Source organism: Balaenoptera musculus, chromosome 1 (genome assembly GCF_009873245.2).
Source record: "Balaenoptera musculus isolate JJ_BM4_2016_0621 chromosome 1, mBalMus1.pri.v3, whole genome shotgun sequence".
Lineage (NCBI taxonomy): Eukaryota > Metazoa > Chordata > Mammalia > Artiodactyla > Balaenopteridae > Balaenoptera > Balaenoptera musculus.
Window position 1 is genome coordinate 88,922,686 of NC_045785.1, and position 123,848 is coordinate 89,046,533.

Genomic DNA, 123,848 nt, shown 5'->3' on the forward strand with positions numbered 1-123,848 from the left:
TAGAATTTTCTAAAGTTATATATCTCAGCCTTTTATTCATGAGACAATCCAACTTAATCATGATGTATCTAATATTTGTTTAGAATTCTTAAATCTACATTCATAAGTAAAATTGGCGAGTAATTATTTTCCTCATATAATTCTTGTCTGGTTGTTATCATGGTTACTATTGGACTCACAGAATACGGTAGGGAATGTTCCCTCTTTTTTCTATTTTTCTGAAAGAGTTTGCAAAAGATTAGAATAAACGTCTCCTTGCAAATTTTATAGAACACATAAATAAAACCATCTGAGACTGGTGTTTTCTTTACAGGAAGATGTTTAACTACTTTGTCAGTGTTTTTAATAGTTGTTGAATTCCTTTTAAAAGTTTGTATATATTTTCTAAATTTTCAAATTTATTGGCATAAAATTAACCAAAGTATTATTTTATTATGTTTTATAAATTTTGCTGGATATGAAGTTATTTTCTTTTTCCATTGCTAACATTATTTATTTGTGCCATCTCTACCTTTCTTTATCAATCTTGCTAGTGGTTTGTCTCTTAATAGTCTTTTCAAAGAACCAACTTTTGATTTTATAGATCCTATTTATTATATTTTCTATTTTCTAAACCATTAATTTTGCTTTTAACTTATTCTTTCTTATTTTTTTTCTGTTCTTTTTCTAATTTTTTAGGTCGCATGTACAGCTCATTTATTCATTTCTAAAACAAGCATTGAAGGCTATATACTTTTTTTCTAAAATCTACTTTTTCTGGTCCCCTCAAGTTTCGATATGTAATATTTTAAATATTTTTGGTTATAAATATTTGTACTATACAATTTAATTTCTCCTTTCCAAGTATATGATAAGTTTTCTGCTTGTCTTTTATTGTTGACTTTTAATTTTAAGTTGTGTTTAGAGAACATGTTTTGTGTGAGAACAGTTTGAAATTTGTCAAGCTTTGTTTCAAGGCCCAGATTGTAGTCAGTTTTTGTAAATAAGCATTGGTAAGTATTTAAATAGATATGTTCAGCAAAGTATAGACTTTATATAAAAGTTAAGGTTACTTTACCTTCTAGGGAAGGAAGACAGAGCTAGATAAAATAGACAGGTAAAATATATGGTATAGCAGATACCAATGTCCTAAGCAGAAATATAAAGCAGAGTAAGGGAACAGCAGGATGAAGGATAGCCTCACTGGTAAGATAAACTGAGCAAAGAAGCGATGCCAGCTGTGCCAGTATCTGGGGGAAGAAGGGCCTTCCAGGGAGAGGAAAGAGCCAGGGTCGGAGATAAGAGTCTCCTTGGTGTGTTCAAAGGACGGCCCAGATCCTGTGCCACTGCAGCAAGGTGAGTGAGGCATGGAGGGGTAGGCCATGAGGTCAGGGAGGGAGGGTGGGACCAGGTTATTTTTGGACTTGTAGGTTGCTCTGAGGACTTTGCCTTTTATTTTGGGTGAGCCAGGAAACCACTGGAGAGCTGTGAGAAGAACTGTGATATGACTGATTTAACTTTTTAAAAGCTCCCTCTGTTAGGGTCATGGTCAGAGATTTGATGAAACAAAAGTGAGAATGCTGCATTTAGTTCATTTAGTTTCATTTGTTGAATTTAGTAAGTGATTATTAGGTGTTAGGAACTGTGCTAGCTATTGTGCACCCATTATTTCATTTAACTTTCAACTTGCTCTATAAGGCAGATATAATAATAATAATAATAATGATAGTTAACATTTATTGACCAGTTACAATGTACCAGGCACTATTCTATGCTCTTTTATCATTTAATCCACCCCAAAACCAATGAGATACAAGACATTATTGTCCCCATTTTACAAATGAAGAAAACTGAAAGAGTTTGCAGAAGATTAAGATAACCTTTTCCTTGTAAATCTGAGAGATTAAATAATTTGCCCAAGGTCACCTGGTTGAATCCAGGCAGCCTAGCTGCAAACCTTCACCTCTTAGGCACTTCACAACATTGCCTCCCTTGCAATAAGCTTTATTTTGAGGATAAAGAAATTTGGGTTCAATGAGGTTAAAAAACTTGCCAAGTTCACATCTTACTCAGTGATGGATATGTAATGTGAACGAGGTCTATCTGACTCCTGAGCCCAGGTCTTCTGGTGGCTGATGGTACCAGCCGATATTCTCTCTCCAGAGCCCAGTTGGTCATGAGGGGTCAGAGTGAGAGATGGTCAGTGGCTTCATCTTAGGATAGAAAGGCCAGAACCTTATGTAGGTTGTGTGTTTCTTCCTTTTGTTCCACTCTACCCTTCAGATGAAGCTATTTTACTCTCTGTAACAATTGATATACTTGTCTCTTTCCGTTCCTTGAGAACAAGGACCATTTCTTACCCTTCTTTGTATCTCAAGCACCTAACACAGTGCTAGTTAGTAGGTGATTAATCAATGTTTGTGGAATGCTAAATGATTGCTTAAACTCTTTCCTGGAGAGGAAGAACCAAATACATCAGGGCTTAACCTAGTGCATGTATAAGAGAGATGTTAACTTGCCTAGTGTCATGTAAGGTGCTCCGTCCTAGCCGACATGTTTCATCATGACTGATAAAGTGAGAAAGTATGTGATCAAAATATACCAATTGCTTGAAACAAGGCTCAGAGAAAAAATAAATAAATGCTGAGTTTTAACTGATCTTTCATAAATATTTAAACAAAGGTGTCAAAAATGTTATTTTTTAGAAACAACTTTTTGATAATAGGGCAACGTTAGCATGGTTAATGGCAAGTGGTAGGTAAATATGACTGAAACAGAGAGAGAATAAACCCAACTTTTCATGGGATATACATTTATATCAATAATGTTATATGCAAATTCATCAGATCTAGCAACTGTCCAGTTCTGTCCTTGTCCCCTCTCCACCCACTGCAGAAAAAGACAAAAAACAAAAAAAAACACAGGCCCTAAAATATTTTAATTGTTGGAGGGAGGGAAATAAAGAGTATGGTTGACAGCTATTTAAGATGAGGGAAACAATGGGGCATTTTGCGTTGGTGGTTCTGACTGAAAGGACCTGTCATATTTTGCACTTAATCTGTAACTGCAGTCATGTCAGGAAGCACATCACTGCCAAGAATGTGTAGTGAGCTGGGTGTGCAGCAGGAGTCAAATTACAAAGGAAAATCTCCATCCTCTTCAGAGAATCTCTTGAGGTTTTAGATAACCTCTTTCTCAACCCTCATGTCTCCATTTCAACCAAAGGTGGAGTCACGGGGGAACGTGGAATGTTCCCTTGGTAGAAGTCATTTTAGTCCCTTTTCAGAACTCAGGACTGTCCCACGGGGGGTTGGAGGCTGAGGGCAAATCACACCCTGTGCCCTGTTCCCTCTCCAGTTTCTTTTCCCTCTCCACAGGCTGTCCTGAGCCCATTTGGATAAACAGGACAATTAAATTTAAGTAAGCCTTAAGAAGAATCCTGAAAGAGAAAAATCACAGCAGAGTTTATAATTATAGCATCAATTATATGCATTTTTAATGAACACCAGGTGATTTTTTTCAGCCCTACCTCCATTTAGTCCCACCCTTCCTCTTTGAGTTCCTAGCATCTTTGGCCTTCTCAAAAGGTAGGGAAATTACAAAGCCCTGCTCAGGGCAGTGGTTTTCATTAACCATAGCCTGAGTAGGATATAAAATACTAGTGAAGAATATGAGCTTTGCAGTCGATGGACCCAGCTTTAAATCCTGTTCTTTTACTGTGTGGCCTTGAACAAATCACTTAATCTCCCTGAGCTATAGTTTCTTTATCAGTAAATTAAATTGCCTACCTCACAGGGTTGTTTGACAGTATTAAATAAGAGTATTCTGGGACTTCCCTGGTGGCACAGTGGTTAAGAATCCGCCTGCCAGAGGCCCGCGCACCGCGATGAGGAGTGGCCCCCGCTTGCCACAACTGGAGAAAGCCCTAGCACAGAAACGAAGCCCCAACATAGCAATCAATCAATCAATAAATAAATCTTTAAAAAAAAAAAAAAAAAAAGAATCCGCCTGCCAATGCAGGGGACACGGGTTCAAGCCCTGGTCCAGGAAGATCCCAGATGCCACGGAGCAGCTAAGCCCGTGCGCCACAACTACTGAGCCTGCGCTCTAGAGCCCATGAGCCACAACTACTGAGCCCACGTGCCACAACTACTGAAGCCTGCTCGCCTAGAGCCCATGCTCCGCAACAAGAGAAGCCACCGCAATAAGAAGCCCGCGCACCACAACGAGGAGTAGCTCCCGCTCGCTGCAACTAGAGAAAGCCCACGCACAGCAACAAAGACCCAATGCAGCCATAAATAAATAAATAAATAAATAAATAAAAGAGTATTCTGCAAAGGCTGATCCACGCTACATTATAAACAAGCAAGAAATTGTAGATGTTGATGTTATTATTACTATGACACTCTATTCATTCAATAAAAGTTATTAATTAATTATTTTAATCCACAAGCTATACTGACTAGACTCATTTTAAATTTGTGACTACAAATCTCAGATGGCTCATAACACTATCTGAGAATTCTATCTCATTTCCATGGTGACTTCACTCTCCCTCTCTGCAAGTTAGCTATCTCATAACATCCTCCCTTCTCAAATCTCCAGTATCTCTCTCTCTCACACACACACGCACACACAACACACACACATTCACACTCACACTCAGCTGATACTCACACTCAGACCTTAGTTCATAAAGACGATAAATTCAGTCAGATGGGAACTACCCTTCTTCCCGTTACCAAATCCACTCACCTGCCTATGTACCTATTCATGAACTTTACCTTCCCTCCTTTTCCAGTGGAAGAAGCGTTTTTGCTCCTCAGCCGACCCTCCCCTCAGTTTGGAGCACATCCTCTCTGGCCTTCCCAAGGACCTCATTCTTGTCTCATGTGTTGGCTACTTTTCCTCTAACAGGACTTCCAATGCTGGAGTGTCCAAGGGCTCTGCCTGGCCCTCTTTTCTTCTCTACATTACCCACCTGAATGATTTCACCCAGTCTTATGGCTTTAAATGTCATCTATGCTCTAATAACTAATCCCCAGTATTCTTCATCTCAGTAAGTATTACCAACATCCACCTCATTGCTCAGGCCCCAAACTTAAGAGCCCACATCCAATCTGTCTACAAATCCTGTACAGCATACTGCCTACCTCCAAATATATCTTAAGTCTAAGTACTTCTTAAAACCTCCATTGCTACCATCTGGGTCAAACCACCACCATTTCTAAATCAGAGTTTCTCAACCTTGGCACTACTGACATTTTGCCCAAAAAATTCTTTGTCATGGGGACTGTCCTGTGCATTGTAGGCTGTTTAACAGCATCCCTGGCCTCTACCCACTACATGCCAGTAGCACTCCCACTCCCCAGTTGTGAAAAACCAAAAATCTCTCCAGACATTGCCAAATGTCCTCTGGGGGTTTAGGGAGTACAAAATCACCTCCCACTGAGACCTTTGGTCTATTATTGACATCAATCTCTTCTTTAGTCTTCCAGCTCCACCACTGTCCTTCTAAAATCTACACCCCACACAGCAGCCAGAGTGATATTATTAAGGACATAAATCATATCATCTCCAGCCCTGGTTTAAAACATTTCAGTGGCTTCCTTTGCACTTAGAAATCAGCTCAAGCTCCTGACATCATTTCCTTCTGCTCTCATCATCAGTCACTGCCCTATAGTCACTCTGGCATTCTTATTGTCCCTCAAACTTGCCAAGTTAATTCCCATCTCAGGGTCTTTACCTTTGATGTTTCCTGCTTGAAACTCTCTTCTTATAGATCATACATGGTTACATCTCATCATTCAAGCCACATCTCATATGTCTCCTCCAGCTTTCCCTGAACCCCCCAGCCAAAGAAGTCCCCTAAAGCTGTTCTCCACAAAATTACTCCATTTTATCTTCTTTATCAGTACCAAAATTATACTATTTATTTTTACCTATTTATTGACTTCCTGCTAAAATGTCAATTACATGAGAGAAGGAACTTTCTTTGGTCTTGTTCACCACTGAGTCCTTAATTCTTGAAAAGTGGCTGATCAAAATAAGCTTTCAGAAAATATTAACTAACAAATTGTTAACTGACTAATTGGCTGATTAAATACATATGTGATCCAGGTACTGAGTTTTGGGCTGTGGCTAGAAAAATGAATAACGAGTCACGGTTCCTGCCCTCAAGGAGCTTGGTCCAATGGAGGTGTCAGAGAAGCAAAAAAGTGATTGCAATACAAAATGTAAATGCTATAACAGGAAGAAGCTCAAAGGCTGTAATAGTATTAATGTCAGAGGCCTTTAACTCAGACCTGGGGCCTCCAGAGAAGACTTTTCAGAGCGAGTGGCATGAAAGAATGAGTTGAAAGCGGTGAGTCAAAATTGGCTCTGTGAGTGGGTGTTGTGGACTGAACTGTGTCCTCCCTGAAATTCATACGGTGAAACCCTAACCCCTAGTAGCTCTGAATGTGATTGTATTTGGAGTTAGGGCCTTTAAAGAGGTAATCAAGTTAAAATGAGGCCATTTGGTTAAGCCTTAATCCAATCTGACTGATGTCCTTACAAGAAAGAAGAGAAAATTTGGACACTCAGAGAGACACCAGGGATGCATGTGCGCAGAGGGAAGATCATGTGAGAACACAGTGAGAAGACGGCCATCTGCAAGCCAAGGAGAGAAGCTTCAGAAGAAACAACCCTGCCAACACCTTGATCTCTGGCTTCTAGCCTCTGGAACTGTGATAAAATATATTTCTGTTGTTCAAGCCACCCTGTCTGTGGTACTTTGTTATGGCTGCCTAAACAAACTGATACTATGAGGTGGAAGAGTGAAGTACGCCTATATGGGAAGAAAAGCATCTGAGTGTGGAGCACAAGCTGGGTGACCACAAGAGAAGAGGCTGGAGACATAAGCAGGGGTGAGCTCCCGGAACCCAGCTGAGGATTTTGAGCTTTATGGGGAAGGGTCTTGGGAACACTGAACAGTATAGGCAGCAGAATAAGGTGATCAAATTTGCTTCTCAGAGAGAGAACTTTGGTGATACTATAATGAATAGAGTTTCGAAGGGCAATCCTGGAGACCCTAAGAGCAACAAGAAGGCATATGGCTTTGGAGTCCAACAGACCAATGCTCTGATCCTGGTTCTGCCATTGAAAAGCCTTGTGACCTTGGGCAAGTTCGTCCTCTCCCTTTGCTTCTATTTCCTCGTTTGTAATTTTAGGCATAATCGTTCTTACCCTGAGGGGCGATATGAGGATTAACCAAAACAGCTATGTAAAATACTTGACAGAGTACCTGATCCATTGTAAACAATGAATAGTTGGTAGCTATTAAAATGTCTAAGGCAATAATAGTAAAACTGGAAAAAAGGGATGAGCTTGAGCAATCTTAAAGATAGATACTCTGAAAAATTCAGCAGTTATTGATATTTTTATGTCTGGGGGTAAGGGAGAAGATGAAATCAAAAAGAGCTTCCAGACCTTTGATTCAGGAAGCTTTGGATTGTAGTGTCATTCACCCAAATGGGGAACATAAGAGAAGAAGCAGAGAGGGGAAGAGAATAAATTTAATTTGGGATATATTGAGTTTGCGGGATCCCTGGTATATTTAAGAAGAATTGTGGCATAGATAGTTGAATATAGGGACTTAAGATCAGGAAAGAGTCTTGGGCTAGAGACGTAAACTAGATTGACGAGAGACTATCCAGAGAAAGTATGCAGAGTGAGAGAGAAGTATAAAGTAGGTAGAACTCCAGGGACCCATCCAAAGGCAGAAGAGGAAATAGGATAGGAGGCTGAAAAGGAACCAAAGAGATATAAGAAAAAGAAAGAGACCAAGGAGGAAAGAAGTTTTAAAAAGAGAGTAGTCAACAGTACAAAAACCAAAGAGAAATCAAACAAGGTAAGGACCGAGACACACTCATTGGTTAATGTCCTGCCTGGACAGCAGGCATGACTTGGGAAAGGATGGTTTCATGGAATGAAAGGGGTACAAACCCTACTGTAATGAGGCAAAGAACAGATGAGAGGCTAGGAAGTGAATAATATGAGCTTTCTTAAGGAAAAGAGAGAGAGAAGACTACCTGTAGAAGGAAACTCCTTTTGCTCCCTCTTCCTTCATAATTCCCTATTTTCCATCATGCTAACTTCCCTTTTATCCAGAGGTTCTCAACCTTGGGTCCATAGACCCTGTCAAGTGGTTCATGAATAGAATTTAAGGGGTCTATGTATTTAGAAAGGAGAAAAAAATTACAGCTCTAATTTTACTAGCCTGAAATTTAGCATTTTCATCAACTTTGCCTACTTTATGAATGTAGGTAAAAACTGCAAAAGATTAGCAGTGCCTGTGACTGTCAAAAATATATTTTCATATCATATCACAGTTGTCACAGATTTCTCAAAACATCATTTACACTCATCGCTTTTATGAAATTATGGTAGTTATCAAACTTACTGCTAAATCTTAATAAGTTGTTTAAACCTATTTTGAAAACTGTATTTATATGTAATTAATTTTCTTTGTAGTCTTATGTATTTTATTTTATGTTCTTTAAAAACACTTTTCTAAGAAGGGATCTGTAGGCTTCCCCAGATGTCAAAGAATTTTTGGTACTAAACAGTTAGGACTTCTTGCTAGTCCATTACATAAGCCATGTACTACTCCATTATCCCCAATTTTTGGTTTTTATATGCTGCTGCCCTTATTTCAATAAGCCACAATTGTCCTAAACATTCCTCCAGGGAAAATAGCCACGTGCCTCTTTGTGCTTTTCTATTGATCTGATTGCCTATCGGTCCTTCCACTTTTCACCTGGTCATTGAAAAGCCACATGTTTGGAAATGGCAAAATCCATTCAAGTATTCATTCACTTATTTGCCTACCATCAACAAACATTACTGAGCACAAGGTTCTATGTTACAACTTGGAGATGCAGCACTGGTACCTCCTAGGAATTTATAATTTGGGGAGTGGTCAAAAGAGAAGAGAGACAGACATATATAAACAGTTATAAGACAATGTGGAGGTTGCTTTACACAGAACATAGAACATTTTATGGTATATGAGATACCAGAGGAAGGCTTCATGCAAGAGGTGACATTGAGAATAAACAGAATGCCATTAAAGGACTGAGTATGCCAAAACTAGGCAAGTAATGTTCACGAAGCTGTTACTCTGTTTTCTAAAAACCTTTGAAACGTTAAACATAATGGAATAAGAGAGATTTCAAATCTTGATATATAGATTTAATTACCATCCTTGATTAGAACTAAGAAAAAAAATGAGGAAAAGATTGAATATTTCAAACATCCTCCTTCCTTTAAGCATTTATATAGAGAAACAATGTTCATAATCATTACAGAAGAAAATATTAGGCAAATATTAAGAAAGCATTTTGATACAAAGAGTTGTCAGTTTTTCATAGATGAGTGCATGACACCTGCTGGCCAAATTATATAATTTCCCTCTCCAAAGGAATGGTGAGTAATAAAGCTGATGTAATTAATACTGTTCTCCTACCTAGGAATTATATATTAGATTTCCTTTAATCGCCTTTAATCAGCAGGAGGGAGATATTTTGGAATGGTGAATCTGGTCCTTTTTTTGTTTTTGTTTCTGTTTTTTTGGCTTGAGAAGTTCAAGAAGGTTTAAATAACTTAGATATTTAATGCAATTTCTTTAACAGTACCTTAACTGAGATTTGGAGAGAAGTAATTCTCACTCAGGATCACACACAAGTGGGTTGGCCAGCTAACACTAGTACCCTGGTTTCTCCTACATTCCCAGACCAGGCTAAGTATTCCAAGGCAAGGTTCAGGCTGTTAACTTCTCTATCTCTTGTTATTTGACTCAACTATTCATAACTTTTTATGAAATTATTAATACTTTGTGTCCAATGTCTCTCAATTTTTTTAACAGTCTGGTTTACTGAGGTAAAATTTACATAAAATAAAAGTCGCCAATTTTAAGTTTGTAGTTTTATGAGTTTTGATAAATGTATATAGTCACATTAACACCACCACAATCAAGATCTAGAATATTTTTATCATCCCCCAAATTTCCTTCAGGCTCTTTTGTAGTCAATCTCCTCCGCCTACCCCCAGGCTCTGGCACCCACTGATCTGTTTTGTCTCTATGGTTTTGCCTTTTCCAGAATGTTATACACATGGAATCATATGGTATGTAGCCTTGTGTCTGTCTTCTTTTACTTGGCTTAATGATTTGATATTCCGTCATGGTGTTGCATGTATCAGTAGTTGGTTCCCATTTATTGTTGAGTAGCATTCTATCGCATGGATAAACCACAATATATTTATCCTTTAACTAGATGATGGAAATTTGAGTTGTTTTTGGTTTTTGATGATGATGAATAAAGTTTTGATAAACATTTTTTATGCATGTCTTTGTGTGGGTATACATATATTTTCACATTTCTTGGGTAAATGTCCAGGCATGAAATTGCTAGGTTATATGGTAAGTGCACATTTAATTTTATTAAAAAACTGGCTTTTGCTTTTTAAAAGTGGTTTTACACATATCTCTTTACTTTTCCTTCTTTTAGCCTAATTCTAGTTGTGTCCCATACCATTGTTGTAGAAATCTTTTGTACAAAATATAGCTTGAACTCCAAGTGTGACAAAAATGCAACTAGAGGCCTCTTTAATACAAGGTCATGAAATAGCAGTTTTAGAGGAGCAGAATATTGCATAAAGGAAAGAATATAGCCTTGGAACCATCTGAGTTCTGTCACTTTGACTTTCTGCGTAACTTTTCTTTATTAGGCAAATTACCTGACCTCTCTGAACATCTGTTATTGAATCATCAAAGGTGGGTGATACAAGTATCCACATTGTAGGCTGTTACAAATTCCCCTCATCATAGACGTTGCTGTTACTGCCATTAGATTAACAACTTTTGCTACAAGCAAAGGCTACATTCTAGAAGACATGGTCTCACACTCTAGATATTTTAGGGATTCATTAGGAATTAATGTGTTTCTTCAGGGGCTGTAAATATGTCACCCAGAGACAAATGAGTTTCCTTTGGCTCTAGTGTCTGTAATGTGTGAGTTTTTAAAAATAGTGTTATTCTTACACTTTACCCCAGATTAGCATTTTGTACTTAAGGTCATGTCTTTTATATGTCACTGAGAAATGCTATTGTCACATAAATTATGACGATAATAACAATGTGTTATAACTTATGTAATATGATTTACCTAGGCAAGGGCCCATTTTAACTTAATAACTTCTGAAGGATTGATTTTTTTCTATAGTTCCACTTAAGAAGATATTCTTAATCAAACACATTGACAGTAGATTTTTTAACTGCTATTTTAAGACTCTTTTCACTCAGTTTACTGGCAGGTATTTAATCTGCTAAAAAAAAAAAAAAAGTTTTACTCAGTTAATTAGGTTGCACTGACATCTGCTGGTAAAATAGAAAATTCCATTAAAATTGTGTTTTATAAATTTCAATGAATCAAATAGTTTAACTCAGTCTTTAAAACTTGTATTTGCATTCTGGGTTTAACAAATTAGCGGCTTTACCTAATGATTTCTGATTCATAGTTCAATTTGATTCAAGTGGTTTGTTAGCCTGTTGCAACTATTTTTGGGATCTTCCTAAAGGCCAGTGGCAACAGACGCTTGGTTAAGAAGTAAAACATCTTTTATTTTTTAATTAAAAAAAATTTTTTTTTATGTTGGAGAATAGCCGATTAACAATGTTGTGATAGTTTCAGGTGCACAGCAAAGTGACTCAGCCATACATATACATATATCCATTCTCCCCCAGACTCCCCTCCTATCCAGGCTGCTACATAACACTGAGCAGAGTTCCCTGTGCTATACAGTAGGTCCTTGTTGGTTATCCTTTTTAAATTTAGCAATGTGTACATGTCAATCCCAAACTCCCTAACTATCCCTTTCCTTCACCCTTCCCTCCCTGGTGACCGTAAGTTCATTCTCTAAGTCTGTGAGTCCGTTTCTGTAAAACATCTTTTAAATCATAACCTCTTCTAGTCAGTGTTTACCACTGAAGGATGACATCATCAACTTCTTTTTTATCCCATCATCATGATTATGTCTTTTGGTCCTAAAGCAGTACAACAGTAGTGATGTTTATTAAGTTAGTTTTCACTCTGAGAAAGGATTCCTGGAAAGATAGGCTTAGGGTGTAGGGAAGGTTGTAAGCTCCAGCAGAGCTAAACTCTAGGGGATACTTTTTTCTTGTCAGGAAGTATAACATGGCTCCTTTAAAACCTACCAATTCAACACTGATTTAGGGTCACAGAATTTTACAAGTGGAAAGAAAGCTACTAATCATTTAGTTTACCCCTCTCCTTTGTAGATGTGGAAACTGAGACCTTGATAAACTTACATAACTCATTACCTAACTGATACAAGAAACATGTCTCTTAATTCTCTCATTCCAGGATTCTTTCCTATATAAATTGTCTTCACTAGCTGTTTATTAAGTTTATTGTTTAAACCAAACATACTTGACCATACATAAATATGATTATTTGAAAATTTGTACTTAGTTTACTTTAACTTAACCATCCTGACTTTCTCTAACTAGAGATGTATTATGAAAATACACACTATATTATGTAATATTGCTCTGTAGTTCTTCAGAAATATATGTTTATTCATAGGTCCTTCCCAGAAACTGAAGCTCCATTGTCTATTTCTTCAGATGTGAAAATAGAAAAAGGCAAGTGGATCAGAAAAAAAAAAAAAAAAAGTCAGAAATAAACCTTAACCAGGGAAATTTCTGGCTCCTTGATCAGATTTTGGGTCACAGAATTATGCACCAGATGTCTTAATAGTAATATAAACATGTTTCCCCCGCCCCTTAATTTTGTTCCAATAGGCACTGTTACATAAGATAAAACTTTAGGAATGCAACTGGCAGTGTCATAAAGTGTTAGTTATATAGATAAATTACCAAATATTCTATAATATGTCATGCACGTTTTTTCTCAGCTTCAGCACTACTGAACAGTTAGTTTGGGACAGTTAATTGGGGGGCGGCGGTGCTGCAGCTTCCTCCCTATAGGCCAGTAGACTGCTCCCATTTGTAACAACCAAAAATGTGTCTTCAGACATTGCTGATGACCCCTGGGAGGAAAATCAGCCCAAGTGAAGAACCACTGCTGTAAATTAAAGCTGCTTCCTTCAGATTTATTATTTTTTAAATCTACTTAAGTATTCTGACCAAAAATTTTGTCCTTTTTCTTTTCAAATAAAAACAATATTGACATATGAAAAGAGAAAGAGCCTTGAGTCATCTCTAGTTTAAATACTTCATTTAAATATTTCATTCTGAGCCAGAGCTAATAAAGTGGGCTCCTTAAATTGTTTTCAGTACTTGCATATTTATTCTCACTTCTTTTTATGCGCTAAGGTATAATTTTGACACAGCTACTAATTCACAACCAAGTTTTTTTCAGTCTCAGCTGAGCTGCTCTTTATTTGTAATGGCTTTTAAAAAATTCTTTCACTTTCCTGATACTGTAAAGTTCTTCCTACACGTTGTGCCCTTTGAAACCAAAAACAACCAGTGAAATTTTAGGGCAGGTATTTTCAACCCCACTCAGCAGATGAGGAAATTTAGTGGAGCCAGGACTCAATGCATGTTTTCAATGAATCAAATACTCTTTGCGTTTCATCCACAATAAGTATATTTTTGAAGACATTTGGGTTTTATATCGAGAGAGCCTTCATGAATGGAGAGGAGGTGGAAGGGGAGAGAGAGAGAAAGTTGGAGGAACCTAGCAGAAAAATAAAAAACTGGCTTATGAAATAGTATGGGGTAGAGGATGATCAGATCTCACCATTTATGTCCTCATAGCTACCAATGAGATTTAGCACCTCTGTCTTCCTCTTCCATAACAGCATTTTCCTCCACTCCATCCCCTTCCTTCCCACTCCCTCTACCTCCTACCCTCCCCACTGCCACCACACGTGCACGTAGGTGTGCACGTAGGCACGCGCGTGCACACACACACACACACATTCACTAATCCACTCCTGACTTTGTGGTCAAAGCCCTAGGTCTTTTTCAGAGGAAGCATTGTGAGTATTTTTTGTTGCTTCCAATTTTTTTTTTCCTGGGACCAGTAAAGAGCCAACAATTCATTGCCTATACTCAAGCCTGGGAGCAAAGAATTTCTGGAAGCACTTCAAAAGATTCCTGAAGCTTACACTGTCCTGGAATCTTTCATTTGACAGCTGATTGCCTGTTTTTTCAGCCTTCTCAACATGGAGTTCTGAACACAGCCAGAGTCCTTCCAAATTCTGCAGCGTTTGAGTATTTTGTGCATGGAAAAAGAAATAAAGAAAATTTAAAATAATATGCGATGTTGAGAAGTCTGATGAGAAACAGGTGCTCTCAGATGTGGTAATACTATAGCTATGGCAATGCTTCTTGGGGATATATAGCAATATGTATTAAAAACCCTAAAAATACGAAGACTAGATAGATCCAGGCATTGGACATCCTGGACTTGATTTTAAAGAAATCATTATAGGTAGGCTCAAAGAGATCTGTTCAAGGCAAGAACACTTACCCAAATGTTGTTACAATAATAAGAAATTATCAAACAGAATAGCAATATGATTGATTATATAAACTATGGTTTACCCATCCAATGAAATACCAAACAAATCATGCTTTTAAAATATATGCCTAGAAAAGTCAGGAGGAATAGACACAAAAATGTTTAGCCATTGTTAATGTGGTTGGGGGCTTTTCAATTCTTCTTTGTACTGGTCTGAATATGCCAAAATTGCTAGAATGAATATGTACTGTTTTAACAAGAAAAAGGGCATTTGAAATAAAGCAAATGAGATGAAAATTGCCATAATTATGCAGAAACACTGTTATGTAGTAACATTTGTTACATAGAAACAATTTCCCAAATATCGCACCTGGTGTGTCCGAGGGCCTTTCTGATGCTTGAGTGGTGAGTTGAGTAGAATTAACTGCCTTTATGGTCAATGACACACCCCAACATCTTTTCTTTATTGACCATTTAAAATGGGCAAGGCACTGTGTTCATACTTATACAAGCTATCTCCTTTATTCCTTAAAACAAACCCCTACGTAGATATTATTCTCATTTTTGCAGACGAGGAAGTTGAAGCTCCAAGAGGTGAAGTAAACATGAGATGCAGGAAGGATTTGAGCCCAGGGACTCCACTGGCACATTTAACCCCTGAGCTATATTGCTTTTCTGATGTAGCTCTAAGCCTGAGCGTCCTCTCTTCTCCAGATCATTTGGAGCAAGAATAAGAGGGTGCAGGGAAAAAGAGTTTTAGTATACGTCTAGCCTCAATCAATGCAAGAGTTTTTGTAACACAGACTGAACTTCACTTTGCTTTCATATTTGCTCTAAAAGGTCTGAAAAATATATGAGCAACTTAAGTGATGCTGAAGATAAGTTTAAGAATACAAGATGAGGGCTTCCCTGGTGGCGCAGTGGTTAAGAATCCGCCTGCCAATGCAGGGGACACGGGTTTGAGCCCTGGTCTGGGAAGATCCCACATGCCGTGGAGCAACTAAGCCCGTGAGCCACAACTACTGAGCCTGCGCTTTAGAGCCTGTGCTCTGCAACAAGAGAGGCCGCGACAGTGAGAGGCCCGCGCACCGCGATGAAGAGTGGCCCCCACTTGTGCAACTAGAGAAAGCCCTCGCACAGAAATGAAGACCCAATACAGCCATAAATTTAAAAAAATAAATAAATAAATAAAAAGAATACAAGATGAGAAATAAAACCTGAGAATATTTTCCCACCGGAAAATTTTCCCATGGGCAATGTAGCGAATACCTCTAATCTTACTCTGAACAAAATATGAGAGTATTTGAAAATCTGTGTAAATACCGACCACGAAAGCATGAGTCTGCTTAATTAACATAGAACATCTGGATGGTAAAAGTTTATTTTATTTATCTGCCAATCTGAAGAGGCAAAAAGTCACTACCAAGGTTGGACAAAGCAGATAATTAACACTATAAATTTTTAGTGAGGCTGCGAGTTCTATTGGTTTTCTCTGATGGCATTAAGATACATACACATGCCCATGTAAAGGAACAATATACACTGAGCTAACTGCACAGAGACCTCATCGTTGGAACATTAACCATGATTATTTTCATAGCTTTGCAATTTTGAGAATATAACGGCATAATGGGAGCAGGAGGGGGCATAGGAAGAGGAGAAGGTGGCAGAAAGAGGCCTGAGTATTCCTTTCCACCAATAGTGAACAAGGACCAAACACAGACGCCATGTGGAACAGATACTAATTCACATAACAGAAAGTGGGCAACTTAACAATCAACTGGTGCAGACTCCCTGTGGAATTCCTCTACTATGACTCAGGTCTCTTATTTTTTCCCGTATCTATGTAATTGAAATGATCTCTGGATCTTTTGCGGGGTGGAGGGAAGAAGTTCTGAACGCAAGAGATTGACCTAGTGCGTAATACACACGTTTTAGTATCCAGGAGATAACCTATGCTTTTATAACAATAAAGATCATTTGATAGTAAGGGTTGTAATTTCTGCCAGTTCCTACTTAATCACTCTTTCAAGAGTTATTTTATACATGTTTCTTAAACAATACATACTTTCTGTAAAATCTAAGAATTAATGTGCAATCTCAAAGTCAGATTCAGTGACAAAGTGCACGACCTGAATCTAGTAACACATTTACTCCTCACTGCATGTAAGTTGCATATAAGAAACAGAGGTTGCACGTTTTTGTGATCCATGCAGTAAATGTTCACAAAAACCAAGTGAACAACTAGACATCCTTTATCTACTAAAATTAACCCTCCCAGTCACAACAGATATCCACAGAAATAAAAGCACTGATGGTTGCACCGAAACCATGCTGGGATAAGTTAGTCCTGGAAGGACCACAAGGGAAGTACTGATAGTCACAAATTTCCCACTTGTTTTTATATGGGATTGAGACTATTCTCTCCTCACATGGCTTTTCCCTATACCACAGGCTTTTGTTGAAGAGGCATTTCAGGCTTCAAATGAAAATAATCATCCTTTAATGAAGAAGCTGAGAAATACTTGTCTTGAGTTTCTGATCCTGCAAACAGTTTGCTAAAGGTCCTTAAGGCAAGTGCCAGAAGTCAAAAAAAATCGTAGAACATTATCAAAACACTGTAAATCAACTATACTTCAATTTAAAAAAATTTTTAAAAATTGTAGAACAGTCTCAGAATGTAAACAATAAAATTGTTGACCAAGGAATTATATCTGTGGATGAAAACTTCTCACAAGAAGACCTATCTGGGTAATATCAGCTTCTTGGGTTTTGAAGTGCCTGTAAATTTTATATGCTAGAAGCCCTAAGCACTTTTTCCCCCTTGTAGAGACTTCTGGAGTAGAAAAAAGTTCATGACGTGCTTAAAAATAAATAAATAAATAAACCGACCATAGCATGAAGAAGCTACTCAAATACCAAGCAGTTTTGAGGTTTGTTTTTGTTTGTTTTACTTTCACATTTTACTTTTGTGGTTGGCATATGGAAAACCAAACTGAGAAATCATAATGTTGGAGTATTTTAAGGGCATGCCGTCATAGATGTTAACAAGCTTATTTATACAATAAGACCTCTGCAGAAAGTGCTCAGCTCGATGCCACATTCCAGAATAGCCACCATTGGTTTCTTTTTCTAAATTGTCTATGTTTACAGGTTTCACAAATACCCCCGAAGTCTTCCCAGTGTGCTTGGCAATGATAAAATTCATGGCAATATCATCACAGTTTTGCGTTTCATCTAACAAAGCATGGACAGCTGCAGGTTGCCTCTGAAAGAGTTCAAGGTATTTGCTATGGAAGAATGAGGCTCCAATCAGCACCAGAGAGTAATGGTCACCATTTCCAAACCCCGGTGTTTGCAGTTCAAAACCTCCATAACTGTAGACACCAGAGGAAGTAGACACATGCTTTCTTGGAACAAATCCTACAATTTGATCAGGAAATTGCTGAAAAGATGGAAAAAGAACAATTAAGTGTGGCATTTCTTTAAAGCTGACATGGTGAAAAGGCAATGATTTACTACAGAAAGAATTAAACTGATTTGTCAATGTTATTTTATTCCTGGCTTCTACATCTCAATTTCCTTTAACTCCAGACAAGTTCATAAATCTATGTCCTGATAAGTTTAAAGGTCAATTCATCATAACCCAAATCTCTAACAAAATTTCTAACCTCACAAATATTCTCCTAATTTACACATTATCCAATATTAATAAATTCGAGTTACCAAAGAGTCTGTTTTTTCAGAGTTTGCTATAAGAGAAGTTGACTGTATGAATGATATTTATTATAGGAGATAAGAAGACATAATGTGATTATTTTGAAAAATTGTTTTAATCTCTTAGGAGTATATAAAATTATGGATTTACATGTATCATTTTACTGTTTTTCCATGTTGATTTCAATGTTTTTGAAAGTCACCATTGATTTTAAACGATGTTATATTTTTATCCCTTTTCAGCTTGGGTGTCTCTTTTTTAAAAACATAATATATATATATATACACACATATATACACACCACACACATATACAGTTGAGCCTTAAACAATGCAGGGGTTAGGGGCACTGACCCCCCGAGCGTAGTAGAAAACTCGTCTGTAACTTTACAGTCAGACCTCCGTATCCACGGATCTGCATCTCCAGATTCAGCCAACCACTGATCGTGTAGTACTGTGGTTTGTATTTACTGAAAAAATCCGAGTATAAATGGACCTGTACAGTTCAAACCCACGTTGCTCAAAGATATATATATATAGATAGATAGATGGATAGATAGATAGATATAGACATATATATATAGATATATGATGAGATGTGTCAGGATCTTTGAAGGATAGTATTAAAACAATAATAGTAGGATGAGAGTGACTAAAAATGAAACAAAAATCAGCAAAGAAAAGCAGTGAATCATGGAATAGAAGCATGAACTTATAGAATTAAAAGGTTTAGTTCAATCTCACAAATAACTTGAGTTTCATTCATTTACGGAACAGACACTAAACTAGGGACACACGCACACAGGTCAGGCTGGGTTAAATCCCGTTTCAAAGAACGCATAGTCTACAGAGGGTGTGATACAGATACGTGAACCAGGAATTACCACACTGTGAGAAAGCTGTAAATGCAGCTGCGCAATTCCCAGGGGGGCACCGAGGACAGGGTGACAACTGTGCTGCCGGGAAGCAGAGGGAATGTCAAGGGTTGGGGGTAAAGGCTGGGAGGCTTCAGAGAAGATGTGCCACTTACACAATCTACGCGATGAAAGAGATCTCACGGGTGACTGGAGGTGGAAAAGGAAAAGCACGGCAAGTGGAGGTGATGGGTGAGTGCAAAGGCACAGATACCTGTCTGCTCTAATCTTGCTTCTCTCTAGGCCCCAAATCACTACACTATGCAGGGCACTGACGGGACAGAACTTTAGGAGTCAGATTATCTTGCGCAGTGGATTGAAACTGTTCTTGATGGTTTTATGAATAAAACCTAAAGTCATATTTATGCATCTTTAATTATGGTTTACTTGGATTGTTCTAATTAACCGCAGTTCTCATATTTCCCCCCACCCTGATATTTTCAGTAAATTGATTTTTTACCTGAAATAGAAATCTCACAGCCGGAGTATTACATTAGAACTTTTTGCCTAGGAAGCTTTTATTTACAGGGCTGGAAAAACTGCTGATATGGAAAAAATCTGTTGATCAGTACACTAGGCATGAAGCTGAAAACTGAAGTTTTGAGAATGATGATATCTGCAGAGTATTGTGACCACTTACCATTAATACCTAATGTTGTTACATCCCAGGTCGCTAATTAAGGAGAGTTACTATAGTGCAAATTAGACCATTTATTGGGTAGCACAGTGTTTAATTACTGGACAGGGCTTCAGAGTATTTGTATGCAGTTCTGGTTTCAGGTACTTGTAATGCAACTTGTAAAAGCTGTCTACTATTAACACATATTCAGTAGGAAAAAGGAGTTTTTATAGAATACCAGGCAATTTATGCCTGTTTATCCCAGCTTGGGATTTAAGCGGGGTGGGGGTGGGGGGTGGGAAACTGCCGCCACAATGGTGCATGCAGAATTATTATTAGTATTATTAATTTTTAAACAATGGTCTCAGAATCAGAATTAAATTTTATGGATGTAATAAATTGTTTCTTTCAAAGGAAGTTCTGCGCAATATTAATACAGAAATACACTTCTCATTTGAGATACAGGCGAAAGTGAGTCTGGATTTTAGTCTTTGCTCTATCATATACCAGATCATTTCCTCATTGTTCTTTGGAAGTCAGTTTTAGCTCTTATTTCCAATATACCAAATATAAATCAAATATAGATAAAAGATATTATAACTTTCAGATTAGCTTAACTGAGCTCAGGAAATCTGATTATGACAAATTCATCTACCTTTTAGATAAAAACTGTCTACGCTGGTTTGGGTGACTCTCACATTAAACCATGCTGCTCTGGTTAAACACTAGATCAGACTTTATACTGATGATTTCATAAAGGATGTAGCAACATTACCTGCCACACGGAGAAAGCAAAAACAAGGTCTTGGGTGCTAATTAGCATGTCATCATCTACCATTAACACCGCTGAAATGAAAGGAAAAAAATTTAAATCAAACAGTTTGGAAATGAAGACAGAAGTTATAAGACACAGTGGTGTTTTTATAAGTCATTCAAATGAAGTATTTTCTGAATGAAATTCAGTAAATAAAAAATGTATTCTTGGAGAGATCTGTCTAGCAGAAAAAGTTTTTACTTGAAATGTAATTGATTTTTGTAATTCCCTGAGGGGGGAATTATCATGTATTTATCATCCATTATCCTAGAAACTAATGAACCTATAAATAAATAAAACCAAGGTTCTTTTAAGCAAATTACAATCTCATGTAACTGCTGTGAGTGGGAGGAAAAGGAGGCGGCAAAAAATACATTAAGCGTAAGTTAAATGGCATTTTACTAACTTCTGTGATGCAGTAATATGTAATCATAGCATATCTTCTTTCACAATATTAACCTCTTTGTCATTGTTGCAAGATATATGCGATTTCTTCCCCAGGAGACTGCTTCTTGACATCTTGGAAACTGCCCCTTAAGTTTTTCAAAATGCTTTCTTATGATTAAATTTCCCTATTTTCTCCAGACAATTAAGACAAGTAGAAGGCCCAAAAGCCGCGTATCCACCCCCAGCTCTGGTTAGCTGCAGCCCTGCCAGACTAAGAACCCAGCTGCAACTCACCATTGGTTTCCAGTTCAGGAAAGACCTGGAGTCGATTTCTCATCCTGTTTGTTGTCTGTACTTTGAAGATCACAGGGACAGGGTGAGGCCCTAGGGAGTTCCATAATTCATCTGGTCCCTTCTCCCCAACGTTGTTCCACACCACAATCACTTTGTGCAGATATGGTACTGCCTGATAATGATTTAAAAGTCTCAATAAGAGATCTGTTCTGTTGTACGTCTGCATTATGAGAGTAAAGGAATCCTGGGTGGACTTGCCCTGGGATTTTATTTCCCTACGCAAAGTGAGCATCTTGTCTTCTTTGATATTAGGAAGTAAAGTGGTCAAAGCCCCAGCTACCAGCAGTAACACAAGGATTACCACCAAAGAGAAACGAAGTACTCGAATCCCCATCACTCTTCCAGGGAGTTTGCAGATGTGGCAACACCTGGAGTAGAAATGGAAATAAAATGCAGAATCTTAGCATTCTTTCTAGTTACCATGTTTTTGTTTTTGCTTTTTTGAGGAGAGAGGTTAATCATCTTTTAGCGGATTCAAGTTCAGTTCACCCTGCCTCTTTGATAAGGTGACTTGGCCTAAGATAAAAACTACAGTGAATAAACCTTTCCTTCTGGGCCTGCTCGCTTTGCAGCTGCAGAGAAAGGGTCATCTACACCCCGAACAGGAAGAATTAGGCAGTGCATTTTAAAATTTGCCCTCATTTCACTACTAAACATTTGGAACTGAGATTATTTTTTTCAGATAGGATTATATTTCTCTTAGTAGTATACAAATTCTTTAAGCAGCTTTATTGAGATATCGTTGACACATAAAAGTTGTATATATGTAAGGTGTACAACTTGATGCTCTGCTATATGTATATTTCAATACACTAACTTTAAACTTACATTTTGGTAGCAAACTTTTTTCCGAGTGAAATCATATGCAGAACCCTAATATATGAAATAAATAATAGTAATAGCAGCAGCAGCAAACAATTATAGTGGGTTTATTACATTCTAGGCCCTGTACTATGTGCTTTGCATGTCATAGTATGTGCTTATTTACTCAGTAAATTAAACAAGTAATCACTGAGCACTTACTGTACCACGCACTGTTTTAGACTCTGTGAATACAGCAATGAATAAGATAGACAAGGTCTCTGCTGTTAGTAGCAGAGGAAATAGTAGGGCCAAACAGATAACAAAGTAAATAAACTCAAAGCTAATTCAGCATGGTGGTAACGAAGAGAACAAATCAGAATGACGTGATAAGCAAGGGCCAGATTACGGGGGATCTTTTTGGCCTGAGTAAGGAGTGTGGATTTTATTCTAAGTGAGATGGGAAGCCATTGGAGGGTTTTGATCAGGGGAGTAACAGAATCTTGTTTATATTTTACTATTATTATTATTATTCCCATTTAATAGTATTTGGATGCTTACAGAGGTTAAATTAACTTTCTCAAGGTTACTAAACAACTGAAGTAATGGATCTAGGATTTTTATCCAGGAAACAACTGCTGCCAGAGCCCAGGCGGTTCATCATCATGGGCTGGGGAGTGTACTGCCAGATTCAAATCCGGGTTGTGCTGAGGTAGGGCTCTTGAGCTTCCAAAGCACCCTCTGTCACAGAACGTGAGGATCACCAGGTATTGTAATCAGCTCTGGACTCTCCTATTCCTCACTATACCTACAGGATCTGCCTGAGACGGCTACAGAAGAGTAGGTGAACAAAAACCGAGGAATGTGGCCTGGAGGATTTATTGGTCAAAATTTTTTATCTGATCAAAACTTAGTCACAAATGTAAGGAAAGGTTAAATCTCATACTGTTTTACAGATACCCAGAACTCTGATTTCTTGGCTTCCAATACAGTTTCATTATCACCCCTACTGCCTCGTTTGGGAGCACTGTTGGCTTTCAATTGCTGCTGTTTTTTGATTCTTCTGCTATTTCTGCTTTTGATTTACTTACTTTACTTACTCCTCCACAAGCCTCCACAAGGTTTTGAGGAATGTCCTCATTTTCTCTTCTGGCAGCTGAGCCTTCAAATACATCTCAGCACTTTTCCTAGATCTATTCTACTACTCTATTCAAGTACAAAAGCCTGAAATGAGGAAAAAGCAAGCTTACAGAAATTTACTTATAAAAAGACTGAAAACCAGTGTAATGAAAACCAGTGTAAAATCAACCAGGAGTTTCTAGACATATAAAAAATATCTTTAAGAAAAAAAAAATAGATCTCTCAGAACCAGAAAGAATGAGATATTATTATTCTTGATGACTTTAATTGACCCATGGTCTATCCACTCTTACTACTTTTAATACAATATTTCCTCTCAGGCTATACAATAAACAGATACTCTTATCTATTCCTTATTACAGATAAATAATATCAAGTTGGAAAAGACTTCTCACTGCTAACTCACACTTGTGGTGTGCTAACTGTACAAGCCACTGTCACTGTTCTTCCTTGTATAACACTGCTTCTGTACAGTTTATTTTGGTTTCCTTCATGAAAAAGTGCCCTGTGTCTGTATCTAAGCTCTTGATTTTGCACCTTGTGGTTTCAGTTGGGCATCTGCAGCTAGGCCACCATTCTACAGACAATCCTAAGACTGTAGTCTAAGTCTTTCTGTCTAACAGATTAGGTTCCAAATGAAATCTCACTTTGCTATTCAAATGACGTCCGATCAGTCTTCTGTTTTTCATCGAGGAAACTTGGCAGTGGTGGAGTTAAAGTGACAGTCACATTCCCCTGATCTTGTTTCATGTTGTGAGGTGTGTTTTGTAACTGCAGCAACAGTTTTTCTCTATACAGTTCAGCAAGGACATAGAGAGGCCATATAGACCATGCCTTTAACATCTCTCTTTAAAGTTCACAGAAGTGGGGACTGGAGAATTCCAAGGCTTATAGGGGAACATACCCCATGATGTGATAATGCGCTGAGGCCTGTGCAAGCAAAGGAAGAACTTATTCATAAGGACAAGGGAATGGTCATTGTCATTCAGCGACTCTCACTTTTCAAAAGTCCAGATTTGAAAAGAAATGTTCCCTTGCAGTAATCTTTTCGGAGAGCTTTCAAGGATATTCTCTCCTGGACTTTCTATGCAGCCTGTTCTGTTAAGAAAAGAAATTTTGTGTTTCTCCTTTTATCATAGCCTCACTCTAAGACACGAATAAAATGAATTATTTTTGAAGTAACTTCAGCTTTACCATGATTACTTTTCAAGGATGGTAATTTAAGGTTTGAGAGCACAAATGTTTTCACTGTATATACCCTTTTACTAAAACAACATATACTGTTAATGTGGTAAACCAAAGAGAAACCATTATGAACTAATAATCTTGGTTCAAAGGCCTTGATAATCCTTCTAATACTGACTCAAAAGCAGGTCTCATAAAACATATTTTCAGTTCTGCATAAAAATGGCTGGTTATAAGCACTCAGAGTTAAGAATCCTCTGACAACTGCATTAAAGTATACCCTGATTAACATCTTTATGTTCATTTTCTTCAGCTGAGTAGGAATAACATACTGTAAAACCTACATAGCAGTGTCTCTAGTCTCTAAAACAGACACTGATAGCTACCTGGCAGTTTTAGTGGAGAAAAAGTAATGAAGATTCATCTCTATAGCCTACTATAAATATACATTGTCAAAGATAATCGTGAACGACTGTTTCACTTTTATCTATACTTTTAAGTGGGAGTTACCCTCCATATCTGTCATAGAAATTTCCTCCTTTAGATAGCTTCTAATCCCCTAGTTTACTTGTATCAAAAATGTTTTGAGAGATATAATTTATATCTTTGGAAAAACATTGTAAATATTTCATGTAGTATTCATTAAATGATATAGCCCGATAAAATTATGTTACATTTGTAGTCTACATAGAAAAGCAAGAAGAACAAAAACTTTATAGACTGCAGTGCAAGTGGCATCTCTGTACTTTGAGAATAGCTGAAGTCTGGAACTTTATGGTAGGCCCACTGGTAACAGCCTTAGAACAGTTTGGAGAGTGATGATGACTTCATAGCTATCTGGATTTCAGTTTATAGCTTTCTTCTGTTCTTTGTCCAGAGAAGAATCTATCACCTAAATCACAGCTTTGAGTTTTGAATGGGGGGATATGAAAAAGAACACATCTGGATAACCTACATCTTACTTAGAAAGAACCAAGAATTAAAATTATTTAATTTAAAATTATATCTATTGATATATATATTTCCTGGCACCCTGCCTCATTCCAAAAAGGATCTGACAGTTCTTAGTCTATCCCCTTTCTGCCCTTCTCCCATCTATGACTATAGTAGATTAAATGTGACTTCGATAAACACAGTAAATGTCAGCAAAACAAAAATCCTTCTTTTTCTCCTAATCATCTGCAAATTCAAAGATCCCCAGATGATATTTTCTGCACATATGTTAACTTATTTAGTTCCTCATGAGTAGAGAGCACATCCTTTTAGTTATTTTGATATGGTTACATAGCATCTCCTAGACCAGGGGTTTTTAACCAGGGACGATTTTGCTCTCTAGGGCACATGGGGCAAAGTCGGGAGACACTTTTGATTGCTGTGACTGGGGCTAGGAGATGTTATTGCTCTCTGGTGGGTAGATGGCAGTGTTGTTGCTAAACATCCTACAATGGACAGGACAGGCCCCACAGCAAGGAATTATCCAGCCTAACATGCCAGTGATGCCAAGGTGGAGAAGCCCTGCTCTACATATATTTTACCTTGAACATGATCGGGGAGGGACTGCTAGCCAGGTGGCCCCTGAAATCCCTACTGCTACTTATTACACTCAAACAATGAAGGATAAAGCAATGTCTCCAAAACTGCCCCAATATCTATATGCCTTATGATACAAACACATCATAAACTCAGAAAACTGAAAGAGACCTCAGAGCCCTCCTAAGCCAGTTTCCTTGTTTCATGGATTAAAGAACCCAAGGTCCAGGCATAAGGAATTTGCCTGAACTGATGCAGCTGCACAACAGTTAACCAGCAGCAGAGCCAGGCCTGGAATCCAGGTCTCTGAGGGCACAGTCCACGACTCTTTCCACTGTGTTATGGTAAATTCTGCAAGGCTGTGTCATAAATTAATATATGAGACTGTCCCTAAGGTACCTGTAAGATAATATGAATATTAATATTGGTATGTTGGGTTTTTTACAACTTTATTAAGATTTATTTCACATACCATAAATTTCACCTATTTAAAGTATACAGTTCAGTAGCTTTTAGTGTATTCACAGAATTGTGCAACCAAGTCTAATTTTACAACATTTTTAATACTCTAAAAAGAAACCCCAGACCCATTCGTTAGCAGTCAACTCCTCATTCCCATTTCCTCTCATTCTCCACCCCAGCACCAGGCAAACACTAATCTACTTTCTATCTCCGTAGATTTGCCTATCCTGGACATTTCATGTAAATGGAATCATACAATATATGGCCTTTGTGCCTGGCTTTTTTCACTTAGAATAATGTTTTCAAGGTTCACCCATGTCATAGTATATATCAGTACTTAATTCTTTTTTTTAATTGCCAAATAACATTCTATTGTATAGATATACCACATTTTGTTTATCTGTTCATCAGTTGCTGGACATTTGGGTTGCTTCCACATTTTGCTATTATGAATAACGCTGTTATGAACATTCAAGTACAAATTTTTATGTGAACATGTGTTCATTTCTCTTGGGTATACAACTGGGAGTGGAATGGCTGGGTCATTATATCAAAATTTTTAAATATTTGAGAATTGAGGTAGCTTTTGGAAAAGCATTATTTGAAATTTTAAGAAATTTTCTTAAATGTGGACATAAGATAGAGTAGGAAAGTAAATAATACAATGAAGCAACAGTTACTAATTCTCTAATGTTTGTCTTTAAATGAACGAGGCAACTTGAATTTTCAAAGACCCACTCTGCAGTTATTTTCTACATCTATCCAAGTTCCTTAGAAGGAACACTATTGAATGAAGAATTCTTTTCTCCAGGCCAGTTCCTTTGGACTGAAAGCAGTAATTATCCAGACAAAAGCTGAAAACAAATAGCCGGAGCATAGCATGAACAAAGATTAGTTATGTCCTCTGACTCATAAGGTAGAAAAGCAATGAACAGCTTCACGAGAAGCTGTCATTTTCCTTTTAATGCCACAGATGGTGGAAGAATAACTAGTCTACCATTTGATTATGAGATTTGCCTCATATTGTATTCTTCTCTGGCTCATCATCCTCCAAAATGTGTACTTGCCTAAAAGCTAATGATTATAGAAGACAGATGCTCAAAAAGGTGCCCTCAGCTGCCATGAGATAAAAGCATTCCAAGGCAGAACACAGAGGCTAATTCAGAACCCGGGCTTCCCTTCTATGAACATGCAAGAAGAATCAGAAGAGACAGTATACACCTGATGAGCAGTTTCTGGCCAGGTTTATGGCATGTAGATGACAAACACTGTTCCAACTGAGGCAAAGGCACATGTGGTACCCAATTCCAAAAGGACTCTTCTTACGATACCTACAGCCAACGTGCTGACCCATGACTCCAAGTATTGGTACATGCTATCTTCTCTACTACAAAACCCATCTCTCTCTCCACCTGACACACCCCTACTCCTTGCCCTTCTACCCCCAAGTCTCTTTCAAACATCCCCTCCCCTGTGGATGTTTCTCTCACCACTCTCCATCCCCAGTGCTATTGGGAACTGGGAACACAGGGCTACTAGACTTTGTGTCCAGGTATTACAACTACTGACCGTGCCTCCAGCTCCTTTTTGACTCTGGCTGCACCTTGAAGGCCGTTTCTGTTAGGCTTTGTAATCCAGAACAGTGCCTGGCCAATTTTTGAGTAAGTGCTCACAACTCACTGTGGCTGAAAGGAGTGAGGGAATCTATGTTTAAATGGTCTTAAACTTCGCCATGAATAAGAAATGCCTGAAATTTTAAAAGAATAAACTCAAATTAAATGCAAATTAAGGCCCAGTTAAGACTCAAGAAACCTTTCCCTCTATAAAAGACCTGCATTATCCCCCATCTGGGGACCAGGACAAGTCATGAGATGTGGTCTCTAGCTCAGGCCACATGAGTCACCTTTCTACCTTTAGTTCTGTGGCCAAACTACTTAATAAAAGATGTCTTAGAAGGCTGATTTTTTCCAAGATATTCTGCTCTTGGAGAATAAGCTGATTTGCCTTGGGAGAAAACCATCACTTGTTAGATAATCCCATCCTGTGACTTCTGGTAACAATAACCAGAAGCTATATTCTTAATCCGGCAGCATATATGATTTAAACAAACAGACAATAAAGTCTTGTCTAGGTGAGAAATGAAAATTTAGTTTGGGTTCAGAAACTGACAAAAACCTATAGAAACCTCAGGACAATTGGCAGAAACAGAAAACTAAGTCAGAACACCGCCCAAGTCAGTTCACTACTGTTTAGAGTAAGCCTCTTCCATTAAAATTTTAAGCAGCACACGCTAGAATCTACTTCAGTGCAAAATCCAGAATGCCAGAAATAGTACATGAAAGGTCACTGTTCTTTATTATGAGTCTTTTCCAGGTGCTAAAGAGTATTCTAAGAGTTTTTGCCTTCGTATTTTCCTATATTCAGGAAATTCATTCTTTTCACTGTTATTTTAGAAGTGCCATACAGTTTTTCTCATTTTCAACCAATGCTATCCTCTCCTTTCTAAATGATTTCCCCTCACTTTTCCTTCTAAGGAGCCCATCCACGTTTTTATGGTTCTTCTCAACTCCCATTACTTTTTTCGCAAGTCTAAATACATCAAAATAAGTTATCTATGTTAACAATATTATTTATTTAGGAATAAGAAAGGCAGGAATTGGAATAGACTTAAAATAATAAATAATAAAAGGGCCCACATCGCGTCACAGATTCACCTAGTGATCTCGCTGTGTTTACAACTAATTGTATAGTGATCCAACCAGATCATTTAGATGACTACAATCTGGATCCACAGTGTCATGGACCAGCTCTTAGGGTTAAAGTGATTTTCTATTGACAGTATAACTGGCTACAACAAATACATGATCATCGATAGCCAATCTAAGTCCTGTCATTCAGAAAGCTTAGGACTATAGACTGCATTTTGAGTCTATAGTTCCGAAACAGAGTTGCTAAAACATATTGATAAATAGCTGAATTTCCTACAGTATCACATTTGAAAAACAGAAGTTGCTGCAACAGGTCATTTCTCACTGCAAGCTGTTAAGGAAAGAATTTCTGCACTGGTCACATTAAATTAGAGCAAGTTCTTCTCCTGGCAGCAAGACTGAGTGAGCCTTACAGGTGAATCAGGTTCAAATAAACACCGAAGACAGCATTTAAAACAGACAGCAGACACTAAGTACCTGTGTCTCCACTTCCCTCCTTAATCTCACCCTGTTATCAGTAGCAAAGGCTGCCTGTCAGTCCTGGCGTTTTTTTTTTTTCCCCTCCTAAGCATCCTGTACAAAGCATCAAATTGCTTCTCAATACTTCTTCAGGCAGCTACTATCAATTAATTAGATTTGCTTTCTCATCATTGATTTAAGAGGAAATAACATAAATATTATGTATAAAGGCTTCTTAAAGCACTGTGTCCTTCAATCCAGCCATTTGTTACTGAGGCAGTGAGGCCTTCTCTACCCTCAAAGTGCACAGGTCTGAATTATGCTAGATGAAAGTTCCTTCTCGTCTTGCATCTTTCTCCAGGAATTGCCAATTAATTGTATGATAATGATGATGGTGGTGTTTGGAGATGACCAAACTTATGGGCATATATCAGGGCAGGAGAAGGAATGGCCTTATTCTTAAGAGGAACATCCACGACTTACAAGGATCCAAGGAGTCAATGCATCCTAAGAAGAAAGCCTAGAAATAGAAAAACATTTTTAGCTCGGTACAGTGCCATGCAAAATCAGTTCCAGAAATGGGTCAAAAACAAGCCAAGTACATCTGCAAATACATTACTTTTACCATTCCGGGATACTGAAGCTTTTCACTTGAACTTCTCTCTGTTTTAGTCACAGGAGGATGGAGGGGAGGCAAGATTGCTGGGCAACAGAAACCTGGAATATTCTATGGAACCCTCTCCCTTTCATACAACACTGGTTTTCAGCAATAAACTCACACTGCAAAATCGTTTCTCTAAGAGAAACAGATTTCATACATATGAATTATGATTTGTAAATAGCTTTAGACATTAAACCTAACAAACACGTAATCATATGAGCTTCCTAACTTTATTAGAGGAAGGTCAGAATATCCATAGTAGTTATGTCAGTCCATAAACATTCCTAGGTGCTTACCATGCACGAGCCCAGCAGTGTCAGGCACTAGGGATGGTAATGAGCAAGACCATCAATTCCTGCCCTCACAGAGCTTAGCAATAGTAATGAAAGTTGTCAGACCTCTTCCCTCTTTATGTTACCTAACAACTCAAATCAGTAATGTTTCAAACCTTCAGAGACACGGGAATTAAAATATATCCACCCCATTTTGTAGATGGGCTAGCTGAGACTGAGAATGTTAAATGATGTTTCCTGAGCCACAGAAAGAGTGGTGGGTCCAAACAAACTCCCGACTCTCACACTTGACCTGCTTTGTATTTTCAGTGTCTTTCAAGTAGTCTCTGTTTTCAGCGTTGTTCTAGTCTACAAGAATATTTCAACTTTGTAGGTATTGACTTTATACTATAATCTGGAATACTATTTCAATGGATAAGATCTAAAACAGGCACTACAGTATTTTCTAACAGATCCTGGCTCAAGTAAAAACTCTTATTTCCAAGGAAACAAAAACACCTCTATAGGAAACAATTTTTCTCAGATAAAAATACTGGTATTTCACTTATGTCCATAGCAGCATTATTCACAATAGTCAAAAGATGGAAGCAACCCAAATGTCCATTGACAGATGAATGGATAAACAAAATGTGGTATAGACATACAATGGAATATTATTCAGTCTTTAAAAGGAAGGAAATTCTGACACATGCTATAACATGGATGAAACTTGAGGACATCATGCTCAGTCATGCACAAAAGGACAAATACTCTATGATTTCACTTACATGAGGAATACAGAGTAGTCAAATTCATAGAAACAGAAAGTAGAATGGTGGTTGCCAGGGGCCCGGGGAACAGAGAAATGGAGAGTTGTTGTTTAATGGTTATAGAGTTTCAGTTTTGCAGGTTGAAAAAGTTCTTGAGATTGGCTGCTCAACAATGTCAACACACTTAACACTACTGAGCTGTACACTTAAAAATGGTTAAGATGGCAAATATTATGTGTATTTTACCACAATTTTTAAAAAGTAAAAAAAAAAAAAAAATACTGGTACTTACCTCATTATGGTAAAGTTTTAATTTTTTAAAAAAATTTTCCTTATGGCTTCAGTAATTGATAGGAACAGGTCCTCTTGGCACTATTAAGGGAAATCAAAGAATTTTCTGTGATGTTTTTATCAATCAGCGGGAAATTTTTTAAAAATGCTTTTGAATGTTATCGTCCATAGGCTTTGAATTATTTTTAGAAATTAAAATTTGCTATACTGTGTTCTAAAAACTACATTTAGGCAATTAGGTAGGTGCTACCTGTCAGGTTGGTGTTAACATTGCTATATTTTTGTTTTCATCTTTCTCTTAGGTATCCAGAAGCAGAATAAACTCACATCATCCTGATGATCTAATGTGTTTACACTTTTGAAACCAGAACATATATGCCATGGAGCAAGACCTCTGAATGCATTAGCAACTTGTATCCAATTTGCACTTGTATTCAATTTCTAGATTTTTAAGTATCTGTAGTTTTATCTACCATCAAACTCCTTTTTTCACTAAAGGTTCATAGGGCATTCAATTTGAAGTACTAAAAAAACTCAGGGTCTAAAATAGGGTTGCAGGTAAATGTCAGGGTTGATTACTGAGGAATGACACATGGCATCCTTCCTATTCCTTACTATTGCCCAAAAGGAGCTGGAACCTTGGCTGGAGATGAGCTTCTGCCCCTTAATCTTCTCGGCTTTCATTTCTCACAGTCCTTAATCACATGTCTAAGAAGTTAGGGGTTTTTTCCCCCATATAGTCTGCACAGTTAACCTAATGCAATTAATTAGTAGATGATCTAAACAAATATTTAAAAGTTCAGGGTAGAAATCCATTTATTGGTTTAAAATGTTCATTAGTATATCTACCTATTTTATAATCTTATAAATCCATAACATATGAAGGAATTCAGAACTGACTGGAGACCCGCAAGATACTGCATCTGTAATGACCACCTGAATAGACCTGAAGAATCATTTTTGATTTTCCAAACTCATATTCTTTCATGATACAAGTTACTGAAGGGGTAAAGGGATGGCTTAGCATGTATCTGGACTCATCAGGTGATAGTTGTTCCTCCTTGCTACACCAAAAGCACCTCTTGTGCACATCTTAAACATCATTTAGTTCTAAAATCCTGAACTGATTTGCCCTCTCCTCACATCCCGCTTCTTCTTCCCAAAAAATTCCTCCGGGGAAAGAAGTTTATCAGGCTTTTTAACCTACCTCCCTTCCCCCACCCCGTGCCCAGCACAGAGCCTAGCACATAGTAGACACTCATTAAATGATTGTGTTTTTTTGGTTTTTTTGTTTTTATTTTTTAACATCTTTATTAGAGTATAATTGTTTTACAATGGTGTGTCAGTTTCTGCTTTATAACAAAGTGAATCAGTTATACATATACATATGTCCCCCTATCTCTTCCCTCTTGAATCTCCCTCCCTCCCTCCCTATCCCACCCCTCTAGGTGGTCACAAAGTAAATGGCGGTTGAATGAATGAAACTGACTTTAATTTTGATATGGCAACATATACTGGTTAACATATATGGGACAAGCATTATTTCAAGATGACAAATCAAGTGAGACATGTCAAACATTTTCCACTCATAGCACTTTTCCTGATTTAGTGTCCAACTTATATTTCTAATAAAATATTTAGTATTGAAGTCGGTAATTATGTCGCCTAAGAATGAAAGATGTGAAGTGGCATTGCCACTTTTTGAAAGAAGGCCCTCACCGGAATAGCTATCTTATATTCTGGCGAGTGAGCAGTGGGGAATTTAGGAGTTCCAGGACCACTGTAACTGAAATTAAACTTCAATTTCTCCAACTTATTTCAAAACTATTTGAAAAAGGGTATTGCAGATTTCTCCATAACCCAGTTGAACAATTTCTCATCTGCAGCAACATAGGACAAAATGCAGAATTTATTTTCAAAGGCAGAATACAAAAACACAGGCTCAAATCGCAGCTGACCTGGATGAGTTAAGAGAACGCTGGAAATCAGTTGCTGAAATTTAGTTATTTCCATATATGCACACCCCACCCCCACCCCCAGTTACATCATACTGAAATAAAGCAGCTTTGGAGAAACACTCAATCGTTGTGGAAATATTTATCTTCAACCTAGTTTGTACCCACTTAACGTTTCCCCAGCAGTGCAGTACAGTAAACCTCAGTCTATGGCTAATATAAAAGCCTCCTAAAAATATAAGTAAATGCTACTAATTGAAAATATTTCTATGTTTAAATTAAAATAATGAAATATACGCCAAGAAAGACAAAGACAAAATACCCTTTCCAGAACTTAATTTCTGAAATCTAGCTGTTTTTACACAGCAGTTTAATTAACACGAACATTAAAAAAAATTGTAGAATAAGTAAATTTTATTTTCAAAAATTAAACCACAGAATCACTACCCCACACACTCACAAAGTTCCAAGGAGTGCAAAACACATATATTCTCACTGCAAAAAGATTTTTAACACGAGAGCATTTTCCTATTTCCTTACCTCGAGTGCAGAAGACTGCAGTGGGACCTAGCCGATTTATTTGCTTCCAGCTTGGTTACGATGAAACGAAAGGGGGATCTCGCTTGCTCATTTTTCGTTTTTTTTCCAAACCCAGCGGCGTGCATTCACCCGGCATTACTCGCTGGATTGACAACCTGGATGAAACGCTGCCCACAAAGAGAGAGCCTGAAGCAGAGGGCAGTCCCGGGTGGCTGCCCCTCCCTTTCGGTGACGCTCCACTTCCTGTTAGACTAAAAGGCTGTTCCCAAGAAGCTCGGTTTTGTAGTTTCTAGCCCACCTCCAAAAGCCAGTCCTCCTTTGCCCCATTTCTCCCCCAGGGTAACAACTTTTAATCATTCAGGTGATGGACCACCTGACCTTACCCAAACAATTTCCCAGAGAGGCGTTGGAAGAGTTCCAACGACCGTGGGTGCCCAGCACTGGCCCGCCGGGCTCGCCCCTGGCCCTCCGCACGCCCTCGCATCCCACCGACGAGTCAGTTTTCCCTGCACTTCCCTGAAACGGGCTATGGGGTTCTCACGAGAATTAGAGCCACGGCGGCGGCCTCCGGGATGACCTGGAAGTGAAGGGGACGTGTAGGAACTCGAGTTTTGGGTTATCAACGGATTGAGATTGTCGGGGAAGCAATGCCTTAACCAAACCTCAATTTCAACATGGTCTCGTAGGAGTTCCTTTTCAAAGCCTCTTTTAAATACCCTTAACATTCTTTCGGAAGACCTTTATTGATTGCCTCCTGCGTGGCAGTACAGAAAGGTCAGGCGCTGTTTTCGGGGGCGGGGTGGATTACTAGGATTTGGGCGCCCATGGAGTTCACCCAGCAAAACCATCATTTGCGCTTCCTGCGGACTGGCGGCGAGAGAATATGTCGCCGCCTGGATTCTTAAGCACTGCTCTCTAATGCACCAGGATTTAATGCTAATAGGGGCAATGGTGAAAGGGCAGGCGCTGGACGCCAGCGCATCCGGGAACAAGAGGGGTAGGCAGTCGGAGTGGGCGTGAGCGGGCTCTCAACCTCCCAGCCAGCCCAGTCTGTGGGTGGCCATCTCAGGATTTTCTTCCTGAGTCCAGGTGGCGGGACTCCACTCCAAGTCGGCCCTTTAGACCACCTAGTAGTTGCCAACTCTTTTTGCCCCCAGCAAAACTCGCGCCACCCGACCCTCGTCGTAAGCCCCGCCCCACCGCGCAAGTCCCGCCCTCGGCCCCGCCTTCCCCCTTTCCCGTCCCAGGACGCGTTGCGCGGCTAGGGCCGGAAGTCGGCGGGTTCTGGGGTGTGTTTCTGAGTCTGTCTGTGTCTCGAAGCGGCGCGCGGCCCGGGGCAAGCGGGATTCCCAGATTCCCATCTGAGGCGTCACCACTGTCACTACCATCACCCACGGAGCCACTACTAGAGGGGAGTAGACCCGGCCCTTCGCCGGGCAGAGAAGATGTTGCCCCTGTCCATCAAGGACGATGAATACAAACCACCTAAATTCAATCTGTTCGGCAAGATCTCAGGCTGGTTTAGGTGCGGGGTGCCGTATTTGCGGGAAGGGGGTGTCCGGCAGAAGGGGAAAAGGCCCAGACCTAAGGATGGCCCGAGGTCCAGGGAGGGAGCGTCAGGGACACCCTCGTTCGTGTGAGGACAGGAACGGGTGTACTGGGAGGGTCCTGAAAGGGGAACCCAACCTCCTGGTCCGGCACTCCTCTGACTTTCCCGGCTATTCCCTACTTGTTTCATGCTTAGGTCTATCCTGTCGGACAAGACGTCTCGGAACCTGTTTTTCTTCCTGTGCCTGAACCTCTCTTTCGCTTTTGTTGAACTACTCTACGGCATCTGGAGCAACTGGTAACCAAAGGGGAAAAGGGTTAGGGCGGAAGCAGCGGGTGGGGGAGACGAAGTACTGTTTGCTGAGTGCCACGTAGCTCCTCACCAGGAGGTTCAGCCCTTGCCTTTGCCACCACCTCTGCTGCTGAATTGCTTTCTCATATCCACACCAATCTGGCACGGTTGCATTTCTTAAGAGCCGAGGCCATCACGTGCGGCAGTTAAGATTTAGGTCCCCTCTTCCTTTTCCCACCGCCCCCCACTCCGTCAAACCGGAGTGACAAGTCCCCTCCTCATTTTGACAGATGGAGAGAGTCTTTTGTCTTTACACACCTTAGCTTTGTCCACTTTCTTGGAATTGGGAGAAACGCGTTTCCTGCCACTCTGTGGGGGAGTGGCATTTGGGATTCACCCTTAAAATTCCGAGAGGGAATATCTGAGATGTTCTACTTAATTTGTTATTAGGTCTTGAAACCAGGAAGAGGTTTATAAAGGGGATATCCAAAGAAACATGTTTTCATTCTCTTTTAATTTTATGCTGAAACTGTATCATGATTTTCCTTTGGTCTTGACTGCGATGGAAGATCCCATATAGTTTTCTAAAAGCCTTACATATCTTGAGTTGATGGTTTTTGGTGTCACCTTTGGTTGTTTTTGTTTTTGTTTTTAACTGCAATGGAAAGAGGTCTATCCAGTGTAACTGTGAAGATGCAGTACTGTTATCCAGGTGTTTGCTGTTGAATAACTTAAGGTCTTGTAAAATTGTTCAGCTAACGATAAGATCATCTCACTTCTAGGTGTACTGATTCCTCTTTAAATATCATACTCACTTGAGAATCTCATAATAGCCAACACTTCAAAATTTTATATAAAACTTAAGTTTTTTCTTGGGTTTCTTGAAATAGGTCTTAGACCCCAAAATAAGAACCCATACTATCTATGCTTTATTTCCTATTAATTAAATAGACTTAGTCTCTGTCCTTTAAGGTCCATTTTCAGAGAGAATTGCTGTTCTTGATTTTTATCTCTATTGAGATTGAACAATGACATTAGATGATACCACCAGTTTTTGTGACATGTATACTTTCATATGAAAAGGTGGACTTTTAAATTCAAATGTCAATTCAGTTTTATCAAAAATACTCAGCAGATTATGACGGATATTGGTTTAGTCACCACTTAAGTGTAAAAGGCATATTGAAACATAATAAAATATCAATATATGTAATAACCATTTTTAATCCTCTGGGAATCCGATATATGTGTCCTGTAATATTAACACCCTTCGATATATTGTACATGTTAAAAGCACTCTATTGTCTTAGCTTGTATTGAAATAATCATACTTTATTATAAATATGCAATATTTATACTATATTTTATATTTTCTTCTTCCTAAATTATGCCATATTGTGGCATATATGCTGGCTGTATCAAGGCTGTATCTTGGTTTGCCTACGTACAGTTTTGCTACAATGACTTTATATTACAATACATTATATTTCACTGTGCTTTCCATTGCATAAATTACTATGTGAAATGTCTTGTTCAAGTGATTCATATTTGAAGTGCCTAAATCATCTCTTTATGGAAAGTAATTCTTTTGATCTGTAGAGATCCATTGAGGAAATTACTAAAACCATTGTTTTCTAAGCCATTAGTCAATATTCATCAGTACATAAGGAAAACATCAGTGATGCATGACTTGTTCTGCCCTCAGGTGGCTTGTTCTTTTAATTTTAGGCCTTTTCTCCTCCAGTTTACTCCCTTTCTTTGTGTTGTATCTTACAGATTTGCAGTCTAGCTCTGAACCACATGCCTAGATTAATTAGCAGGTATACATTTTTATGTTAACCTCCACGTCCACAATCACTTTTCCCCCAATATTAATTTTTATCAGCTAACTGGGAGTACAAATGTGTTCCTGTTGAAGCGTTGGCAGACTTGGAAATTGCTTGGTCCTTTTCACAATCTGGCTTTTTGTCTTATTTAGACACAACAAATTTTGGGCCCCTTTGTTGACTGATCAGCAGTTTCTTTATATGACTAGATTATCTCTGTTCCTGAAGGTTCAATTAGAGTTTAAGTTCCTTGAGTAAATTTGTTACCAAAACTTTTTTTTTGTTTTTGTCATAGTCATTTCTGTGTTTCTTTGCATTCTGTAAAAGTTAAGCTTCAAGATGTTATGAAACATCAAGAGTTTTTTTCCATTATGGAATTAAAAGATAGATAAAACATTCTTTCTCTTCATGAATAAAGGTTCCTAGAAACATTTCATCTAGTTGCAACAAATGTTAAATAGTTTTGGTTCTTATTCAACACTTTCTTTTTAAATAAGAACTTAATTATACTTGGTTTATATTTTTGTTGGTGACAATGTGTCATTAGTGGAGAATAGCTAAGCTCTTTGTATATTTTCCCTCATTAAATATCCAGTGCCATTTACCTTTCTACCAGAATGTAAACTTTATTAAAGTGGTATCTCTTCTGTCTTATTCAGGCACCTTAGTACTTGGTGCATAGTATGCTTAATACATGTTTACAGAATGAAAGAATGAAGGAATAATGAATATATGGAATTAACCTCCCTATACTAACCATGCTAACTACCCCATTTGGGGCAGGGTGAGGGGGACATTAAACCCCTCCTTTCTCTTATTCTTAGTAGGAAAATGGTAGGAATACCATATGTGATCTTTCCTTCTAGGGTTCTTTTCCTTCTAGCATTTTATTTTCATTTACTTATTTATCGTTGAGTGACTAATCTCAAGGTAGAATGGTATATATAAACAATGTGTTTTGTACCATCTAGGATTAAGTTCTTTCTCAAGTTTTAGAAAAACCCCAAATTAGTGATTGCCTAAACAAGATAAAACTTTATTTCCAAAGTGGCTGTTAGAGTTCCAGCCATCCCTAGCAGCAGAATGTCCAGAATGAAAAGGTATGTACAGTGTCTTTTAAGGAGATTTATCTGGACGGTAACACACGACACTTTTCACTGATATTTCAGTGGCTAAACCTTTGTCACATGTTCATGTCCAATTGCAAATGCCATATTTGCTCCAGTCAACCAGGTATTCTGCTGAAAGTCAAGGATTTTTCACTAATGAAGAAAGGGAATACGTACGCTCATGAGGTGAGACTAGAAAGAGAAATAAGCCAGTCGGACCTCTTCTACAGGTGGAAAAGTATAGGCGGTCCAGGGAGTTTTTTACTTTCCAGAGTAGCAGAAGAGCCTAGAAGTACCTGTTATCCAAGTATTTTCTACTGTACAGTGATTTTTTCCCTAGTATCTTAATATAGTTTGCTTTTTTTGTTTTTATGCTCTTCTATTTTATGTTTACTTCACTGTCTTAAAATTTTTAATTTCAGTGTTATTTTCTACCAAAGCTGTTACAACCATTTTCCCCCTTAGACATAGAGGAAACTCATTTAACTCTAAAGGTAAATGTCTTTGTATTAGCAAAGTAATTATGTGTTAAAGAAATGTTTGAGGCCATACCAGTCACTCATTTGGTCCTACTTCTTATAAAGTATGTCATAGCATATGTTTGTAAAGTACTTCCTTGGTAAAGAAAAAGGCTTCCATTAGTTATGTATTTTTCTATAGCATTAAAAATTTTAAATGTCTTAGACTTTTATCAACTTTTCCCTTCTCTTCCCAAAAGACATTACTTATGGTTATGGTGATGACTTTTGCTTTTCTATAGTTTTTTTTTTTTACTTTAAAAATGTAGATTTCTATTCCATTTTGCTGAGAATTTTTCTTTACAGTAAAGGGTTATATGGAATGTAGTGGAGTTGTGGGTTTTTCACTGTAACTCTCATTAGTTTAACAACTTATACAAATATCAGGATTCTAAGGATTTTCTAATTCTTGCTAATTAATCGATAGTTGATAGTTTCTTTCCCCCTTTCTATCTCATGGAACCCAAGTTGATGATTCCCTATCTTCGATTTTGAATTAATATCCAACAACCACTGTAAATATGCTGTTAGCCTAGTTACCAATAGACCTTTAAAAATTTTTTTTATTGTGGGAAATGTATATAAAAGTAGAGAGTTTAGTGGACTTCATGTCTCCATCACCCAGCTTTAATGTTTATTAACATGTGGCCTATTTTATTTCATCTGTTACACTTGTCACCATTGAATTGTTTTAATGCAGATACCAGATATAGTATAATTTCTTCCATAACTACGTCAGTTGAGTCTAAAACATAAGAGCCCCCCTTTTTAACATAATCTGATGTCATTGTGACCTATAAAAATTAATAATTTATTAACATCAAATGTCCAGTGAGTGTTCAGATGTCCCTTATTAAATAAATTCTTTTTAAAGTTGGTTTTACAAATCAGAATTTAAACAAGATCTATGGTATTTGGTTGATATGTCTCATAACTCTTTTTATAGGTTCTTTCTCCCTTTCTTTGTTTTTTCCTTCAATAGACCGTAAATAAAATCCATTTCATAAGTTTCTTTTGCCAAATGTTCTGTTCACATTTATTATATTTTGCTTCAGTGATCAGGTTTCTTTTTTATATCCTAAGAAGTTTTATTAAAATGTCCTTAGAAAGTGGTCACTTAAAAAAAAATGTTTAAAATTACATTTTAGTATTTAGTGTTTAAAGATAGAAGCCTAAAACGAGTAGGCTGCTTTTAGCAACTAATTTTTTTAGTCAAGTCACATTTGATGTGTAAATCATATAACCTTAAATATTCTCTATGCTACCTTTATTTTCTAAGGAATTTTATGCCATGTAGTTTAAGTGATAATTCATAATCAGAAACATTTGCTGATATTGAAGATGAGCAGCAAAGTTGACATTCCTCATGAACACTATTTTGACATATAATAGGTGAGCAGAGAACTAGAAGTAGACTTTTTTCACATGAGTTTGCCTACATAGTTGTAACTAAGTAATTTTCAAATCATGATACCAGGTTTAAATGAAAAGGTCTCATATCACAATGCTTGAAGAGAACGTGATGTTCTACCACCTCAGAAGAGGAAATATTTTTTCAGGTAGAATCATGTTTTATGATATGCTAAAAATAAAATAACACTTTAATGACAATTAAATTTACTTAAAGTTTAGATAAAATCAAAATCTCATTTTGATGAGTATTAAAATTGCCATGCTATACCTAAGCCTCTTTAAAAGGGAACTTGATTGCTCTAGTATACAGTAGAGGTTTACCCTTTTCTTGCACTATTGTAGCAGTGTTTGGTGTCTATTGAATGTATATAAAATAAATCTGTTATAAAAAAGAAAGTGTGTAGTAATTTGCTAGGGCTGCTAACAAAGTACCACAAGCTGGGTGACTTAAACAACAAAATTTGTTGTCTTGTAGTTCTGGAGCCTAAAAGTCTGAGATTAAGGTGTTGGCAGGGTTAGTTCCTTCTGAGGTCTGTGAGGTCAGTTGCTTTGCTGGCAATCTTTTGTGTTCCTTGGCCTGTAGAAGCATCACCTAATCTCTGTCTTATCTTCACTTGGTGCTCTCCCTGTGTACATGTCTGCCTTCAAATTTCCCCTTTTTATAAGGACAGCAGACATACTGGATTTGGGCCCACCTTACTGACTTAATTTTAATAAATTATGTCTGCAGTGACCCTATTTCCAAATAAGGTCACATTCTGAGTTACTGGAGATATAGGACTTCAACATAGACATTTTAGGAAGGATACAATTCAACCCATAACAGTTTTTACTAACTATATATGTATATCAATAAATCAGTAAATTTTAAAATTTATATTTATTTAGCATGAATACTTGCCTTCTTCTACAACTAATTTACAGTTATTTAGAATAAAAGTCATATATATAATAAAACCCTCCAATTAAGAAATAAAAACTTTAAAAACCACATATACAGAGAAAAAAATGAACCTGTTAAATATGTAGACTAATGTCGTTGCTGAAATTTACTTTTAAATTTGGTTATAAAATCTCATGAAATCAAGGCAGGGTGGGTAAAGATTCTCATTGTCAGGTTTTACTGCAACACCACAACTATATTGTTTTATCAGAATAGAGACAGAGTTTTCTGAAACCAAATTTTAAAAATAGCTTACCATATCTGTCCTTTATCAGAGCATAGAAAAAATCATAAACAATGTTTTTATTGGTTTTATAACACATTACAGAGATATTCTTCAAATGGGTCTTTCATACCTCAAAATATAATTAAATTATTATTTTCCGTGTTACAAAGCTATTAAGGGCCAAATGTGTAGTTTTATGGTGATCTAACTATCCAAGGAAAATCTTAAAATAACTATAAATCTGAGAGGATTGCTTGGATAGCAAGAGCCTTACCTTGTTCTCCTCAGGTTTTGATTTTCTCACTCAGCCTTTTCATTTATTCACTATTTCTTATTCTGCTTTGAGTTGGGTATCAGATAAGTATAGACAGTACTTAAACTATCTTATGCATCTATATATAGTTGAATAAAATATACAAGGTTCATGATAAAACTTAAGACATTTTCAAAATACTTTATAATGATTTTTGAGAAATTTATAAATTTTTGTTCTTTTCTGTGTGGGTGAGTAATGTGCTTTACTTCAGTTTCTAATTTTATAATTATCCTAAATTATAAGGAAATGTAAAAACTGCTTTTTCTACTTCTGTGAAGAATGTTTTTGACTTTTAGTTTGTAGCACTTACAATTGAAGAAAGCTGTAGCATATAACCAAATACTGAGAGCTCTGGATCATGCTGGGAACACTAGATATTATAAGGTATTAATAATAATAGTAATAATGGGAATATCGATGTGGTTTTAATGTGACAAGCACTGTGATAAGTGTTTCACGTATATTAATTCACTTATAACGTTTATGACATTTTTTACTGTTACCTGTTTAAATGATGGCTAAAAAATTGAGGTCCAAAGTAGTTAAAGAACTTCACAGTCATAGAATTAGTAAATGGTAGAGCTGGGATTTGAACCCAGGTACTCTGACTTCAGAAGTAGTGCTCTTAACCATTCTGATACTTCTTGCTTTTTAAAGATTGAGCTGCTGATTTGCTTGCTTTCAGAATATTTCTGTTGACCTATCCTAAAGTTTCCTGATTTCTTTCCTCAGCTCTGTCCAGTCTGCTGATAAGTCAATTGGAAGAATTCATCTCTGACGCCTTGTTTTTTGTTTCTAGCATTTCCATTTAATCTTTTTTTTTTGTACTTCCCATTTCTCTGCTGAAATTTTGCATTTATTCATGCATTTTTCCCCACCTTTTCCATAGATCCTTTAACGTATTAATTATAGTTCTGATAGTTCCAATATCTGGGCCAGTATCTTGGTCTGGTTCTGTTGACTGCTTTATCTCTTCACAACGAGTTATTTTGCGTGCTATTTTTTGTGTTTCTTGAAATTTTTGATCAAAGCCTTGACATTGTGAGTAGAGATCAGTAGATATTGAGGTAGTAGTATTTATGACTAGGAATAAGCATGCATCTTCCGACAGGCGATTAGGCCTTTTGCTTCCAGTATTCTTTGTTTGCATGTGTCACAGAAGTTCTCTCTTCATACTCAATGCGTCCTCCTCCTGCCGAGCTATAGACTGCTATTGATTGTTACTCAGTGTGAGGTTTGTGGTGAGGGCAGAGGGGCATTCATTAACTTGACCAAGCCTCAGTCTTAGGCAGGCCCTGTGAGCCTGGGCCTCAAGGGTATGTTTTTTGGTTTGTTTGTTTTTCTTTTGTTTGTTTGTTTGTTTTTAACATTTTTCCCTTCCTTTGGTGACAGCCAAAGTCTGTCACATTTATGTAGGTGGTCTTAGGTGAGAGTGAGTTTCCTGCTCCTTCTTTGGTCAGAGCAGAACATCTGCTTTGTGTTGGTACAGGATCCTCTGCCCAATAGGATTTCCTGCCCCACCCCCACTTAGTGGCTTTTTTTTAAAGCATGTATAATACAGATCTTTAACATCTCAAATAATATGTCGCTTCATGTATCTTGTAAGAGCTTTATAATAATACACTTCCATTTCCTTCTATCCTGTGTGCTATTATTATTATTAATTTTCTTTTTTTTGGCTGTGTTGGGTCTTCATTGCTGTGTGTGGGCTTCTCATCGCGGTGCGTGGGCTTCTCATTGCGGTGGGTGGGCTCCTCATTGCGGTGGCTTCTCCTGTTGCGGAGCATGGGCTCTAGGTGTGCGGGCTTCAGTAGTTGTGGCTTGCAGGCTCTAGAGCGCAGGCTCAGTAGTTGTGGCGCACGGGCTTAGTTGCTCTGCGGCATGTGGGATCCTCCTGGACCAGGGATCAAACCCATGTCCCCTGCATTGGCAGGTGGACTCCCAACCACTGTGCCACCAGGGAAGTCCCTGTGTGCTATTATTGTCATACACTTCACGTTTATGTAAACCCTACAATACAGTGTTCCTATTTTGGCTTTATACCGGAGGTTAGCAAACCTTTTCTGTTGACAGCAGATAGTAAATATTTTAGGCTTTAAGGGTCATAAGGTCTCTGTCACAGTTTCTCCATTCTACTGTTATAGCACGGAAGCAGCCATAGATAGTATATAAGCAGGTGAGCATAACTGTGTTTCAGTAAAACTTTATTTACAAAAATGAATGGTGGTCCAGATTTGGCTTGTGGGCCATAGCTTGCTCACCCTGCCTTAGATTGTCAGATATGTTTTTTTAAAACAGCTTTATTGAGATATAATTCATATACCTTAAAATTCTCCCATTTATAGTCTGCTATTGAATGGCTTTTAGTATAGTATTCACAGAGTTGTAAAACATCACAACAGTCCATACTGGAACATTTTTATTACTGCAAAAGGAAACCTTGCACCCCTAGCCATCACCCTCCAATTCCCTCATCTCCTGATCTGCCCCAATTCTGGGCAATCACTAATCTATTTTCTGTCTCTGTATATTTGCCTATTCTGAACATTTCATATAAATGGAATCATTTGCATATGATCTTTTGTGACAGTTTATTTCACTTAGCATAATGGTTTCAAGGGTTATCCATGTTCTACATGTATCAGTATTTCATTTATTTTTGTTACCAAATAATATTCCTGCAGTGTGTGAGGGTTCCAGTTTCTCCACCAACACTTGGGATTATTGGGCTTTTTTATTGTAGTCATCATAGTGGATGTGAAGTTGTTTCTCATTGTTTTGATTTGCATTTCCCTGCATTGTAGTTAATGATGCTGAGTAACTTTTCTTGTGCTGATTGGCCATTTGTACGTCTTCTTTGGAGAAATGTCTATTCAGATCCCTTGTTCATTTAAAAAGTTGGATAATTTCTCTTTTTGAAGAGTTTTAAGAATTCTTCATATATTCTGGATACAAGCCCCTTGTCAGATATATGATTAGCAGATATTTCCTCCCACTTGTGCACTGTCATTTCACTTTCTTGATATGTCCTTTGACGTGTGAAAGTTTTAAAATTTCAATGATGTCCAGTCTGTTACTCTTTTTTTTTGTCGCTTGTGCTTTTGATATCATATATAAGAAACCATTGCCCAATCCAAGGTTGTGAATACGTTAGCTTTTATGTTTAGGTCTTTGATCCATTTTAGGTTAACCCTTGTGTATAATATGAAGTAAGGGTCAAAAATCATTTCCTGCATGTGGATATCCAGTTGTGTCAGTGTTGCAAACACTATTCTTTCCACCATTGAACTATTTTGGCATCCTTGTCAACAAACAGTTGACCATAAATGTGTGAGGGTTTATTTCTGAACTCTAAATTCTATTCTACTGATCTATACGTTTATTCTTATTCCAGTACCACATTGTTTTGATTTCTGTAGCTTTATAATAAGTTTTGAAATTGGGAAGTGTGAGTCCTCCAACTTTGCTTTTCTTTTTCAACATTGTTTTGGCTATTCTATATCTCTTGCTTTTCCATATGAGTTTTAAGATCAGCTTGTCAATTTCTCTAAAGGAGTCAGCTGGGACTTTGATGGAGAGTGAGTTGAATCTGTAGATCAATTGAGGAAGTATTGCCATCTTAACAGTATTGTCTTCTGATCCATAAACATGGATGTCTTTCCATTTATTTAGGTCTTCTTTAATTTTTTTCCAACAATATTGTATAGTTTCCAGAGTATAGCTTTTGTACTTTTTTTTGTTAAATTTATTCCTAATTATTTTATTCTTTTTGATGCTATTGTAAATGGAAATTTTTTAAATTTCATTTTTGTGCATCACATTATATAGGAATATAATTCAGTTTTGTATGTTGATCTTGTATCCTGCAACCTTCCAGACTCATTTATTAGTTCTAATAGTTTTTTAGTAGAGTCCTTAAGATTTTGTATGTACAAGATCATGCCATTTGCAAATAGAGATAGTTTTACTCCTTCCCTTCCAGTCTGGGTGCCTAATTTTTTATTTCATTTCCTGCCTAATTGCCCTTGTTACACCCTCTAGTACAATGTTAAATAGAAGTGGTAAGGGGACATTTTTATCTTGTACCTGATCTTAGGGGAAAGCATTCAGTCTTTGGCCACTAGTGATGCTGATGTTAGCTGTGGGGTTTTCGTAGATGCCATTTATCAGTTCAGGAAGTTCCCTCCACTGCAAGTTTGTTGAGTGTTTTCATCGTAAAAGTGTTGGATTTTGTGAAATGCTTTTCTGCATCTATTAAGATGATTATGTGGGTTTTGTCCTTCATTCCATTGATATGATGTAGTATATGGATTGATTTTCGTATAGTTAACCAACCTTGCATTGTTGGGATAAATCCCACTTGGTTGTGGTGTATACTCTTTTTTTATATATTGCTGAATTTAATTTGCTAGTATTTTGTTGAAGATTCTTGTGTGTGTATTTGCAAAAAATACTTGTCTGTAGTTTCTTTTCTTGTGGTGTCTTTTGTCTGATTTTGGTATCAGGGTAATGCTTATCTTATACAATGAGTTGGGAAGTATTCCTTCATCTTCTGTTTTTTGGAAGAGTTTGTAAGGGATTGATATTTATTGTTCTTCAAATGTTTGGTAGGATTTACCAGTGAAGCCATCTGGGCCTAGGCTTTTCTTTGTTGAAAGTTTTAAAATTATTAATTTAATCTGTTTACTTGTTATAAATCTATTTAGATTTTTTTTGACCCAGTTTTGCTAAATTGTTTCTAGGAATTTGTTTATTTCATCTAAGTTATCTAATTTATTGGTTTATATTTAGTTGTTCATAGTATTTTCTTATAATCCTTCTTATTTCTATAAAGTCAGTAGTAGTATCTCACTTTCATTGCTGATTTTAGTACATTGAGCCCTTTCTCTTTTTTCTTGGTCAGTTTATTTAAAGGTTGTGAATTTTACTGATATTTCCAAAGAACCAACTCTTGGGTTATTGTTTTTTCCTCTTTTTTTCTATTCTCAATTATCTTTTAAAGATACTAAAAGTTAGAAAGTTATTTTTAATATTTTTACACCTATTTATCATTTTCAGTGATCATCATACAAGGCTAAGTTTCCATCTGGTATCATATTTGGACTTAAAGGACTTTTTATTCTTGTAGTTCAGATCTGCTGGCAGTGAATTCTCTCAGTTTTGGTTGTCTGAAAAAGTCTATTTTATCTTCATTTTTGAAAGATATTTTGCTAGATATAGAATTTTAGGTTGACGCTTTTTTTTCTTTCAGTACTTTAAAGACATTGCTTCATTGCCTTCTGCCTTGAGTAGTTTCTGATGCAAAATATGCTATTAATCTTACCTTTGTTTTTCTGTATCCAAGTTTTCTTTCTTTTTTTTGGCTGTTTTCAAGATTTTCTCTTTCTGTTGGGTGTTCAGCAATTTGTGAGGTATGTAGGGTTTTTCCCTTGCTAGTACTTCATTAAGCTTCTTGGATATGTGATTTGTTTTTTGTTTTTCATTAATTTTGGAAAACTCTTCAAGCATTTTCTCTTTCAATACTCTTTCTACCCTATTCTTCTCTATTACTGAGAATCCAAATACATGTATTTTAGTCTGTTTGATGCTTTGATAGGTTTTGAATGTTCTGTTCTGTTTTTTTTTTTTTCTTTTTCATTCCTTTTCTTCTTTGTGTTTTACTTTGGATAATTTCTTTTGACCTAACTGATTCTTTCTCTCTGTGTCCTGTCTGCTCAGAAGCCCATGTATGTTATTTTTAATCTTCAATACTACAATATTTTAAAAATTTTTATCATTTCCATTTGATTATTTTATAGTTTCTATCTCTGTGGAAAGTCCCTGTTTGTTCATAAATTTTCTCCAGGTTTGTACCACATCCTTTAACATATTAATCATATTTGTTTTAAAGCCCCTATTACAGTCTAATCTCTGGGACTTTTCTGCTTCTGATTCTGTTGACTGTTTCAGCTCTTAACAATGGGTCTTATTATTTTTTTTTCCTTGATCTTGTTATATGCCTTATAAATATTTATTGAGTGCTGGATATTATGTTTAAAAGAATAATAGAGACTGAGGTTAGTAGTATTTATGCCCAGAAATGTGCACGCCCTTTTTGTTTTGTTTTGTTTTGTTTTGTCAGCATGGGGGTTTTGAACCTATCTGATCAATAGTCGAGCTGGGCTTTTGTGTTTTGGTATATTGCTAGTTAATGTCAACAAGCCACAGACGTCACATTTCCAGAGGCTTCTACCACTTTGTGCTTAGTGTAGGATTTTGAGTACTGGTGGGTTTTTTCAGTGTTCTTGTTTCACTCTCAGCTTTCAGCAAGCCCTGCATACCTGTGCCACAAGGGAGTCTCTCTGTGCTCTTGCTTGACTCTCAGAGGTAGATTGCTGTTGTCTTTTACTTTAGCCAAGGCTTTGGTTGGGGAAGTGGGGGGATGAATATTTCATTCTCCTGTTGCAGCCTCAATATTAGGTAGGCCCTTTACCCCTGAGTGTCAGAGTGGGTGTTATTAATGTTCCTGCCCCTTTCCCCACCCCTCCCCCCCAGCCTCATATCAAGAAAAGGAGCAAGGGTCCTGCTCCTCTTCCAACAGCAGACCTTTGCTTTGTATCAGTGTAAGATCCTGGGCCCAAGCTGGCTTTTTTAGCCTTGCCCCCGGTAGCAGATGGCTGTTTTTTCTGTTTCTCTTTCAGTGACAGCTGACCTTTGCTAGTCATCAGAGGGCAGGCAGATGCCTATCCTTCTTTCAGTAGCAGCTGGGCTTTTCCTTTGGCAAGGGGTATGAGGGTTTCTTCTTAGATGCTTAAAAATTATCTTTAATATTTTCAATATATCATATTTTAATGTTGTCTTTTTAGAAGATTAGTTCCTGATGAGCAGAGGCTTGATCTTAGATTTTTAGAAAAGGATGACTGCTATTTGGTTATTATTATAATATGCCAATGTGTTTGTTCTTTTCCAGCTTAGGTTTGATTTCCGACTCTTTTCACATGTTTTTTGATAGCACTGCCATTTTGGCTGGATTGGCAGCATCTGTTATTTCAAAATGGAGAGATAATGATGCTTTCTCTTACGGGTAAGACTTTTTAAAAACATTTTTATTGAAGTATAAGAAATACAGAAAATAATACATAAAACTCAGGCTCAATGAATTTTCACAATTGAATACACTTGTCTAACTTGAACCCTTGAAAACCCCTCATGCCTCCTTCTAGTTCTTTACACTCACCTTCCCGCTTTCCTAACTCCATAGGTTAGTTTTGCCTGTTTTTGGACAATATATAATTGGAATCTACAATGTGTACTTTTTTTTTTTTTGCATCTGAGTTCTTTTGCATCTTGATTTTACCAAAAATTTTCAGGTGAGATTGTTACTAGATAGGGAAATTTCTCAACTCTTAATCTATTTTTTTTTTTTTTTTTTGAAGAAAGAGGAAAAAGAAAGTTTCAGTATATGAAAATGGTCATGTTTCTTTATTTTTCTTTTTTGGTTGATATTTTGTTTACTTATTGTCTTCAGCTCTGCTTTTATGTAAAATACTTCTCCTACTTTTGCTGAATATGCACAATTAACTAAATATTTGGAAAGTGTTTTTATGCGGAAGGGGCTGGTCTCACTTCTGAGCCTAGTAACCTTAGAGGCAGAGTTTGCTTTTTGCCATCTCTGATTGGGGGCAGCAATGGAATTTCCATTATTTGATTTACTCTGCCTGAGTGTTTTCTCTTTTTTTGAGCTCATAGACTATTTTACAATGTGATTATATTTATGTGTAAATAAGTAGCGCTCAGAACTAATATCCTCTTTCGCTTTCTCTCTCCCACCCACTTTCTCGTTCCTGCTCCCGCTCTCTCACCTGCTTACTTATTGACTCTTGCCCTGTCTTTTCCCCTCCCCCTCCCTTCCCCTTGTGAGTGCTGTCTTGCACTCCCTCCTTTCTTTGCTGTCTTTCCTGTTTTCACTCCATCTCTCATTCGTCTCCCCATCCTCATACTCATTCTCTCCCTTTTACTTCTAAACTCCCTTCTCTCCTTTCCCGTTCTTTCTTTCTAGTTACTTGGGTCTGTGCTCATGGTCTTTTTTTCTCCCTCTCCCTTCTACTCTCCATTCTCTCTTTCTCCCTCTCTCACATCTTTTCTCTTATTCTTTGCTTTCTCCTACTCTCTCCCTCTATGCTGTAGCACTGTATCCCTAAGACTTTCTCATCCCATCTTCCCCACCCCTTAACCTCTTCAGCTGCAGTTGTTTTTTTTTTTTTTCTCTTCCTTTCCCAGGCTCTCTTTCTTTCTTTCTCTGATTCTCCTTCCCTGTGCACCTTCTTTCCTGTGCAGTTCCTCTCATTCTCTCTCTCTTCCATTCACATCCACCCTCTTACATGCACTGTCTCTTGTGCCCCTGGTTCTCTCTTCTACTGGTGCTCCCCCACTACTTCCTCTTTCTTTCTAGCTTTGCTTTTGTTCTTGAGTAATTACACACTCTCTGCTTCTTGCACGTGCTCTTGTTCTCTTCAGATGTTTATCGAGGGCCCAATATGATTCGAATACTTTGCTACTTGTAATGATATAAAAATGAATAAGATATGACATCTGCCTCGGAGGAGCTTGTGGTCTGATGGGGAAACAGCTCTGTAAAAATCCTCTGATAACTATACATTGTGTGACAAGTGCTAAAAGAGAGATATGTGAAATTCTGTGACAGGACTTGCTGATTTGGGGTATAACCCAAGTGATATGATTACTTGTAACATTATAAAAAGTGAGACAAAAAATACTATTATGTTATTTTTATAGAGCAAGAGATCCTATTTATTTATAAATCCAAACAGCTCAAAAGCTCAGGAAAGAACCTATTCCATGGCACTGTATAATCAAAAGACTCTTAAGTATATTTTGAATTACTAAAGGTTGTATGTGAAGTTATAATTTTGTGTTGGAAAATTAGTACTTCATACATATTTTACATAAAAAAATCTAATTAGAGTATCTTATTAAGCAGTCTTCCTGGATAAACAGTACTAACTATAAGAATTCTCCTCAATTCCTTAATTCTTAGGGTATCTATTGTTTTCTATTTAGAATGCATAATCTCCTGGTATAAGACAGTTTTTAGAAATAGCTTTGAATACCTTCAGTACCATAGCAGGTTTTACTGATTCAACTTTAACTAAAATATACAAGAGTAATATTCTTGACATTTTTTAATTTGTTTATCCTGTCTTCTCCTTATTTGCTTTTTTTTCTTTTGAGAAGGGAAAAATTAGGGGAAAAAAGCTTATGTAACATTTGAAACTATTAGTAATTGCTATAGTAGTAAGTAGCAGCAGTAAATGTAGGTGCCAGTATAACAAAATGACACTGAGTAGGCTAAGCCAGTGATGAATCCCCAAACCCCTAATTCAGTATGATCAGAATAGCAGGCTGACTGCAATAGTAGAAACCATAGGCAGAATCTGAAAGGCAGCAAAGACTTTTCAGTATTATTTTATGTAAAGTTATCTGTGTCTTGTCACACTCCTAATTTTGAAATAGCAAAGCTAGAATAAAAGTAATACATATCTGATAGGTAGATAGATGCATATGTGCATGCTTATATACATATGTACATATATTTGTATCTTTTTCGCCCTGGCTAAAGAATCCAGATACCATCATACTAAATAGGCAATAGCACATCCATGGATCATATGTTTTAATTCCAAGACTCAGTCTGTTCAGGTAAACACAGTGTGTTTGGAAAAGCAAGTGTGTCTAGATTTCACAAGTTTTTCATTTTAATCCTGCAGTCAAGTTTAGCAAATATATTAAACCTAATTAAAATCACTTTAGCCCAACAATTTATCAGAATTTATGGAGCACCTACTAAGCTAAGCATTAGGGACAAAAAGATGCCTGAAAAACACTCCTGCCTTTGATCTTGAAATCTAATGGAACTCAAGGACAAAAGGCTTTCCATCAAGCATTAGCTATGGGATTAGAAGGGTGGGTTAAAAGAAAGTGTTTTTTATTTCTTGGGCAGTAACACTGTTGATATATTAGATAAATTCCTAAGTGTGGATTGTGGAAAGCAGGCAGTGAATTCTTTGAATTTAATGAAAAAAAAGTGTTTGCTTTGACAAATAAGATATTAATTTAATTCACTTATATGTATTAGAAGGTAGACATATGCAGTATTTCTGAGTGTAGAAATATACACTATGTTGGAATGTACTTAACAGACAAGCTTCAACATAACCATATGGAGTATATTTTAAAGAGTGTTTTCTCTTTAAAAATATTTTTTGCAGTGAAAATTGTATTATCTAGAAATTAACATAGAAAGCTAGGAAGTCTAGCTTTTTGATGCTCCTGTTACATTGTTCAAGAACCAGAGTGATTAACTGCTGTCAGCACCCTTTGAATAATGTCTGAACGTGTAAAACTGCCAAGTTCAAGTTGTTTTAATGACTTTAACTAAGCCAAATATACCTCATGGAAAAATAAAATCTTTCCCCAATGCTTCACACAGGTAGGAAGCAGAAAGCTTCAGAAGTCCATGGAGAAAAAGAGAGGTATTTTAAAAATAGTTTAATTAGAATTATGTGAAGCTAGAATTGATTCTAAAAATAGGTAATTGGAAAATTTTTGTTAAATTTATTAATCTTAGAAGAAGAGTGATAGAAATATAAATCTCAAGTTGTCTCTGGGATAATTCAGAAATAATTATATTTTCCTTCAGTCAAAGCTCCCCTTGCCAAAGATTTGAAAGCTGAAAGGTACAAAGCAGAAAACATAAGGAGTTCTTAGAAAAGAAGGAATTAACAAGTTATAAAAACCCCTTTTTCAAGCTCTCTTCTTCTACTTTTTATCTTTGTATCCTTCCTTCTTTGCCCACTTATCTAGTCCTGTTCTTCCTTCTCCAGTGGCAGCTTGAGATTTACATTTCTGTGAAAGGTCTCTCTAAACCTACTTACTCTAAAAAGGTCTTTTGTAGAAATCTATATATTTTATGGCATTCTGCTGTTAAATATAACTCATAATAATTAAATTTATTTTCTCAAGTTTATGATATATGTACAATAAAACATACTATAAACACTGGGACTTTGTTGGCTGCTTATAACCATATAGTATGGTTTAGGACCTCTGAATATATGTGAATTTGTGATTTGATTTTTAAGAAATAACTTAATTCAGTTGTTTACTTTGCTCTTCTTTAGGTATGTTAGAGCGGAAGTTCTGGCTGGTTTTGTCAACGGCCTGTTTTTGATCTTCACTGCTTTTTTTATTTTCTCAGAAGGAGTTGAGGTATAGTAGATAATAATTAGAGTCAGTAAATTATGTTTCTATAATGAAAATGTTTACTAACTAAAGATACTTGTAATAGAGCTATTTTTCACATTATCATTATTTATTGAGGCCAGTCTTGGATTAGATAAAATATTATGTGTGTACAGGAGGAACTTATAAAGTAATTGAAAAACTTATATGTGAAACTACTTCAAATTGAAAACAAATAATAGTGCTTTACAAGCTGTGAATGAAGTGTTGACACTTAATGAAAAGTAAACACACAATCCCTGTAGTGAGGTCTGTTGGAAGAGTTCTTAAGATAGAATGTGAGGATTTTGCCAATGAATCTTGAATGTTTTGTATATTAAAACAAGTAAAGAGAAAATTTAAAGATTAATCAACTTAAAATTAATGACAGTATTTTAAGATTCTGAAGAAGGATGGTTTTAGTCCAGATGTTCATGCTTTTAAATGTATTTATTTAAGAATAGTAACTGTTACGTTTTCTGCAGTATGTGAGCAATGGTTTTATTTTTATTAACTGTTTTGGCAGATAATTTTGGAGTGATTTTAATTCTGAAAATAACTAAAAATTTTTTTAAGTTTACCAGTTGATCAGTCAGAAATTATATCAATGCAATTTGTTTGTATTCTGTATTTTCTAGAGAGCATTAGCCCCTCCAGATGTACACCATGAGAGGCTGCTTCTTGTTTCAATTCTTGGGTTTGCGGTAAACCTAGTAGGAATATTTGTTTTCAAGCATGGAGGTCATGGACATTCTCATGGCTCTGGTATGATGGTTAGAACCCTTTGTTTCTTCATTTCTGGTTTCTGTCATAATTAGTCACTTTTGAAAATTGAAAATTTTGAAAGTTTAACTTACTATACTGACTTTTAATAAAGAAAGTAATATGTTAATAGACCCATATTAATGTCTTCCTGAACAATCCTTCCCGCTTCTCCATGTCCCTCCCTCTTAGTGGCTTCTCAGAGTCGTACATGTTATCAGCTTGGTGTGGATACTTCCAGACATCTGGAGCTCATCTGTTTAGTATGATATCATTTATATAAAACAAACAAATATCAAAACCACAGTACAAATCTAGTTACTAAAAAGTTACAGTGTATGGGGGTATGAAATTTATCGTACAATCTGTCTTTGAGATCCTTCCATCTGGTATCCATCATTGTACCTTCTCTTGTTAACAGAAACACAAAACTCCATGGTGTGGGTTACCATGGTTTATTTAACCAGTCTTCTATGGATTTAGGTCGTTTCTTGTTTTTCACACTTCCATATGAAGCATATCCTTGTGAACACATGCAAGTGTTTTTCCAAAGCTGTGCTATCCTGTACAGTAGTCATTAGTCACACGTGACTATTTAAGTTTAAATTATGGATAATTAAATTTAATAAAATTAAGAATTCAGTTCCTCAGTTATACTAATGACATTTCAAGTGCTCTGTAGCCACATAGGGCTACCATTTGGACAGCAAATATAGAAGATTTCCATCATCACAGAAAGTTCTTTGAATTGCAGTCTGCTGCAATATGAGTAGAATTGCTGGAACACAGGATATCTAGTTTTTAGTTTCAATAGATGTTAGCAGTTTGCCCTCCAAATGACTCATTCCCATTTACCCCAGCAAAAAATGCAAGTACTAGTATTTTCTCGCCCATATCAAAACTTAATATTATGGGTTTAAAACAATTTTGGTTATATTTTGATAAAAATGGTATCATTTTATTTGGTATTTCTTTGCCTAGTAGTGTGGTTGAATATCTTTCTGTATGTTTTTAGGCCATTCAGATTTTTTCCTTTTCTGGAAACCCTTACAAGCATTTTTTTAAGAACCCCATACAAGCATTTTTAACATATTTTGTATACTAATTCTTTGTTTTATGTGTTGCAAATATCTTTTCCCAGTCTATGGCTTGTCTATTTAAGCTTTTATATAGGGGTTTTTAATTTGGATATAGTCTAGTTTTTCTGTCGTATATTTTGTGGTATGTTTTCTGCTTTGTTTAAGGAGTTTTCTGTCCCTGGGTCATAAACATATTCTCTTATTATTTAATACTGTGAAAATTTTGGTTTTATGGTTTTTTCCCATCTACTCTGGTCCTTCATCTGTGTGTAATTTATTTTTGTGATGGGGTGAGTTAGGACTATTTTTTCTCAGTGTGAATGAATAAGCAGTTTTCTAAGCACCATTTATTAATCTGCTCTTTACATCACTGATATAAAAGGACACTTTTACCCTATATTAAATTGCTTTATGTATCAGATCTGGCCTGTTTATTTTTGGCCACCCCAGTATCACACTGGAATAATTGCTGTAAACTTTATGTTTTAATATCTGGTAGGGTTAATCCCATCTCTCTCTCTCTCTCTCTCTTTATTTTCCTCCGAAGTTGTTTGGGCCTGTCTTGCTCATTTGGTATTTTTCATCAGCTAGTCAAGTTTTATGAAAAATCTTTTTGGGATTTGATTGGGAATGCATTGTCTTTATGTTTAATTGAGGAGAATTAACATCTTATATTTTGAGTCCTTTATTAAATTGTCTTAGGCACTTTAATAAAGATCTTTATATTTTTCATTTGATTCATTTTTAGGTATTTGAAAAGTTTTTCTCACTATTAAGAATGAAAACTATTATTCCTGCTTGTCTTAATTACATAGCCAGGACCTCTAGAACAATGTTCATTAGAAATACTTACAGCTTATATCATTGTGTCAACCTGGATAATCACCTGGGTAGCTTTTAAAGAAATGTTGATGCCCAGGTTTAATCCCAGAATATTTACATCAGAATCTCTGGAGGAAGAGACCCAAACATCAGCATGTGTTGAAGCTCTCCAGTCAACTTTAGTGTGCAGTAAAGGTTCAGAACCATTGCTTTAATAAAAGGATGCTACTAAAGTTTTACCATTGGGTCTGATGTTTGTGGTCTGTTTCTGATAAAACAGCTTTATCAAATTAAGGATATTTCTTTTTTTTCTGCATCTACTGAAGTAATCATTTTTTTTCCTGCTTTAGTTAATTTAAAATTAGTAATTACATTGATAGATTTTCTCATGAGGAACCGTCCTTAAATTTGGGGGTTAAAATTTAGGTCTGCGATCCATTTTGTGTCAATTTTGTGTATGGTGTGAGGTCTGGGTCCAATGTCATTTTCTTGTATATAAATGTCTGCTTTTCTCAACAGAATTTGCTAAAAAGATTGCTTTTCTTCATTGAATTGTCTTGGCATCCTTGTCAACAATCAATTGAGAGTTTACTTCTGGGCTCTCAATTCTATTTCATGGATCTATATGTCTGTCCTTAGGGCTAGAACCACACAGTCTTGATTAAGGTAGCTTTGGGTACGTTTTGAAATTGGAACATGTGAATTGTCCAACTTTATTCTTTTTTAAGGTTGTTTTGGTTACTCTGGGTCTCTTCTTGCATTTCCATATAAATTTTAGGATCAGTTTGTCAATTTCTGCCCAAAAAAAGGCAGCTAGGGTTTTGATAGGAATTGTACTGAATCTGTAGGTCAATTTGGGAATTATTGTCATCTTAACAATGTTAAGTCTCCTGATCCATGAGCATGGGATGCCTTTCCATTTATTTGTAGCTTCTTTAGTTTCTTGCAACAATGTTTTGTAGTTGTTAGGGTACAAGTCTCACACTTCTTTTGTTAACTTTACTTGTAGGGCTTCTTTTTTTTTGGCTGCCATTATCAGTGGGATTGTTTTCTTTGGATTGCAAAATGGGATAAGGGATACAGCTCATTTTTGTATATTGATATTGTGTCCTGCCACATTGCTGAAATAGCTCATTATTCTAATAGGTTTTTGGTGGATTCTTTAGAATTTTCTAAATACAAGCATACTTATTTTATTGAGCTTTGCAGATTTTGCGTTTTTTACAAATTGAAGGTTTGTGGCAACCTTGCATCAAACCTATCAGCACTATTTTTCCAACAGCATTTGCTCACTTCATGTCTCTGTGTCTCATTTTGGTAATTCTTCCAATATATCAAACTTTTTCATTATTATTATGTTTGTTATGATGCTCTGTGATCAGTGATCTTTGATGTTACTACTGTGACTTGCTGAAGGCCCAGATGAATGCCAATCTGAATGCCTTTTTTTTTAACTTGTCTAAATGCCCTGGCCAGATCCTACAGTGTTAAATAGAAGTAGTGAGAATGGGCATTCTTTTCTTTTTCCTGATTTTAGGGTGAAAGCATTCAACCTTTCTTTATTAAATATGATTTTAGCTGTGTTAGCTATGGGTTTTTCAGAAATGCCCTTTAGATTGAGGAAGTTTTCTTTTTATTCCTAGTTTACTGGGCGTTTTCATCATGAAAGGGTATTGGATTTTATTAGTGATTTTTTTCTTCATTTTTGAAGATGATCAGTTGGGTTTTACTCTTTATTCTGTTAATATGGTATATTACGTTGCTTGATTTTCAGATATTAAAGCAACTTTGCCTTCTTAGGATAAATCCCATTTGGCCATGGTTTATAATCCTTTTGACATATTGCTAGATTTGGTTTGCTAGCATTTTGTTGAGGACTTTCGTGTTTATATTCTTAAGGGATATCTGTCTGTAGTTTTCTTTTGATACCTTTGGCTGGTGTTGGTATCAGGGTAATACTGGCCTTATATAATGAGTTGGGAAATGTTCCTTTCTCTTCTGTTATTTGGAGGGCATAGTTGGGAGAGAGTTTGTGAAGTACCGGTACTTTTTAAATGTTTGGCAGAATTCACTTGTGAATCCTGGGCTTTTCTTTGTTGGCAGTTCTAAAATTATTACTTCAGTTTTTTTGCTTGTTGTAGGTCTATTATGATTTCTGTTTCCTATTGAGTCAGTTTCAGCAGTTTGAATTTGTCCATTTCATCTAAATGACTTATTCTGTTTATAGATACGTATTTAAAAGTGTGCCTTTTTTTTTCTCATAAGATCAGCGGTGATTTTAGCAATTTTTGCCTTCTCTCATTTTTTTTCTTGGTCAGTCTAGTTATTTTTCCCTTTGGTTTTATTGGTTTTTCTCCATTGATTTTCTTGTCTTCATTTCATTTTATTTCTGCTGTAATATTTATTATGCACTTTCTTCTCCTTGCTTTTGGGTTTAATTTTTTTCTTCTTTGTCTAATTTTTTTAAGGTGGAAGATTAGATTATTGATTTGATTTTTTTTTTTTTTTTTTTAGCACAGGCATAATAACTAAAAATTTTTTTCTAAGCATTGCTATAATGTAAGTTTGGGTGTGTCATGTTTTCATTTTTGTTCATCTCAAAGTATTTTTAAATTTCCCTTCTGATTTCTTCTTTGATCCATTAGTTATTCAGGGGTGTGTTTTTCGATTTTTTTCATATTCGTGAATTTCCCTAATTTTCTTCTGTTGTTGATTTCTGATTTAATTTCATTGTGATCAGATGACATACTTTTTATTATTTCAAATTTTAGAAGTTTTACTGAGTCTTGTTTTATGACCTAGCACTTGGTCTCTCCTGGAGACTCTTCCATGTGCATGTGAGAAGAATATGCATTCTGCTGTTGTTAGGTGATGTTGTTGTTCTGTAGCTGTCTGTTAGGTCTGATTTGTTCATAGTTGTTCAATCTTCCGTTTCATTGTTGATCTTCTGCCTAGTTATCTATCCATTATTGAAAGTAGGGTGTTGAAGTCTTCAACTATTATTGTTGTTTATTTTCCCAGTTAATTTTTTTAGTTTTTGCTCTATGTATTTTGGAGGTACGTTGTTCAGTTCATATATTTCTATAATCGTGGGATATCTTCCTGAGGGGTTGAACTTGTTATATAAGATGTTCTTTTTCACTCACAATAATTTCTGGCTTATTGTATTATGATAGCCATTATGGCACGTGCATGCTGTAATGCGTGGTATTGGTATACTTTCCTTTCTGTCCTTTTACTTGCAACTTATTTGTGTCTTTGAACCTAGAATTTGCTGACAGAATACAGCTGGATCATTTTTGTTTTTAATCCATTCTGACAACCTCTGCCTTTTGATTGGGGTTTTTAAAAAATTTACATTTCATGTAATTACTACTAAGGTAGGATTTATATCTGCCATTTTAATATTTGTTGTCTGTATCATTTGTCCTTTTTGTTACTCTGTTCCTCGATTCTTGTCTTTTAAATTAAATAGATATTTTTTAGTGTACTTTTTTAATTCTCTTGTTTCTTTCACTGTATATTTTTTAGTTATTTTCTTAACTGTTGCCCTGGGGATTACAAGTATCATCTTAACTTAAAACATATTAATAGTAACTTAATAATTCAGATTAATAGTAATTTAATAATACACAAAAACTTTGCTCTGATATACCTCGATTCCCACCTCTCTTCTTTGTACTATTATTGTCAGATGAATTACATGTTTTATGTTATAAGCCCATCGATACAGTTTTATAATTATTCCTTTATGCAATTGTCTTTTATTGGGTTGGCCAAAAAGTCTATTTGGGTTTTTCTGTAAGATGTTATGGACAAACCTGAACGAACTTTTTGGCCAACCCAATAAAATATATAGGAGAAGAAACAAGTTACAAATAAAAAAATATGTTTATCCTCTCTTTCATAATTACCTTTACTGGTGTTCTTTATTTTTTTGCGTGGATTTGAGTTACTGTTTAAGTGTCCTTTCATTTCATTTGTAGGGAATACTTTTGTTTATGTGGAAATGTCTAATTTTTCCTTTATGTTTAAAGGAGACTTTAGTTGAATTTAGAATTCTTGGTTGAGTCTTTTTTTATTTTAGTTTTGTCATCCTGTTGTCTTTTGGCCTCCATGATTTTGTGGTGAAGTCAGCATTTCATCTTGTTCAAGTTCCCTTGTACGTGATAAGTCATTTTTATCTTGCTATTCAATTTTCAAGATTTCTTTTTGATGTTCATCCACTTGACTACGATGTCTTTAGATATGGCTCTATTTGAGTTTATTCTACTTGGAGTTTCCTGAGCTTCTTGAATGTGTAGATAATATTTTTCATCAAATTCGGGGAGTTTCCAGCCATTATTTCTTCAGATACTTTTTCTATCTCTTTTTCTTTCTCTTCTGTCTTTGGGACTCCCTTTATGCTTAATTTGGTACCCTTGATATTTTCACAGGTCTCTAAGGTTCATTTTTCTTGATTTTCTTTTCTTTCCCTGCTTTTCAGAGTGGATAATCTCTATTGATCCATCTTCAAGTTTGCTGTTGTTGCAGCCCAGATCTGTGCTTGAGCCCTTCTAAAGTGGATATTTTATTTTAGTTATTATTTTTTTTAACTCCAGGGTTTCTGTTTGGTTTTCTTTTCTTTTCTTTTTTTTAAAATTTATTTTATTTATTTACTTCTGGCCGTGTTGGGTCTTCATTGCTGCACGCGGGCTTTCTCTAGTTGTGGCGAGCAGGGGCTACTCTTCGTTGCAGTGCGTGGGCTTCTTATGGTGGTGGCTTCTCTTGTTGCAAAGTACGGGCTCTAGGCATGCAGGCTTCAATAGTTGTGGCGCGTGGGCTTAGTTGCTCCACGGCATGGGGGATCTTCCTGGACCAGGGCTCGAACCTGTGTCCCTGCATCAGCTGGCGGATTCTTAACCACAGCACCACCAGGGAAGTTCTCTGTTTGGTTTTCTAATAGATAGATAATTTCTGTCTCTTTGTTAATTTTCTCTACTTGATGAGTCATCATTATTATACTTTCATCCTTTAGACATGGTTTCCTTTAGTTCTTTGACCATATTTATAAGAGCTGATCTAAAGTTTTTGTTTATTAAGTTCGAAATCTGAGTCCCCTTCAGGAATATCTTCTGTTGGCTGGTTTTTCTCCTGTATGTGTGGCATACTTTCCTCTTTTTTTCCATGTCTTACAGTTTTTTTGTTGAAAACTGGACCTTTTATATTAAAATGACACTGATACCAGATTACTTCACCCTCTCAGAGTTTGTTGTTGCTGATATTATTGTAGTTTTTTTTTCTGTTGTATGACTTCCTTGGATTAATTCATTTCCTGCAGTGTGTGGCCATTGAATTCTCAAAGCTGAACTCTGAGTCTGATAGTTACCACGTTGAGAATAGAGATTTTTTTCAGGGAACTGCAAGTTTGGACAAAATATTGACTGTGCTCTGGACATGGTGCTTTTAACAGTGCTTCAGAAGAAATCAGATCTCTCTATTGTCTGCACAGCTGCTGGCTTTTGGCTAATCTCAACTGAGCTGAGGCAGGAAGTGGAATGGCATAGCCCCAAGTTAAAACATCAAGACCCTGCCATCTTACTGAGGCTTGGTAGTTTCTTGGGTAGATGATTTTCAGTTCCTTTTGTGGTTTTGGTTAATTGTCAGAGTTCTGAAATTTTTTAGTTTGTTCCACATATTTTTGTTGTTTTAGGAGAGCTAGTGTGCCCACATCCTCTGTCCAACATTCTGGAAGTTGATTTCCCCATTATTCATGATTTTTCATATAATGCAGTGCTGAATTTGATTTTCTGGTATTTAGGATTTTTGTAAATATAAGTGATAGTTTTGAATTAGGTAACATCCAGTCTTTTTCTATGCTTTGGAATAGTTTGTAGAAGATGTTTCTATGATGGTTTAGTAGTTTTTAGGTCTGCTATGGAGAAATGATTCCCCACTATTTTGTGCTTTTTTTCCCCTAAGGATTCTACCTGCTTTAATTTTACTGATCCTTTTACCAAATGCCGCCGCTTCCCTGCCTCTGCCTTAATGTGACCATATGCATGCATTGTTTTATCTTTGTTAGTATATATAATAGTACTTGGCAAAGTTTTGGCCAAGATTTTTGTCTGTATTGTTCACTGCTTTATCCCCGGTGCCTAGGATGATGCTGTAACATAATGTGTTCCAAATAAGTACTTCTTGAATAAATGAACAACATTGTCTAATCTCTTTAAATATTTCTGTGTACTTCTCACTTATTTTCATCTCCAGTAAAGTCTACCACTTCCTTCCATGCTTTTATTTCCTTCCTGTACTTTATACTAGAAACTCAGTATTGTTTTAATGAATCTGTAGCACTTTCTACAAGTAAATGTTTATTGAATCGAATCTGGTTTTAGAGCTAATTCTTTTCACTAATGTCAGTATTATTGTAACCATTAAGTAATATATTCTTACATAACTTTTGTTCTAACACTCTTTGTTTTTAGGCCATGGACACAGTCATTCCCTCTTTAACGGTGCTCTGGATCAGGCACATGGCCATGGAGATCATTGCCATAGTCATGAATTGAAACATGGTGCTGCACATAGCCATGATCACGCTCATGGACATGGACACTTTCATTCTCATGGTGAGTACAGCCTAAATACTTTCAAGTGGACAGCTTTTTAAATAAACAGAAATTGCGTAGATTAATTTTTGTAGTTGAAATAATCTGTTAAAAATATTGCAATCAAGTTCCTTTCTAATGAGTCAGACTGAATGGTTTCCTGGACTAGTTTATTTTTAGTATATAATAAAATTAACTTGGCATAGGTAGTGGATGTAGCTTTTTTCAGTGAGTTTATCATAATAAAATGCTATTTTAAATGAGTGTCAGTGAATGCAGAACTATTGCATTTTAGCAAATGATTTTTTTGAAGTATAATGAGGCCTTTTGTGCCATATATAGGCTTATAAAAATATGACAGGAGTTTTCAATTTTTCACATTTTTCTTGTAATTTTGATAGCTATCACCTGATATTTACCTCCATGTTTCCTTAGAAATCTTTATATGCTAACTTATATAGTATTGGGTACTAAGTTATAAGGTATTTATCAACTTAATTAACATTGTATTTTAAAATTATATTTAAATAGTTTATTCACGAAATTTTAGAATATAGATTAATAGATAGAAGCTGTTTAGGTGATACCGTTTGATTAATCTTTAAATAAATTATATGCTTAAAAATTGTCTGTACTTGGCACACAGACCAAATCCTAAAGCTTTCAATTTGGAAATATGAAATGGCCCTTATAGATTGAATGCTAAGCCCCTAATTTTTTCAGTCTCTAACATTTGCTTTATTTTTGTAACTATTACACTGGTATGCTTTAAAACCTGCTTCTCTAAGTTTTTTGCTCACATGCATCCCAAAATAATTTTGAAAAACTGTATATTGCTCACATTTTTAAGATGATTTCTAAAAAAATTTGTTTGTTTAAATAATTGCAAAGAATGTAATTTCTGATACCTTATAGATTATATTTAGAATGAAACTTCCATATTACTCTATTGAATATAGTCAGTCAGTGGACTCTAAATACCTTAGTGATTTGAGACCCACTGTCACCCATTCAAAAATGCATAAACAGTTATAAATTTTACAGCATCCTGTTTCTCCTCGAATTCTTATTTCTATTCCACTTCCTTTCTAGAATTTTATAAAATGGAGTATATTTAAGTCCTTAGTTGACCATCTGTTATATTTCTTTGCAACAAAATATGTATATAAATTAAAATATTTTATTTCTTAGGAACATAAGACAACATTTAAACATTTCTTTTGGATGGAGTTATTGTAGCTTTTACTAGTATAAAGTCAATAGAAATAATTCTATTTTGATTTTTGATATGTATATAAACATAAAAAAGCAACATTTTATTTGAAATACATATCTTTCTTTTTTTTTTTATTTGGCTGTGTTGGGTCTTCGTTGCTGCACATGGGCTTTCTCTAGTTGTGGCAAGCGGGGGCTACTCTTCTTTGCGGTGCGCAGACTTCTCATTGCGGTGGCTTCTCTTGTTGTGGAGCACGGGCTCTCGGCACATGGGCTTCAGTAGTTGTGGCACGCGGGCTTAGTAGTTGTGGCTTGCAGGCTCTACTGCGCAGGCTCAGTAGTTGTGGCACGCGGGCTTAGTTGCTCTGTGGCATATGGGATCTTCCCAGACCAGGGCTCGAACCCATGTCCCCTGCATTGGCAGGCAGATTCTTAACCACTGCACCACCAGGGAAGTCCCTGAAATGCATATCTTAATGATATGACTGGAAGTCTTTTTTTCTCAATTAGTTTATGGATAAATAACGCTTATTAGCATAAAGCAGGTTTGGCATCAATTCTGTTCCTATTTTCCATCCTTATAATGTAAGTATCAATACTAAGAAACTTTAAATATAAGGAATTCTGTTATAGCAGTTTCAGTTCCACTTATATGTGGAATCTAAAATATGACAGAAATGAACTTATTTACAAAATAGAAACAGACTCACAGACATAGAAAACAGACTTATGGTTACCAAAGGGGAAAGGGGGTGGGGGAGGGATAAATTAGGAGTTTGGGATTAGCAGATACAAACTACTATATATAAAATAGATAAACAATAAAGTCCTACTGTATAGCACAGGAAACTGTGTTCAGTATCTTATAATAAACCATAATGGAAAAGGAAAAAAAAAAGACTGTCTTTATCTCGACCAACTATGTATAGACAGAAATCTCATGCTCTGATCAGGAGCTGGATTTTTAGAAGAGTTACACTTTTCACTATCAGGATTTTCAAGGTAGCTCCATCTTTCTCCCCACGCAGCAGTGCCATATTAAGACAGAAGTCATTGTGTAGCCTTATGCTTTTATACTTCTTCTGGCATTGTTACAGTGTTCCATCAAAGATGTAGTAACAAGGGTGTGTCCACTGTTTGGTGCTGTGGGCCAAGAGCCATGACTCTGTTAGTCATGATCAGAAAGCTCATCAGTCCACCTGATGATCCCATAACAAATATTGCTGATCTTTTACATTGTTTACCTGTATTTTCTGCTTTGATGTTAAAGCTGATTAGTAATCTTCCAAGTATTTAAGTATAAAAATTGCAGTATTTTTTTCATTTCATCATTATAAAAGCAATATGAAAAAGTATTTTTATCTCTTCTGTATGAAAAGCTTGCCGCATTCATCTAGAAGCTATTGGGAAACTGTTTGCCATAGTCCAGTTTTCCTGGATGCTGTCCTGGCTTCATTTCTTGGTCTTCTTATAATATCAAGCAGTAGTTTTCTTTTTTCTGGATTTTCCAATTGTAAAATTGGCGCAGCAGGCTCTGTAAGGTATGTTATGAATATTAGAAGATTCACAATGTTTTTAATTTACTGGTTTTTTTTACCAGATTGCTTAATATAATAATTTCCTAAATACTCTGTACTGTTGATGCAATTTGAAATTTCCTATGTCTCTCTTCATTTAATTACCATATTAAATTTTAAAAATAATTTTGTAGGTCTGATGTGGCTATATAGTCATGCATCCTTCATGATACATTTGAATGAAAAGTACTCTGAATTGCAAAAATTGAATCAGGAATGAAGACATGTTTTAAAATAATTTAACTTAACTCTCTACAGATGGCCCCTCCTTAAAAGAAACAACAGGACCCAGTAGACAGATTTTACAAGGTATGACAAGCAATTTGTATATTTCTCAGTTTTATGAAACTGGTTTCGTAGTTTTGAGCTATCTGAAGTTTTCCTTTAAGAAAAATGTATAACACAGTATTTGTGTTTAAAATGTTAGCCTTCCTAGTCGATTTTTTAATATATACTATTAGGTATATTAGCAGGTGTTCTTTTAACTGTCACTAGGCTGTTTTCTCAGATTTAATAAGAAGATTAAAATATTCAGAAACTATACTGCTTAAATCTAAATAAATACTCATGCCAGTGACTCTAGTAACACCATAATATTTAGTAATAAATATATTAGTAATAAATAATAGTATGTTTGCCTTTGTAGAATTATTAAATAATTTTTCCAAGAATAATATTCAACATGTATTTATGTTGTGGAAAAATTTAATGGTAAAAATGTAATGCATCCAAACTCAAAAAATGTACAGAGCTAAGAGTGAATCCTAATGTAAACTATGAACTTGGGTCATAATGATGTGTCAGTTGTAACAAATATACTACTCTGGTGGGGGAGGTTGACAATGAGGGAGGCTATGCCTGAGCTGGAACAGTGGGCGTAAGGGAAATCTCTATCTTCCACTTAGTTTTGCTGTGAACCTAAAACTGCTCTCAAAAGTAAAGTCTGTTATATTTTTTAAAAATGTAATGCAAAGGGAGATCTTTCTCATATCCATAGGCATCAAATGATGACACGTAAAGAGGAGCTTACATATTATGTAAAATTATATATTACAGAATTTTACAAGCTAGAGAAAATCAGTCTTGTCTATGAAATATGGTAGTTTCTTTTTTGGGATGTGAACCAATCTTTGGCTCTGGATTTCCATATAAACTTCACTGTCACAGTTCCTAATTTGCAGCTCCCCATTTTCCTGCCTTTATTAACTTTTGACTGCAGTCTGACTTTCTCACTAGCTTGTGATCCAACTTCAACTGTACTTATTTTCTCCTCTTTTCTTTGATATAGTTCTTGCTTTTTATTTTTTCACTGTGAATATGTTCCTCCATACTGAAGAGCTTATTTCAGGAGGCTTAAATGTGTCTTGTAGTCACTAGTTTTCCATTTGTGAAATACACAAAATTGTTTTAGGACAGCATTTGCTGAAATAGCTTGTAATCATGCATATGTAATGCATCTGTATCCAATGCTACAAATTTAGCCTTGATAATAAGAATTTAGTTTTAGTCTTGGAAATCATCACAAGTTGAGGGAAGGGAGGTCAGATTTGCCTTCCTAATTAAGTTTTATACAAGCTGTTCTGAAAATTAGCTTATATTTTCAGAGTATCCATTAATTTACGGTGGCTGAAGCAGCCCAGTAGAAAGCTGAAAGTTAGGATAACTGCCAGGTACTAAAACTTTTTCATATAGATACTCACACATGAAAAACTGACTTTACTGAATTTTTCAGTTATTTGCTGCATTTTCAATATGACCCCTGGCTTTCTTGGGCAGTTAAAATATCAGTATCCTACCAAGTGTTTTAAGGGTTTTAACTTTTATATAAGTTAAACATGTTACTTTAGATTTCTTTCTGTATTGATTTTCTTCTTCAAACAGTTACTGGAAAGTAAGAAGGGCTTAGTTAGTTAATGACACTTGCTAGTAAAGCCAGTTTTCAGGTCAGCAAATGAGATGTAGCCAGGGACTTGCCAATCAAAGGAAAATCAAGAACAAAGGATTCTTTTCTTTTTCCTCTCAGTGTTTAGAGCTGTTTTCAATTCTGGTCCTACCAAAGCATTGATTAAAGAATGTATAAAAATTTAAGATCACATTATCACTTAAGAGTTTTGAAGGTTAGGGACCCTCAATCCACTTCCATGTGTATCTTCCTCCAGTTTTAATTTTAAAACTTAAAGTGGTCCCAACGTTTATTAACCTATTTAATTCTTTGTTATTTGAAACACCATAGAGAAATAGAATATTTTTTTAATAAGTGTGCTTCTAACATATTTTTTATTACAGAAAAAAGAGCTGTTAACTTTTTGAAGAGTTGTTGTAAAGGTCAATACTCTGTACAAATGAAAAAGCATATTAGGTACTGAGGAATCAATTACATTTGGTATTAATACATGATATAAAATTCCACATTAGCAGATTGATTGAAGCATATTTTCGTAGAGTGTGTTAAGATTCAATTCAAGTGTATTAGGATTCGATTAACAACTTAATAGTCCATTTTTAAATTATTAGAAAGTGTTTTCAAGTTTAAATAAATCTGTTTTATACCTAAAACATAATTGGGTTACCTTTAATTGCTTATTGAATAATAATAAAGAAAAATAAGTATTTCTAAAGTAGACACATGGTTTCACACATTAGATATTTCTTTTCAGATAGAGTAGTTGATGCTGTTGAAGAATGTTCTACTTCTAGCAACATGTGGTTGAGGTTTAAGATACAGTGTTTTGCTATACAGTAAATTTTACCTCTTACAGATCTAAATGTTGAATAATTTGTCTTACTTAAAATTTTTTTATATAATGTATACTAAACTTAATTTTTGACATTTTTTTAATGGTTTTCCACTCAAGTATCAATTATTAAATGTTAATATATCTAGGTTCTTGGGCAGTTAGAGTATCAGTATCCTACTAATGTAATATTTAATTATTAAAAGTTCAAAATATATTTACATCCACTTTAAAATATTCAAATCTCTACTTTCTTTCATATCAGGTTTGAGTTTAGTGTGTAACTTTAGGTAACAATACCTTCAGGATAATTACTTTACTAGGATTAGCAGTATGGTCCATAGGAAATTCTAGTCTCAAATGGTAATAATTTTAATTACCAGAAGAGGGCTCTGTGTGTACATGTATTTGTAGTTATAAACAATGTTTTCTTGACTGATTCTTTCAGCCTAATGCAGTTTTCTTCTAACAAATTATTAATTAACTTCTGGACTCTTAACCAGAGATGAATGTGCACAAAAAATTTTTTAAATCAGTTATTTCTCTAATTCTTCATTTATATTATAGCAAAATACTAAGGATCATTAAGAGCAAGCATAACTTATGAGTCAAATATCTTAACCCCTGCTGTTTTTTAAAAGGAAAGATTATTTCAATTCCCAAAGATACTATCAGTATTACTTCTTTACTAAACAGTGAATCTGCATTCTTACTGATTTTCAAATTGGTATTTAGTTTTATATATATAATAACAAGAATATAGTTTTAAGAAATATTTGCATTTTCAGTTGATCAGAAAATGTTATTTTGATTTTCATTATGCTTTATTTCTAGGTGTATTTTTACACATTCTAGCAGATACACTTGGGAGTATCGGTGTAATTGTCTCTGCCATCATGATGCAGAATTTTGGTCTAATGATAGCAGATCCTATTTGTTCAATCCTGATAGCCATGCTCATAGTTTTAAGGTAAGTGTTGGTACGTTACTTTCAGGTATTAAAATGAGAGGTGATATATATACTACTTAAATTACAGATCTAAATTATTATTATGTTGGGGGTTTTTTGGTCTTTAACAAATTCCTACATAGATTATTTCTCTTTTCATCTTACTATTTTTTTCTGTGTTTACCTAAGGTTTGATATTTCTTTTTGGTATTTAGTAATTGATCTTCTGTAAATCAAATCAGTAGTAATTTTCTTAAATCCAACACTATATCTGTAGAGTAGAACATTGGAAATACAAAATGAATTAATGTTAGAATATTATTCCTTTGACATCTGTATTTTGCACTATCAAATGCAAAAGAATATTAAAATCTCTTCTAGAACTATTTTTAATTTATAAAGTTATATTATCATTGCAGAAGTCTTACAAAAGTGCTTACTGAAGTACATTTATGTCCTTCTCCCTATCTAGATTATAAATTCTTGAGGAAGGATCTGTCTTTTAGCTCTTTGGCTCTCTGTTGCCTGTCATAGTACCAATGTGTATGTAAAAGTGTGTGTGAGTGTGTATAAATTCTCAATAAATATTTTCTGAATTAGTGTATGGTTACTATCTTTTAAATTCGTGTCAATTTATTATTATTTTAATTTTTATCAGAATAATGGAATATTATGTGCCTTTATTTCACAATCTTGAATTATTTATATAGATATGTCTTGATTGAACTGTTTTTGTCTAATTTATCCATACGATTTTACTGTTAGTAAAGCTATCTTTGTAACGATAACAAAGACCTATTAGAGGGCAGACTGTGATGATATTTATAGCTTGTAGTTGAATAGAATAGACTTTAAAAATTACAATGAAATTATAATCTTATAAATTAGTCATAAACGTAGGTTTTTAAGTTTTTGCTTAAAAAATAGGATACAGTATACATTTTAAACATGCAGATTACTTTAAAATATTCTTTAAATTATTTGTACTAGGAAGCATCTCTGCTATGTAAAAATCTTTTATAAAACTTGGAATCTCTTTTCTTCATCTTTGGAAATCTTATATACTTCCTTGAAAGTTCAGCTTGGATTCACATATTCTATGAAACTTAATTCCTGATAGATTTGGTAACTTACATCTGTACCTCTTTATTTGCATGTTCATTTTATTTTGTGTTATAATTTGTGGTTGCTTCTAATACTTCTTAGAGTAGGATCTTAATCTTTATTTTCCTTTGTCTCCACTCTTATTATCCTAATTCTATCATTTGTTGCTTGGAAGAGACTGACCTTTCTGTCTCCCTCTAATTTCTTTTCCACATTGTGGCCAAAGTGATCTTTCTTTAATGAAGATTATGGTACATGGAAAAATAATCTTGCTTTAAATCCTGCCATGGCTTTCTTGCCCTCAGGCTGAAGTCTGAACTCCTTAGTAGGCCTTCACATTGGTACCCATTTATCTCTTCAGTCTTTCTCTCACCCTGTCTCAATTTCTATTCTGCTCTCCAGCCACAGTAAATAACTCTCAGTTCCCTGAAAACATGTTATGAGCTTTCTGGATTCAGAGCTTTGCTCGTGTTTCCTCTCTCCAAAATAAAATACTCTTACACTGAGTGCCCTTCTCCTTTCCCCTTCATCCCCACAAGTGCATAGATCACAATTCTCATCCTTGAGATTAGATTTCAGTTTAAATGGCACTTCCTTGAGGAAGCGTTTCCTGATCGTCTACCTCCCAGGAGGGGTTAAGTATACCTATAACACCGCCTGCTGCTCCTCTTGTGGCATTTACTAACTATATTGAAATAGCCTGTCTTATTGCCTTCCTTAAGCTCCATGAGGGCAAACTGTTTTTTCATTGTTGTAAAGTCAGCACCTAACTCTGCCAGGCAAAAGTTGGTGCATTTTCGATTTGAATCAAAATAAATTTGTGTTTTTTCAGTCTCAGAGAATTATTTTCTCTAATCCTAAATCGGGAATTCTTACTTAGTTCTAGTCCCATTCAGTTGTTCCACAAATATGAATAAATAAATAAACACACACAGAGGACAAGAGAACTTTTTTTTTTTTTGCTGAAATATAACACATTAAAAAGCTACACAAATTATTTTCAGCAAATATTTATTAAGTAGACCCTCTCACCAGGGTGGTGAAAGGACAAGATAACTTACTGTTTTGATCTTACATTATAGTAAAAGAGAGAGATACAAACAAATTAATCAATAAACCACTCAAGTATCTAGCAGTCAATTGTGCAGAGAGTTAAGATGGGATGTTAGTAACTGAGGTACCATTTTAGATCGAGTCATAAGGGAAGACTTTTGAAGAGGGAGGATTTAAATTGAGATCAGAGTGTCGAAGAGAACATTCTAGTCTAAGGAACAGCTAGTATAAAAGCCCTGTAGTGAAAAGAACGTTAGCACTGAAAGTAGGTCATTATGGCAGAAGTATAGGGAGTAAGGGGAGAGTGGTTTGAAATAAAGCTGGAGGGATAGGCCTGGGAAAATTAGCCAGGGTTAGGAGTTTGGATTTTATTTTAGGTGGAGGAGGAAACCATAGGGGGTGACATTATTTGATTTGTATCGTTAAAAATAATTTTGGCTGCTTTGTAGGTAATAAGATTAAAAGGGGGTAAGAGGGCACACAGGCAGACCAACTAGAAAGCTATTAGAGTGGACCAAATAAGAGGCCAGGGTTCCTTGGTCTAAGGTACTAATAATCTAGGAGGTAGAAAGACATAGCTAAAGTTAGAAAATGCTTTGGGCCTAGAATTAATAAGATTTGCTCCTAGATATGAATGTTTAGGTGAAGGGTTGAGTGAAAGGGGGAAAATTAAGGATAATTCCTAGAGTTTTTACATGAGCAACTGAGTGAATGAAGGTTCCTCTACTGAAAGAGGGAAGACTAGGGGAAGAGTTGTTTTATCTGATTCAAAGGGCATTGCTGATCAGAAGTTCTGTTTTCGTTGTTGCTAGGTTTGAGGTCTCTCATTAGACATTTATATGGTGATCTCGAGTAGGTGGTGCAAGTACAAGTACAGAATTCTTGGGAGCACTCAGCTGAATATAAAGGATTGGAAATAGTTCACATACAGATTTAAAGTCATGGAGTAGCATTTATCTGCCATGAATACCACAATTCCTACCCCTTCCATTCTCCTGGAAAGCAACCCTCTTTTCTGCTGAACCCAGTTTAGCTAAAGGGGATAATGCTTCAGGCAGCCACAACCAACTACAGTTGACTTTCAAGATAAACCTATAAAACTTAGGTGTCATCCTTGTCTAAGTCCTACTGACCTGTTTTTAAAACTTTTTCTCAGTAGTTTACATAAATATATATTCTCAAATTCATATAATTTGATTCTTTTTCATTTTTGTTAAGCTTTAACATTTTTACTTGTTCTTTTCCTTTGTTCTCATATCAAAAGTAACACATGTTGATTGTAAAAAACTCAAACGTTATTGAAATGTGCAACTTGTCTATTGAAATGTCCTTTCAATCCCACCACTTGGAGATAAAGCAGAAAACTTTAACGAATCTTTAAAACATTTAACAAATGTTTTAGTGCCCACTCTGTGCTAGTCAGTAAACAATATAGCAAATACCCTACCCTCATGGAGCTTATATTCTAATAGGGGGTATAGTCAATAAAGCAGATGCACATGCAAATAGATAATGTAACGTCATATGGTGATAAATACTATGAAGTAGGGGAAGGGGCTGTATTTTAGAAGGACTTGGAAAGTCCTCTGCATGAGGTGACATTTGAGCAGAGACCTTAATATTGAAGGAGAGGGGCTTGGGACTGGTCAAAGGAAGAGCATTCCTGATAGAGGGAACTTCAAGTAAACACACTGAGGTGGGAGCATGCCTGACGTGTGAGGAATGGCGAGAGGGGAGTGCAGTGAGTAGGGCAGAGAGTGGCAGGTATGTGTATCTAGAGTTTGGGGAAGGGGTTGAGGTGAAAGATAGAAATTTGGGTGTCATCAGCTTATGCATGGTATTTAAAGCCATGAGATTGGATGAGTTTGCCCAGAGAATGAGCACTGATAGAGAGAAGTGGCCTGAGGACTGAACCCTAGGGGAGGTGGGGAACAGAGGCAACTCCAGCAGAGGAGAGGGAAGTGGAGTGGCCAGTGAGGAGCGAGGAGAGACATGGGCGTGCCTTGTTTTAGGAGCCATGTAAAGCAAGTGTTTTAAACAAGAAGGAATAATTAAGCCTATTAAATGCTTTTGGGCTGATAATTGGTAACTTAGATAACATGCCCAGAGGAGTGATGAGAATTAAAGCCTGATCAGAGTAGCTTCAAGAGAGAATGGGAGGGGAGGAAATGGAAGTAACTGTAGTCAACTCCTTTTCAAGGCCCTTTGCTGTAAAGGGGAGCAGTGACTGCTGGCGACACTGAGGGCTCACTTTGAGGTTTGTGGTCATGAATTTAAAGTGAAAGCAACCAGCACAGTTGTGTTTTTTTTTTTTCTTTTTCTTTTTTTCTAGTCTTGTTCAGCTACTTGGTAAAAGGTATGGAATAGGCAGAGAGCTGGATTTAAAAGGTTTGAGGTTTTGTTGGGGGAGTACTGGCAGAGTGAGAAAGGAGCAAGGCAGGGATTATAGACATGGGAAACTAAGATTTAAAGGTAATAATAGATTCTGAAAATGAAAATGATGGGAGTGGATTGGATTGGAATTCTGGGAAAAGTGTTAAAGATGGATTGGGGGAAGAAATCCAGAAGTAGGAAGGTTTATTGAGAGGCTTGAAATTGAGATCTTAAGGTCTAAGGTCTGATCATAGGGGTGGATCCAGGAAAAGATCATCATATAGAGGCCAAATGTTGGATGGATTGTCCACGTGGATATTTCAATTAAGAGTAATGAAAAACGTAGAGATGGAAAGAGAATAAGCCTGTTGCTGAACTATTCAGTGACTGAAGAGGAGCTATCAAGAATTGTATCACTAGTAATTAGGATGGGTAGAAGGTGGCATAATCTGAAGGCATGGGCCTTAAAGGAACTGTGTTGGGGAGAAGTAGGAGGAACAGTAGTAGTGATAAGTGAGGAGGACATTTACCTCCCGATAAGTCCCAGTAGTACAGGGAGCGTGGGAGAGAAAGTGCTGTAAGGAAAAGTGTCCTCAGGTGATAGCCAGTTTTCAGGTAGAGCATGAACATTCTGTGGCTATTTAGAGGAGAGGCTGAAGATTTAATGAAAATTACATATTTAAAAGTAGTTTTTTAAAATTATGGAAATAGTTATGTTGATAAAGAAACTTGGTAAAATATGAAAAAGAATAAGGAAAAAAATTACCCATAGTTCCACCAGCCAAGAGAGCTATGTTAATATTTTTATGGGTTTGGCTTTTTCTTTTATTCTGAGTCTCTTTTTATTTATTTATATATATATATATATATATAAATATAATATATAGTATTTTTATCTGTATCATGTATACAAGATTATATTCTGAGTAAGAAAATTTTTTTAGCTTTTTCTGATAATAAATATGTAGTCATTATAGAAAACTTGGGAAATGATGAAAATATAAAGAAGTCAAGAAAGATCAGTCAGGATCACAACACGCAGGGGTCACATTATCACTTTAACAGTATTTTTTTAGTCATTTTTAGGCCTTCTCTTTTTTTCCATTTTTGAGTTTCTACTACATGTGCTGATTTATTAAGTTTGGTCAGTAGTAGAGCATTCGCAGGTTCTAGATGAAAGATAATAGTACAGTTATTGTTTTAAGTCAGTAAAGTTTTGGGATGGTTTATTAGGTAGCAAGGTCTTAATTCAATGACAATAAATGACAAGATACAGGGCAATGCATAAGTACGAGTCATTATTGTAAACAGTCCATATCTGAAGTATATATTTCTCTTTACATGTAGGATGGGGGGAAAAAAAAAATATATATATATATATATATATCCCTGAATGTTAATTGGATCTCTCTGGGTGATGTAATTTTAAAATTATGCTTCTTTCCTAATTTTTCTAAAGTAAATCAATAATTGTGACTTTGCCTTTTAAAAGCATATATATATATGTATATATATATATATATATATTTTTTTAATGGCAGGCAGTAAAAACCCAGGTAGCTCCAAAGTACAAAATTAAGACATTCCAATTCAGTCTGTTTTTCTGTTAAGAAAGCAAACTTATTTTACTTAAATATTTACATGATAATGAAGTATTTGCAAGCAGATAACTTTGAGACACTTCTCAAATTGATTAAGAGTTTGCCTAATTAGTCAAAGCTAATTTTAGGAAGTAGATTAAAACTTTTAAGCACTCAACAAAATGGAGTATAGAGAAGTAATTTTCCTTACCGTTAATTTTTTCATATATTCTCAATTCACTAAAAACAAGAGAAATAATGGTACTCTTTATATATTCTCTAGATCTAAATGTTCCTCAATTGAGAACGTGCCATGGAAATAGACGTCTGTCCCTTCTAGGCTGCCCAGTGTTGCAGTATCACTTTCAAGTGAAAGTGATTTCCTAGAAAAAGACATTTTTTTCTCTAAACATTTCCTAACATGCAAAGAGTAATTTAAACTTCTGTGTGAAACTCGGTTGTACTGTGATGGATTTTTTTTTTCCTAATGAAAAGCAGGAGATTGAGTATAATAGCAAGAGTATAATCTTTTATCATCTGAAAATATAGGAGATTTCAGTGTGATTTCACTTTTTTTTCCCCCCTTAGTAAGTTGAATTGGAATGGAAAGTAGATTCATAACTTAGAGAACAGAAATCTGAACAATTAGTTGTAGCTTTGAATTGCACTGTGATTTAAAAGCTACATAAATCTGTAGCTTGATTTTTGATTCACTTAAATAAAAAGGGTACCTGTGCATGATGGGAAAAAATATATAAACAGGATGCAGAAAAAAGCTTCGTTACTGGTGTGGTATTTCTGAAGCCTTTTTTTTTTTTTTAATCAGTTTTCTGCAACTCACAAGTTACTATCTTGTGGTGCTCTGTGACTTTCACTAATCATTTGTAAATACAAAGAAAAGTTTTCTTAAAAAAAATTATCTTTTTGTTAGGGGCAAAAGTATTTCAAATAATATATTTATTTATTATCATATAGAAGAAAAAAATAGCCCAATTTTTAGAAGCAAACCAAGGTACAGGCTTTAGAAATAACACGTAGTGGTCATTAGCTGCAGTATGAAATGGAAAGAATATACAGTAATGAAACAAAATTTATAAAGTTGAAATTCTAAATGATTATCTAGATGGTTATCATTGTTCAAGAATACAGGATTTGGATCAGATACTGATTTTGATAAACCTTGTTGATTTTGTGGTTAAATAGATAATTATTTATAGCCTATATTAAGTCAAAAAAACATTTTTTTAAACAAGTAAGATGCTACCATATCTTCAAATAGTTATATATATGAGAAATTACGGATTTTTTTTTTCGAGAATGGTTTTGGGTGTTGCCTAACAATTTCCTTTGCGGTTTGTCTTTCAAGTGGTTATAATTTGTGCACTATACTTTTGGAGACTAAGATAAAGATAAACAGTTTCCCAAGATTTTAACTTGGTGTTTGTACCCATATTGTAAAATCAAACGTATGGGAATATTATTGTATGGTAATTGTATTTTTTAATCATATGTAAAACCATCATAGTTAGTAAGAGCATTTATAAATACTGAATAGTGTAACAGCTGTTCTCAACCAGCATTCTGGGAGAGAATACCCTAATGCTGTAAAGTATCCATTTGTATGCAATTATTAACTTCACCTCTGCATCTAGAAAAGTACTGGTTATGTACTATTCTTGTGGGCATTGAGAAATAGTCACTGAAATCATTTTGTGTTCAATGGTTCGGAAGAGGGATCCCAATTAAGAAAGGCTGGCAGACAGTCTTAGAAATATTAGAAGTAACAGAGCAAGTGTGGTAATGTATTAGTGATCATAAGCCAATAACATTAGATAAGAGAAAGTATTTGAGACTTAAAAATTGGAAAGAAGAGATTATTCTTTTATGTAAAATATATGACTATATTTCTTTAAACCCTCTAAGAATCAATGGAAAAACTATGACAAACAGGTAATTTAGTAAAGTTACAGATGCAAAACTAATGTATAAAATTAGTACCCTTTATATATAAGCAAAATCCAGTTGAATGTTATAATTAAAGAGAAGACACCTTTTCAGTAGCAATAACAAAGACAATCTAGAGATAAAATGAGTAAAACTTGTAGGAGAAAAAATTTAAACACTTCTGAAAAACAAAAGTAGACTTGAACAGAGCCTTTTTTTTGTCAATTATGGTGTTTTTAAAGAATCAACATTATAAACATGTTAACTCTTATTTATAAATTTTAAACTATTCTAATAAAAATACCAACAGGTTTTTTTTTCTAGAGAGGAGGTAATAAAAGTTAAATTTAAAGTTTATAAGGAAAAACGAGGAAGCAGGAGGAATAGCCAAGAAAACCTTGGAAAAGAAGATGTAAAGTGTAAAGCCTTCACAGTTTTGGTTTTTTTTTAATATTTATTTATTTGGCTGCACTGGGTCTTAGTTGTGGCATGTGGATCTTTGTTGCCACGTGCGGGATCTTCCTTTTGGCATGCAGGATCTTTAGTTGCAACGTGCGGGATCTAGTTCCCTGACCAGGGATTGAACCCAGGCCCCCTGCATTGGGAGCATGGAGGCTTAACTGCTGGACCACCAGGGAAGTCCCAAGCCTTTACAATTAAAATAGTGAGATGCCTAAAAAAGCAAACAGACTAATGGAGCAGATTAGAAATTCCAGAAATAGATTTATATGCAAACAGAAATTTTATAGGGATAAAGGCAGCATTTTGAGTCAGTGGGGAAAAGATGAGCTTTCTACTTAGTGGATAACCAACCATGTGGAGAATGATAAATTTGGAACTGTACCTCATACTATATACCTGGATAAATTCTAAATGGATTGGAGCTCTAAAAGTAAAACTCGAACCCATGCTAATACTAGAAAAAAAGCATGTCTGAATTATTTTTACAACATGGGAATATTAGGGAAACAGCTATGGCTCAAAACCTAGAATCAGTGAGAGAAAAGATTGATGAATTAAGTTACATTTAAAAAAAAAAGAACTTTGGCATAGAAAAAAGAGCACCATAAGGGAAGTCAAAAAGCATAATCAATTGGGATACATATTTGCCACTTAGATCATAAAGGGCTAACCTCCCTAATATAGAGAGTGCTCTTAAAAATAAAAATTAAATTTAAAAAATTAAAAGCCTGATAGAAAAATGGGCAAAAGTATAAGGTCATTTAGTTCAAAGGAAAAGAAATACAGATGACTTTTAAACATGTAAAAGTAGTTAAGCCTCACTCATAAAAAAAGAAATGCAAATTAAAACTATATTGTAACACCACTTCTCACCAATCAGGTGGATAAATATCCAAAAATTTGCATAACCTTTTGGCAAGGCTGTAGGTAAAATAAGTACTCTCATACATTGTGGATAGAAATGAGAGTGGTACTATCTTTGTGGAGAGAACTTTGACAAACATCTAGCATAATTAAATGTATGTTTACCTTTGATTAAGCAGTTCCACTTCTAGGAATATATCCTAAATATAAATTGGCAAAAATACATAAAGATATATTTTAAGGCCATTCTTTGTGGTTTTATGTGTTTGTGCCAAAGATTGGAAAGAACACATATGTACATCAGTAAGGGACTTCTATGTATCCCTAAAAAAAAGAATAAAGGGAGACAGGAAGTGAAATCAGCAAGATGGCAGAATAGGAAGCCCTAGACTCTCTTTCCTCCATGGAGACAGATTTAACACAACAAAGTGACAAAATGCCTCTGTGAGAAATCCAGAAACTAGTTAAAAGGTTCCTGCACACCAGGCTAATGGAAAGCCAACCACATGGAAGCTTGACAGGAAATTCATGACACTCCCCACTTTCTCTCCTCATAACCACTCCCACCACCCAAGCCTGCACATGGTGGACTGTTCGGGAGGAAACCCCCAATTCCCATCTTCCTGCGGGGGGAAAGGAGTTTAACATTAACTGACTTTTAGGGGGGTGCTGCCTAAGAGATTTGTCTTGCTTGTATCCAAGTACTGACAAAAATGGGTGCCTGGTTGGGCATCCCTGGGAACAGACGTCAGTTGTGCATTACAGTCTGCAGTACCACAGACAGACACTAGGCGGAACCCCAGGACTGTGATTTACTACAGCTCCAGGAGGCAGCAGTATTGCAGATAGACACCAGGAGGAGCTCTTGAATAGGAGCCAGCATCCTTTTTCAAATAGGAGATTACATGCACAAGCTCAGAGAGGGCATGTACCAGAAAAGACTTGAGAGGTCTCCTGAATCTCCAGCCAGGCTATATAGAGTAAGTCCTCCCTGCATGAAACCAGACCACAAAATCTGGAGAGTTGACTGATTCTTCAGGTGCTGAAATCCCAACAATGAAAAATAAGACATACAAAGAAACAGCCAACCATGGAAACAATTAGATATCCAGAAACCAAACCTGAAAAAAGGTGACATATGAATTGCCAGGTAAAGAATTCAAAATTACCATCATAAAGATGCCCAATTAATTAAAAGAAAGCACAGGTAGACACTAAACAAAATCAGGAAAATGGTGCATGAACAAAATGGGAATATCATCAAAGAGATAGAAACTGTGGAGAAGAGCCAAACAAAAGAACAACAATAACTGAATTGAAAATTTCACTGGAGGGACTCAACAGCAGATTTGACCAGGCAGAAGAAAGACTCAGTGAGACTGAAGGCAGGACTTAACAAAAATTATTGAGGCAGAGGAGCAAAAAAAAAGAAGAAAAAAAATGAGGAGAGCCTGAGGGATTTATGGACAAGCAGAACAACAAATGCATTATGGGAGTCTCAGAAAGTAAAGAAAGGGAGAAAGGTGCAGAATACCTAGCTAAAGAAACAGTGGCTGAAACTTTCCCAGATCTGAGAAGAAAAACAGATATTACAAATTCAAGAAATGTAAAGAACTTCAACTTGGGTAAATATAATATAAAGAAACCTACACTGAGACACATCATAATCAAGCTGTCAAAAATTACATATAATGTGAGAATCTTGAAAGCAGCAAAAGAAGAGCAACTTGTCACATGCAGTGATAACCACAAGGGAAATATTAATAGAATATACACAAAGGGAAAATGAGAAGGGAACCAGAACATGTCACTACAAGAAAATCAATGAAACACAAAGGAAGAAGTAAAAGAGGGAAAAAAGGTGAAAGATGAAAAAGCTACAAGATAGACAGAAAACTGAACAAAATGGTAGTAGTAAGTCCTTCCATGCCAGTAATTATATGTAAAGGGATTAAACATTACCATTTCAAAAACATTGGCTGAATGGATTAAAAAAAAAAAAGATTCATCTTTATTCTGCCTACAAGAGATTCACTTTAGATGTAAGGACTCACATAGACTAAAAGTGAAAGGGTAGCAAAAGATGCTTCATACAAACAGGAACCTGAAGAGAGCAGTGGTAGCCATACTTAGCCAAAATAGACAACAAAAACTGTCACAAGAGACAAAGAAGAAACATTGTAAGGATAAAAGGGTCAGTTCACCAGGAAGATATAACAATTGTAAATACATATGCCGCTAACATGAGAGCACTCAAATATATAAAGCAAACATTGACAAAAAGGGAGAAACAGACAGCAACATAGTAATAGTAGGAGACTTCAGTACCTTAGAGGAACTAGGAAATCAAGCAGTCATTCATTAGAGACTCAATAGGGAAAGAGAAGACTTGAACACTATAGACCAGTTGGGCCTAACAGGTTGTTGTTGAGCCCGGCCCAACTACAGCAGAATACACAAGTGCACATGGAACATTCTCCCAGAAAGATGATATGTCATGTCACAAAAGAGGTCCTAACAAAGTTTAGAACATTGAAATTATATAAAATATTTTCTCTGACCACAGTGGAATGAAACTAGAAATCAATAGCAGAAGGAAAACTTGAAAATCCAAAAATATGTGGAAATTAAACAACAGGCTCTTTAACAACCAATGGATCACGGAAGAAATCACAAGAGAATTTAGAAAATATATGGAGACAAATGAAAACAAACAAAAACACAACATACCAAAACATATGGGATTCAGCAAAAGCAGTACAAAGAGGGAAGTTCATAGCTATAAACACATACATTTTTTTTTTTAATTAATTTATTTATTTATTTATTTTTGGCTGTGTTGGGTCTTCGTTTCTGTGCGAGGGCTTTCTCTAGTTGCGGCGAGCAGGGGCCACTCTTCATCGCGGTGCGTGGGCCTCTCACTATCGTGGCCTCTCTTGTTGTGGAGCAAAGGCTCCAGACGTGCAGGCTCAGTAGTTGTGGCACACAGGCTTAGTTGCTCTGCGGCATGTGGGATCTTCCCAGACCAGGGCTCGAACCTGTGTCCCCTGCATTAGCAGGCAGATTCTCAACCACTGCGCCGCCAGGGAAGCCCCACATTTTTAAAAAACGAAAGAAAGATCTCAGGTCAACAACCTAACCTTACAACTCAAGGAGCTAGAAAAAGAAGAACAAACTAAACTCGAAGTCAGCAGAAGGGAGGAAATACTAAAGGTTAGAGCAGAGATAAATGAAATGAGAATAGAAAAACAATAGAAAAAAGTCAACAAAACCTAGAGTTGGTTTTTTGAAAAGATAACAAAATTGATAAAACTTTGCTAGACCAACTAAGAAAAAGAAAGAGAAGACTCAAATATCTAAAATAGGAAATGAAATAGATATTACAACTGATACCACAGAAATAAAAAGAATTATAGGGGACTACTATGAACAGTTGTATGCCAACAAATTGGATAACCTAGAAGAAATTGATAAATTTCTAGAAACATACAACCTACCATGGCTGAATCATGAAGAAATTTTAAAGATCTGAACAAACCTATTACTAGTGAGGAGATTGAAGCAGTAATCGAAAACCTCTCAACAAAGAAAAGCCCAGGATCAGATGGTTTCACTGGTGAATCTTACCAAAAATTTATAGAAGTATTAGTACCAGTTCTTTTCAGACTTTTCCAAAGAATTGAAGAGGAGAGGAGAATCCCAAACTCATGAGGCCAGCATTAACTGGATATCAAAACCAGACAAATACACAGCAGGAAAACTATAGACCAGTATCCCTGATGAGTGTTGATTTAAGAATCCTAAGCCAAACAGTAGCAAACCAAGTTCAGTAGCACATTAAAAGCATCATACACCATGACTAGGGGAGATTTATACTTGGAACGTAAGGATGGTTCAACATAATGAAAATCAATCAGTATTATACACCATATGAACAAAATGAAGGAAGAAAAGATGTGGTCATCTCAAACAATGCAGAAAAGTGACAAAATTCAACACCCTTTCATGATTAAAAACACTTAACAAACCAAGACTAGAAGGAAACTACTTCAACATAAAAAAAGCCATATGTGAAAAACCCACACCTGGGGAGGAATGAAAACTTTTCCTCTAAGATCAAGAATGAGGCAAGGATGCCCAATTTTCCCACTACTATTCGCCATAGTACTGAAAGTTCTAGCTAGAGCAATCAGGCAAGAAAAAGAAAAGGCATACAAATTGGAAAAGAAATATTAAAATTATCCCTGTTCACACATGGCATGATCTTATATGTAGAAAATCCTAAATATTACACATACACACAAAAACTGTTAGAACTAATAAAAGAATTCAGCAAAGTTGCAGAATACAAAATCAGCACTCAAAACCCAGTTGCATTCTTATATAATAACAATGACCAATCAGAAAAGGAAATTTTAAAAACAATCCCATTTACCATAGCACCAAAAAGGATAAAATACTTAAGAATAAATTTCACCAAGGAGGTGAAACATGTGTACATTGAAAACTATAAAGCATTGCTAAAAGAAATCAAAGATATAAATAAATGGAAAGACATCTCATGCATGGATCAGAAGACTTCAATATCGTTAAAATGTGTATGCTGCCCAAAGTCATCTACAGATTCAGTGCAATCCCTATCAAAATCCTAATGACATTTTTTTTTTCAGAAATAAATTTTTTAAAAATCCTAAAACTTGTATGGAATGTGAAGAGACTATGATAGCCAAAACAATCTTAAGAAAGAAGAACAAAGTTGGAGGCCTTACACTCTCTGATTTCAAAACATAACAACAAAGAAACAGTGATTTATATGGTGTGGTCCTGGCATAAAGACAGATATATAGACCAGTAAACAGAGTAAAGAGCCCAGAAGTAAACATTTGCATATATATAGCCAAATGATTTTTGACAGGGATGCCTGGACTACACAATGGGGATAAAGCAGTCTCCTCAACAAATGGTTTTGAGAAAATGGATATCCACATGCAAAATAATGAAGTTGGGCCCTTACTTTACACCACATAAAAAAATTAACTCCAAATGGATTAAAGACCTTAAACATATGATCTAAAACTATTAAACTCCTAGACAAAAACTTTTCTCCTAGGAGAAAAGTTTCAGAATATTGGTTTTGGGAATGATTTCTTGGATACTAACCAAAGAAGACAGGCAAAAAAAATAAAAAATAGACAAATTGGACTTTACCAAGCTTAAGAACTTCTGCTCATCAAAAGGAGCAATCAGCAGAGTGAAAAGGCACCCTATGGAATTGGAGCAAATAATTGCAAGTCATATGTATCTTGTAAGATGTTAATATTCAGAATATATAAGGAAGGTCTACAACTCAACAACAACAACAAAACAAACCAATATAAAAATAAGCAAAGGATTTTAATAAACATTTCTCCAAAGAAGATTTACACCTGGCCAATAGGCACGTAAAAAGATGCTCAGCATTACTAATCACTAGGGAAATGCAAATCAAAATGACAAGACATCACCTCACACCCATCAGGATGTCTGCTATCAAAAGAATAGGTAACAAGTGCTGGCAAGGATGTGGAGAATTTGGAGCCTTTGTGCACTGTTAATAGGAATGTAAAATGATGCCACCATTATGGAAAGTTAAAAATAGAGTACCATATGATCTAGCAATTCCACTTCTGGGTACATGTCCAGAAGAACTCAGAGCAGGATTGCAAAAATATTTTCATATATCCATGTTCATTGCAGCATTATTCACAGTAGCCAAGAGGTAGAAGTAACCCAGATATCTGTCAACAAATGAATGGATAAAGAAAATGTATATGCATACAATGGAATATTATGTAGCCTTTAAAAAGAAGGAAGTTCTGTCACACACTACATCATGGATGAAACTCAAAGACATTATGCTAAGCTAAATAATCCAATCCCAAAGATCAAATATTGTATGAGTCTACTCACATGAAATATATAAAGTAGTCAAAATTGTGGAAACAAAGTAGAAAGGTGGTTGCCAAGGGCTGGGGGCAGGAGGGACGGGAATTATAGTGTTTAATGGGTAAAGAGTTTCAGTGTTGCACTGTGAAAAAGGTCTAGAGATCTTTTGCACAACAATGTTACTTAACACTACTGAACTATACATTTTAAAATGGTTAAGATGATAAATTTAGTGTTACATGTTTTTTTTACCGTAATAATAATAATAAAAAAAGAAAAAGGAATATCTCTATATGGTAATGTGACGTTATTTTCAATATGTATTGTTAAGAAAACAAAATAGCGCTTGATATGTAGCAAATGATATATAGGAGTATAGCATAAGATAGGCAAAAAGTAGTACTATTACCTTTTCCATAAGGAGAAGAGATACACATATAATCTGCATGTTTTCTTATAATTTTGAAAAGAAACAGAAAGAATAAACCAAAAACAAATATAATAAATATAGTTACCTCTAGGCAGAGGGAAGGGATTAGAAGTGAGACTTTGAATGTATATCTTAAATATACTTTTGACTTCGGAATCATAGACATTTTTAGCCTTTAAAAAAATAAAAGTAAAATTTAAAAGGTTGAAAGCATATTTTTTTTCTACTCTTAATTTACTCCTGCCAAAAGAAAAACTATTAGTCCCTTTGATTATTCATTGTTCATTGTTAATTTGTGTGTAATTAATTTGAAATTCTCCACCACTAGGTATAGTCTGCACTTGTTACTCTGTTCTCTTGCTTAATTTATCCTTTGAAAACATGATTTCTACTCCTACCTCAGTAACTAAATATTTTAATGTAGTCAGCATCCAATGTAGCACTGTAGCAATTAGAAACCTACTTTGAGATATTTAATAAAAATTATACTCTCACAGTGATATGTATATTTTTTTAATTTTATTTTTATTTATTTATTTATTTATTTATTTTTGGTTGTGTTGGGTCTTCATTTCTGTGCGAGGGCTTTCTCTAGTTGTGGCAAGCGAGGGCCACTCTTCATCGCGGTGCGTGGGCCTCTCACTATCGCAGCCTCTCTTGTTGCGGAGCACAGGCTCCAGACATGCAGGCTCAGTAGTTGTGGCTCACGGGCCTAGTTGCTCCGTGGCATGTGGGATCTTCCCAGACCAGGGCTCGAACCCGTGTCCCCTGCATTAGCAGGCAGATTCTCAACCACTGTGCCGCCAGGGAAGCCCTCACAGTGATATTTTAAGTTTAATTTGGGTAAGCAAGTAAGGGTACTTTTTCCTTTGCTTTTCATTTCCTACATTAGGTTTGCTTCTCAGACGTGTGACTTTGGAAGTTATCATTGAGGATGGGCCCAGAACAGAAACTAGGTGTCAGGGGTTTGCTTCTGTTCAACTTTTGACTATACCAGTCAGCTCTCAGATGGCAGAAAACTTTCATATTGTTATTACTGATCATCTTTTTCAGAGCTTTTAAATTTCTTTTTGTGGTCCAGGCCTCCTATACACTTTGAAGGTCAGCATCTCCTAATGTCAGAATTCTCCTTTTGGTAAAGGTGCTTTGGGAGCACTAGCAAAGCCACGCTGATGACTTAATTGGAAGGAGTCTTGCAGAGAAGTTAAGAGCATTTACTGTGGAGCAGAACTGCCTGGGTTCAAATCCTGTTTTTACCTTTTATCTGTGTGACCTTGGACAAGCCATTTAGCCTCAATTTTTCATCTTTAAAGTGGCAATGATAGTTATATCTTCCTCATAATTTGTTATATGTGGATTAAATAGGTTAAGATATACCAAGCCTAGAACAGACCTGCCACTTGGCAAGCATTGTGTGTTAATTGCTTAACCTAAAACCAGATAGACACTGTTTAGCTCAGATTCCTAATAGCCTTGTTGAACCTAGGTATTTGATCAGCACTCTGGTCCCATTCCTTTTGAATTTTTCTTGCTGATCTTAAGGCCTTTTTGTTCTGAGTTAAAACTTGTGATCACTGAAGTGATTAATAAATATTTCTTGCCCTCTTATCTGGTTTTCCTAAATAAAGTCCTGTTTCTTCACTTCTGTACTTTTTAAAATGCAGATTTCCTTAAAGAGCTTCATCTCCTGCCTTTGTCCATCTTAGCCTCGCCACTGCTTTCAGTGAGTTGCAGAGGTAATGGGGAGGTACCTCCAAGTCTCATGATCTTTTCAATACAAATGTTACCATATTTAATAATAAGAAGAAGAAGATTTATTCCAGTCTTCTCTCAAAACTATGTATATCTTGTGGTGCTCTTTGTCCTCGTCTTTTTCTTTTTTTTAAATCCTTTCACCTTTTTCTCTGCTTTTCCTTTTTTAAAAAAAAATATTTATTTATTTTTGGCTGCCTTGGGTCTTCGTTGCTGTGCGCGGGCTTTCTCTGGTTGCGGCGAGTGGGGACTACTCTTCATTGCAGTGCGTGGGCTTCTCATTGCGGTGGCTTCTCTTGTTGCAGAGCACAGGCTCTAGGCACACAGGCTTCAGTAGTTGTGGCACATGGTTTCAGTAGTTGTGGCTCGTGGGCTCTAGAGCGCAAGCTCAGTAGTTGTGGCACATGGGCTTAGTTGCTCCGCGGCATGTGGGATCTTCCCGGACCAGGGCTCGAACCCGTGTCCCCTGCATTGGCAGGTGGACTCTTAACCACTGCGCCACCAGGGAAGTCCTCTCTTCTTACTTCTTTTATTCCATTGTTTTTCCCCATTTCCCTCCCTCTTGACAGGGTATTATGAATTCTCATTCATTTTTCTTATTTATTTGCACCTTTGCTCTTCATGGATACATATGTATCACTTAGTAATTTTTTTTTTTACTTATATTGTTGGTGTGATTTTAGTTTCTTATTTATGAGAATATTCTTATTCATGAGAATAAAGAGCCTTTATTAAGGTAACAAATTGCACATCAAGAGCTGGGAATGTTAATTACTTCTGCCTAAGTGTGATTAGTTCTTTCTCACCTATACTTGAATAGAGGATAAGATACTTTTGCTTCTATTTATTGGAGATTCTTTTGGGGAAATGACTAAATTGAGGGGCTCTTTCCTTGTTTTGTTATTTAGCTGTTATTGTGAAGGGCTGAAAGTCATGTCAAACAAGGGATGTTTTACATTTTAATCTTCCGCTAGTGTTTGAAATTTTAAAATAGACTATGCATTCAGCAGTCATATGTCAAGCACTTATTATATTCCATACACTGTGCTGGGCACTGGGAATTAAAAGAATATAATATGGTCTCTGACTCCAGAGGACTCGATCATGATGAGACTCTGCAGTGTAGTGCAGGGAGCTATAGTCTTGGAGTTATCCCACCCAGCTCTGCCACGCTGGTGTGTGTAACAAAGAACAAGTTGTCTTAATCTCTCTGAGATGGTTTTCTTTTCTGTAAAATGAGGGGGTTGGCCTAAATGATCTCTTATGATCTTGCTTACATCTGTGATTCCAACGTTTTCTGAAAGTTACTTAAGGTTGTTGTGAGGATCAAATTGGAAAAAATTTATTAAATACTTTAAAAACTATTAAGTGTTGTCTAAAGAAAGACATTACTATTTACTAACTTGACATTATTTACTAATGCTTTTAGTCCAAAGACCAAATGCATTAAGTGTTATAACTAAGTTCCAGAAGTTTAAGGAAAAGAGTGACCTTTTCATGACTTTGGCTCTAAGTTCTAAGGGTATTTTAGGATATCTTACTGTCTCCATTATTGAGTAAAGTAGGTACTCTGTAAATATGCATTGATTTAAACCATAGGTTTCAGAAACTCAGAATAATTATAAGGCAAACCACAATTCCTGTGGTTCTGGGTTATCTGTTCTATATTAGGCTCATGAAATTCTGGGTTAATGGGTAATTGTTTTTTACTACGGAATCATTTTATTTGTGTAAATATGACTGCATATTTACAGCTTGTCATAGGACCACCATATCTGAATGCAGAATACATTGCTTTTGGGGGCCAATTTTCTTTGGTTTTTTTGTCCACTAAGCACTTTTGAGTATATGATATATACTACACCTTCAAATTTATGGGTCCTTTTATAAAGTACAGCTATCTATATGCTTGTAGATTATAAGAACCACTGGTAATATGCAGGAGGACTTAAGCCCGTTAGCCAATTCAAAAAAGGTGAATCAGTAATTATGTTTTAATTATTATTAATAGATATTTATTCTCAGATCTAAGTAATAGTTTCAACTCTCTGAAATTTTTTATTGTTAATGATTATGATTATCACCAGTCTGATTGTTCTTCAAAAGTTTTCATAATGTGTACCCTTTTCTTTGGTTTGGTTTGCTTATAATTATTGCTAGGTAATTTTACGTACTGTTGAAATGGTGAGACTCACTAAATATGCTGCTTTTGAAGTTAGATTTGAATATTTTTTCATTTACAAAGTTACTGGCAATAAAGAGTAATAACTGTTGCTTATTTAATCTGCTAGCATTTAAGCTTTCATATTAATTTTAAGTTTCTGATTGTATGATTGTAAATTTGATTTATCTTCAGCTTTTGAGGAATAAAACTATTACCATGTTTTACTGGTAAACTCATGTACCTAATGACTCATTCTTTTTATATATGCTAGGAAAATGCTATTTCACTGTTAAAGCTAGAATTGAGTTAGTCAACCAGAAGTGAACCTCTAATTGTTTCCAAATGCTTACTTTTGGGGTTTGGATGCAGCTCTAAGTCTTAGCTCAGTCAGGAATTTGCTAAGTTTGTCTTTTTCCCCGTATCCTTTCATTATGGCTAGATAGATCCATGCTAAAATCTATTTTATGATTCCCTATTACAATAGTTAATCAGAAAAATATGGGCGCAAACTCCTGAGCTAAACACAATTTTAAAAAAGCAAAAATAGAGGTTCTACAGGTTTCTTTTACATTTTTATGACCTCTGAGATTGTTATAGAAATTGGCTTTGGTTCTAAATTGCTTATCACCATGTGATTTAGCAAGCATCTTTTTCTCCCCGCCCCAGTTTCATAACCTAGTTATATAGCTCCTACATCTGAAATTCTTAACAATATTTTAAAATTATTATTGGAGAAAATTAGTGTGATGCTTCCATGTGCTTTGGTGAAATGCTTGCTGCTGTTGAATGTAAACATTTTATTAAAATTCTACCTAAGTAGGCAACCATTCCAAATTTTATAGTATAACAAAATCAGTAAGAACCTGTTGGTACACTCTCTATATATTATTTCCTTATATGTATCAGTTATATCTTTTATTTAGTTATTTTAAAATAGATGCTTGCTTCTAACATTAATTTTATTATTAAAATATTTACCTGCATTATGGTTCTTGAATTGTGTTAAAATGAGTGATCTATAAATTCTCTGTTAATTCTTTTTTTATAAATTTATTTATTTATTTTTGGCTGCGTTGGGTCTTCTTTGCTGCTCGTGGGCTTCTCTAGTTGCGGCGAGCGGAGGCTATTCTTCGTTGTGGTGTGCTGGCTTCTCATTGCGGTGGCTTCTCTTGTTGCAGAGCACGGGCTCTAGGCACACGGGCTTCAGTAGTTGTGGCACACGGGCTCAGTAGTTGTGGCTCGTGGGCTCTAGAGCGCAGGCTCAGTAGTTGTGGTGCATGGGTTTAGTTGCTCCACGGCACATGGGATCTTCCCAGACCAGGGCTCAAACCCGTGTCCCCTGCATTGGCAGGCGGATTCTTAACCACTGTGCCACCAGGGAAGTCCCCTCTGTTAATTCTAATAGTGTGTAATCTGTGATCATGGAACTTCACCAGTTCTAGAATCCTCAAACTAAGGGCCACAGGTGAAAGTAAATTTTAGGAGAAAAAGGGCCGTACTAGTTGTTGTTATTGTTGTTCTTACAAGGGAGTAGCAGTCTTTGAGAGGCAATACACGTGGGTTAACACATAAAAATTTGAACAAAGGTTTGGATAAATTTGTAGATGGTTATTTTGGGTGACTTATTAAGAGACTGTATTAAGGGAATGTCTTTAATGTTTTAAAGCTGATCTCCTTAAGGATTATTTTAGATTGGACTCAACTCTTTTGTATTAATTGTGCTTTAGCTCTTTGCAAGGAAAGCTAGACTAGCCCTAGGTATTCTAAGACAATAAATATTTTAAAAGTTGTTTGCAAGGTGATATTTTGCAACTATTGCTTAAGTAACATCATTGCTCATATTGCATGCCTGTTACAGTAGAGTCCATGTTCTCTTCTATTCCTTTTCCCCCCACTTTATTTTGAAAGTTATACTTTTTATTTTTAAAGGTATATTCAATAGTAAGTTGTCAACATACTAATAAAAAAAAGTTCACCAAAAGTTCATGGGAAATGAAATTGGATACAGGCTTTTAATCTACAGTTGTTTTGAATTCATATGTGCCTTCCTCCAAATGGTGGGTCCTAAATAAGTGTTTGTTGCCTGATTTCCATTGATCTCTACAGGCTTTTTCAATAGTTGTGAATTCCTTTGAGGTAAGGCATTGTGTATTATTTATCTTTTTATTTCTGGTGCCTAGCACATGTCTGGCACATGGTAGGCATATAGTAAATGTTGACTTGAACTTTTCAAGATTGAGTTTGGAGTCAAAAGACCTGTTCTTATTATTCTAGCTCTCCCATTCACTGGCTATGTCCTTGGGCAAGTTACTTCGGTGCACTAGGTCTCCATTACCACAACTCTAGAGTAAGATTCCATCTGATTCGAGAAAATCTGATTCCAAGCAAAGCATGTAGTGCTTAATTATTGCTTATTTGTATTGATTGCATAATAAAATCCATTGGCAGGATTACCTAAGTAGTAATAGATTAAATTCGTTGGCGAAGTGTACCTCATTTGAGGATGCTGCTGTGCATTGTTGTTGCTGCTGTTTAGAATAGAAAGGCGACTTATTTTCTTTCATTTCCAAATATATTCTCTCTCAGTATTCCTTGTAGATTGACCTTTTTTTTTTTCTTTTTGAATGAAAATAAATTAAAGATGGAAGAAATTGCCTAGATATTTAATCTACTTCCTCATTTTATAGATGAGAAAACTGATGCTCTGGAATGTTATACTATTTGCCTGAAGCTATTTAATGGTAGAATTAGAACCCAAGTCTCATGATTTTTACATTTGAGTGATTTTTCCACCTCAGATATCTCCAGATTATTAGCAGTTTCTTGAGGTAAAGATTGGAGAAGAAATTATCAAAATAGCTAAATTTAGTGGGCACATGGAAATTCTTTTCTTATTCTCTGGTGGGGGTGGTGTGATGATTTGGGAGATTGGGATTGACATATATACACCAATATGTATAAAATAGATAACTAATAAGAACCTGCTGTATAAAACATTTTTTTAAATTGCTTATTCTCGAACAGTTATTCTAGGGGAACCATTTTTGTGCCTCATTTTCTGAGAAGTACAATAAGGAAAGTAGGAAAACATAAACATTGTGTAAATTAGATATATAGAAACATTTAGTGACTGATCCTTTCTTTTTCCTGAGAAATGAGGATGGAGAGAGGAAAGAAAAAATGTAATGGTTGAATTATGCCTTATTATTCTACTGTGTTGTTTTTCTTTGCCTTTTTGGTAAATCCAGGGAGTCCTCACCTATTTAATCACAGCACAGTAGATAGAAACAGACACTACTCTTCAGGTTAGATGAAGGAATAACAGATGTTCTTTCACTGTCAAAATCCTTAACCCTGATTCCAGTTGCTTTCCACCCATTTTTCCTCCAGTGTTACTATAGGTATCACAGATGTTTTACAGGAGCACAGAGAGGACATTTATACAGTTTGGAGGACAGTTTGGGATCAGGGAATATACCCTAAAAGGGGTGACACTTGAGATTTTAAAGAAGGAATAGAAGCCAGATTACAGGGCAGTTTAGGGACATTCTAGAGAGGTTACAGCATGAGCCAAAGCATGAAAGGAAAAACAGCAGAAAGTGAAAGTACAAACATGCTTACGTTTTAGAGAGTTTAAAATGTGAAGCAAAAATGATAGGAGGTGGAGATCAAAAGAGGAGGGCAGATCAAAAAATATACCATGTGAAAGAGCTTACACTTAATCCCCTAGGCAGTAGGGAGCTCTTAATGGATTTTTTTTAAAGGGGGAAGGGATAGAGTCAGATACTGCTTTTAGGTAGATTAGTCTAATGGCTTTGTAAAGAATGGTTATATTAGTTATCTATGAATGCATAAGAACTTAACACAAAAACCTCGTAGCTGAGATAACACACATTATTATCTTTGCCTTGGTTCAGGAACCTGAGCGTGGCTAACTGGCTCTGGCTCAGGGTCTCTAACAAGGTGACAGTCAAGGTGTCAGCCAGGGCTGCAGTCATTCCAGTGCTCGTCTGGAAGAGAATCCACTTCCAAGCTCACTGAAGTGGCTGTTGACGGTATTGAGTTTCTTTTGGGCTGTTGGACTGAGGGTCTCAGTTCCTCTCCAGAGGCATCTCTCAGTTCCTTGCCCTGGGCCTCTCCATAGGACAGCTCACAGCGTGGCAGCTTTGAGCAAGCAAGTGAGAGAGCAAGAGAGGAGGGTGAACAAGATGGAAGCCAGACTACTTTAATTTAGAATTGACATCTTGTCACTTTTGCCATACTTAACTCATTAGGAGCAAGTCACTAGATCCAGCCCACACTCAAGGGGAAGGGATTACACAAGAGCATGAACGCTAGGGAGGCAGGGGTCATTGGGATCCATCTTTAAAGCTGCCTGTCACAGCAGACTTAAGGAAATAAGACTAGAGGTAAAGGGACCATTTAGGAGGCTATTATAATAATCCAAGTGAAGTGATATGGAGATTATTGTAGACATATGTAATAGAGTGACGGGGAGGTGATGGAGTTTAGAAATGTTTAGAATGTTAAGTCATGATAACTTGGTGATTTAGAGGATGAGGGTTTTAAGGGAGAAGAAGCAATTAAAGGTGGCATCTAATTATTCTTGGCTCGTAAATCACTATCTGACTGAAGAATATTTTCATTTGAATGTGACTTAAACTCCTGTCTACGTTGAGCTTTTATATTCATTACTGCTATTCCCTCCACACTTTCAGTTTTCTAAGCTTGCCCTTGGTGTTGCTTCCCTGGACACCAGTTTCTCAATATCTCTCAGTATCTGTTTAATTTTTCTATTTGTTTCTGTTCCTGTTTGTACCCTCCCTATCCAAGTACTTATCACTGAACACAAAGTATGGAACAGTCTCCTAATTTCTTCCCTGGGGCCTTTCCTTTCTTTAATCTAGATTCTAAAACATCTAATATCTATGCATTTATCATTCATTTAACCAACAAGTATTTATTGTGGGCCCACTTTGTGACCAGCACTTTACTAGGCCTCCTTGGGAATATAACAGTGAACAAGACAAGCATTGTCCCTGTTCCTTTGCGTCTTCATTAATATCTTCTCTTTCTTTTCTATCTGTCAGAAGTACTACTAATCTTTTAAGGTACACTTCACCTTCTACCTTCCTTAAAAAGGTATATGTTTTGTTTTGTTTTGTTTTTATCTCTATCTCCTATAGCTATAATCAGGAGGGGTTTTACTCTAGAAATATTGAGATTCTACAAGTTTAAAAGAAAGAACTGGCTTAAGCTATTAAGTGTAATGAAGCTATTCTTGACCTTCCCTCTCAGTCTGCTTCAAGAAATAGAGCAGTGCCTCACCCCCTGACTCATTGGACTCTCCCTGAAGAGCTTTTTAAAAACATAGATGCCTCAACTCTCCCTCAGAGATTCTCATTCAGTATGTTAGAAATGACAACAAACAAGACTGTAAGGTGAATTTGATATGTAGCTGGTTTAGAAAACTACTGCATTAGAGTCACCCTCACCATTACACTATTAATTGCTTTCTGTGCATTTAACCATCCAAGTAGCCTAAAGCCATAATTTCCAAATACTGGTTGAGGACTAATTACATCAATTCATACAGGCTTTGGGGCCCTATCACTAGAGGTGCTGATTCACTAGATCTGTGGCTATATCCAGGCTCCTATTTTTTTTAATAATCAAAGAAGACTGATATATCATCGGGTTGGAAAAACACTGGACGAATGAACTTAATATACTGTATTAATTTTTTTGTATTTTCCTTAACAGTACTGTTCAGATAAATGAATGTAAATATTTGATAAACGTCAAGGACCAGTTGGCCATGATATGCTTTATAGATTATCCTTGAAGATTCTAGCCATTTGAAGTCATATTTTAAATGACAGTTGAACGACTGCTGTGTTTAAATTTTAGATGCTCCAGTACTGTTCAGTAGTATGTTTATTGTTTCATACATTGATGTATTTCATTTAGCTCTTTTACTTTTACTTTAAATAACTTATTTGTCCCATGAAAAATTTGGAGCAATGGCTGGATTCTTTTTCCTCATATTATTCTGACAAATCTTTGTTATATTCTATTGGGAGGTATATTATTACTTTCTTGCAGGATGGGATTGTCAGAATGTGGCTTTAATAAGTTTGATGTCTTCCTTTTCTATAGTGTTATTCCTCTTTTAAGAGAGTCTGTTGGAATATTAATGCAGAGAACTCCTCCCCTTTTGGAAAATACTCTCCCTCAGTGCTATCAGAGGGTAAGTTTCAAAGCTTCCAAACCATTGGGTTTTGGTTGTTTCCAAGCTGTTAGGGGTTATAACTTTTATAAATATGGGTAGCATGTGTGTATAATTTAGTATTTCTGCCAAGACTGAATGCTGACCATGAATGCCATTTATACAAACCAGAATAAAATCATTGGAAAATATTGAGCGTCACTAAAGAAAATGTGGTAGAAGTTGTCCTCATCTAGAAATCAAGCAGCTCTTTTAAAATATACATACGAATAGCAGATGATATAAGCATTTCTTCAGCATAGATTTTGTGAGCTCCCCTTTTATGCCATATATTCTTCTAAGGTACTAGGGAGTGTAATGGTAAATAAGGTAGTCAGGATCTATCAAAGAATTTATGGTCTGGTGGGGAAACACAGGCACTAAACAATAAATAAATAAGAAAATATCAGTGATGATTACTATAACAGAAATAAAACAAAGTCATGTGAGACATGGATGGCTACGTCAGATTTATCCAGGAAGTCATATTCAAGGAAATTGAAATCTTGTTGACAAGAAGGAGCCAGACATGAAAATCTTGGAGAAGAGTATTCCAAGCAAAGGAAAATGCTAATGCAAAAAGGTCTATGACTGGAACTAATTTAGTGTGTTTGAAAAACAGGAAAAAAAAAGCCATTGTGGCTGAAGCATAATAAAGGGAAGAGGGGCTGGAAAGGCTGGGGAGAATGGCAGAGGACAGATCATATAGAGGTTTTGGTCTTACTAAGAGGTTTAGATTTAATTCTATTCAGTGGGAAGCATTAGAAAGCTTTTAGGCAGGTAGAGTGTCACAAAATTTAAGTTTTTAAAAGCTTATTCTGCTTGCTATTAGAGAATAAACTCTAGGGAGAATGAAAGCAAAGAAAACCAGTTAAGAGGCTGTTATCTTCTAATCTGAAAAATCGTGGCCTGGACTACAGTGGTAGAAGTGAAAATGGAGCTAAGTAGATATTTTGGATAAGTTTTTGGAGATGGATTATATTAGCAGAGGGGAGAAAAAGTGTTGAATCGCAACTAGGTAGATGCTAATACCATTTGTTGAGGTTGATGCAGGTGTGAGGGTGGAAGATCCTCCCAGATCGAGAGTTCTATTCTGGATATGTTAAAAATGAAATGCCTACTGCACCTCTAGGGGAAATGTCACTTAAGTGGTTGGATATGCACATCTGGAATTTTAGGGACTGATTAGAACTAGGAGGAGTTTTGAGTCATCAGTATATGACTAGCATTTAAAACATTAGGATTATGTGAGATTACCTTGGGAGGATTAAGCTCTAATCTTTAGGTCAAGTTTCAACTCCAGATTTAGAGCACAGGTGGGAAAGCCAGGAATGGGAGCTGGAAAACCCAGAAGAAGTTGAAGAAGGAGGAAGTAATCAACGGTGCCAAATATTTCTGTGAGGCAATTACAGTAGGAACAGAGAAGTGACCATTGATTGGGATCATGAACAGCATTAATGGCATTGATAAAAGCATTTTCAGTAGAGTTTGGAGAAAGCATGATAATAGCAGATTAAGGAGAAAATGAATTGGGGAGGTAGAGATAGTGGTTACAGTCAACTTTTTTTAAGAAGTGTTGTTAAAGGGAACAAAGAAATGAGCTGATAGCTTGGCTGTAGATATAGTAACAATGGTGAGGGAATTTGTTTTTAAAATAAGATTTTTTAAAACAGCATCCCAGAGAACTTTCCCCAATAATGGAGATGTTCAATAATCTACATTGTCCAGTATGGAAGTCACAAGGAACATGTGGCTATTGAGCGCTTGAAGCTTAATAATTTGAGCTAGCGCAACTAATTTTTAAATTTCATTTCATTTTCATATATTTAGTCACATGTGTCTAGTGACTTCCATATTACACAGTGCAGTTCTGGAGCCTGTGTGTTACTGATGGGAACAGTCCGACTGACAGGAAGAAATTGATGGTATGGTAGTGAAGCAGGTTACTTCACTACCTGCTGAAGGAATGAAGTTCTTGAGAAGGTGAAAAAGGATAGAACCCAAAGCACTATGGAGGAATTAATTGTAGATAGGAGGCAGGGGTACTGTATCCCCCAAGGGAAAACAGAAAGTGCTGAAAGAGATGAGGGCTGACTGGTGGATTTGGTGGTGCAGGATAAGGGATTTTCTGTGTGCTTCTATTTTCTCTTTGATTTACAGGGCAGAGTAATCATGCAGAGAAATTAGAAGACCAGAGGAGAAAAGAGAAGGTATAGAATAGTTCTTTTTGAGATAGGGAAAGTGAAGTGCTGCCCATTTGACATTTGTGGTTTTATGATTTTAAGGTAGGACCAGTCAGCATAGTTGTGGAAGAGAAAGGGGCAATTTATTGAATGCCTACTCTAAGCTGGTACCTATATTAAGTGATTTACATATATTGTTTCTTTTCTTCACATTAACCATACAGGGTAAGTTTCATCTTCCTTTCCCTAGGAAAATTGAGTAAAATTGAGGTTCAAGGATTTAAGTAACTCATCTAAAGTCACAGATGGTAGTGGCTGAATCTGGATTTGAATCCATGTCATTCTGGCTTTAAAAGCTCATGCTCTTTCTGTTAAACTACACTGTCAGAGCTGGAAGAGCAACACAGATTTTCTTCTGTAGCTACACTTTCCCCACTTTTTTTAATTTGAGTAAAGTTAATGCCAGTTTCTATAAGAATCATTCCTTAACTTATGCTTTAGGATAACTGCAGGAATGTGCTTGTACTGCTCTATCTATGGAGGTAGAAGAAATCTGTTCAGTCAGGGTGTTGTTTCCCTAGCGGTATACCATTTCCATTTAGAAAAGTGTGGAGGGATATCAGGTTCAAACCACTGTGTCATCAGAGTCCTGAAAGAGGAAGAGGAAGTCCACCTTGACCTCTTTCCCTAGTAAAAGCAGATTTTTTAAAGGGCACAATGGTTATTGTCTCACATTTCCCACCAAGTGTCTTGGAGCTTATAGAAAGTAATCCTACATGCATCAAATTCTGATAAAAATAAATATTTTTGATAGATATAAGTTCAACTTTTTCTTAATTGACATCCCAAATAGATAACTTAAGAATCAGGGAATCTCAGAATTCAAAAAGATCTTATTATTCATTTGGCCCAGACTTCTGTCTGTTGGAAGAATCTCCTTTGCGACATTCAGTTGGTCATTGAGCTTCTTGACTATTTCCAGGAATCAGTAGTTAACCCCTTCACAGAGTAACCTCTTTCTCTTTTAAATTGCTGTAATTGTTATAAAGATCTTTTTACATTGAGCCTTTGTTTTAACTTCTGGGTTCTGATCTTAGTTCATCTCCTCCAGATCTATACAGAGATATTAAACAATAGTGGTGATATGGACATCTTTGTAAAGATTTTCCTGATCTTCAAGAGAATACATCTAACGTTTTTTCCTTAAGTGTTTTCTGTACATTTTGGGTAGATAGCTTTTATTAAGTTAAGGAAGTGTCCTTCTAATCATAAATAGGGGTTGAATTTTATTAAATAATTGTAATGCTTTTATTGAAATGACTATGTGATTTTTCTCCTTTGCTTCACTAATTGAAGAATAACAGTAATAGAGTTTCTGGTGCTTAATCTTTCCCTCTTGGGATAAACCTAACTTAGTCATGATATGTTATTTTTTAATATACTGTTGGAGTTAGCTTATTTAATTCATAAGAGAAATTAGCTTATGATTTATTGTCTTTATCTGGTTGGGGATCAAGATTAATTCTTACTTATATGAGATAGCACCTCTTTTTTATTTTCTGGCAAAACTAAGAGGTTATGTTAAGTTTCTTGAAAGTCTGCCCTCTGGGACTGGGGTTGGGGAGGTGCTTTATGAAAGAGAACTTTTATTACCTTTTCAGTTTTTAATGGCCCTTTTATATTTTCTGGTTTTTTTCTTATATTACAGCATTTTCTGTATTTCCAGAAATTTATTCATTTTGTCTGGATTTTTGAAATTGTGTTTTTTGTTGTTGCTTTTCTGATTTTATTATTTATTTATTTTTTCCAGCTTTAGTGAGATAAAATTGATAAATGAAAATTATGTATATTTAAAGTGTACAATGTGTTGTTTTGATATACATGTACATTGTGAAATGACCATGGAACACTTCATGAATTTGCATGTCATTCTTGCACAAGGGCCATGTTAATCTTCTCTGATCATTCTAATTTTAGTATATGTGCTACCAAAGCAAACACCAAAATTGAATTTATATTCATTTTATATACATACATGTACTATTTACTGAGCATTTACTTGGGCCAGGCTTAGGTCCTTACAGTTTTAGGTGCTGAGGATACAAAACATAAAAATCGAAAATAAATCCCTGCCTTTATTGAGCTTGAGTTCTGCCAGAGGAGACAGGCAAGAAACAATATAAATAACATAAGTAATGTAGTGTGCGACATTACATGCCGAAAAGTAAAACAAAGCAGAGAAATGTAAAAATAAAAGCATTTTAGTTTTAGATGGAATAACAGTAGAAGGGCCTCCTGAGAAGATGACATTTGAGTCAAGACCCAAACAAAGTAGGCCAGGCAGAAATCTGTAAGGAAAGACACTCCAGGCAGAGGGAATAGCAAATACCCTGAGACAGGAGTGTGCCTGACTTTTCAGAGTGGTGAGGAGGCTGCTGTAGCTGAGGAAGAGGGAGCAAGGGGAGGAGCAGTAGGAGATGAGGTAAATAAGGTAAATAGCAAGGGGCCACATGACGTGGGTCCATGTAGGTCATCGTGAAAGCACTGGTTTTTGTTCAGAGTAAGATGGGAATCTACTGGAGGATTCTGAGCAGAGTGAAAGCATCTGATCTAAAGTAACAGATTCTTACTTGGGCTACTGTTTTGAGAATAGATGAAGAGGTGCAAGGCTAGAAATAGAGAGACCAGTTAATAAGGTATTACAATAATCCAAACTAAGGTGGCTTCAACTAGCCTGACAGCAGTAGAGGTGGTGAGAAGTGTTTGGATTCTACTCAGCTGTAGTATTTGGTACACTCACATATTGATCCATTCATATAGTATTCCATTTTATGGTTTTTAAAATCTGTTGTTTGTAGTTCTTTTCCTTTTTCATTTTGTACTTTGTTTAATTGCATGTTCATTTATTTTATTTTTTTACTGCCATCAGAGTTTGTCTTGCCAGTGGTTGTCAACCTAAGGGTATGGAACACTTAAGGAGCCACTGGAAAAACTTTGAGACATCCCTCCCTTTTTTGGTTGTCACATGAGTTGGGGAAGGGTATATGTTGGCATGTAGTTCCCTGGGTCTTGGGGATGCAAAGATCCTGTAGTTCCTGACACTTGTACACGATGAAGAATCGTCCTGTCTAAAACATGCCCCCATTACGTACGAAACACTGACTCTCTAGCTCGTTAATCTTTTCAGAGAACTAGTTTTTTGATATTGTGAACTCTGTCATTTCTAAATTTGTGGATCATTGATTTCCATCCTTTATTTCCTTCCTTTTTATTTCTTAAGTTGACTTTGTTTTTTTCCTAATTTCTTAGCTCATTTGTATTTATATTTGTCTTCTGATCGATGTACAGTTGACCCTTGAACAACACAGGTTTGAACTGCATGTTCTACTTATACATGGATATTTTTCAATAGTAAATAACCACAGTACTGCATGATCCATGGTTGGTTGCATCCTCAGGTTTTCGACTGAGAAGAGGGCTGGCGTCCCTAACCCCTGTGCTGTTCTCGGGTCAACTGTATTTGGAAATGTAAATTTCACTTAGGCGCTCTCTCAGCTGTGCCCTACAAATTTTGATATGTGTTTATTTATATTTCCCAAACACCTGTCATGGTACCAGCATATAGTAAGTACTCAGTAGGTATTTGTTAATCAATTCAAACTGCCCTCCCCACCACCAGCCCACTTTTTTCATTAGAGAGTAGAATCCATGTTTACTGATGTGTTGCATAATTTAAGTTGGGTGTACTTATACTTGAGTCCATGGTAATGTGTGCTCTTTATATTTTAGGTGCAGCAGTTGCAAGGAGTTTACAGTTTACAAGAACAGCATTTCTGGACCTTATGTTCTGATGTTTATGTTGGGACCTTGAAATTAGTAGTAGCACCTGATGCTGATGCCAGGTGGATTTTAAGCCAAACGCATAATATTTTTACTCAGGTATGATTTTTTTACTAACTTCTTTTAAGGGTCTAGGAATTTATTGTATCTACTAGTCTTAAAAATATTTACTATTTAACATATTGAATATATATATACTACACTGTGAGGTAAGTGAAAGTCTTTTTTCAACCAGAGTCAAATTTGGGAGATCCTTGCTTTAGTGAATACTGTTAATGAAGATAGTCCTGTTTACTCATTGCTGTACTGATTTGAGCTCCTTTAAGAAAAAGTAGATTCTCCCTTACTGTACACTCCTTATAAGACATGTTATATGATATTTGAAGCTAGGAATTCTAAGATAGCATTTGAAATAAGAATAATGTCTGGTCAGTGGCGTTAGCTAAAAGCAAACTATGTTAACATTTTTGTTGATAGCAAAGCCATCTCTACTTCTGTGCCATTTAATGGCTTAATATGCTGTTGAGTTTTTCTTAATTCTGTATATGGAATCATGAATTAGTCAGTGCATGATTGCAACCAAATTATATCAGGTAATGTTTATGCCATCATGAGTTGACATAGTCGGTGACTGATAAAGTAAAAGTGATTACTAGGTTATTCTGTATATACTGGGAGAATAAGAACATCATGTCAAGAATGTCTGAGGAAAGAGACCACAGATTTTTTTTTTTTTGGTCTAGCTTGCTGGAAATATTTGGCAAAAAATCTAGATGTTGACACTGCTTCCAAAATTATCTAACACATAAATCTAATGAGGAAACTGATTCCATGCCTTAAAAATCTGTGCTTCAGTGTTCATTGCAGCACTGTTTACAATAGCCAGGACATGGAAGCTACCTAAGTGTCCATTGACAGATGAATGGATAAAGAAGATGTGGCACATATATACAATGGAATATTACTCAGCCATAAAAAGAAACGAAATTGAGTTATTTGTAGTGAGGTGGATGGACCTAGAATCTGTTATACAGAGTGAAGTAAGTCAGAAAGAGAAAAACAAATACCGTAGGCTAACACATATTTATGGAATCTAAAAAAAAAAATGGTTCTGAAGAACCTACGGGCAGGACAGGAATAAAGACACAGACGTAGAGAATGGACTTGAGGACATGGGGAGGGGGAAGGGTAAGCTGGGACGAAGTGAGAGAGTGGCATGGACATATATACACTACCAAACGTAAAATAGATAGCTAGTGGGAAGCAGCTGCATAGCACAGGGAGATCAGCTCGGTGCTTTGTGACCACCTAGAGGCGTGGGATAGGGAGGGTGGGAGGGAGATGCAAGAGGGAGGAGATATGGTGATATATGTATACGTATAGCTGATTCACTTTGTTATACAGCAGAAACTAACACACCAATGTAAAGCAATTATACTCCAATAAAGATGTTAAAAAAAAAAATCTGTGCTTAAAAACGGACCCAGCCCTCCTGATGTGATGCAGTGGGAAGTACACAGCATGACCTGTGTGGCAGTCTTGCCAGAAATGGTTAATGTGAATCCCGTCACTAATAAACAACCAGACAGACCCACCTTGTGGACTGTTACCCTGGATTCTTAAAAAGTGTGAGTGTCATGAAAGGAAAAAAAGGAACGACGGGGGATCCTTCTAGATTAGAGGAGACTTCACAGTTAAATGCAATGTGTGGTCCTTGATTGGATCTTGGACTGGGGAGAAACAGCCACAAAGGGAACTATTGGGTAATTAGAATATGGACTACATAATAGCTCATATAATTGTGCAGGTGTTAAACTTCTTGGGTACGATAATGGGATTGTTATAGAAGGATGCTCGTATTCTTAGGAGATACATGCTGAAGGCTTTAGTGGCAAAGTATCAGGATGTCTAACTAATTTTCAAATGTTTCAGCAAAAGTAAAAAGGATTATAAATAAATACATATATAGAGAAATAAGGCAAATGGGGCAAAATGTTTGCGATCGGTTTACATAGGTGATGGGTAGATATGCATTTATTGTGCTATTCTTTTGACTTTAAGGCTTTTCAAAATAAAAAGTTAAAAAATAAAAGTTTGGTGGCTCCTCATTGCCACCAGGATAAAGCCCAAACCTTCTAGCATGACACAATTAACTTTTCAAGCCTCTCTCCTACTATTATTCATTGCCATGTACTTCATACGCCAGCCCCACCAGACTATTTACTTATCTGTGTGAGACAAAAATCCTACTCTAATGTAAAGGTCCAATTCAATTGTTACTTTCTCTCTGAAGCCTTAAAGACCCTTCTAAGCATCATATATATAGAGAAAGAGAGAGGGGCAGACTGACAGTTTAAATTCAGGACCTTAGCATAAATTAAACGATCTCTCTTCTCTAATAGAGATGTATGGTTATGTTCCTTTGGAATAATTAATGAAATAATCTTACAGTGTAGGCAACAGCCAGACTTCCTCTACTACAAAACAATATGCTGGTACCACTTATTTACTCTAGACTTTTAAGAACTGTCTTTTCTTAACAGACATTATAAGAAGTCTGTACCACCATGAGTTTCATAATGCAGCATGCAAAACCTTCACAATATGTCTGAATCCTTCTCACACCTCCTCCCTTTTTCAGAGGCAAAAAGGAGAACATGACTAGCAGCAACAACCTTGCTTTTCACTGCCATTTCTAGATCATTCTTCTCTCCTTCAGCCTCGATTTTCTCCTAGTTGTACCATGTCCTTCCACCCTCACAGTCTGAGCTTCTGCCCACCTCTAGGATACCTCATACCGTCCTAAGACTTTGGCACTTAAGTCACTTAATTTTCCCTCTGAGAAGGAATGCAATTTATAGGTTTAGAAATGTGCGAGCAGCTGTGTCTGTGCTTAGAACTGCTGAAGTTGTAATTGAAGTATGTGGAGGGAGGTTCTTCTGGTAACCTTAGAAATCTTGGCTTTTACAATGGCTGAAGTTGAAAGTTTACTCAGCTGCTTCCTTGGTTTTGGAAACTGTATTTGGGTTTTGAAAATTTTAAGCTCTAAAACATATTTTAAGCCTTTTTATCAGCTAAGGTCAAGCCCACTTGATTTCATTCCTTGCAGAGACTAGGGACTCTCTTAGGCTTGCAGTGAAAATGGTTCAACACATTTTTCCCAGCGGGCAGAGGGAAGTCATCCTTCTCATGATTTTCATTCCATACATTTAATGATTGTAGAGTTGTTTTGTGATAGTTGTTTTGGTTCTGACATATGCAAAATTGAAGTTTTTTATTAATTTATTTTCCTTTTCTGCTTATGCCCTAGTCATGCATATTCATTATGCTATGAGTATACCCAAGGCCTTGCAGTAACATTTGCAGTTCACGAAATGAAATTTAAATTTTTTTACATTTTAAAAAATTTTAAATTATATCTTAATCATAGATTTTACTTATCAAAAGTAATAAAACTCAAATTGCTCCATTTTTGAGAAAAAAATTACACTAATCCTTTAAGTACATTTCTTGTAGAAAGACTTGAAATACTGGTGGCCTTAGTTCCAAAAGACCAAAAGAAGGATTTTCTCAATACTTTGTGGTTCTATGACATTTTAATGTATTTTTCTTATAGCTGATCTTAAATTGGAATTTAAATTTTTTTTTTTTTTGCTTAAAAAGCTGTTCTCGTTAAAATTTTTATGGGGATAGCTTTGAAAAGGTTAACATAAGTTTGAGAATTATAACATTTTGTTTTGTTTATAAAACTATAAGCTTTGCGACTGTTTTGGAACTGTACATTAAGCATGTCTTTTTATTCTCATGTTCCATAGTTGTCACTTAATCATGAATGGCTAAGGCAGTTGGCTTGCTATCACGAATATAGAGCAATACTAGTGAATTGGTAGAAGTCTCTTCAGTACTTTGATTCCTTTGGGATTATTAGTTAAGTGATAATCCAGCTTTTAAACTACAGGGTTTTTTGTTGACATAGAAGAAGTCCCTCTCCTTTCCACCGCATGCACTAACTTCTTAAAAATGATTTATCATTTGGGAACAGATGAAATAGAAAACTTATTATTTATGTTTAGTGTATGAACAGGAAGTGGATGTGGGATACTGGATGAGGAAGGCAATTTATCATTTATGTTTCTTGTTTTAAACTGGCTGATATCATCTGTTAATTTTTTTAATACACTTTTGTTAGAAATAAAGTTTGAAGAAAAATCTAGAATATGCTTGGGTTCATTACCCTCCTCAGTTCCACAGAGCAGAAAAGACAATCAAGGCTAATGCATGTTATTTACTCCTTGATAGAAATTGTACCGTGATATCTTCCATCTTCTCTTCTGCCTGTTTCTGTTATACCTATTAAGTCCTAAACCCTTAGCTTCCTGCTTCAGCTTTCTGTGCTCTATTTTCTAGCCTCAAAGTAGAAGTTAACACTGATAGCCAGGAAGGAACCAACAAGCCTCCTCACTAACCCAAATGGGAGTTCCCCAAGATTCAGAGCCACCTCCACCGCTGTCCTGCGGGCGTGATCCCTTCCTGTCTCTGACAGTAGGGAGTAGGAGAAGCTATCTGTGCCTTTCCAGGTGGCTAGCTAGTTTTCCACCCTTCCTGTTTGTAGGGGGTTTTAATCTTTTATAATTATTGATTGTTCTTAATTAATCCACAGGGGTTAAGTGTTCATTGGTTGATGGTGGTGGAAATAATAACGGCAGCAGCAGCAGCTAGCCTTATTGAGAGCCCGCCACATGCCAGGCACTGTGGTAGGCACCTAACATATTAATCTACCTGCAAGACAGGTGGAGTATTATCCCCAGTTTACAGAAAAAGGAACCCAGACCCAAGTTATTGTTCATGACTTGTAATTTCATCATATTAAGTCACTATTTCACGAATTCTGAGATGATTCAGTTTTCACATGGAAGAGTAAGGCAGTTTTTCAAGAATTAATTTTTAAGGGATAAAGACTAATATTCTACATTGAGTCAAAAATTAGAGTAGAAAGTTTCTGCAGTTTTTGAGAATTGGTAGAGAAATACAAACAACCCAGTCATTTTCTTTAGCCATATTCTTGTTTATTTTTCTAAATTTTTACTGCTGATTTGTTTTCCTTTCCAGAACAATGAGTATTTATGGAGAGTATTCTAAGTCTATGATTTCAGGTTAACACTTATTTTCTTAGAAGCATGGATGTTAAAAATAACTAGCTGTCTTTCCAACTTAAAAAAGTGTTAACTGAATTATGGCTTATACATGATTCTCAGAATATAAGACACAACAAGTATTCTATGGTTTTCACTTTTTTTGAGGACAACCCTCAGCCGGCCTTAGTGTCATCCCAGTGGTAGGTAGAATATTTAATGGAACGGAGCACTGTTTTGATCTGCTGGAGTTATTGTCATGTCTTTGTCGTGTGGATAAACTGTACGGAAAACCTAGTTTGCATTCAGGAAGTAGGTGACTTACTAAAGGAGTCTTTGGAAATTCCACTTTTTCTCTCTACATTGAAGGAAATTGAGAAAGGAAAATGGGAAGCTGGAAGACTTAAAGGTGTTCCCATCCAGCCAGATGGATGAAACAAAATGACTTTTTCTGTTAGACTGGGCTTCTGTGTAAAGCAGTAGGCCCTCTGGGGAAAGATTTCAGCTTGAGTAATTGTGATTATGCAAAGATCAATTTACCTAGCCTCTTTGTTTTTCCTCTTTCTTTTTTATTGCCTTGGGCTACCTCATTTCTTATTACCATCTTCACTGTATATGGGGGGGGGGGTTAGGAAAGTGGCAGAGATAATAATGGGAGCCCAACTTATTTTGTCCATTTTTCTTTCATTAACAATTTTGTTAAAGAGAAAATAAATTAAGCCAATTTATTTGGGCAATAGTTGTTTTCTCCTAAGGTTAGATACACAAGAATTTTGCAGAAGGGCTCCTAAGTATAGTTATTATGGGGCCCATCTGGGTTGAGTAAATCAAATATAATCAATCATAATAATTTGTTTTTTATAGCATGTAAGAATCCTTTCTGGTATATTCACATATGATCCTTACAATAGCGCCTGATATGTAGCAAGGATTTATTAAATGTTTGTCAAATACTGGATGAATATATAACAATTTTGCGAGATAAGTAGGATTGGTATTTATCAACACTTTTAAAATTAGGAAAACTGAGATTCTGTTTCAGTTTTTAGCTTAAAATCATACAGATGTTAAGTTCTATCTTTTTTCTGCCACAGAACTCTTTGAGTGCGTGCAATTCAATGTATTTTCAGAGAACTTTAACTTTACCACAGCAAGGATTTTTCTTTTCTTTCTCTCTTTTTCTTTTTTTTTTTTAATGAGGCAAAAACGCTAGCATGTTTTCTGTGCCGGAAGCTCCTGGGGTCTTTTCCAGCTTTTTATTCCACTAGAGCAGCTCCTGACTCCTTAGACATTCATTAGTGCTGGGCAGAGCCCTCCGACTGGAGTGCTAGAAAAAAAGCCATGCTAGAAAGTAATGCTTTCAGGAGCCCAGAAATTCCTGGGAGAAGGTAGCGTTATTATTTTATCCCCCACTCCGGCCTTTCTTTCTCTTAGATGTTCCGCTTTGCTCTTCATTCTGTGTTGCTGACAAGAAAGTGCTTACTGTAACTGATTGTATGCTTTAATTTTTAAAAATTGTTTTTTTATTTGAAAGAAGGAAATTAATAGAATTTCAGTTCATCCAAAAGGTATTTATTGATCACTTACTGTGTGCTGGGCACTGCTTGAGGTTCTGGGAGTCAGCAGGAAAAGAGACAAAGTCCTTTTATCTTGGACATTATCATTGGAGAGTGACAATCAACAGCATCACAGCAAATAAGTTTTATGATATATTAGAAAGTGATAAGTGTTATAGATAGGGAGAGCAGGGTAGGGAGACTGGGGGTGCTGAGGCATTTACCATCTCTTGCACCAAGCTTTGTTTTTGTTCTTTTGATAGATAGAGATAGATAGATAATATCTATCTCATCATCTCATCTGACATACTATATTTCCTTGCTTGTTTATCATCTCCCCTCCTTCCTAGTTCCCAACAGCTTATAAACTCCAGGAGGGCAAGGGTATTTTTTACCTATTTTGTTGGCTGTTGTATTCCCGGGGGACAGAAGAGTGCCTGGATTCCAATAGATGCACAAAATATATTTGTTGGGTGAATGAATTGAATGCATTTTTTAATAGGGTGGTCAGGGTAAGCCTCACTGACATCTGAGTAGAGATGTGACAGGAAAGGGAGTATGTCATGTGGCAATCTCGAGGAACATTGTTCCAGGCAGAGGGCCCAGTGTGGCTGGAAGAGAGTCAACAAAGGGAGAGAAGTAAGAGATGAGATCAGAGAGGTAATAGGGGCCAGATGATGGGAAAGCTTTGAAGGCCATTGTAGGGCTCTGGGCTAAGGACTGAGGAAGGTAAGCTGTTGTAGGGTTTGAGTGATGGAGTGACATCACTATAGTTGCTCTGCTGGAAACAGACCGAAGGAGTGCAAAGGTAAAAGAGTGAAAACGAGGTCAGAGGCCGTTACAAAATGTAGGCAAGAGATGATAGTGACTTGGGCCAGGGGATAGCACTGGAGGTGATGTAAAGTGATCAGATTCTGTATTTGCATTATTTTGAAGGTAAGGCAAACAGGTTTTGCTAATGGGTTGGGTATGAGAGAAAGAAAGGTCTTTAAGTTGCAGCATTGAGGAAGGAATTGAGCCTGAGAAGATACAGGCTCAACAGTTTTGAGGGGAGGAAATAGGGATCAATTTGGCTGTGTTTCGATGCTTGTCAGACATCCAAGTAGAACTATCAGGTAGATGGTAGGTAGGTTCCAGTCTACAAAAGGTATGAACATGTAGACGGTACTGAAAGTCTGGATACTGGGTGAGACCATCTAGGGGACAAGTGTCAAAAAAGAAGGGATCTGAGGACTGAGCCTTTGGGTATTTGAGTGTTTAGTATTAAAAGACAGGAGGAAGAACCCGCAAAGGAGACTGAGAAAGATTGATAAGTGAGGTAAAAGGGCAACCAGCGAGTATTCTCTGGAAGCCAAGAGCAGGAAAAGTGTTTCAGTAGGAGGAAGTGATCGTCCGTGTCCTTGCTGCTAGATTAATTACTAAGATGAGGACTGAGAATTGAGCACTGGTCTAAGCAATTTAGAGGTGACCTTGACAGTTTTGGGAAGTGGTTGGCAGCAAAAGTTTGGTTGAAATGAGTTCAAGAGAGAAGAGAGTAAAGGAATTATAGACAACAAATATAGAAAAATTGATAAAACAGGAGAGATGGGGGCAATTTTGAGAGCAGTGTTCTTGAATAGCAAGTTTATATCCAAAATTGAAAAGAGGAGTTGGAGTGTAAAGTAATTCAATAACCAGTAGATGGTTATGCTTATTTCAGTGTTTAAAATCATTTATCATAGGAAGATTTAGACTGGATAGATTTATGATTTTAGTAGCCAACTAGTCAAGCACTGTGGTGTTTTCTAGCAGAATAATGGTAGCTGGGTAACCTTCTTTTTCAAAAATTCACTTGGGCAGGGCATGTAATTAGTAGCATAGCTTTCTTTTGTAGGGCTAAATGGAGGATCTTTTTTGTAACTTATTAACATACTTGTTTCTAAAATAAAATTATTGGCACTTTATGATGAAAAATGGAGAATTCTTTCCCAAAGACAGAAAAGAAAAATAATTCTTCCCTGTTTCAAAAAACAAAAAAAGAAAAGAAATTTTTTTTCCTACTACTTTTCTGAAATGTATAGTCTATTATTGGTTTGTTTGATTTTCTAATTTTTTTTTTTTTTTTTTTTTAACTTTTCAGGCCGGAGTGAGACAGCTTTATGTACAGATTGACTTTGCGGCCATGTAACTGAATGAAAAGAAATTATGCTTTTTGGGGGACCTAAGTTTTTCTGGTACTGTACAATCCTAATCATTGTACCTAGCTTTTTAAAAAGAGAAATCATCACTACGACTCCCCAGCACCAAGTAGACCAGGTAGAGTCAGCCGATTGTGCTCTGCCAGGAGTTTACAACTAAGGGATCAGAATTAAGAGGATCTCTCCTGGACTTGTGGTCTTCTGTGCTTCTTCCCTCCAAACCATTTTGATTTCTGAGGTTTCTAGTTTTGTTCCAGGGTATTGTTTTCTGTTTGTTTGTTTCCTTTGTTTTTCATTTCAAATGCCCTCACTCCCACCCCTCATCCTAGCCAGTAAGAAATTCAGACAGTGGGCCTCTAATCATCTGGAATGTCTTCACTGAAGCTGCTGGAAACCACTGCTTTCATTCCCAGAAAACCAGTGTTATTTAAAAAAAAAAAAAGAAAAAGAAAAATGGAAATCTGCTTTATATGTAATGTCACAGTCGTTGACGTTTTTCAATATAATCACGTTTGTAAAATTGTTTGTACCTTGCAAACTTATGAACCAAACCATATTGGGTTTTCAAAGTGCCTTTGTATCAGAAAATGTATTTGCCAGCATAGAAATGTACCATCGAAGGTCATGTATATGTTTTTTTTTTAATGGGTATTCTGTACAAAATAAGACTCTTGTTAGTAATGTATACAGATGTCTTTTTGTGTACTTGCAGCATAGGTTTAGATATATAAAAACCTGCCTTTTCTTGCTTTATCCCATCAAAAAATAAAAGGTGTTATTTTGCTTTTTAAATCAAATTCAGTTATTACATTAAATTATTTTGTGTACTGTGTTTTCAAAACTTTGCAAATGCTTCTGTTATACAGATGGGTGTTTTGACTTACTTAAAACATCTGCTAAATTCCAAATTTCTATAAAAGCTACTGTGTCTGTGATAAACTTTCGTATATCTCTCCTTGCTGTTTTTATAGATTCTGTTAATGAAAGGAAAAGGCATGTAGAGTGAAGGCAGAAATGGTTGTGACAATGTTATTTTGCTTTTTCATTCTTCAAACGCCAAGTCATACGTTTTCCTGTGCAAGTGTTACACAAATACAGTTGCTTTCAGGAATCCTAAAGCAGCATTTTATTGACTTTGAAGTATTAAAGGTACGGAGTAAATGTGGTAACATAGAACTCTTCCTAACACAGGTATCTTGGAAGTTAATAAATAAGTTGATTTCTAGGCTCTTGTGTGTTTGAAAAATAAAATTGCAATTTGAGATAAGTGCTTGAATGTTCTACTTAAATATTCTCTGTGTTTTATGAAGAAATTGTTCTGGATAGACATTTTCCCATTGTACTTCATTTTATCACAGTGTATATTCCCTTTTAGCTGAAAGGGAAAAATTAAAATTGTTGGGGGGAAAACCCTGCAGGATGGAAATGAATGTTTAGAATGTAGATCAGTAATAAGCACTTTTTCACTGATGTGGCAGAAATCACTGTTGATTTTGTCTAAGTTTCAGAGTATCTGTTTCCCTATTTCTGACCTACAATTTATGAAATATACTGTGTTAGGAAAACTATAGACTGCTTTCTTCATGCTTTTCTAAACCGCTGCAGATTGCCATGAACTGTTGATAGTCCCCTTTTTGCAGATTAAGTAGTATTTTCAAAACATTTTTACTTACTGCCAGGCAGTTCTAAAGCTAAGAATTCCTGCAATAGAATGCATTTAACTGAAACAATTGTTAAGATGTTTCAGGAGGGAAATATAAAAGGAAATGTCCTGATAATGGTACTGCTTTTTCATTATAAGTAGTCACTTGGAAGTTTGCATCCACTACCAAGCCTGAGAGAAGCCTGCGATATTCTATAGGTTTTGGCATATTGTGGAAAATGACAGATCTAGATGAAGGCGGGGATTTTAGAGGTGTGCGTTTAAAAACTAATTATGTGAAATTGTACTGATATTTCACATACAGAGATAATATTTGCACTGGCCTGTAAAATTTACAGTGCACATTGAAGATCCAATTCTGCCTTTCACTGAGGCCTCCATTCCAAGTGAAGTTTCTTGTCAAAATATGCATCACTTTATTTAACTATGCTCTCAATACACAAGTGCATGAGTATGGTTTTTTTGTTTGATAAGGAACAGAGTATATATATAGGACATTTGACTGAGATGAAACTCTTAGTTTTGCACCTGTTACAAGAGAGCTCCAGTTCATATCATTTAGCAGGTTGGCATTAACATTTATGCTTTAATGAAATGTTCTTAAACCTGTGTGTGCAGCAGGACAAAAAGGAATTTTTTTCTCCCTCTTAGGAAATACTTTGTCTTCTCAATGTTCTTGGCACAGATGTATTGCTGAAGTAGATAATTTCACTGAGAAATACTCCTTGATTATTCTTATAAATTTAGAATTCAATGTTCTTGGCACAGATGTATTGCTAAAGTAGATAATTTCACTGAGAAATACTCCTTGATTATTCTTATAAATTTAGAATGTCCCTATTGTTGGCCTAATTCTTGGGGGAAAAATATCTGAGTATAACTTTGCTAATATTTTAAAAACCAAATATTCTCTGGAGAAAAAAATTGTATTGCTCAGGGAATGTTTACCTTGCCAAGTAAACTTCCCCAAAGAGAAATATACCTATACTAGTTTTGTGTTTTAAAATCTAGATTCTATTGATCGAGATGAAGGGCTTAACCTATGTACGGCTCCCTTATTTTGCTTACTCCTTGTGCACTTTGTGAAGGACAGTATCTAGTTTATCTGTAGCTCAGTGTTCCTCACATATCCCCACGGCATCTTCTGCAGAGGCATAAGGAAGTGGTAACAGATGTTACTGGCATTTTCCATGTACCTGGAATGCTCCAGTGTTCTTCAAAGCCTACTGGTAAACACCAATAACCAAAATACTGTGACTTTTGTGCATCTTTGTAAAGCAGCCAAATCGTTGACTCCAGATGCAGGTGATCAGAGTTCTATAATGTTTTTACCTACCATGGTATAATCAGTCTTACAGAATTATTAATATGGTAGCATCCTCTTATATAATGCTGGGATTTAAGAACAAAAATAATTCATTGCTTAACATAGAATTTTACATCCAAGTAGACTGTCCTTAGAAGCAGTCTCATTCTACCTCTCACTTTACAGATGAGAAAATTGAAGCGCAGAAATGCTGTCATTTATTCAAGGTCACAGAGATAATGAGTGACAAAGCCAAGACCAGAATCCAGGTTTTCTGACTTACTGTGCTTTGTCTCCAGTGTAATTCTGTAAATGTGTTGAAGAGGCATTTTTAAATAAAGGACGTCTGACCTCCATTTTTGGTACATTAAGGCACTTTATAAATGGAGTTTTTTTATTGTCTTATTTTTCATAGCTAATTATGAGAGTTAGAATATTATTTCCATAGTATTCTTCATGAAAGATACGATTAACTTTTTTACTCTTTTTTACTTTTTTACTCTTCTGGAACCAGTTTCTGATTTTTTTTTTAAAAATAGTGACAGGTGTGCATTGGATACTTTTAACTTGTGAGTAAATTTTTCTGTTAATTGCCCAAGACTAAATCCAATTTAAGGATTGTTTAATTTCTTTATTTTGTTTAAATTCTGTGAATTGGTGCTTTTTAGAAACCAGGCTAATTCATAGGTCATATCATTTCATCCTTGTTAAGTTTTCAGTCACCGGAGAGCTCTTGAATTCTTAACGTTTTTCTCAGAGCCGCACAAAACTGGGCATTAAATGTTGTATAGAATAAAACAATTTTTAATAGGGTAAAATTTTGAAGTCTTATCAGAATCCCAAATGCTAAACTGCTACTTTCAACTCTTCATTAAAAGCATTACCTTGAGAAGTTAAAAAAAATAAAAGAGAAAGAAACTTTTTTTCTTTCTGTCACTATCTTCGAAACAAATTATTTTCCACTTCACCAGAACTTTGACAAAAAAGGAAATTATTTTATTCTTTAAAGAACATTCAATAAAAGTTTTATTCGTAGAGGATTCTTTCAAGACACAATCCCCAAAAGCCTTAGTGATCCAGACTTCTATCATAGACTCTAGACAATGAAAAATTATGTATCAAAAAAAGTATTTGCAGAGAAGTATAGTTCTATTTAAAGGTCAAATAGATGTCTTTGAGGGTGTCTTTGGTTTATGTTTAACCATTTCCTAACTACAAATTATACAGAAAGGGTGGGGTTACTTTTATTAAGTGTTTATGTATCAGGCTCTTTGGCCTTTTTCATGTTATCACATTTAAAATCCTCATATTTTTATAAAGAAGGATTTTTCCATGATTTTGATCCATAGATCTTTTTCAGATATATTTTACCTTCTGATTCTCCTAACATTCTTGTGAGGAAGGAATTAATTCATAACTCCATCTTACAGATAAGGAAGCTGTTGCGAGAGAATGTAAATGACCGAACTGGGGCATAGCCAGTGGTAGAGCGCTGACTCTAGATCCAGTACTTCTTGGTGACAACTACTCTGTTTTGTATGTCATTCTACAATGATTTAAAGGTCCAAGAAGTTGTAGCAGATCTAAACACACTCTCCTTTAAAATCATGAACCATCACCATGAAAAAATTGATATAGGGGAATAGTTGTTATATATATACATTGGTTAGACTCATTCCTTCTTTGGATGCTCTCTTATGCTTATTACCTTTGCCATTTAACTTAAACTGTGCAGGCTAAAAAGAGCAATCAGAGCTCTTTTAAGCACTTTTAAGAACTTTTTTTAAAAAAAGAAAGTAAAAAGTTTTCTTGACACTCACAGAGTAAGCTGCTTAAAAGGGACCGATTCAATAGTGTCAGCGCCAGTGTGTGAAGAGAAACTGAACTCCTGGCCAAGAGACATTAACCTAGTTAGTAGGAAGTTGTCTTCCAAGAAGTACAAATAATTTTGCACTGCATGAGAGGGATACATAGGATTTGATTTACAACATTACATTTTATAGACACCTTTTCAAAAGGAAGAAATATATTTCGCAATTAGTAGTAATCTATGCTTAAACTTAATAATATTTAACTTTGAACTCTTCCCATGGCTTTGAAAATTTAATATTTGTAATTTCGATCCTGATGGAAAGTCTGTAAAAAAGAATGTCTTTGTCTCATACATCCTATTGTCACCAAACTTAGCATGAATTTACACTTACACACTTAGTAAATGTTTGGATAACCAGTGAGTAAATATTGTAGACAGCAGTGGATACACAAGTAAGGACTGGGGACAGGTAAACCAGTAATTTATTGTTTATTACAGAAGACATCTCAGCTTTTCTTTGGCATTTTTGCACAAATAAGTGACTTTATATTCACTTTGGCTATTTTTTTTTTTTTCAAGTAGCCCTGTAAGCTAGCTGCTCCTTCATTTTAATACAGGAACAGTGGAAATATCGAGATGTTTTCCATTTTGCGTGCTGTGTTGGACAGGAATTTCGTAGAACTGGGACTGTGGAACCTGGGTCACTTGAATTTTTATATTTTGTATAGCCAAATGAGAAACCACACTCTCCTTTGTTTTTATAGAAAATTGCCATATTCCTATTACTTTAAGGACCTGTGTATAACATTCTATTTCACTTATCCCAGGTGTATTTTCATCCAAAACTCTTTCAAAGGTATATCTTGAAGGTACTTCTATAAAAACAACACTACATGTATTCATTAAGTGATTTAAACATTCCTAAGATAGCTTTTATCTTCTCTTTTTCCCCTATAAATACTAAATTTCAGTAGAGCTTCTCTGTATTTCTTTACTTATTTTCCATCTCTTTTCATTGCTGCTTCCAATGTAAAACTTCCCTTTTTCACTAGTGGAAAAAAAAAAAAGCTTTATTTTGAATTTTAGTATTTGAGTTTTATGTATCATATATCATGCATCGATTAGGCTCAATGAAGATTCTATTCTGAACTAGACATATCCTGTCAAGAGCTTGCCAAGTAATCATCTCATTGCTTCCTCTAATAGCAAATTCAGTGATATTTCTGCCCAAGTGATATTTTGCCCCAACATTTGTGACTTTGATCAATACACAGAATGGGTCTTTTATATCAGAAATACTGTGAATGAAAAACTGCCAAATCCTATTCTAAACACCCCTACAACTCTTTACCTCCCTGTCTTTAATGGTTTCTAAACATATGGCCAAGTTTGAATTTGGGTTTGATTCCTATGGTGAAGAGTATGGCATCAAAACATTTCTAAATAAACGTTTGAGTACAAGGCTAGGTTGGAATGTCAAAGACTATGTTGTAATTTGGTTTGAATATGCTAAAGTGAGCAATTATGATTTGCCTAAGAACAACACAACAAATTCATAATGCATATTTCACTTTTTTCTACTTGAAGACATTCATGTATATATTTTGTTTAACCTCAGATGTATTTAAAAAGAATGATAAACAATTGTATCAAAATTCTTCCAATAAAATTTCTGTTTAAAAATCTTTACCTGAATTGTGTCTATTAGTTTGATGAACTGAAAAGAACACTGTGAATTTAACAGTTATTGGAACAGATTCTGGAGGACTTAAGGAACGGAAGGGAAAGAATGCTTCTCGGGGCCCAGAAACAGCAAAATTGATCAGGAAAGAGGAGATGGTAGGAGAGTTGGAAATGTCTTGACATTGTGAAGATCCTCATTGTGGATCCTCCTACTCATTATTTTACCTCATAAACAAGTCTTGAAGTATTTCCAGACATTACCATTAACCCCAAATTGTTCTCTCACCTCATTCCCTATGATCTCAGCTTATAGGAAATGAAGACCACAAACATCTGACATGAGCCTCCATTATCCTTCCAAATGTTTTCCCTCTAATCAGAAGAAATTCTTTTTTTTAAGTAACTTCTCCACAAAACCCCAGATCCCACTCATCCCACCTTCTGAGACATACTCTTACAAGGCAGCGTCTTCCTACTATCAATCTTTGCCACACAATGAGGGCTTCGTCCTCAGTGTGTCTGTTGTCAAGCATCTTACATGTGGTCTACATGTGCTTCTTCCACTTCCTTTCTAACCATTTCTGTAGCTCCTAGTATTATTGATTCACTCTTCCCTAGTTTGTGGAGTTAATCAAAGGCCATCGGTGGCTTGATTCTTGTCACAACTGTGGCAGAACTACCAGCATCTCAAATTCAACAAAAAGAAAAGAATACATTTACCTTTCCCACTCAGATCTCTTTTGAACTACCATTTCTGTCAGAATTCCTTACAGAATTCTTAGAAATCTAAACGTCGCCTTTGCCACACCCCCGTTTCCTGAATCCCCTATCACAAAGTCCTCCTCATTCTGTTAGGGGAACCACTGACTGAAACCGCCCGCCCTGCCCAGGCATCACAGTAACCACTTGCATGAGTTCTCCTACAACAGGAGGTCCTGGTAAGGAACGCGGAACTAACAAGCTACCACCAACCGGAAGAATTCGGGAAGGGTCAAAAGGAGAGAGGAGACGCCAGTCCGTATGTCCTACCACCCTCCCAGAATCCTCCTCGCTGGAATCCATCTTGGCTGAGCGATGCACGCGCCACCAGGAAGGACCCTGAGGCAGAGTGACTGGCCAGAGACAACCCGGAAACTAAACCAATTACCCTAAAACCCGAGACGGCAAGCCACGTGGCAGAGCAGTTCTCCTGGGTTCCCTTACCCTCCTGCTCTCCACCCAGGCGCCCCTTCCCAGCAAAGTCTCTTGCTTTGTCAGCACATGTGTCTCCTTGGACAATTCATTTCCGAGTATTAGACAACAGCCCACTCTCGGGCCCCGGAAGGGGTCCCCCTCCCTGCAACAATTCTTTGCAAATCTTTTAAATTCCCCTTTCCATTCCCACTGCCCTGCTCTAGTACTTCACTGATAACTGTACGCAGAGTCACTCTGAGGAACTGCCTGACTTCCCGTCTATTCCATGCCCAGCTTTAGCCACCTCCATTTCAGCACACACACACACACCACACACCACAAAAACAATTCTGGCCTTAGGCAGGAAGTACAAGGAATTTCTGCTGAATCAGACTCCTGTCCAGGCCCTTTGAAAACATTTCCCCTAACCTGGTTTCCTGATTACCTTCTGCTTGCCCTTCTGCATAGTGGACTTTGACCTGCTAGAGCTAGAGCACCTGCCAGGGTCTCCCTGCCCTGCCTTTCCTGTGTCCTCTGGAATTAGCCTCTGGCCTAGTGGAAGTCCACAGTGGCCTATCAACACCCCTTTAGAGCAGCCTCTTCTGTTTACATACAGGTTTAGGCAAGTTATTTACTAAAATAGTTCACTACCCAATCTTTCTTTATCTAGAGTTTTTGGCTTCCTTCCCCCCAGAAGCCACCCTGTGTTATACTAACAGAGTAAGCTTCCCAGTTTCCATTTTTATTCCTTCAGCTCAGGAATCGAGTGGCTCTCTAAGTGCTCATCAAATACAAATTCCTCTGAACAACTTTAGCAACTCATAATGCTTTGCCTTCCCTCCTTATTCAATCTCATTTCCCATGATATGGCAATAAGCAAACTTTTCATTACTCTAGACCAGAGAAACAGCAAAGACAGAGAGAAGCAAGCAGGTCTAACAGATGTAGATAAAATGACAGCAATTTAGTACTTTTCATTCCGTATGCAAAAAAGAAAAAGAAAACAAGAAAACATCATTTTAATAGGATTCAAGCTCATTCAAACACTCTGTCAGCTCATCCAGCTCTACTTCCAGACTTAAAAAAAAATCTACCATGAAGTTCAGGCTTAGCACAAGCTACCAACATGTAAATGAATAATTCAACTTTATCTAATAAATTCCTATAACCAAGAGGAGTAATAATGGTAACAGTGTGACAGTACTCAAAGGCATCAAGTCTGGCACAGTTTAAACAATCAAAATTTATTGAAAACAATGGATGAATTATGCTTACAATATAAAGTTTAGCACCTCTTTGAAAAATGGTTCTGTATGGATTGTTAAAGTGAATTGTACTCTTTGAAAGACAGTCCCTGCTAAAGTCAAAGGATTGAAAATAATACGAAAACAAAAGCATTCCCCAAAGTATTTCCTGACTTTAGGTACATATAATATTTTAAAAGGGTGACACTCACTGTACAAGTAAACAAGAAGTTAAGATTCACATCTAAGCACAGGTATAGTTTCACAGCAATTAGAACCCTGCCATTTGGCCTGGACTTTTGAAAACATTGTAACTGCTTCTAAAATTATAAATAAGGTCTGTCTGATTAGCCATCACTGTTTTTCCACCCTAGGCATTAAGTTAGATCAGACTGTTGTTCAACTTTACAGGGGTTCTCTGTCCTGTATGAGCATCATACTACTTCCCCTTGAGCAATGATTTGTACACAGGTCATACTGATTTCCTCAGAACTTCAAATCAAGACAAAGTTACTACATTTGTAGTTATATCATTTGGAGCAAAGGCTTCCCATTGGCTTCCAAAGACTTCCGCTAGACAATCCTGTAGTAATGGCCAGCAACTACGGAAACCCACAAGAACTACAACTGAGAGAGGAGAATTTTTCTCTGTTTGACAGAGTTATGATTTCAAGAGGGTAGCGAAAACCTCTCTTGCTTTTTTCCTCTATCCCCCCCTCCATATAGGTCAGGATGTAGGCCCAATCATGAAGGTATGAGACACAGAGCAACAGAGTAAACAGAACTCCAAGTTTCTGGCCAGAGGACTAAAGAAAGGGAGACTAGGGAACCAGGAAGTAGTGAGGAGATCATAGAGAGGGAGGAAAGCAACGTTGTAAAGTTGATTATGAACCCCAAAGTTCACTCTCAAGTCACTAATGCTTGGATCTGATCCTAGTTAGCATACCCAAAGAACTTCAGAACTAAATTATCCAATTGACTAGGTCCCAGATTGCCTAGGTTCCAGACCAGGTCACATAAATCTTAGATCACAAGGACTGCAGTTCTTGAAAACCGAACTGACACTGGAACCACAGTCCACAGAAGGTGGGCTGGTGACGGCATTCTGCATCTAATCAGGTTCATTGCCTGTTAAAACAGAAAGAATGCCATTCACCATAGAAGCTAAACAAGACCCAGAATCTCATGATAGAATATTCAAAATGTCCAAGCTACAATCCAAATTACTTGGTAAAGTGCCACAAAAATTTCAACTGCCAACATGTAAATGAATGAAAACAGATGAAAAACAATCAGCAGATACCAAGGCTGAAATGACATCAATGTTGGAATTATCCAACAAAGACGTTAAAGCAGCTATTACAAAAATGCTTGAACAGTCACTTACCTTGCGACAAATGTTAAAATGGAAAATTGAAGGTATAAAAAAGAACCAAATGGAAATTTTAGAACAGTAACCAAAATAAAAACGTACAAAATGAACTCAACAACAGAATGGAGAAGACAGAGGCAAGAGTGAGTGAATGGTACTGGCACAAAACCAGAAATATAGATCAATGGAACAGGATAGAAAGCCCAGAGATAAACCCACGCACATATGGTCACCTTATCTTTGATAAAGGAGGCAAGAATATACAATGGAGAAAAGACAGCCTCTTCAATAAGTGGTGCTGGGAAAACTGGACAGCTACATGTAAAAGAATGAAATTAGAACACTCCCTAACACCATACACAAAAATAAACTCAAAATGGATTAGAGACCTAAATGTAAGACCAGACGCTATAAAAATCTCAGAGGAAAACATAGGCAGAACACTCTTATGACATAAATCACAACAAGATCCTTTCTGACCCATCTCCTAGAGTAATAGAAATAAAAACAAAAACATATGGGAACTAACGAAACTTAAAAGCTTTTGCACAGCAAAGGAAATCATAAAAAAGATGAAAAGACAACCCTCAGAATGGGAGAAAATATTTGCAAAAGAATCAACTGACAAAGGATTAATCTCCAAAATATACAAGCAGCTTATGCAGCTCAATATCAAAAAAACAAACAACCCAATCCAAAAATGGGCAGAAGACCTAAATAGACATTTCTCCAAAGAAGATATACAGATTGCCAACAAACACATGATAGGATGCTCAACATCACTAATCACTAGAGAAATGCAAATCAAAACTACAATGAGGTTCTCACACCGGTCAGAATGACCATCATCAAAAAATCTACAAACAGTAAATGCTGGAGAGGGTGTGGAGAAAAGGGAACCATCTTGCACTGCTGGTGGGAATGTAAATTGATACAGCCACTATGGAGAACAGTATGGAGGTTCCTTAAAAAACTAAAAATAGAACTACCATATGACACAGCAATCCCACTACTGGGCATATACCCTGAGAAAACCATAATTCAAAAAGAGTCATGTACCACAATGTTCATTGCCTCTCTATTTACAATAGCCAGGACATGGAAGCAACCTAAGTGTCCATCGACAGATGAATGGATAAAGATGTGGCACATATATACAATGGAATACTACTCAGCCATAAAAAGAAACGAAATCGAGTTATTTGTAGTGAGGTGGATGGACCTAGAGTCTGTCATACAGAGTGAAGTAAGTCAGAAAGAGAAAAATAAATACCATACGCTAACACATATATATGGAATCTAAAACAAAGAAAAATGGTTCTGAAGAACCTAGGGGCAGGACAGGAATAAAGACGTAGATGTAGAGAATGGACTTGAGGACATGGGGAGGGGGAAGGGTAAGCTGGGACGAAGTGAGAGAGTGGCATGGACATATATACACTACCAAATGTAAAATAGATAGCTAGTGAGAAGCAGCCACATAGCACAGGGAGATCAGCTTGGACCTTTGTGACCACCTAGAGGGGTGGGATAGGGAGGGTGGGAGGGAGACGCAAGAGGGAGGGGATATGGGGATATATATATATGTATAGTTGATTCACTTTGTTATACAGCAGAAACTAACACAACAATGTCAAGCAATTATACTCCAACAAAGATGTTTAAAAAAATAAATAAATGAAAATAAAGAAAGAAAATATATCAATAAAAATTATCCACACTAAATAACAGAGAAAATAGATTGAAAAAAAAAAAAAAAAAAGAACAGAGCTCAGAGACCTGTGGGACAATAAGAAATGTCTTAACATTTTGTTCTCAGAGGCCCAGAAAGAAAGGACTCTGCATACAGTGATGAAGCATACATACACTGCTGAAAAAATATTTGAAGAAATAATGGCTGGTAACTTCCTGAATTTGGTGACATAAAACTACAGATTCAAGAAGCTGAGCAAACCCCCAAAGGATAAACCCTAAAATATCCACATGAAATGCAACATTATCAAATAATTACAATCAAAATTCGCAAGCTTTATATAGATGTCAAGAAGCTAATTCTAACATTTATATAGAAAGGCAAAGGAACTGAACCAGATGCAATTTTGAAAAAAGAAAAAAACTAGAGGAATTACACTAGCTGTTTTTAAGGTTTACCATAAAACTAAGAAATCAAGACAGTGTAGTATTATAGAAGGGAAAGAGACATATACTGACAGAATAGCAAAGAGTTCAGAAATAGATTCACACAAATATGGTCAAAACAAATATGGCCAACTGATTTTTGACAACAGGGCAGAAACAATTCAATAGAGATGGTCTTTTTAAACAAATGGTGTTGGAGCAATTGAGTATCTATACGCAAAACAAAAACAAAAACAAACAAAGGACGAACCTTCATCTAAAACTCACACTTCATAAAAAAATTAACAAAATGTATTACAGATCTAAATGTAAACTGCAAAACTGTAAAAATTTTAGAAGAAAACATAGGATAAAATCTACATGTCCTCGAGTTTGGTGATAGGTTCTTATACATGGTAACAGCAACATGATCTATACAAGAAAAAGCAATAAACCGGATTTCATCAAAATGAAAAACTTTTGCTTTGCCAAAGACATGGTTAAGGGAATGAAAGGACAAGCCAGAGATTGGGAGGAAATATTTGCAAATCACAATCTGACAAAGAACTTGTATCCAGAATTTATAAAGTACTGAAAACTTGGGACTTCCCTGGTGGTCCAGTGGCTAAGACTCCACGCTCCCAATGGAGGGGGCCTGGGTTCTATCCCCGGTCGGGGAACTAGGATCCCACATACTGCAACTAAGCCGGCACACCGCAAATACTGAGTCCACATGCTCTACAGCCCATGCTGCAACTAGAGAAAGCCCACACGCTGCAACTTGAGAGCATGTGCACTGCAACGAAGAGCCCATGTGCCGCGACGAAGACCCAACACAGCCTAAAGCAAGAAACAACATTCAAACCTTAACCATAAGAAAACAATTCAAATTAAAAGTGGGCAGAAGGCATGAACAGATGCTTCATTAAATAAGATATAAAATGGTAGATAAGCACATGAAAAGATGTTCAACATCATTAGCCATAAGGAAAATGCAAATTAAAACTATGATGACATACCACAACACACCTATCAGAATAGCTAAAATAAAAATATTGCCAGTATGAAGTGCTGACAAAAATACAGAGCAATGGGCACTCACACTGCTTGCAGCAATGCAAAATGACACAGCCACTCTGGAAATCATTTTGGCAGTTTCTTATAAACTTAAATGTGCATTTACCATATGCCCCAGCAATTGCACTCCTGCCTATCTTCTCTAGAGAAATAAAAACTTACGTTCACACAAAAGCCTGTATGTGAATATTTTAACAACTCTATATGTAATTGCTAAAAATTGGAAAAATCCAAATCTCGTTCAAATAGTGAATGGATAAACAAACTACAGTGTAT

At 36.2% G+C, this 123,848-nt stretch overlaps 2 protein-coding genes and 1 non-coding gene across 7 annotated transcripts; 1 reads left to right on the forward strand and 2 right to left on the reverse strand.

Moving 5' to 3' along the window:
- Positions 1-15,896: 15,896 nt before the first annotated feature.
- Positions 15,897-34,670, reverse strand: EXTL2 (exostosin like glycosyltransferase 2). 5 transcript variants are annotated; one of them, XM_036830541.1, is made up of 7 exons: positions 34,497-34,639; positions 34,114-34,280; positions 31,620-31,699; positions 21,641-21,707; positions 21,280-21,451; positions 20,560-20,630; positions 15,908-17,979 (listed from the first exon to the last, which is right to left on the reverse strand). In XM_036830541.1, the coding sequence occupies exons 3-7, from the start codon at positions 31,622-31,624 to the stop codon at positions 17,491-17,493; spliced, it is 804 nt and encodes a 267-aa protein (XP_036686436.1). In that variant the 5' UTR covers positions 31,625-31,699; positions 34,114-34,280; positions 34,497-34,639; the 3' UTR covers positions 15,908-17,490. The 5 variants fall into 5 exon arrangements, with proteins under 5 accessions (XP_036686410.1, XP_036686405.1, XP_036686436.1 ...); XM_036830523.1 differs by adding an exon at positions 30,108-30,144 and having other exon boundaries at positions 21,280-21,707; XM_036830515.1 differs by having other exon boundaries at positions 15,897-17,979; positions 21,280-21,707.
- A 698-nt stretch (positions 34,671-35,368) lies between these two features.
- Positions 35,369-116,031, forward strand: SLC30A7 (solute carrier family 30 member 7). The gene is made up of 11 exons (XM_036859491.1): positions 35,369-35,638; positions 35,858-35,959; positions 49,254-49,367; positions 53,485-53,572; positions 54,223-54,349; positions 62,718-62,861; positions 65,891-65,941; positions 69,202-69,337; positions 95,127-95,217; positions 101,208-101,357; positions 110,066-116,031. The coding sequence occupies exons 1-11, from the start codon at positions 35,559-35,561 to the stop codon at positions 110,111-110,113; spliced, it is 1,131 nt and encodes a 376-aa protein (XP_036715386.1). The 5' UTR covers positions 35,369-35,558; the 3' UTR covers positions 110,114-116,031.
- LOC118887098 lies at positions 99,314-99,419 on the reverse strand. The gene has a single exon (XR_005017888.1). It is a non-coding gene; the product is annotated as a U6 spliceosomal RNA (small nuclear RNA).
- Positions 116,032-123,848: the final 7,817 nt, after the last annotated feature.

Excerpts from the sequence above, each read along its gene's own strand:
- SLC30A7 (XM_036859491.1), top strand. The coding sequence starts at position 35,559 with ATGTTGCCCCTGTCCATCAAGGACGATGAATACAAACCACCTAAATTC. Across the intron at positions 49,368-53,484 it reads AATGATGCTTTCTCTTACGG|GTATGTTAGAGCGGAAGTTC; the intron begins GTAAGACTTTTT and ends GCTCTTCTTTAG. Across the intron at positions 101,358-110,065 it reads CGCATAATATTTTTACTCAG|GCCGGAGTGAGACAGCTTTA; the intron begins GTATGATTTTTT and ends TTAACTTTTCAG.
- EXTL2 (XM_036830515.1), bottom strand. Across the intron at positions 20,631-21,279 it reads TCCTGAACTGGAAACCAATG|CGGTGTTAATGGTAGATGAT; the intron begins GTGAGTTGCAGC and ends CTTTCATTTCAG. Across the intron at positions 17,980-20,559 it reads TTGCTTTCTCCGTGTGGCAG|CAATTTCCTGATCAAATTGT; the intron begins GTAATGTTGCTA and ends CCATCTTTTCAG.